The sequence below is a fragment of the Cervus canadensis genome, chromosome 22 (assembly GCF_019320065.1).
Source record: "Cervus canadensis isolate Bull #8, Minnesota chromosome 22, ASM1932006v1, whole genome shotgun sequence".
In the NCBI taxonomy this organism is placed as follows: domain Eukaryota; kingdom Metazoa; phylum Chordata; class Mammalia; order Artiodactyla; family Cervidae; genus Cervus; species Cervus canadensis.
Genome location: NC_057407.1, coordinates 101,603 through 223,498, shown reverse-complemented (window position 1 = coordinate 223,498; position 121,896 = coordinate 101,603). Strand labels below are relative to the sequence as shown.

The following is a 121,896-nucleotide window of genomic DNA, read 5'->3' as shown; positions in this document are numbered from 1 at the left end:
CAGTTCTTCGCATCAGGTGGCCAAAGGATTGGAGTTTGAGCTTCAGCATCAGTCCTTCCAATGAATATTCAGGACGGATTTCCCTTAGGATGGACTGGTTGGATCTCCTTGCAGTCCAAGGGACTCTCAAGAGTCTTCTCCAACAGCACAGTTCAAAGGTATATGTAGGTGTGTTTCCTATTCTTTCCAATATTGTTGATGTACTTTTTTTTTGGGGGGGGGGGTGCTGCACCTTGGGGTTTTGGGGGATCTAAGTTTCCTGACCAGCTGTGGGAATGGAGTCCTAATCGCGGGAACTCCCGAAGTCCCTTATTCTTAAGGTGCTTTTTAATAATAAAGCGGTCACCAACGCATCACACGTTGGCGGAGTCTCCAGTGCTGGCCTCGGGGCTCAACTGTGGAGGGCTCCCCAGGGTCTCTGTCCTTACGGGCCGCACAGGAAAAGGGACGAAGAACACCAGGGCGCCGTGGACACAGACCCTGCGTGGATCCCGCAGGAGCGGGGGGCGGTGGAGCGGCGGCGGGACGTCCGGCGAGGGGAGAGAGAGCCGGCGGGGCCGCTCGGGTAGGGAGCGCGGCGGCCGCGGGGTCATCGCCCTAGACGCGCGGGTGGTGGGACGCCAAGCCGGGCGGCAGGACCGCAGCGAGTGGCCGCCGGACGGCTCCGCCCCTCCAAGCAGGCTCCGCCCCTCCAAGCAGGCTCCGCCCCATGTGACGTCACGCGCCCGGCGGGCCCTGGGCGACTCCCGCGCATGCGCGCCTGGGGCGCTCCGCCGCGCGCTTGGGCGCTGACCAGCCGGCATCGCGCACGGCGTCGCGCACGGCGTCGCGCTCGGCGGCCAGTCTGCGTCGCGCTCGGCGGGCGTGCGTGCGGGGCGGCGCTTCCGGCGAGGCGGTGGCTGGACGCGCCGCGGCCCAAAATGGACGCGCCGGCGCTGCTTGCTGCCGCGGCCCCGGACGCGCTCAGGCCCCAACTCGGCGGTGGCCCCGCCCGGCCCCGCAGAGCCCCGGGCCCCGCGCGCCGCCGCCTGCTGCTGCTGAGGGAGCCAGAGAGCGGCGCGCGGGACCCGAGCTGCGCGGAGGCCGGGCCGCCGGCCGTCGCCGGCGGCGACTCTCTCGTGGTGCTGCTGGACGTGGCGCGCGGCGCTGCCGCGGCCCCGGGGCGGCAGGAGCTGGAGCCCGAGCCCCGAGCCGCCTCGAACCCGGCCGGCCGCGCCGCGCAGGCCCCCGGCACCGCGCCCCTCGGGGGCCCCGGGTCCGCCGGCCCCCAGGACCTGCTGGTGCGCCTGGAGCGCGGCGTCCTTGCGCTGGCCGCGCCGTCTCGGGGCCCGCCGCCCGGCCAAGAGGCCGGCAGCCCGGCCGAGGCCCGCCGCGCGCCCGCACGCCCCGGCTACCGATGCCCCGAGCCGCAGTGCGCGCTCGCCTTCGCCAAGAAGCACCAGCTCCAGGTGCACCTGCTCACGCACGGCAGCGGCCAGGGCCGGCGGCCCTTCAAGTGCCCGCTGGACGGCTGCGGCTGGGCCTTCACCACGTCCTACAAGCTCAAGCGGCACCTGCAGTCGCACGACAAGCTGCGGCCGTTCGGTTGCCCGGTGGGCGGCTGCGGCAAGAAGTTCACCACCGTGTACAACCTCAAGGCGCACATGAGGGCGCACGAGCAGGAGAGCCTGTTCAAGTGCGAGGTGTGTGCCGAGCGCTTCCCCACGCACGCCAAGCTCAGCTCTCACCAGCGCAGCCACTTCGAGCCCGAGAGGCCCTACAAGTGCGACTTTCCCGGTGAGCGGCGCGGGCGGGGCGCGGTGTCTCCTCTCCCCCCGCTCCGGGGAGCCCGGCGGCTCCCGGACCCCGCTTGGCCGCGAAGTAGCTCGGGGAATCTAGGAGCCCTCCCCCGGGGGTGTCCGATGAGCGAGACCGCAAGGCGTCTTCCCACCGACGGAGCCGGAGGCAGGTCTGGTTACTGGGAAACGCTCAGTCCGGCTTGCGGGCGCGCGCCCCTAGCTGCAGGAACTCTGGGTCGCCCGCGCAGCCCGCGCGAGACATTAGGGCGCCCCAGGGGATCATCGCCCGCTGCGGCGCCTCCGCCTTTTATGCCGTTAAAACCTTTGCTTCGTTTGAACTTCATGGTTGTGTGAAGTTCTGAAACTCGTCTTCATCTTCAGATGGAGACTCCCGGCGAGGTGGGTCCGGTGGGTGAGTGCCGGTGGACTCTCCACCCGGATAGGCGGCTCCAGCTGCGGAGGGCGTGTGCCTGCGAAGGAGGGGCTGGGGGCCCGGGGCCGGGCTGCGGAGCCAAGGCAGGGAATGCGGGCAAGGGGGAGGCTTCTGGAGGGCCTTCCTTAAAAGAGAAGCTGGAGTGTGCGCCCCGCGATCGGTTGATGAGTTGTGGACCGGGAATGCGCTCCGCATAGTGTCCAGGTTATGGAAGTGTACAGGATTGAGGGATTTTGAAAGGGCGGAAGAAAAGTCAGATGTTAGGGAGTTCTCTCTGATCTTCCCGAGCGCCCTGGCCGGTCCTGTGCACCCCGTCTCCGTGGAGAGCATGGCTGGAGGGCACTCTATCTTTGTCCCGCACTCTAGTGAAAAGCTCAGAGGGCGTCCATCCAAGCACAGTGCTAGCAGGATCTGGGATCCACCTGCTTTGGGCACGGGGTCACCCTGGGTTTTAAGTGAATGATCTGTGAGGTGTCTGTCCCCGGTGGGTGGGCGGAAGGAGGAGAGGGACCAGTGGGATGTTCCAGACCGCAGGGGCCTGAGGGCTGACCTAGGTGGAGGCCATGGGTCGCTGGGGCGGCTCCAGCTGGGAAGGATTGAGGCGCTGGGTCCTGCGGCTTCTCTGTCGGTCGGGGGAGGGTGCGTCTTGCTGAGGCAGATGCTGGCTTTGCTTGTTCAGATGTGTGCCTGACCGAGGGGGCAATGACACTGTAGCCTGCAGTGAGGCTTGGCCGGGGCGCCGGGAGAGACGGATGTGTGCGGGAGGAGGGGGGGGCGGCGTTTGGGGAGATGATCGTTTCCCTGATGAGTGTCTTGCTGAGAGGAGGGGCGCCAGGCTCTGCGCCCCGTGGAGGCCCCGGGAGGGCTTGGGAGGGGCCGCAGCATCCACTGCTCATGGGCATCTTGCAGCCTCGTGTGTTGTGCCTGGTGTGAGCACTGACCTTTTCTGTCGAAGGAGAGCTGGTGTTAGTAGCTAAGTTGCGTCCAGCTCTGCTTCTCCATCGACAGCCTGCTTCTTCCGCCAGGCTCCTCTGTCCATGGGATTTCCCAGGCAGGAATACTGGAGTGGGTTGCCGTTTCCTTCTCCAGGGGATCTTCCTGATCCAGGGCTCAAACCCAGGTCTCCTGCATTGCAGGTGGATTATTTACCAGGGAGCCAGCAGGGAAGGAGCTGATGGCTTCTAGCTCTCCCCAGAGGAGAGCTTAGTCATGTTCGAAGTCCCATGGGTCAGCTCGGGTTGAAGATGCAGGTGGGAAAAGGCCATCTAAGCGCAGATGAGCCCGGTGACTCGTGACAGAGCAGGAAACCCCGAGGAGACGGGCCAGAGCAAGGAGGAGCTGGCGGCAGGGGCTGGTCTGCCTCCAGGAGGACATGCACAGGGGTGGGGTGTGCCTGACTCCACGGGTGGGGGGACCTCAGGTGTTACTGCAGTATCTGGCAGCCCTTTCAGGCTTAGCCCGACCAGACAGAATGTGGTTCCTCAGTATCTGGTTCATCTTGTTGGGTTTACTGGTCGTTGAGTTCCCAGCGCACCTGGAGGGTCTGTCGTGCTGAACCGGGAGCTGATGGCTGTACTGGAGGATGATCGGTGGCTGCGTGGGGTGGGTGGCCTGTGAACTGCCCCGAGCCACCCCGACTTCAGCCTCCAGGGAGGCCCCCGCCCGAGTCGTCCTCCTCGCCACCTGCCCGGGCGCCCAGGCGGTGACTGGTCAGCTCTGTGATGTGCCTTCTGCCCCACCAGTGAGCAGGCTCTGTGTCTCTCTGCTCAGGCTGTGAGAAGACATTTATCACCGTGAGTGCTCTGTTTTCCCACAACCGGGCCCACTTCCGGGAACAAGAACTCTTTTCCTGCTCCTTTCCTGGATGCAGCAAACAGTACGACAAAGCCTGTCGCCTGAAGATCCACCTGAGAAGCCACACAGGTAACGAGCCGGGGTGTCCGCCCCCGCCCGCCCTCCACACAGTTCCCGGTTGTAATCACGATGCATGGTTTCTCTTTCCTAAGGTGAAAGACCTTTTATCTGTGACTCTGACAGTTGTGGCTGGACCTTCACCAGCATGTCTAAGCTCTTGAGGCACAAGAGGTAACCTTTACATTTGGGTTGAATTCTTCGTTTTGAAAACGAGTGAGTTATTGGTTAGTAGCAGAAGCCTGTGGATGGGATAATCTGTGGATTTCTTTAAGTTATAAAAAACACGTGTGGGTAACTTGGAAAATTCAGAAAGTTTATAAGAAGAAAACCACACAGAATCCGATCACTTAGTTTTCTCTGTGTTTACTTGTTTTTAAATTTAGTTAGTATGCTTAACATGCAACTTGATCTTTAGAAAACTCAAGGTTATAGACTAAGCCTTCCTCGTGCCGTCATCACTTCTGTGGTTGTGGTGACCCCATGAGGGACTGGGCCTTGTGCAGGTGACCCTTGGCGCTTGGCCTTTGTCCTGCATTTGACCTCTCAGCAGCTCTGACTCTGAAGCACATGTCCTCCTGTTTTGCCTGGGGACCCAGAGAGCTAGGAGGTGTTCTGTCCTTGCCCAGCTGGGGCTGAGGGTGTCTGTGCAGAGAAAGACCATGTGCGTGTCAGGCAAGGTCCCCTGCTGCAGGGACAGCCTGTGTGGTGGCTGGTGGCTGAACGGGGGAGGTGGCTGCTCCTCCCTGGGTGGAAGCTCCAAGTCTGACTGTGGTCGGCTCCATCAGGAAGGAGGACTTCTGCCCGTGAGGGCTAGAGACCAAATCCAGGCTTTTCTGAGATGTGTTGTTTCCCCTGTGATGGAGAGCTCGTGGGTGGGTGCGTCTTGCAGAGCGGTGGTGGCGTGCCTGGTCACCTCGCTGCCGTCTGTCCCGCAGGAAGCATGATGACGACCGCCGGTTCCCCTGCCCTGTCGAGGGCTGCGGCAAGTCGTTCACCCGGGCCGAGCACCTGAAGGGCCACAGCGTCACCCACCTGGGCACCAAGCCCTTCGCCTGTCCCGTGGAAGGTGGGTGTGAGCGGCCCCACGGCCGCCTGGCGCCGCGGGTGGACGCGTCTGAGGTGCCGCGTGGGCCAGGGGTGGGGTGGCTCGGCAGGTCTTCGCCGGGGGCGTGTGTCTTGGGAGCAGAGTGCTAGCAAGGCAGGTCCGGAGTCCGACAGCTGGACCCGGGCCCGGGGCTGTGGCTCTGCCGAGTCCCCGCTGGTTTGATGGTTTCAAGGATTTGGCGTAATACTGTGGGGAAAGCTCCATTCAAAGGAGACACGACAGACCCACTTGAGGCTGAGCGTTTCCTGGAATGTAGCGAAGGTACCCCGGTGGTCTAACCAGACAGAGACCCGTGTCTCCGCAGGGCTCCAGTTGGGGGGCAGGCCACAGGAGCACAGCTAACGTGTGGGGTGCTGGGGGCGTGGGCTGGGAGTGTGGCTCCCAGGAGCCGGGGAGGGGTTGGAGACAGAAGTGTGGCTGGCGGGCTGAAGATGGCCTGGGCCTGGCGGGGCTCCTCCCGGCCCCAGTGTGTGTGCACCGTGGCCCCCCTGGGAGGGCGGGCGGGAGCTGGGATCTTCAGGGAAGTGTGTTGCGGAAGGTTGTTGCTGCCTTTCCCTTGGTCGGGGCGACTGGGTAGAAGCCTGAGGACTGTGTGGGAACGTCTTTGTGAAGAGATGACGCGAGACACTCAGGAGGAGGTGGTCATTGACACATGTGGACGTGCGCGCGTGCTGCTGGGCATCAAGGAAATCCGGGCTAAAGAGATCCTTTGGGCTGGCCCAAAGGTTCCTTTAGCTTCTAAATAAAAATAAAAGACACTTCTCTCACATTCACGAAGAACTCTATTGAACTTCTTACTCACTGTTTTGTTCAACTACCTTCTGCCATTTTTCAGCTGGCATCATAATTCCATCATTCCCAAACTTTTTTCCCCTCACCGCATAGCATTATTTATTTCAAGGTCTCATAGCCCAGTAAGAACACGGTTGCTGGCGTTTACAGTGTTTGGGGATGCACTTGTATTCCCCTCCAGCCGCATTCTCTGGTTCATTTGCAGCAAGAACATCAAGACAAATGCAGCTAGGACAGTTCTTTCTGTTTTGTTTAGAAACTGGAGGAACCCACTTTTCCACATTCTACAGTAGCCTCATAGAAAAACCAGTCAAATAGAAAACATTCTCATCGCGTCTTCATTCAGGTTCTGAATGCACTCACATCTTCCACTGGATCCAAGGAGCAGTGGGTCATTGGAAAATCGCTTGTGCCAGCAACTCTTGTGAATCAGAATTACATCCTCGCGGGGCAGTCCCATCAGCGGGCCAGCATTACCTTGTGCCCCCTGTTCTTTTTCTTTAACTCTTCATTTTATCTTGGAGTCCCCCTAATTAGTCCTTGGCTGTGTTGTGAGAGTTTCAGGTAGATGACGAAGGGACCGGCTGAGCACACACACACTCCTTCTCCCCAGCACCCCCCAGCACGCCCCCAGCACCCCCAGGCGGCCCCGTGGCCCTGAGTGGGGCCCCGTGTGCGGGGCACACGTGTGTGAAACGCGCAGCGTGTGCACGGGGCACTCCACCCCCTCCCGCCGTCCTCCCCAGCACCCATGAGCTTGTTCTCCCAGCCTGTGAGTCTGTTCCTGTTCTGTGAGTGGGTGAGTTTGTACCATTTCTTTTTCAGACCCCATATATGAGGGGTGTCGTATAATATTTCTCCTCCTCTTCCTTTACTCGGCAGGAGAATCTCTAGGTCCTCCACGCTGCTGCAAGTGGCCTCTCTTCATCATGTTTAGTGGGTGCGTGGTATTCCATGCTAGGCATGTCCCACATCTCCCTTGTCTCTTCCTCTGTCGATGGACAGCTCACCTGCACATCCTGGCCCTTGCAGACAGTGCTGCGGTGAACACTGCGGCGTGTTTATCCTTTTGGATCGTGTTTTCTCCGGATGTGTGCTCCTGAGTGGGGTTGCACGGTCGTATGGTGGCTCTCTTTTCAGTTCCTGAAGGACCCCACACTGTTGCATAGCAGCTGTACCAGCTGACATTCCCGCCGGCAGTGTGGGAGGTTCTGTTCCTTGCGCGTCTGCCTGCGTTTACTGTGTGTGGGTTTGGTGCGCCTGGGCGGGGCCTTGGTTGCCCTGCGGGCTTTTCTCTAGTTGCTGCGAGCAGGGGCTGCTCCTCCACTGCGAGGGGCGGTGGCTTCTCTCACTGTGGTGCGCAGCCTTCAGCGCTTGCGGCTCCTGGGCACTGGGGCACAGGCTCAGTAGTCGTGGCTCGTGCTTGGCCTTAGTTCTCTTAAGACGGGTGGGATCTTCCCAGGCCAGCGATTGAAGTTGCCTCTCCTGCATTGACAGGCGGCTTCTTCACCACTGAACCATCAGGAAAGTCTTGTTTGTGGATTTTTTGATGATGGCCCTTCTGAGTGGTGTGAAGTGGTACCTCACTGTAGTTTTGATTTGCATTTCTCTGATAATTAGCGATATTGAGCATCTTTTCATGTGCCTCTTGGCCATCTATATGTCGTCCTTGGAGAAATGTCCATTTAGGTCTTCTGCCCATTTTCTGGTTGGGTTCTTTGTTTCGATGATGCTAAGCCTCAAGAGCTGTTTATAAATTTTGGAGACTGAGCCTGTGTCAGTTACATCGTTTGCAAATATTTTCTTCCTTTCTGTGGGTTGTCTTTTTGTTTTATGGTTTCCTCTGCTATGCAGGAGCTTTTGAGTTTAATTAGGTCCTTTTTTTAAAAAAAATTTTTTTTAATTTCCATTATTCTGAGAGATGGATTGAAAAAGATACTGCTGCAATTCATTTCAGACGATGTTCTCTGTTTTCCTCTAGGAGTTGTATAGTGTCTGGTCTTTAATCCATTTAGGTCTTTAATCCATTGGGAGCTTATCTTTGTCTATGGTGTTAAAGAATGATCCAATTTCTTTTTTTCTTTTACTGTGTAGCTGTCCAGTTTTCCCAGCACCATTTGCTGAAGAGACTTTCTTTGCGACATTGTGTAGTCTTGTCTCCTTTGACTGTTTAGTGTGTGGGTTTATTTCTGGGCTTTGTATCCTGTTCATATGATCTCTGTTTCTGCGCCTGCACCATACTGTTTTGATGCCTGTAGCTTCTATCCTGTTCGTATGATCTCTGTTTCTGCACCTGTGCCATACTGTTTTGATGCCTGTAGCTTTGTGCTGTGATCCACGCGGAGTCAAGGAGCTGGAGTCCTCCAGCGCTGTTTTTCTTTCTCAGGATTGTTTTGAGGATTCAGGGTCTTTTGTCTCCATACAAGTTAAAAAATTTTTTTGGTTATAGTTCTGTGAAAAGTGTTGTTGGTGATTTGATAGGGATTGCACTGAATCTGTAGATTGCCTTCGGTAGTATTTTGTCCTTTTGACAGTATTGACTTTTCTGCTCCATGGACGTGGTATATCTGTTTGTATCTTTGCTTCCACCAGCGTCTTCCAGTTTTTGGAATGCGAGTCTTTCGTCTCCTTAGGTAGGTTTATTCCTGCATAGTTTATTTTTTCTAATATGTTGATAAATGGAATTGTTTCTTGAATTTCCCTTTCTGATCTCTTGATGTTAGTCTATAGAAATGCAACAGGTTGCTGTGGATTAATTTTTCAACCTGCAACTTCACCAGATTCCCTGGTGAGCTCTAGCAGTTTTCTGGTGGCATCTTTAGGATCTTCTGTGTATAGTATCATGTCATCTGCAAACAGTGACAGTTTACATTCTTCTTTTCCAGTTTTCAATTCTTTTTGGTTCTTTTTCTTCTCATGGCCTTAGCTAGGACTTGCAAAACTGTACTGAATAAAAGTGGCAAGGGTGAACATCCTTGTCTAGTTCCTGATCTTAGAGGAAATGCTCTCAGCTTTTCACTGTTGAGTGTGATATTAGTTTGTGGTGTGAAGTGAAGGTTTGTTATGTATGGTCTTTATTATGTTGAGGTATGTCCCATCTGTGCCCACCTTCTGAAGTGTTTATCGTAAATGGATGTTGAATTTGTCAGAAGCTCTTTCTGCATCATTGAGATAATCATATGGTTTTTATTCTTCCACTTGTTGGTGTGGTGTGTCACACTGATTGATGTGTGGATCCTGAAAACCCTTGCATCACTGGGAAGAATCCCACTAGATTGTAGTGTGTGACCCTTTTAGTGTGTTGTTAGATTTGGATTGCTCATTTTTTATCTTTTTGAGCAAAGAGCTCTTCCAGATGCCTTCTGCAGTCTTCCAGGGAATTGAAATTTCTTCTGTGGAAAGAGTGTGCAGATCAAGTAACTGGACCTCTGAAGGTGTGGTGTCACCTTCAGGTGACAGAGCAGGGAGGGTGACTCAGAACTCCCCGGCAGGCGGTGACCGTCTGTCTGGCCGTCAGAGGCGCCCACGGTCTTGGTTGCCCTGAGGGGGAGCCTGTGTCCCACTGCCTGACTCCGCACGCGTTTCCCGCGAGCGCTGCTCTTGCTCCTGTTGGCCCTGGTGCGGCCCCCGGCGTCTTGGGGTGCGGCCCGGGGCGGGGGCCCTGGTGCCTCACGCAGCTGTCCTCTCTCCCCAGGGTGCCGTGCCAGGTTCTCGGCGAGGAGCAGCCTCTACATCCACTCCAAGAAGCACCTGCAGGATGTGGCTGCCCCAAAGAGCAGGTGTCCGGTGTCCAGCTGTGACCGGCTCTTCGCCTCCAAGCACAGCATGAAGGCCCACGTGCTCAGGCAGCACCGCCGGCACCCAGGTGGGCCCCCGGCGGCCTGAGGGCGCGTGCTGGGTGCAGCCGCTCGCTGCGTCCTGGATGCCCAGCCCGGGGCCCGTGGCTGCCATGCCCGCGGCCCCGCGTCTGCCCGTGCTGCCTTGACCCTCTCGTCCGCCCAGCCTCAGGGGCTTCGCCTGCCTGGCCTGGGCAGTCAGGGCTCCTGAAGCTCGCCTTGACCTCATCCTGTGTGCCGAGCTGCCCCTCCACCGCCCCTGTCCCCTCCAGCTTCTCTTGTTCAGCCCTGCCCTGGACAGTCGTGGAGACAGAACAGACTGTTTCTGGACGAGCGCAGGGGCAGAGCACAAACTACGATGAGTCCTGCGGTGACTCTGCACACGGCGCTTGCCGTCCTGACCCCTGGGCGCTGGGCACTTGGCAGCCTGGCTTTCCAGCCGTGAGCCCGGGCCCCGGGTGCGGCGTGCAGGGGCTGGTGGTCGGGCGGCGGCGGCTCCCCGGAGCTGGGTGGTCGGGCGGCGGCGGCTCCCCGGAGCCTGGCGGCCGTGCTGCCCCTGCAGCGCCTCGAGGGTGGAGTCCCGGCTGTGGCCGCCTGCGCAGCTGCTGCTGGGCCCTGCTCAGGGCCGCCCGCCCACCTCGGGCACAGCCGCCGCCCGCTCTGCGCTCAGGGCCGCCCGCCCACCCCGGGCACAGCCGCCGCCCGCTCTGCGCTCAGGGCCGCCCGCCCACCCCGGGCACAGCCGCCGCCCGCTCTGCGCTCAGGGCCGCCCGCCCACCCCGGGCACAGCCGCCGCCCGCTCTGCGCTCAGGGCCGCCTGCCCACCTCGGGCACAGCCGCGGCCTGCTCTGCGCTCCTGGGAGGGGAGCTGGAATGTAGGGAAGGGGACTGGGAGTGTCCACGTCTGTGACGTGACGCAGTCTCGTGTCGGGCGTGGACGTCCCGGGTCTGTGACGTGACGCGGTCTCGTGTCGGGTAGGTGAGGAAGTCTGTCGTGGGTGGGCAGGAACTCACGGCTGGACGTAACTGTAGGTGCTGGGGAGTGTGTGTCTGTCGTGGAGGAACCCTGCCTGGCCCTGGAGGGGTTGGGTCCCCTCACGCTGGTCCTGGGTGGAGCCACACTGGGTGGAGGTGGGGCAGGGCAGTGCTGGCGTGGAGGGAGCTGGTTGCCTTCACGTGGTCGGTGTTAATGTTTGTATACGGGTTGTGAACATCTGGCTCTCGCACGTGGCAGGTCTCCAGTAAACTCTTATGGAATTAGCAAAAGGCTAAGGAAATTTATGAGCAAGTTGGTGTTTCTTGATGTTTGCCTAGATTCAGTTCAGTTCAGTGCAGTTCAGTCGCTCACTTGTGTCCAACTCTTTGCAACCCCATGAACCGCAGCACACCAGACCTGCCTGTCCATCACTAACTCCCGGAGCCCACCCAAACTCACGTCCATTGAGTCAGTGATGCCATCCAGCCATCTCATCCTCTGTCGTCCCCTTCTTCTCCTGCCTTCAATCTTTCCCAGCATCAGGGTCTTTTCCAATGAGTCAGCTCTTCGAATCAGGTGGCCAAAGTATTGGAGTTTCAGCTTCAGCATCAGTCCTTCCAATGAATATTCAGGACTGGTCTCCTTTAGGATGGACTGGTTGGATCTCCTTGCAGTCCAAGGGACTCTCACGAGTCTTCTCTAACACCACAGTTCGAAAGCGTCAGTTCTTTGGCACTCACCTTTCTTAATAGTCTAGCTTTATACATCCATACATGACTACTGGAAAAACCGTATTATCATTCTTGATCTTTTCATAGGGAGCTGAATCAGCAAGGTTGTCTAGGAAACTGGAAAGTTTTGGGAAAGAGACGTGTTCCCGTTTTTACTGTCTTCAAAGAGCCCCTACCGTCTGTCCAGAATGTTCCCTGGTGCTGAATGGTGGTTGAGGCCCCAGTGGGCAGGCCCAGCGTCTAAGCTCCGTAGCAGCACAGCCGCGGGCAGAGGCGCTCCGCGTGACTGACTGTCCTTCGCTTGCTCGGGGACGGCGTCTGTGGCAGCTTTCCTCCCTGGGTCCCCAGTGGAACCTCGTAGCTGCTCTGCTGCGGTGTCCACGGGGCAGTGTGAGCTTGGGGTTCGCTCCAGGTTGGGGGGTGCTGGCCGCTGCAGGAGAGGCCTGTCCCCCGCTGGCTCCTCTGCCAGATTCTCGTGCTCCCGTCTTCCTGGTGGCTTGATGCCTGGCGAGCACTCGCCAGGATTTGGGATGATGGGTGTTCTTGCATCTGAACTCCAGCATGAACGTTCAGTGACATCCTTTAATGTCGCCATCGTCCCTTCCCCCGAGGGTGACCTCACGGCTGGTGTTCCTTCACTGAGGAGCAGTTACTCGAGTGCTGGGCGCGGGTGCCGCTGTGGTCAGGGGAGGCCACTTGGGGGCCGGGCCTGTGCCTGCTGTGGGGCGGGGTCGTCTGGAAACAGGGCGGCTCTCCAAGCCCGTTGGGAGCCACTCTGTCCAGGGGTCCGTGGCCTGGGCTCAGCGCGCAGGGCCTGCTGTGCGTCTCTGCAGCCCGGCCGGCCAGCTCATCCCACAGTCCTCCCCGTCCTCCCCCCTTGAGCTCAGGAGAGGCAGAGAGCAGGCTGAGAGGTGGCCTGACACAGTCGACCCCAGAAGGGTCCCCGAGCCGCAGGGTCAGCGTGGCCTGAGGTTGGTGGTTCATGGTACATGAGGGGCTCGGTCTCTCCGGGCACTGCGGGATCACGCGAGTGAAGGGTGCGGAGCCTGGAGGACTCGGGGTGAAACCTTCTCTTGCTGTTACTTGGGGAGCATCAGTGGCCGGGGGAGGACCCAGGGGCTCAAGGCTCTGAGCTCCCATGCAGGGCTCCTTCCTGCAGAGCATGGTGCCTTCGGGGGCCGGCAGGGGCTGCGGGGGGCGTCCATGTTCCCTCGGTGTGTCTCGTCCACGTCTTAAGCGCAGACGGCCCTCCCCTCTCTGGTCACTGTGGTCACCAGTGTTCCTTCCTTTTCAGATCTCTTCCCTCCGCTGGGGGCTCCGAGCACGCTGATGCCCAGCAGTGACCCCGGCAGCCCCGGGCAGGGCGAGTTCAGCCACGTGGACCTGGCGGTCCTCTTCTCCGACCCGCCAGCTGACGGCAGTGCTGCCCCCGGGGCCCCTGACGAGGCGCTGGGCGCTGGGATCCTGACCATTGATGTGACTTCTGTGGGCGCCTCTCTTGGAGGGGACCTCCCTGCTGGTCAGGCTTCCTTCGGGCCGATGGACCCGCTGGTCTTGGTGGCCCACGGTGACATCCCACCTGGCCCGGACAGCCCCCTTGTCCTCGGGACGGCAGCTGTGGGTTTCCAGCAGGGCAGCCTCGCCACGGACGACATGCCGGCCATGGGCTCAGGGGCCCTGGGCTGTCTGGTGGCTGTGCCTGTGAAGAACTTGGGTCAGGACCCCCAGGCTCTGACCCCAAGCGGCCCCCAGAGAGCCAACAGTGTTCCGGAGCCGCTGGTGCCCATCAAGGTGGAGCCAGACTCGCCCCCCAGCGCCCAGCCTGGCTGGCAGCAGGAGCCAGGCGAAGGGGCATCGCGGCCTGCGGAGTCCAGCCCCTTGGAGCAGAGCGGTCCTCGGAGAGATACTAGGCTTGCGGCGGGGACCGACGGCTTCTACCTGGTACGAGGTGCCCTGGGGCCACCAGCTTCTCGCTCGGCTCCTGCCCCATCGTGCGGTGTCCTGGATTAACCCTCTACTGCAGACGCTTCCTAGGGGCTTGCGAGAGCATGGCGCCCCAGCTACAAGTCTGGAAACCCAAATTCCTGTCTCGAATCTGGAACGGACTAGTGTTTATGACCTTGAGCAAATCACTTAACTTGTCTGAGCCTTCAGTTCTCAGTTATTTCTGAAATGAGGGGCTTTGACACGATTTCTAAGGTCTTTTCGAGTCCTATGATTTTGGTGATAACATATCTTTTCCTGAGAAAAGCTGGGATGTTCATAATGTTGAAATGTCCTGGTGTTTGAGTGTATCATGTAATAGCAGGTCCTCAGACGGACTCCTGACAGAGAGGAATTGCGACATCAACTGTGTCTAAAGATTGATGGACGTGAAAACCAGGAAGAATTACCAGTTAGAACTGACGAGAAAGAGAGAGTGGTCTGGGAGTGCTGTCTCTGAGGGTTGTGACGGCCTCTCCACTTGTGAGGCCTGACGCTCACGTGTTACAGCCGCGCGCGCGTCGGTCATGTGTTCCCTGTAACTTAGAGGAATTTAATCAGAGTCTTGGGACAGGCTTTTCCTCAGCCTCAGGTGGGAGCAGTCAAGTAGCCTTCTCTTTGTGGTGCAGGTTAAATTTGATAGTGATGTTTATGTTCAAAAAGTTAAATCTTACTTTGCCACGATTTAACGAAGAGCTAATCCATGGAGTCAGCGTCCACCATGAGGGATGCAGCGGTGGCCGAGGCCCAGGCAGCGGCGCGTGAGGCTGATCCCGACCCTGTCCGTTTTCTCGCTAGCTGTGTGCCTGGGGCTGGCCTGGCGTCTGGGAGCCCGGAAGGCGCGCGGAGAGGGGGCCGCAGGTAGGCCCGCGCCCCCCAGGGATGAGGGTTGGCGTGTCCTCATGGGGCTCCCAGCCCCGCGCCCGCGGACCGGCCCCTCACGGCCTCTGGGGCAGCCCCGGGAGGTGGAGCCCCGCCCCGAGGCCGCAGGGTGGGGTTCGGGTCATCACCAGGACTTGGGCTCTGTGTTTCAGGCAGCAGAGGGGTCTTCGGCTCACAGGCTGGTTTCCGTGTGAGGTGTTTCGCATGTTTTAGACTCCGGAGGAATAAGCGTTGCCTCTGTGGATCAGAGTCCCGTCGCAGCTCTGACTGGGCGCCCGTCACCCGACGTGGCGTTCGATCCTCTGACCGTGAAACACACGCTGTGCTCAGTCGCCCCCTGCTGTCCGGGTCCCAACTGATGACGCTTTTTTTTTTTTGGATTCAGGAAGGTGGAGGCTCAGCGAGAACTGATTCCCAGTTCGTTCAGCGAGCTCAGGAGAAGAAGCAGAGACGCCCCGGGAGCCACGCTGGTGAGGCTGCGTGCGCTGGGTGGGGTGCGCGGGAACCCAGGCGGGGGGCTTCTGGTTTTAAAGTGTCAGCCACTTTGTGGGGTCTTTAAAACACACTGAGGGGACTGCACTGGTTTGCGTGCAGTTTGCGAGCTTGTCTGTCTGTCCGGGGCGGCTGCGCTTGCTGCGTTGTGACTCTGACACTGGCTTCCTCCAAGAGCACCACGTGAGATATTTAACCACAGCTTGTTTCAAAAGTGTAAGAGGTGTGTGGGGTCAGCGGTGCTCTGTCGTCCGTACGTCTCTTCTCCATATGATGATGGCACGCTCTTCTCTGCCAGCTCTCTTCACGTAAACCCTGCCCCATGGCGCCTGCGTGTGGTCGGTGTTCACTGTCGCGGGGGAGGAGGCCCCTGGCCCCCGAGGGGTGGGGCCCGTAGAGACAGAGCTGCTGGGGCGGCATCTACAGGGCGGTTTTCTTTCTTTCTTGTGGTTTTTGTTAATACTTCAGCATTAACTTTTTAGAAGCCAGACATTTAGAAACATACCAGGCAGGGTCATCACTTGGTTAGAGGTTACCAACTGGCCTTGCTTTCAGGTTGGCATCTCGCTTGTGTCCCGTTTTCGGTCGTAAACGCCGTGAACATTTGCACATCTGTGTGTTCACGGTGCCCAGGGAGGCCTTGTGCTTCGGGTCTTTGACATTCGTGCACCCCTCCCTCGCCCTGGTCTCTCCCCTGTGTGTGTGTGCATGCATGCGTGCACACTTGCAGAGTTGGGGCGGTGTGTCTGCTGGTCGGCGGGACTGTCAGCCTGCAGGTCCCTGTATCTCATGTTTCCAGTCACCCAGCTGGAGGCTGTGCCCTGGCGAGTCAGGCCAGGGGCTCCATCCGGCCCCTGAGGCCCGGGCTCTGGGCCTGCCGCTTCCCCAGGGCTTCAGAAGACGCTGATGTCCCCCCTCACTCACTTTCAGCTAGCAGATTTCTGCTCACACAGGAGGGTCAGCAGTAATGTCCCCAAATCTACCCATGTTCAGGATAAGGAGCCTGCTGGCTTGTCTGTGTCCTCCGGGGGTGGTTGGCTATGTTTACCTGCTCGGTGATTGAAGCACTGTATTGGCTTTCAAGGGAAGTAGAAGTCTGGAGCCTGCCAAGCATCCAGGCTTCTCATGTGAGACGGGGGGCACTTCTCCTTGAGTGTGAAGGCTCCCACCCCCACCCGCAGCTCGAGGCCCGAGACAGCCAGCAGAGGGGGGAGCTTAAGTATGGGCCCACCGTGCCTTTTCCAGAGCCCTCGGGCCAGCCATGTGTTTCCCCAGAGCCTTGATTTTTGCAGACGCGTAGAAACACGCTTCCCTATGCTTTGTCCCTGGCCATGGTGCCCGACACGTCACCTCGCCTCCCCTCCCCAGTGTGGACCTGTCCCAAGATCATTCATCTCTGCATGGCTGGGGAAGGGCCGGGCCATGGTCCACTGATGGCACTGGTGTTCTGTGCATGGGAGAGGGGCCCCCGGGTAAGAGAGGAGAAGGGGGTCCCCCTGGCTGAGAGAGGGGAAGGGCGCCCTGGCTGAGAGAGGAGAAGGGGGTCCCCCCGGGTGAGAGGGGAAGGGGTCCCGGGTGAGAGAGGAGAAGGGGGCCCTGGGTGAGAGAGGAGAGAGTCCCCGGGGTGAGAGAGGAGGGGGTCCTCCAGGTGAGAGAGGAGAAGGGGTCCCCGGGTGAGAGAGAGGAGAAGGGGGCCCCGGGTGAGAGAGAAGGGGGCCCCCAGGTGAGAGAGGGGAAGGGGGCCCAGCTGAGTGCCCTCCGCGCCAGTGGCAGCAGCTCCTTTGGTGGTGACTGGCGTCTGTGGGGCGCAGGCCTGCACCCATGGACTGCAGGCGCTGGGAGGAGGGTCTGTGTGACTCTCTTAAGTTGAATGTGTGCTGACCGCGCGGGCAGCGCTGGCCAGGCGGCCTTGTGAGCATAGTGACGTGTTAGGTGTGAAACAGACACAGTCACAACGTCGAGAAGAACCAGAGTTTATTTCTGATCCACTCGTGTGATTTTTCCTTAATTCCCCCATTTAAGCAGCATGCGCGCCCACAGTCGTGCATGAAGGCGGAGCTTGGATCCCAGCTGGGGTTTCAGAGGTAACACGGCTCGCACTGCGCTGTCAGTGCCAAGGAGAGAGGGGGTTCAGACTCACCTCATCTTTATGATGTTACCTGGTGATGAGTAGGAGATACATGTCATGTAAACCTTGCCTACTTTAAAAAAATGTTTGCCACACTGGGTCTTAGCTGTGCACACAGGCTTAGCTGGCCCACACAGTCTTAGCTATGGTGCACACGGGCTCAGCTGGGTCACACAGTCTTAGCTGTGGTGCACATGGGCTTAGCCAGGTCTCACGGGGTCTTAGCTGTGGTGCACACGGGCTTAGCCAGGTCACATGGGGTCTTAGCTGTGGTGCACACGGGCTTAGCTGGGTCACACAGGGTCTTAGCTGTGCACACAGGCTTAGCCGGGTCACACGGGGTCTTAGCTGTGGTGCACACGGGCTTAGCCGGGTCACACGGGTCTTAGCTGTGGTGCACATGGGCTTAGCCGGGTCACACGGGGTCTTAGCTGTGGTGCACACGGGCTTAGCCGGGTCTCACGGGGTCTTAGCTGTGGTGCACACGGGCTTAGCCGGGTCTCACGGGGTCTTAGCTGTGGTGCACACGGGCTTAGCCGGGTCACATGGGGTCTTAGCTGTGGTGCACACGGGCTTAGCCGGGTCACACGGGGTCTTAGCTGTGGTGCACACGGGCTTAGCGGGGTCACACGGGGTCTTAGCTGTGGTGCACACGGGCTTAGCTGGGTCACACAGAGTGTTAGCTGTGGTGCACATGGGCTTAGCCGGGTCACACATTCTTAGCTGTGGTGCACATGGGCTTAGCCGGGTCACACATTCTTAGCTGTGGTGCACACGGGCTTAGCTGCTCCACAGTGTGTGGGATCTTAGTCCCCCAACCAGGGATTGAACCCCCACCCCCTGTATTGGAAGGCAGATTCTTAACAACCACAGACATCCCCCCATCTTGTCTGCTTTTAAAAGTAACTTCAAAAGACGCATTATTTGGGGCCTGCCTTCATTATTCCATAGTGGTTTCATGACAGGGGCTACCCTGATATGCCTTAAAACGAGTTGGCGTGCAGCTGTGTCCATTTGGATGTAGAACGAGGTCAGACCCTCCCTTCATCGGTTTATGTCTGACTGTACCACATGGGCATCGTCTAAAGCAAATGAGCTGAATCTGCAGCTCAGCTGCAGAGTTGGGATGAAGGTATATTTAAAGCACGTGAGCATTTTGTTAAAAAATTGTTGTGACAGCAGTCTGCAAGCTCACACAGACATGAGCTGCCTGGGAGCATGCTGGCAGTGCCCTCCTTGATGAGTCAGCGGGGCTTCCCCTTTGATGTTTCATAGTTAGAAGTTTAATGTGTCTTGTTCTCGATGGGTTTGTACTACTAACTACAGTGGTAACTCAGCTTTTCAGATGCAAAACATTCACTCCTAGAAAGTGCGTTAAAATAAACTTTAAAAATAAGTGGAATCACCATTTATGGACATGTTTTTAGCAGGGAAGTGTGCTAGGGTAATGGAAGACTTGAAAGCGTGACAGGGACTCCTGTAAAATTCCAGCGGAGGCCGGAATGTGGACCCAGAGGCCATGGGGGGCCGGGGGCCGTGCGTCTGCAGTGAGACCCCGCAGGCGTGGCCGTGCCCATGGGTGGCTTGTCCTTCGTGCGAGGCCATTCGGCAGCCCCGTACCCGAGTGTGCCTGCCCGCCCCGCCATCTAGGGTCAGGGCCCTGTTCCTGCGTCAGAGAAACCTTTCTGGGGTTGGGTGCTTGTCTTCTTTGTGGTTAGTGTTTTTTTTAAGTGTATTGTTATGAAACAAGACAGTGATGGTTTTTGTGAAGGAAGTGGGATGGAAAGAGCCGTGAACAGGTGTCGGGGTGGGGGAGGGGGAGGCAGCTTCCCACCGTCCTCCTCCCCAGAGCGCTGTGCTCCATGTGTCAGGGACCCCGCGCGCCCCTGGTTGGCGGGCGTGCAGGGTGAGGCGGGGTCCACCCCAGAGGGCGGGGCCCGCGAGCCGCCTGCTTGGAGGACGCAGGAGGTCGTGCGTGCCCCTGGTTGGCGGGCGTGCAGGGTGAGGCGGGGTCCGCCCCAGAGGGCGGGGCCCGCGAGCCGCCTGCTTGGAAGACGCAGGAGGTCGTGCTCTATTTCAGGAGCCGCTGGGGCCTCTGCACCAAGCCCAGGGGAAGGCGATGGCTGTGCCCGCCCGGGAGCCTGGCTCTGGGGCAGCCTCACCGTGCCTGGCGCCCTGCCCTGCGTCCAGGTGCAGCTGCTGCAGGTGAGGGCACGCGTCAGACACCCCAACCCCCCCCCCCCGCCCTGGCCTGTCACGCTGCGGTGCCCATGCTGTCCCTGCTCAGGATCTGGGCTCCCCATCTGGCGGGACGCAGTCGCCTTCAGCCTTACCTTCCGGGGCTGGCAGGGGGTGGGGAGGGGAGAGGCGTCCACACCGAGGATGCGAGGATGCGCGGCTCTGACCCCTGGCGCATCTTCACTGAGCGCCTTTGTGTTGGCGGCTGTGGGCCTCGGGGCTGAGCAGGGCCATGGGAGCAGGGAGGGCAGGCGGCCGACCCCCAGCCCCGGACGCCGTGGGCCTCGGGAGGACGGGCTGGGCTGGCACGGCCGCATCCAGGGGGCAGCCTCCTGGGACCGGGGTCCCTGACACGGCGCTCTTGCTTCCGCAGGACGAACCCTCAGGGGATGGGGTCTTGCCCCTGGCGCTCAGCCCACAGCCTCCCGCCTTCCACCCCCTGCTTGCTGTCGACCTGCCCGTCTACGTCCTCCAGGTTCGGCGCCCTGTTCTCTGGGCTGGTCGTGCCCCATGAAACTCGTCCCTGAGGTGGACTCGCCCTGGGCCTCTGGCCACGTGGCCCCAGTGTTTTCTGGAGGGGCGGTGAGGGTGTGAGCAGTACAGGCTGAGCCTGCAGCTCGGGTTCACGCGTCTTGGTGGGCAAGGTGGGATTTCACGTATTCAAGTTCATGTGTTCAGGCCTGTGAGAGTTGGGCTGGCTGGGTTTCAGCCTTTGCGGATAGGCCCAAGGAGGTTAAATGGTTTGCTGGGGTCAGTGGTTAAGCTGCGTGTGGGCGGCAGTGGATAATTCAGATTTGGATAGATAAGGGTGATCTCTGTGCTTTATCAGATTTGAAACATGTATGTAAAACTCAGATAGTAACAACTTTGGTTTTCTTATATTCATCTTGGGCTGTGGCATTAGAAGTGGACATTGGATGGAGCTTGGAGGCCCCTGGTCGCAGCGTCCGGAAGGCCTCACAGCAGCCCTCTGCCCGCGGGGCGGCCCTTGTCCTGGGCTCCTTCCTGGGGCGGCAGGGGGTGGTTGCTGATCAGTGTCCCTGGAGGTCTGGAGCCCAGTGCTCGGGCGGCTCCCTAGAGGCGGCGGCTGGAGCCCATCCACACAGGGCTGGCCGGGGCTGGGGGTCCCCCTCTGAGGAGACCAGGGTGGGGACGGCACTCACCTCTCTGCAGTTTTGTCGGTGATGGAGCCTTTCCCTTGACGTGACACACGCGTGAACTGGGCGAGGGCGGGCGGGCTCAGCCTGGGCGGCCGAGCTCACTGCTGTGCTTGCTTTGCAGGAGGTGCTGCCTGTGGGCGGAGGCGCCGCGGGGCCCAAGGAGGCGCCATGCTCGGGAGGCGTGGCTGGTCTGCAGGCCCAGCCGTGACCCACCCGGCCGGGCCGGGGGTGCTGCTGGGTGGCCAGGCCCGTTCTTCAGAGACTCCGGGGCACCGTGTTGAGGGTTTCTGTTCCGCTCCGTCAGGGACGGTTGGGGCTGGGCCTCCCGCCCTGGCTGCGAGAGCAGGTGCTGGTCTCCCTGCTCGGACACGGGGGGGCCCCTGAGGACGGCAGGGCCCCCAGCCAACAGGCCGAGGACGCGGGGGGCCCTGCAGGCTCTGCTGCAGCCCCCACGCCGGCAGAGTGTCAAGCTTCCTTAGTTTTTATTTGGGCGTCGGTGTCTCGTGGCAGCCGGCAGCGGTTTGCAGAGCTGTCCTCCGTGCACTGAGGCGCGTGCTGGACCCTGACCCTGGCCTGGGGCCGCTCAGGTGTGCGCCCGCCCTGCGGGAGGACGCGAGTTGTGACCGTGCACGGTTACTGCCCGCGGGGGGACTGGACCCAGGCCCCCGGAGCTGGTCCCTGTGCCTTTGCAGGTGTTGTCGTTCAGATGCTGGTGGTTCTCACTCTGCTTTCTGTCTGTCTCTTGAGGCGTGGGCCTGGGCCTGTGGGAATGATCCCGCTTTCCATGGTGACCCCCGGTGTCCTGTGGGGGCAGGGGTGGGGGCTGCGTCCTCATCTGTAGATGGATCTCAGCCGCCTCACCAGCACCTCAGCTCCCTGCTTGTCCAGAGCGCCCTGGACACGCAGCCTCCGGACCAGGGTTGGACCTTTGTCCCCTGAGGTGCTTGGGACCGGCTTCCGTTTCCCATGCACTGAGGTCCCTGCTGCTCTTGGGCCCAGCTCTTCGTGTGAGTGAATAAAAGTTTTTGTAGCCGAGCCAGAAGCTGGGCATTCTTTCCCTTGACCGCAGCGCTAGCGTCCTCTCCTCACCGTGGTTTGGGGCCAATTCCCTCCCCTCGGGGTGGGCCAGGCGTCCGGTCTCACCTTTATCCTCCTCTGGGGGTTTAAATCTAAGCAGAGGTTTCTGCTGACTATCAGAGACACTGGGAGCAGAAAGGAGGAGCAGGCCTGTCCCCGGAAGAGGGGGGAGGACGGCCCTGTGGGCTGAGGGCCCCGTCCCCGCGCGCCCCATGTGTGCTGGGCAGAGGCTGGCCCGCCCTGGGGTCCGGCCAGAGGAGCTGCGTTGGGTCCCGTGGGTGCGAGGGAGGGGTCTCCCGGGCCCCTAGGAGGGTCCAGGCGCCGGGTCCAGGGGGCCGCCCAGCCGCGCCCCAGTCCCCAGCAGCTGGTGGACGAGGAAGCAGAGCGCCAGCAGGCCAGTGCCCAGCAGGTCGCCCAGCCCCGTGAGGTACGGGATGCAGTGGTCGTCCGGGTCCAGGGCCCGCCGCCACGCCAGCCGGACCGCCACGTCCGCCAGGTGCAGCAGGACCGTCACCTGTGGGGGGAGAGGCGGGGTGACGGCCGTGCAGGAGGGGCCGCGGGCCTCCAGCTGGAGGTGCCGATGGGCGTGCCGTCCCAGGCCCCATGCCGCCTCGGCCCGAGGCACGCCTCTGCCCAGAGCCTTGGGCCAGCTCTACTTCTCCGGCTCGCCGGAAGCCTATGTGGAGGCGCCCTGTGCGTAGTCAGGCCTCAGGCCCCGAAGCCGCTTGTCCAGGCCATCCTGCCCAGCGCCGCTCTGGACAGCCTCCTGGGCTCCCTGCCTACCCTTTGGGGTCACAGCCGTGCCGACGTGCCCTCACGGGGCCGCCCCCAGGGCCTGGGCAGGTGGGCTGCCAGCAGAAGCCCACACGCACCCTTTGGAACCCCTGGCTGGCCTTGCCCATCACGGGACCCAGCCTCCGCCGCTGCCCTGACTCTGCTGGGGAGGCGCCAGCGGTGCCTCTGGACACGGCCCTTGGGTCGGACCAGCCGAACGAACCTCCGGGAAGTAGGGACTACATCCTGCTTGTCCAGGGACCCCTCCCAGGCCGGGGCGCGGTGGCCATCCTTACCTGGACCAGACCCCTCCCAGGCCGGGGCGCGGTGGCCGTCCTTACCTGGACCAGACCCGCCAGCAGGTACAGGAGCACGAAGGTCCTGTCGCTCGGGACCGACTGGCTTTCTAGCAGGGAGACGACGGAGAAGAAGGCCAAGTGGCCAGGCACCACGAGCAGCAGCAGGACGCGGGCCGACGTGGCGTTGATTTCTGTGGGAGGCGGGGCCGTGGCTGAGCGGCGGCCACAGTGCGGTGGCCACGTGCACTTTCTGCCGCACGCGTCACAGAGCTGCTGCATGTCCTCCCCATGGGTGTGGCCAGCGCTCCTGGGAGCTGGTGTCGGAGCAACAACCAGGATGGAGCCACAGCAGCAAGCAGGGCGACTAGGAGGCGATGCGACTGGCTGTGATGGGGAGGTGGACGCAGACGCCCCGGCAGAGGGGCAGGACCCACAGCAGCTTCCAGAGGCCGCCGTGTGGGCGTGCTGGGACCAAGGCCAGGGACCCCTTGGCACAGTCCTCAGCAGCTGTGCGCGCAGCTCCAAGGCTGCGAGAGACGCGCTTTCCTTCCGAGACCGCAGGCTTAGAGCCAGCCCGTGATGCGGGGGTCTCAGTGAGAGCCAGGCTCCATCTGCTGTGAGTTAACACAGCTTCTCATCAGCTAGGTGGGGAGGACAGCACAGTCATGCGGACGTAACGTAAAACACCCTGGAGAGGCTGCGCCAGACCTCTTCATGGTGACAAACTGCACAAGGCCTGATAGTTAAAAAGGATCTTTTTTTAAAAAAACTTAGAAAGGGAAAAGATAGTCGTTACTCTGAGCAGGTGGCATGAAGACTCAGGAAAATCCACTGAAAACTAAGAACTCTACTTGTCCCCCCAGAGCCATGTGCTGTGACCTGATCCCCAGGGATGGAGTTAGAGGTGACAGGGTCACAGGGTGACCCCCAGGGGCAACCCCCAGCCCGTGGAGTGCTGGTCCCTGCAGAGGCGTGGCCAGTAGCTGGGTGCTGTCCCCCCACCCCGTGCGCGGCTCTGGGACAGCCCACAGGCTATAGCTGCACACAGGTGGCAAGTCAGGCAGGGTGTGGCAGACGGCCCAACCCGGGGCCTGGACGGCACGCCTGGGGCGCAGGGGCCTCCTCTGTGCTGGGGGTCGGGCCTGGTGACACAGACTCCAGTGATGCCATCCTTGAAAGAAACAACCACATGGTCCCTGGAAGGCCCCAGACCCACCTGAGCTGCAGAACGTGGAGCACGGGTCGGGCCAGCATTTTTTCATCCAGAGGGGCAGGACCCCGGGCGTGCTCCACAGGTGCAGGTACGTGGAGATCCGGCTGGTCTGAATGGCCACCAGGTTGCCACCAACGCCTGCAAGACAGCCCAGTTTCCCCTCCTTGATGTCTGTGTCGGAGCCTGTCCCTTATTTTAGGTTCAACAACTCCAGGAAGCCTCCCTTGGCCAATTCAGCACTTGATTTCCTCTTTTCCTCGCACTTGACCACACGCCTTGTCTGTCTCCAGACCAGGCAGCCGGGACCTGGCGAGGGAGGCGTCCAGGGAGCAGCAGGGTCCCCTCGACAGGGCACCTCTGAGTGGAGGAGGAGTGGCCAGCAGCCTCGGGTCTCAGTGGCTGATGCCCGTGTGCAGGGTGCAGGGTGCAGGGGTAGGGAGGGAGGGAGGGCTGGCCTCGGGGAGCCACTCAGGAATGGTCCAGACTGTGGGCATGTCTGAGGGAACCTCATGGCCGGAAAGAGAGGAGACAGGGCGGGGTGCATGCAGCTGAGCTGGGCGTGAGGGGCTCCTGGCGTCACTGGGAGCTGAGCGTGCTGGAGCCACAGGCCTCCGGCGGGTGCAGGTCAAGGGTTGGCCCCCGGCCACGGTCCCTCCCCTATTCTGTCACCGCAGCCCTGGAGGACCCCTCCCTGGGCCCCCCAGGGTGGAGGCCGACCGCCTGGGCTGCTCCAGAGGACTCCCAGGACGGCCAGGGCCGAGGGGCCCACTGTCCGGATTCCTGGTGGCGCGCCCCACGCTGCTCACATGGGAGCCCGCCTGCGCCCCTCACCACTCCCCACCACCCAGCTCATCTCCTCGTGGGGCCCAGTGCTCGCCCCCACTGCAGACGCTGAGCAGGGACCCCAGGGGCCTCGAGGACGTGAGCCGGTACTTGCAGCCTTGCCGCTCAAGGAGAAGACAGGAACCCAGGCTTTTACTCGTAAATGTCAGTGGATCTAAGAGGGAAGCCGTGTGGGGCCCCGATGCCAGCAGGTGGGTCTGCGTGGCGGCCGGCAGGCGTGGGCTCGGTCCTGGTCCTGGTGCCCCGCGGGCAGCCGTGCCCCAGGGGAGCGACTGAGGACCGCAGCCTGGCCTCCCAGGTGCGTTTGGGGCTGAACCTGAACTCGAAGCCCTGCGGTCACTGTTCTCCCAGCACCCCCGGCCCCAAAGCCCTCATGATGGCCACAGTACCTACCACACATGATGGGAGCAAAGACGGCCATGCCTCTGAACTGCGGCCGGGACAGGGTCTTGTTCAAGATAAGGCCCCCGAGGCTGCGGGCAGACGGCGGACCGTTAGCAGCACGGGTGCCCCGTCACCCCCCATCCAACCTCTCCTGCACCCTCTGGGTCCCGTGTGCATTTACACCTGCGTCCCGAGTCCCGCCTCTCCGGGACGCCCACGGAAGATGTCAACCCCTAAGAACACCCCAGACCCTCCCCAGGCCCCCGAGGGGGCATGGATGTGCTGACTCCCTGGAGACGCTGCCAGGGCCTGGCCTGCAGCCCCGCGACCTCACAGAGACCCCACGGCTTCCGCTGCCCTCCCAGCGAATCAGCCAGGAACGCACGTCAGGGCGGGGGGTGGGGGGGCGGGGCGGCGCCCGGGGAGCGGACCCCTCCGCCCTGAGGGGCCCACCAGCGGCCGAGCAAGGGGACGGCGCCCACAGAGCCGCGGACTTGGGGCCCGGCCCCGGGCTCCCCGGGGAGACGGACAGAGAGGAAGGCGCACCTGCTGACGAGCATCGCCAGGACGATGGGGAACCAGCCGAACTTGAGGATCCTCACAACGGGGGGGTTCTGCTTGGCGACGAGGACGCAGGCGGGGGTGAGCACCGCGAAGCCGACGCAGACCAGCGGTGTCAGGTACTGGCTGTCTGCGGGGGAGGGGGGCGGAGCTGGGGTGGGCCCCCTCCCCCGGCCCGCAGGCGGGCTCAGGGCTCTGCCCCCACCTCCCGGGAGCTGGGCGGCTCCTGCTTGCACTCTGCCCCTAACTCACTCCAGACCGCGGCCAGTGCTGACCTCGGCACCCCGGGTGCCCGGGTACCTGCTCCCACCACCCACTCAGCCGGCAGAGACTTCAGCCGTCGGGCGCACCTCTGTGTCTGTAGAAGAAGCTGCTGACGACAGCCAGCAGGGAGAGCGTGATGAGGTCGCCCAGGCTTGCCGCGATGGGCGTGGCGATGTTGTCCGGGTTGACCCCCAGCTTCCGCGCGCCAACCACGATGCAGACCATCAGCGTCCCTGCGGGCGGGAGGCCGGGTGGCGGGCGGGAGCCGGGTGGCGGGCGGGGGGCGGTGAGCGGGTGGAGGCCGCCCGGGATCTCACTGCGCCCACCCAGCCGCTCCTCCGCAGGGTCAGGCCCTCGAGGCTGCGACTCTGCCTTGTAGCTCCTGCGCTTGACACCGGCCCCAGCACTGACGACCCTGAAGCATCAGGCAGGTGGCTCCGGGGCTCCAAACCCCTGGGGACCCTGGGCCTCGGGGGAGACCTGAACGCAGGCCCTGGGAGGTGTGGCGGCTTCAAGGGAGGGGTCTTGAGCCTGCAGGCGCGGTCCGGGGGCTGCCCTGTGCCCCGTGCGCCCCCCCCCCCGCCCCTCCCTCCAGGGGCCACCTGCACTGCTGCTCCAGATGCCAGACCCCTCCCAGGCCCAAGATGGGCGGGTCCAGGTCACGGTGGGCATGAAGACCGAGGGGCACCCCAGCCCCTGCAGGACCCCGAGGGCCACTCACCCAGGGCGCAGGCCGCCAGGGAGGCGGTGAGGACGCTGCTGGCACACAGCACCTGGGCCTCCACCACGTCCAGCCCCTGGCCTGAGGCCAGGCCCAGCAGCAGGGCCGCCACAGCCGCCAGGAGCCCCACCACGGCAGCCTGCACCTGTGGGCGGGGACCAGGCTAAGGCAGGCCCTTCCCTTGCCCCGGAGTGGCGACCAGCACCCACCTCAGCCCGATGCCCGGCCCACCGCCCTGGCCTTCCCCAGCGTCCCGTGTTTATCCTGGGTCAGCTGCCCTCTCACGGGTCTGAGCTCCAGCAGCACCCCCATCCCCTGGGGCCCCAGGACACTCGTACACAGAATTCCAGCCAGTGTCCCAGCATGGCACCTGACAGCTCATTTTACATTTGAGTGTCACAAAACGAGTACATATACAAGGACAGCCGTGACAGTTTTGAGAAAGAAGGTGGAAGTGGCATCTCTTTTGGGCATTTTCATCATAAGTATGTGTGTTAAAAAAGCTACAGGAAGGAAAACTGGGTGGCTTGGCAGAAAACAGACCAATGGGTTGGCAGGGCAGAGCAGGGTCTGGGAAATGAATCGTGAGTATATGACTGTTCGTTACGATAAAGGTGCAGTCCCATCAGGATGGAGTAAACAGGGTAAGAGAAGCATGTTTGCTTGGGGAAAGGAAACGATTCTGACTTCTGTCATTCACACACATGTACCTGCACATGAAAACCTAAGCTGAGACATGAAAATATGGAATAGTACGTTTCAGATTTTGGATTAGGGAAGGCCGCCTTCCTACAACATGCAAAATCTATAAAGAAAACTATAGATAAAATTTATATGAAGTGCCAAGTATGACTTGTATGACAAGAGATGGCACAGAACAAAGACTGGGACCAGCTGGGAGAAACCACGTCCCTCCTGTAACTGGTGAAAGGCCCCCAGCCAGGGGCCTCCCGGTGGTCCAGCGGTGTACTCTGCGCTCCCGAGGCAGGGGCCTGGGTTCCAACGATGGTCGGGGAGCTAGAGCCACGTCGTGCCACAACGAGCACCTTGTGCAGCCAAGTAATTTTTTAAAAAAAGATCCGTATCCAGAACAATGAGTCCATTTCACAAGTCTGAAACAACCATAATGATAAAAGGATAATCTGATAGGACTATGCACAAGCAATAGGACAGGTAACTCACAGAAAGGAAATATGTGTGGCTAAAAAACAATGACCAGATCTCCTCTGAGATCCTTCCGGGAAACATCTAGAGCTGTAGACGGTTCTAACCCTGTGAACGTGCCGGGAGTTCTTTTCAGAGCACCCCCAGTGCAGTGTAATTTGTGCAGCAGAAGCCTGTAACTGCAGGACACCCCCCTCCCCGTCCTTGCCCAGGGCGATGGGTGCGGGAGAGGCTCGCCACACTGGCCGGGTCTGCACAGGCCCCACAGGGCCCGCCCCCAGCGGTTGCACATCTGTCCTGCCAGTGACATTCCAGGCCATACCGTTGTCAAAATGCCAGTTGTCAAGAATTTTAAATGTGATTCTATATTTTTGTGATAGGATATGCTGAAGTTACCCAAAAAGCTTAATTATTCAGTGTACAGCATCCTTTATGCTTTGATGTTAAGCTTTTTAAAAAATCAGGAGGCAAGATTGCACCAACGCTGCGCTGGGACTGAGTGCCCACCCAGGGCCTGCCTGGAGCAGGAGCGGATGGGATGCTGGTTAAGGAGGATTCGGGAGGAAACAGGAAAGGAGAACTAGCGAGCGTCACTGAGGCGACTGCGACCCAGGCCCTAAGCCGGGGACCCAGGGTGAGTCCTGGCCATAGAGCTCACCTGCACGGAGCAGGCAGCCTGTCGGTAAGCGGCAGCCTTGCCTGCAGGCCCGTGGCCCCGGTCCAGGTTCTGCGTGTGGCCACAGGCTGCCCCGGCCAAAGGAACTGGACACAGACGCGTCCTGTCTAGAGCCACGCAGGCCCACCCCGGCTGTGAGACCGTGATCCCTCCATGAGGAGGATGCACGGGTTTGCAGTGATGAGTGTGGAGCGTTTGGGGGCCAAGGGGAGGCTCACCTGGACGAGGGCGAGGTTACTGCTGACCACCCTGTACTGCTCCCGGGGGTCATCGATCTGCCCGGTGTTGGCCTGGGCGGGGAGAGCAGCTGACGTGAGTCCCCTGGGCACGGCCAAAGGGGTGCCCCCTCCCTGGAGACCCCGGCAGGTCAGCGGGGGCCCCCTCACTGCTGCCAGAGCGGAGCATCCAGCCGGCTGTCAGAGGGCGACTCGGGCGGTGGGTTGGGGACATGGGCCCCTGGAGACCAGGAGCCTCTCGCCCCGACCTGGGCCAAGCATCCTGCTCAGGAGAGGTATTCCAGCCCCTCTTCTCTTGGGATAAAAGAATTCAGGCCAGAGACACGGCTTCCTCCTTGAGAAGCCGTCACCACTCCCAACATCATGGCCTTTGCTGGCCAAATTCAAGACAAGTTAAGAAAAGCTTCAGAGAAACTGCATCTCTTGGCTCCTCTGTACTGAGCTCACTAAGTTTCTGAATGCTGACTCCTCACTCCTTGTCTGTTCTTTTCCCAGTAAACAGGTTAAGAAAGGATCGACCTTCACTGTCCTCCTTCCTCAGATTGGAACACAGGAAAGACCTTTCAGGCTTTTAATTTCAAATAAATTGAGGCTTTGCCAGAGTTCCAGAGTTTGCAAGAGCCCCAAACCCCCATCGCCCGGCCTACCCTGACTCACGGCTCACGGGCTGCAGGTCAGCCCCCAGCTTCGTGACCGTGTGTCTGCACCGCCTGGCTTTCCAGCTCCGTCCAGACCCCAGACACAGGCGACCGAGTCACCCCACACGACCACCCCAGACCTCACTGGGTGTTCAGAGCCCAGCCCCGGGGGGCAGGGTCGCTCACCGCGGTGGACAGCCTCGAGGCCAGCGTCATCTCCAGGTTGCCCTTCAGGCCCACCAGGGGCGGCACCAGGGTGAGCAGATCCTTCATCTCCATGAACACGGGCCAGTGCTGCAGGGCCAGGCCGGGGTCAGTCCAAGCTCTCGACCGCGTGTCCCTGCCCCGGGCGCCCCCCAGGGCCCACCCCTTGGGCACCCCCTCTCCCCACATGGCTGCCAGGCCTCAGACTGTGCCCCGTGGCCCCGCTGAGGGCTGCTGGTCTTCCTGCCGAACGTTTACTGAGTTTTTCTGAAAGGTACCCCATTTATTGAAGTGTGCTTATTTCACGTAGTCTGTAGCTTCAGCACTGTCTGTCTTTATGGGGGACACCGGGGATTCCCCTTGCTCCAGACCTGAGCACCTGCCGTGATAGCCGCGCCCGTTTCCTTCTCAGCCCTCCCCTGGCTGCATCCATGTCCTGGGGACAGTTCACCCCTTCATTCCTGCCCTGTAACCACAGTCTGACGGATGTCCGCTTTCAGCATAACTGGGCTCCGCCTGCGTGTCACCGCCCCTTCCCGACCTTCTACACCTTTGCAATCGAAGGGACTGGTTTCCTCCCCCAGGCAGGAAAGCTGCGAGGTCTAACAACCACCCCTGTTCGTCGCAACGGGCACAGGCAGCTCAGCCCCCGTGAGAGTCCCCACTCCAGGAGGTTGGCCGCCACATGCCCCTCCCGCCCCCACCCGCTCCTCGCGGACTTGCCCTGCCTACTGGGGCTGCTCCCGCACAAGCGCCCCCAGGCCATGACCTTCCACCCCAACCCCCTCCTGCTGGGGGCCTCAGTCTCCCCAAGCCCGCCCCCCACCCCACAGGGGGAGCAGGAGCTGAGCTGTCAGCCACCGCCTGTCCTCCCCCAGGCGTCACCCCGGCCGGGACATGGTCACAGCCAAAGAGGGGCAGGAGGTGGGGTGTAGACACGTCTGGGCAGGTGACCTCCAGGGGCTGTGCAGGGATGCCAGCAACGTCGGGTGCCGGCAGGGTGGAAGGCCAGGGCCCCGGGCACCCAGGTCCAGGGGAGGGTCCGGCCCGGAGCTACCTGGCCTGCAGACCCCCAGGGGGACCCTGGAGGCTCGGGGTCTGTTGCCCAACCCCAGAGCACCCAGACTGGATCGGGCTCCACGGCCGGCTCACGCCTGCCTTCTGGCCTGATGCCTGCCTCGGCCGTAGACGTCCCCTGGGCCCCCTGCCCCCCTGGGCTCCATGCCTCCAGCCCCCAGGTCCCCTGCAGCCTTGAGCCCCAAGTCCGGGTCACATAGGCCCACAACGGGCAGGACAAGTCACTCAGCCCTGACAACACCTCGCTGCAATTCTAGTCCCGCATACACGCTCACGTACCACAGACACACGCAGGAATGGGCGGGCGTGCAGGGAACCTGGGCTGTGAGCTCCCAACCCGGCCAGTCCACCAAACTGCATGCTCTGTGCAGTTTAATCCCTCCCGTGCTGGTCCCCATGAAGCAACATGTGGTGTGTGTTTTAGAACAAAGAGCCAGGACAGAGTCAAGAAGCCTTCGCCCTCAGCGTCTGCCTCTCGCCCGCCCTGGCCCGCTCCCCACTATCCACACCCAGGGCCTCACCTGGAGTGTCCGCTGCTGCTCACGCCCCCTGGAAACAGCACCCAGAGGCCCAGCACAGCACCCGTCAAGTCTCCGACCCGGCCGCCTCCCCGCTGCCCTGTGTGTGCAGGGGGGCCCAGTGGCCAGGACACAGATGCCAGGACAGTGGGGAGGCCTCCGTCTGCTCGGGGTTCAACCAGATGCCGACGACAAGTGGCCTTGTCCACCTGCCCGGCACGCGGCTCACCCCGATCCGAGAAGAGCAAACATGTGTCCGCGGGGTTCCCGGTGCCCAGAAGTGCAGTAAGCCCCAGAGAGGTCTGGGAGGAGCCACAGGGTCGGCAGCAAGGGGCCCACAGGGACCGAGGCCAGGGCTTAACCTTGTTTTGTGGGGAGAAACGCCGACTCCCTACTTGGGTGAAAACAGTCTTGGGACGATGCCAGCTGACACGCCAGCCCTCACGGGCCTCAGTCCCCAGACCCCCAAACGGGCTCCTGGCCCCAGATGGTGTGGGTGACCCCGGCCCCGGCCCGTCACACGGCCACCTGAGGGCCGTCCACGGGGCTGGCTGTCAGGCCTGAGGCCGGGCGTGTGTGGCTCCAGGCAGGACCAGCCTGCACACCCCAGGGCTGAGCCAGGTGCATCCCCCACCACGCGGGCTTCCCTCTGGGAGCCCCAAGGCTGTGGCTGGGGGCGGGGGTGAGCAAGGAGTGCAGAGCGAGGGAGCCTTCACACACTGCGTCTGCCAAGGGGCGGGGGGAGAGGCTGTGATCTCCAGGGCTGCTGGTCCTCCCAAGGGCGTCTGCCTGGGGCCTCCTCCCGGACGGGATCCCTGAGAGTCGGGAGGGGCGTCCTGCTGTCCAGCCGGGCTCTTCCAGCGTCCACAGGAAGGTGACCTGGGCGGGTGACCCGGGGGCAGCTCCAGGGAGAAGCAGGAGGCGGGGACCCGGCTCCAGCTGGCCGCAGTTGAGCAAGGGCGCCATCCAGTGTGCACCGTGCATTGAGCTGGGCGGTGGGGATGTCTGAGAGCCTCGCTCAGAGCCGGGGCCCGCGGGGGGGGATGTCGGATGCCCCTCCAGCCAGGGGAGATGAGATGCCACCCGACGTCCCCTTCGATGTCAACCTGAGTCGCATCTGATGTCTCAGGTTAGGAAGGAGTGCTGTTCAGACGATCCCCCCAGGTGAGGGGTGAACCCCCACCTTGCATCCTCACAGACATGCCCAATGTCTCCGCGACACACACTCCCTGCCTCTGTGACCCAAGGCGGGGCTCCTGGAGCTGATCCAGTGTGCACAGACCCCCTGGCCTCCCAGCAAACACTGCCAATGGAGACCCCCCAGCTCCACGTCCCCTGGCCCACCCGGACCCCTGCTGGGCTCGGCACCCTGCCCTCCCCCTGAGAAGCCCCCTGGCACCCTTGTGCCACCAGGCCAGCCCCACGACCCTGCCCAGCTCACAGGCTGAGAGGCTGAGGCAGGGATGCCTGACTCCCTTCAAGGGGAGACAAAGGCAGGACTCGAGCCCCCAGGCCCCGCATCCAAGCCCTTCCAGCTCCCAGGCTGCGAGTCCACACAGGCTGACTGTGCGGGGGCGTCAGGAGCTCTGGAGCTCAGGTGCCCGCTTCCCTAGGAAGACACGCCTGCCCGCCCCCAAGTCCGGACCCAGCCTGGCCCTGGGGCCTGTCCTGCATGGTCTGACTCCTGGCGACCCCCGCCAGGCCCTGCCACCCCACACCCCCGTACGCACCTGCACACGGTCCATCAGCAGGCCGGCCACCACCATGCCCAGGCCGGAGAGCAGCACGGGCACCAGGACCTGGCCCACGATGCTGGCGGCGGTCTCAGGGGGCGCCCCCCGGGGCCAGCGAGCGAGCTCACAGCGCACACCTCGCAGCCTCCCGCCCTGGAAGCGGAGCTCCAGGGCCAGCCGGGTGACCACCATGGCCGGGCGGGGAGGCGCCCACACCAGGCCGTGTCTCCCAAGGGGTCCACGCGGGCGGAGCTGCCAGCCTTGGGGGTGGTCCTCACTGCCCCTCAGCCAAACCCGGAGCGAACAAGCGGGGAACAAAGGCGGCGACTCAGCCCGGGGCCACTCCTGCCATCCCCCCCGAGGGTCCGGCTCTCCCCCTACAGGGGCCACCGTGTCCTCCCCCGGCTAGCCGCCCACGCAGGCACGCCCTGTCCCCCTGGAGCGACCTTGACGGCGGCCAGCTGCCCAGCCCACGCTGGCCGGGGCTGCACCAGGGAGCTGGGCTACGTGAGGCCAGTCCGGCTGAGAGCATGCAGGACCTGCCCCCCCCAGCAGCTCCGGGCCCCTGAGGCCTGTCACCCCTCAAGGTCCAGAGGCTGCACCCCACGGCCACTCAACCCCAGTGTCCGGGGCTCACGGCCACAGCGAAAGGCGGCGTTCACAGAAGGAACGTGGCCCTGCTCTCCTGAGGGACAGAGACCCGGAGGGTTCCTGGGCCCAGGCTCGTCCCGACGTGGTCAGACCAGCCCCGACCCCGACCCCGACACCGAGGAGAAGGGGGTCCTGACATGAGGAGAATGAGGGTCCGCTGTGCCTCCCAGAGGGGCTGGGGCAGCGTCCAGGCCTGGAGGCAGGCTCAGCAGGGTCAAGGCCACAGGCCGCAGAGCCTGGACCTGCCCACAGCAGGCCTGACATTGGCCAGAGGGGTGCCCGGGGCCAGTCTGGCCAACGCCATGGGAAGGGGGGCGGAATCGTGACCGCGACAAGGACGGGACACCCCACACAGCGAGTGAACTCGCAGGGTGAACTGTCCGCCGCAAACCCGGCGATGCCTCCCGCCCTTCACGTGCACACAGGTCACAGCCCATTACCGGCCCCTCAAGACGTGCCCAGGACGCCCTCTGAGAAAGCACGGCCTCTGAAGGCCCTGCGAGGGCTTGGCGCACAGCCACCCCCAGCGAGCGGCACAGGGGATCAACCCTGACCCAAGTCCGGCACCCCCGATCCCCTGTGCCCGCCTCTGAGATGAGGGTCAGCCTGTCCACACACGAGTCCACACGGGCAGGGGGCTGAGTGCGAGGCCACCATGTTCAAGACAGACCCCTCTCGGTGGGCCCTGTCTAGACACTGGCCGCCCCAGTCCCGAGGCCTGAGGCTGGACCGGGTCCCCTGCAGCCACTAGTGACCACTTTCTGGCTCTTTCTAGTTCTGACTGTGGTCCAGCATCATAATCCACCTGTAGTCGTGCACTGTGGGCCTCTGAGCCACTCTCATCAGGGCGGAAGATGAGGAAACAAACAACCGTTTGGGTGTTACATCTAGGAAGAGGCCCCCAAGGGAGCACGTTATAAATCGTTACAATGAATGTTTCTCATTTTTGGTAAAAAAATAATGAGAAAAAAATACATACAAGCAGTGAACAGTTCAGAAGGCTATACCCCAAATGCTAAAAGTGGGTGTGCCTTTGGGGGTGTGGGACCCTAAGTGACCTTTATTTCACAACTTTCTGCACATCTACTGTGACTGTTGGCTTCTGTGAACCATCAAAAATACACTGCACTGAAGACAAATGAAAGAAGCCATTGTGTGAGGGAAGTTATTCCTTTCCCGGGAGGCTTGGGAACAAGATGTGTCTTAACCCAGGAAACCAGGGATGTGATTCCAGTGGGAGCTCAGCCAGACTCTGGGCAGTGCTGGGTGGCAGGAGGAATCTGGGTGACCTTGAAGGGTCCCGCCCTCCTCGGGCCTCTGACCACCCCCCCAGCCCCCCAGGAGGGTCTCAGCCCCCTCTGTTCAGAACCTCCCCAGAATGGGAGCCCAGCCCCCAGAGCCGTCGTGTCAGAACCACCCCGCCCCCAACTCACCAGCGAGGGTGATCATCTCGGGGTCCTCGGTGGGGACCGCCTTTTCCTGGGAGCACAGCCTCCCCACGGCCTCCCGTTCTCAAGGTCACCTTGAGCCTGGGCTGGTTCTAAGCAAATCGGTCACTCTTAAAGGCCTGAATGCCTCCAGCCTGTGTGGGCCCAGCGGTCAAGGTGGTTACATTTTCAGTAACAAACAGGTCTTCCTTTCTGCTTCCGCCATGGCTGGCTGGGCCCACCTACCTGTGAACTCACGGGACCGAAGCCCCCAGCCTGTGGGCGGCCTGCCCCCTTGTCTGAGGCCTCCCCCCAGGACCCCCGCCCAGGGCTGCCCGGCCGCCCCCACAAGACCGTTCCTGCTGCCACCCAGCTCCGCTCCCTGGTCCCCCCCGAGCCCAGAGGCCCCACCCAGATCCCAAGCAGCCCGTGGCATCAGACAGGCCAGTAACCCCCCAGGGGAGCCGGGCACACGCTCCTGCAAGGCTGCTGCCTGCCCCGGGCAGCTCACGCTCCTGAGCGCAGCCCTCACAGGCAGGGCCTCCCCAGGCCTGGGGCACGTGGCTGAGAAACAAAGACCTCCTCCGCCCAGGGTGGGGGGCCCCCCCTGGGGCTCCCCGACCCTGACCCAGCTGCTCTCTGCTGACCAACCAGCTCCCGACAAGGTGAAGGACCCGGGACGGAGTCCCGGGATGGAGGCCGGCTGAGTGACCACCCTCCATCTGAAAGCCCAGTGTGGACTGTTCTTAGTCCCGAACAAAAACAGACGGCCTCAGCATGGACGATGACAGCCCTGCAGCTGGCGTCCCATCCGAGGGCCCACACCCAGCACCCGGGACGGGGCAGACGCTGACCCCCGAGTCGGCAACCCCCAAGTGTGCCTGCTGCCACAGGTGCAGCGTCCACGCTCTGCCCAGTGCTCAGCTCAACAGCCTCTCGGGGTCTTGCCCTTCACCTCTGAAGGTCAGCCCGCGTCTCCCGGGGGGCCTGCCACTGTCGCTGGCGTCACCACCAGCCAGCGATGGGAAGATGCCGGTCCTCGGCTGCGTCGTCAGCTGGTGGTGACACCACTGTCCGCCTGCGCAGTCGCCCTGCCCTGGAAACCACGTTTTGGGAGATGCCAAGTTTCCTTCTGACCCTGGCCACACGAGCTCGGGTTTCCTGGGACCTGCCGCGGCTGAGACCGCCCTGACACAGCGGCAGGAGCTGGGTGCTTGTGGGCGATCCAAGGCCTGGATTCTACCCACGAGGTGGCAGAGAAGTGCACAGAGACAGGAAGCCTGGGAAGACCTGTAGCCGCCCGGCCGGGCCAGAGACAGGTCAGAGAAATACAACAGGGGTCTCAAAGTCTCTCCCTGTGGAGCTGTGATTCTGAGGCAAGTTCTTACACATGAGCACGGCACTATAGCCTGGGTGGTCTGAGACCTGCAGCTCCAAGTACAACTTATAAACTGGTGTGTGTGCAGGGGATACATCTCTGTGTGTGAATACACAGATATGCATCCATGCATGTACAAATACACACACGTACACGATCTGCCCACCCGTGCATGTACCTGCTCAGTGATATTGTATTGGTATGAACACGCAATGAAACAGGCTTTTTGAAAATCTCTGGGATAGAGAAGAGACTGCAGGGCGACAGACCAGGCGAGGAGGCTGGCAGCAGGGTGTAGGGAGGAGGGATTTCGGAGGGGAAGCCTGGGGAGGGGGCACTTCCGGGGCATGGACGCGCCCTGGTGCTGACTCACCACCAGTTAGAGAAGTGTGTGGGGCTGGAGGGCGCCAGGTCACAGGAGGAAGGAAAGGGCAGAGGGTCTGGGGCTGAGTCAGCCCAGGGCAGGGACTCCGGCATCACAGCAGCCCTGCTGGGGCCTGACGAGGTCCACGAGGAGCCTGGGGGGCAGCCGGCCACCATGAGGACCTGGACAGAGCCCAGAAGGGCCACTGAGACCCCCATGGTGGGGGAAGGCAGGTAGTAGAGGGAAGTGGGGGGCATGCAGGATGGACAGTGGGGACTGTGGCCACGGAGAGGGCAGTGACCACTCACTGTGGCCACGAGGGGACATGGGTCCAACGTCAGAAGGGTTGCCAAGGTTTCAAGAGCAAACAGGAATTTGAATTTTTATGCAGCATCTCCTGATTTTTAAGTGTTGGTTTAAAAAATGTATGGATATGAGAGCTGGACTATAAAGAAAGCTGAGCGCTGAAGAATGGATGCTTTTGAACTGTGGTGTTGGAGAAGACTCTTGAAAGTCTCTTGGACTACAAGGAGATCCAACCAGTCCATCCTAAAGGACATCAGTCCTGAATATTCATTGGAAGGACTGATGCTGAAGCTGAAATACTTTGGCCACCTGATGTGAAGAGCTGACTCATTTGAAAAGACCCTGATGCTGGGAAAGATTGAAGGCAGGAGAAGGGGACAACAGAGGCTGAGATGGTTGGATGGCATCACCAACTCGGACATGGGTTTGAGTAAACTCTGGGAGTTGGTCCTGGACAGGGATGCCTGGCGTGCTGCGGTTCATGGGGTCGCAAAGAGTCGGACATGACTGAGTGACTGAACTGAACTGAACTAAAAAAGTTTAAAGCACCAGCCTTACCAGCTAAGTGGCAGACTGGGCCTCAAACCCCGACTGGATCCAAATCAGTGAGGGGCAGGCCCAGGTTCCCTGGGCCTGGGGCGCTGCAGCAAGCAGGAGGCAGGGGCCAGCCTGCTCCGTCTGCCCGGCCATCCCAGATGTTCTCTGTTCTCAGCTCCTTCCAACCAGCAGGAATGACCTGGCTGCTAACGGCTTCAGGGATCCTTAGGAACCACGCCCTCCCAGGGAGAGACTGCACTGATACAGGCATGGGGCTCTGACAGTCAGAAAACAAGAGAGGGATGGTGTATTGGCTGCTTTGTCCTCTGGTTCCTCACTCTACAGTGGTCTGTTAGGGTATAAACCGAGGGCCCCGCCTCCCCTCAAAGACTGACGACAAGAGACATCAGCCCTCAGGGAGTGATAATCAGAACAGGAGTGGACACTTGACGGCAGGGTCAATTTAGGGAGACTCCAGCGGGAAAAGGAGAGGGTGGGATGATTTGAGAGAAGAGCATTGAAACATACATAGTAGTGTACGTAAAAAAAAACCCGTAAGAGTCGACGTACGAAGCAGGGCACCCAAAGCCAGCGCCTGGGGACAGCCTCGAGGGACGGGGTGGGAGGGGGGTGGGGGGTTCAGGATGGAGGGGCGCGTGTGTGTGACACCTGGGGACAACCTCGAGGGACGGGGTGGGACGGGGTGGGGGGTTCAGGATGGAGGGGGCGCGTGTGTGTGTGACACGTGGGGCAACCTCGAGGGACGGGGTGGGACGGGGTGGGGGGTTCAGGATGGAGGGGCGCATGTGTGTGACACGTGGGGGCAACCTCGAGGGACGGGGTGGGACGGGGTGGGGGGTTCAGGATGGAGGGGCGCATGTGTGTGACACATGGGGACAACCTTGAGGGACGGGGTGGGAGGGGGGTGGGGGGTTCAGGATGGAGGGGCGCGTGTGTGTGCTGTGTGCTTAGTCGCTCAGTCGTGTCCAAGTCTTTGCGACCCTGTGGACTCTGGCCCGCCAGGCTCCTCTGTCCATGGGATTCTCCAGGCAAGAATACTGGAGTGGGTTGCCATGCCCTCCTCCAGGGGATCTTCCCAACCCAGGGATCAAACCCAGGTCTCCCTCATTGCAGGCAGATTCTTTACCATCTGAGCCACCAGGGAAACCCAAGAATACTGGAGTGGGTAGTCTATCCCTTCTCCAGGGGATCTTCCCAACTCAGGAATTGAACTGGGGTCTTCTGAATTGCAGGTGGATTCTTTACCAGCTAAGCAACCAGGGAAGCCTGGACACATGTATACCTATGGTTGATTCATACTGATACACGGCAAAAACCATCACAACACTGTAAAGTGATTATCTTCTAGTTAAATACATTAATTAAAAAAAAACTGGGGAGACTGATAATGGAGTGACAAACAAGTCTCTTGTTTCTCAAGAGCACATGCACAAAGCATCGACTGCCAAAGGCCACCCTCCCCTCCAGGCATAGAATCTTGTCTGAAAATGAAACGGCTGAGAGATAAAGAGCCGGCACCCTGATACCATGTAACACCTGGATCGTGCCATGCCTGAAATCCAACCCCTCAGCTATTCCGATTATATGAGCTAATGATTGTCTTTTAAAGCGTAGCCTGGGTCAAAATTAGTCACTGTCATCAGTAACTGAAAGACTCCTGCCCAAACTATAGAGAAGCGGTGTGCAAGAGCAGAAGGCCCCGCCCCCTGGCCGCAAGCTGGACCGTGTGCAGCGCCTCCTCTCCCGGTGGACACTGGACAGCACCCCACCCCCAACATCCCCATTTGTCCCCTCCTACCTGGAAATAGTGCAGAAGGATGCCTGCTCCAGACAGCCCCAGGCCTGCAAACAGGAAGGGCAGGGTCACCTGGATGCCAATGGACCAGGCAGTCTCCCTGCTGAGCTCGGGCCCCGGGGGCGTGGGGGCCGCCCTGGGGCTCTCGAGGCCGCTCCCTGCGCCGAGGGCCTGCAGCAGCCCCAGCTCCTCCGGCCTCCGCTGTCGGGTCTCCATTGTGGCCACAGGAGCTCAGCCGGGCCCTGACAGCCTCAACCTGGGAACACAAGCGACAAATGCAAAGGCTGGGTCTTCAGAGAGAATGAGTAAATCGACAAGCCTGCAGCTGACCAAGAGAAAAAGAAGACTCGGGTATTTAGGAGGTAACATCACTTCCAAACTTAAAATTTTTAAATAATTATGAGGAAATTGTAGGTATGCTGACAGATTAGAAAACCTAGATGAAATGCACAAATTCCTAGAAACATACAGACTAATTCAAAAAAAATTTTTAATGTAGAAGACCTATAACAGAAGACTGAATTAGTCATGAAAATACTCTCATAAAGAAAATTCCAAGATCAGACAACTTCAGTAGTGAATATCAAGCATGCAGGTTGGAAAGGAAGTAGTATAACTACCTGCGTGTAGAAATGGCATGTGCTGCACATAGAAAATCCTGAGGAATGTGTGTACACATGCACACATACATGAACACATATGTATACACACACGTACACACACAACTATTACAACTAAAAAACAAGTACATTATAGTCGTAGGATACAAAATTGATACAAAAAAGTTGTTTTATTTCTATACAAATCCAAAAATTAAAACAGTTGCCCCTGAAATAGCATCAAAAAGCATAAACTACTTAAGAATACATTTCACAAAAGATGTGTAAAACTCTGACCCTGGAAACTGGAAAACACTGTTGAAGGAAAATGTTACAAATCCAGCAAATGGAAAGATATTCCATGTTCACAGGTTGGAAGACTTAATATTGCTAAGAGGTCAATATTTTTCAACTGATCTACAGATTTAGGAGAATCCCTGTTAAAATTTGGCCTATTTTGGTGAAAATGACATGACGATCCCAGACTTCATGTGGAAAGGCAATGGACCCAGAACCCTAAACAGCCTTGGAGGAAAATGTTCAAAGTTAGAGAACACACTTGAGGAGTTCAAGACTGAACTATGAGCTAGAGTGAACAAGGCCACATAACAGTGGGGTAAGACTAGAAATACAGGTCAATGAAACACAATTGAGAATCGTGGATAAAGCCACACACCTACAGTCAGCTGATTTTCAACAAGGAGGCCGCGCTATTCAACGTGCAAACAAAGGTCTCGTCAACAGCCCCATGGTGCTGAGACACCACATGCATAGGAATGAACCTGGATCCTTACCTCAGCTCATACACAAAAACTAACTCAGAATGGGTCAGAGACCTAACCTAAGAGCTAAAACCATGAAACAGAAGAAAACACAGGGACCTTGGATTAGGTTCTGGTTTCTTAGATGTGACATTTAAAGTACAAGAAACCAAATAATAATTAAGTAGAATGGGGCTTCATCAAAATGTCAAAGTTTGATATTTCAGAGAACTCTATCAAGAAAGCGAAAAGACCACTCGCAAAATGAGAGAGGATATTTGCCAATCATATATCTGATTAGGGTCTGATTTCCAGAATATAAAAAGAGCACAACTCAACAATAAACCCAACTTAACTCTGGCACAGGAGTTGAATTCCCCAAAGAAGATTATACAACAGCCATAAGCAAGCACAGTAAAAGATGCTCAGCACTAGCTGTTTGGAAAATGCAGAACAAAACTACAGGAAGATGCCACCTAGGGTAGCATTTTCAAGGGTGTTCCATGTTGATATACGAGTCAGCACGCCATTCCTTTTTTATATGCTATTCTTTTCAAGGCTAAGTAACATCCCGATCGTGTGGCTGGGTCACAAATTGCTTAGCCCCTCATTCCGGCTGTTAGGGCTAATGCGGCCCTGAACATTCTGGGGCAAGTCTCTGTATGGACAGGGGCTTTCTGTCCTCCTGAACTGGACATTTCAAAGGGCGGATTTTTGGTGATTTTACATCTCAGCAGAAAGTATGTATGAATCACTTATGAATTAAGGTCAAGAAGCAGAACGCCCCCAGCCTCCCCAAACCCCGAGCCCCTCTCTGAAACACCTGCTCCCCACCAGCGCCCACACCTCCATGCCCTGCCCTTAGCTCCCCCAGCACTAACATCGGGTCTGGGACTGGGTCACTCACTGGTGCTCCTCCACAGCTGGGGGGGGCAGGGCCACTCCTGACCACTCACTGGGAGCGAGATACTGGACCCAGTGACTGCCTTCCACCCTGCAGGCCTCTGCTTCAGGGAGCCCTGGAACCCGGGCCCGGAATCCCAGCTCCTCCTCCCTACACAAGCGTGTCCTCGGAAGAGTCACATTTCTGTGCCTCCGCAGGGTGGCGAAGAGGTAAGGGAATAAGATGACCTGCATCGCAGGACACATGGCCCGCCCGCACTCGGCACAAGCCCTCGGAGACTCTGCGGTTTCAGGTCAGCGCTGTTTAGCCTCAGCGAAGCGCCTGGGGGCCCTTAAAGGCCGGCGGCGCCGGACCCCCGGGGCGCTTTCGGGTCCGCGGCGGGGGAGGGGCGCGGGTCTCAAAGCGGCCTGAGCGACAGCGCCCCTCCCCCGCGCCGAGCCGTGGGGTGCTCCCCTCTCCCGGCCGGGCCCCGCGGACCGAACCTGCAGCCCCCAGCCCTGCCTCTTCCGCGCGCGCGCTGCTCCATCCTCCCCGGGCCTGGACCCGCGTGCTGCCCATTGCCCTCCCCGGACTCAGCGGGCGGAGCACCGCACTCACCGGACGCCCTCGGCGGCGGCGGGAAGCGGCTCGGCGGGAGGAGCAGCGCGGCCGCGGGGCGACCAAGAAGGCGGGACGGCGACAGTCCACCCCAGCCCGCCCAGGACCCAAAGCCCCGCCCCCGGATCGGAGTCCCGCCCCGGACCTGAGTCCCCGCCCCCGCCACGCCACGCCCAGGCCCCAGAGTCCCCGCCCCCGACCCGGAGTCCCCGCCCCTGAGCCCGAGTCCCCGCCCCCGGACCCGGAGCCTCACCCCCAGCCCCAGTCCAGGGTCCCTCTGGTCTGGTGCCGCCCTCGCCCCGCAGGCCGCGCGGACCTGAACTCGGGCGGGGGCTGGGGGAGGATCGGGCCCCGGGGCGGGGGCTGGGGGAGGGTCGGGCCTCAGAGCGGCTGCCCCCTCCTTGGGCGGTGACGCCGGGTCCTCGGACTCTGGCGCCGAGACCCGCTCAGCGCGGGGGTGGGGAGGGGCTCTCTGCCGGGGTGGACGCGGGGAGCCGGTCGGCCCGGGGGAGGGGCGTAAGGGCCCGCATGCCTCCGCCGGCTCGTCCCGGAAGCGCTCGGGCGGCCTGGGCATGCGCTGCACTGCGCCTTTTTTCCCCTCTGAATCCCGCCCCCGCACACATTTTTGTTTTTCCTCCTGCAGCCATTTTAAAGCATCCAGCAGACATGTTACACCTGTACATCAATTCAATCCAGTCGCTCAGTCGTGTCCGACTCTGCGACCCCATGGACCGCAGCACGACAGGCCTCCCTGTCCATCACCAACTCCTGGAGTTTACCCAAACTCATGTCTACTGAGTCGGTGATGCCATCCAACCATCTCATCCTCTGTCGTCCCCTTCTCCGGCCTTCAGTCTTTCCCAGCATCACCTGTACATACTTAAGTCTTTAGTGGATAAGGCCAGTTTTCTCAGACATTCCCATAAAACCAGCATCATACTGACAAAGTTGACAACACCCAGCGGCCCAGTTTTCCCTGATGGACTCAGAACTGTCCTTTGACCGTTGGCCTGTTCTGGCCAAGGTGGGAGGAAGGATGAGAGACGTCCCCTGCCTCAGGGGGCAGTCTCAGGCACTGCTCACCTGCAGGATTTCCTGGGAGCATGCTCAGGGTGGAGCCAGAGTGTGGGTACCCTCTGCAGGGAGGGGAAGGGTGCAGCCCGACCCTGGAGTGACCCCTCAGGGACTGGGATTTCGGACCACCTCCCACGGGAAGCCCACCTGCCCTGCAGTTCAGCGGACCCCCAGAGCACAGGCTGCCCCGCCTCTTTATGGCTCGGCCAGCCCCCAGGAGTGTCAGGCCCTCTTCTTTGGCCTTCCTCGCTCTTCGGAGGCATCTTGGCCGCGTCCGTGTGCTATATTAAGGAGGATATTTTTGCCTCTTGTACGTGAATTCCCCAGGGGACTCTGTGGGTTCATCCTCAGGTTCCCATCCCCAGAGAAGACCTGGCGATGAGTGTATCTGGGAGGTGGTCCCAGAAATCCCGGTAGGACAGTGCAGGGTGGGCAGGCAGGGGAGGCAGCCGTGGGCCTCCGGAGCTCAGCCCTGTCCTGCCGGGACTCTGGGGGCCTCAGAGTACCCCCACCCCAGGCCCTGCACAGCTCCCGTCTTGCACAACCCTAAGTGAGGACTGGTGTTTCCTGGACTGTGGTGCCCTGGACCTTCAGGCCAGGGGGGTAGGTGGCTCCCTCCGGCAGAGAGCCCTCCTGGGAATCCATGAAGGTCCCACGGGCCGGCTGCAGGGGTGCAGATGGCATAGTGTGTGCTTTCTGGACGTCACCGCTGACCCCCAGGGCCCACCTGTGAGGTGATGAAGAAACTCGGAAAGAGTCACTGCACCTGCCCAAGGCCACGCCTGGAGAGGCAGAGGCGGGTCGGACTGCTCTCTCCACCCGGCCAGCTTTGTGGACACCAGCTGAGCAAATGCAGGACCACCCTCTGGTCACCCGGGGTCCAGCTGAGAGGTGACCGCTCCATGGGTTATCTGGCTTTGGTATTCAATTCATATCACATGTATAATTTATCATATGTAAAATTCTCAGGAAGCCAGAAGGCTTCCCAGGGCAGGCAGGCAGGGGTCTTCTCCATCCCACGGGGCGATTCCCAAGCAGGAGAACTTACCTGCCAGCAATAACAGGGACTCAGGTGTGGCTGAACTGTGGGTTCCTCCTCCAGGTGGGGTGTCAGGAGAGATGGTCGAGCTCCCAAGACCCAACCTGAGGAGCTGTGGAGGGAGCAGCCGCCGGGAAGACGCCTCAGGGCCCTGGACCTGAAGGATTGAGGTGACGGAGCCACCGCTAAAAATAGCCTCACAGGTCTGGCTGACTTCATGTTGTGGAGAGGCTGGCAAAGGAGGAGACCTGGGGTCACTGAGAGCCTGTCCCCTGGCCCTGCCCCAAAGGCCACGCCCTGGCATGGAGGTTGGCAGGGTGTTAAAAAGATGAATGCCAAGTGGGCTTGTGGTACATCATCAGTGTCAGCATCTGTGACAGTGTGATTTATTAGTAAGACACACACTTGGTTTTCGTCTGCGGTTCCTGGCACAGAGCTCCTTAAACCCTTGGAATTCCCTCTGGTGAGGGGATGAAGGTGATTTGCATCCTGCAGATAAGGTGACTCTGGGAAGCCTTACCCAAGAGGAGGGGGGTGCCGGCTGCCAGGGGGGCTGCCAGGGGAGCCACCGTGTGACCAGAGCTCAGAACTGGAGTCCCATCCCCCTGACCTTCGGGGAGGGGAGGGGCTGGAGGTGGGACCAGTCACCAGTGAGGAGCCGGTCAAGAAGCCCCAAAGGAGGGGCCCAGAGAGCCTCTGCGGGGAAGACTGAGAGAGACAGGGGCCTGGGGAGGATGTGGGAGCTTGGGACCCCCCCACCTGCCGCTGTGTCTCTGCCACCTGCCTGTTCCTGAGGCAGCCTTTTATTAATATAAGAAAAACCTACGATCTAGCAAGCAAAGTGTTCCTGAATTCTGTGAGCTCCTCTGGCAAAGTAACTGGACCTGCAGAGGGGGTCGTGGAGGGGTGGGCGGTGGGGGTGGGTCACTCTGCTCTGCAGCCGGTGGGTGGGTCAGGACCACACGTGCCCACCTGAGGCTGGGGGCGGGGAGAGCCTCGCAGGATCATGCCCTTAGCCTGAGGGAGACAGTGTCAGGACCGAGCTCCACTGAAGACCCCCAGCTGGTGTCTGAAGTGGGAGTCTCTTGGGGCTAAGTCTCCCTGCCTCCAGGGAGATGGAGTCAGGACTGGCTTGAGCTGACCCAGCTGGTGTCAGAACCGCTGGGAGATCTGGGGACCCCTCCATACACACTCGAATCCACTGCAGAACCTCTGAGCGTGGAAGCGTGAACGCTCGAAGTGTGATGGAACGTGACTGTGTTAGGACTGAGCCATGACACGGATTACTCAAAGTTCTGAACTGTACTGTGTCCTGTGCAGCGAATGCGCACAGATCTTCGGTGGGCAGTGTGGGCCTTTTTCCTCCTGGCGGGAAGCGACAGCTCAGCTCCACGGTCACTGAAACTCTGAGTTTCGGTTCAGCAAGATGAGAGCGTTCTGAGATGAGAGCATTCTGAGATGAGAGCGTTCTGATGCTGGTGATGTTTGCTTACATTTTTCTCATCTTGCCTTAAAATGTGGATTTGATTTCATCACCACCCTGTGTAAAATCATGTAAGAAGGTGGTCACTGCAATTTTAGGAGAACTAATATGTTTCAGGAGGATTTGTAAGATGAATTTCTCTCTCTCCTCCAGAAAAGCGAGTCTGTTTCTGTCCCACAGACGCCGTGGGTCAGGTCGCTGGCCAGGTCTCCTCCTCCTCACGGCAGCTGGGACGCTTTGACGCTTCTCCAGCTTTAGAAGCAGGTTGAGTTTCCCCGTGGGTGTCTCCTGCCTACCTTCCCACCGCACACTCTCTGCCCCGGTTCTCTCATGAGTATTTTAATAGTATTATTTTTCTAAACTGCCTGGAACGCTTCTGTTAACGTGGTGAGGATAAGCGCATTTATACATTATACAGAGAGGGGGCAGGTTCACTCTCCCCACGGGCGGGACAGGCTGCCGGCGGGTCCCCTCTGTGACGGCGGGTGTTCAGTGGTGTCTCCTCCCCCACCCCAGCCCCCTGCTACAGCCACATCTGCTTGTTAGGAAAACGCCCATCACCGGGTCCACACTCGCCCCAGTGGGGACAGCCTGAGCCTTGACTCCCCTCAGAGCTGGGCCTCGGGACCGGCAGGCTCCACGTCCCCTGGAGCTCTGTCCACTCAACGGGGCGCCATGACCACCGTCCAGCTGCAGAGGAGGCTGGTAACTCTGCCCCCTTCAGGCATCCATGAGCCCAGATAAAATCTGGGAGTTAGGAAAGGAGGAATAAAGGCAAACAAACGTAGATAACTCAGTCTGTGCTCCTTCCTGTGAGATAATAGAGACTGCACACGGGACTCTGCCCCCGAGGTCCTGGCACACAGCCCCCGAGCCCCTGCCATGCCCAAAGTGAAAGGAACACTAGGAGCATCTGTTTATTGGGGCAACTCTGGGGGCTCCTGGTGGGCTGCTCACCAGAAAGACCCAGCCAGGACCAGGAGCTCCAACTCTCAGTTCTACCTCGACCCCATCCTCCAGAGAGGGGAGACAGTCAGGGCTGGAGAGGCAGGTCACAGCCCCTTTGGACAGGGTGGGTCCCCTCTACGGTGCGTCTCCACAACAGGCCCCAGGCAGGGGACAGAGCCCAAGAGCCAGGGCACGCGGACAGGCAGGGACATGGGTGCTGGCCAGGACGTTTATTCGTATGGGGTCACTTCCTGACCAAGGTCACATGGATTGGGCAAGGTGGGGGTCCCGGATGGGGACAGGGGTGCAGGCCAGAGGCTTCCACTGCATTCAGGGTCGAGCCACAGCTGGGGACGGTCCTGAGACCCTCCTCAGTACTCAAAGGTAACCGTCTTGACCCGCAGGTACTCATTTAGGGCTGCTTCTCCTGCAAGAAACCCCACGCCAGGGGCAACGTCACGGTCCCAGCAGCTGCTCTGGTGGTCGGCGCTGGCGTGCCCGCTGCTGTGGTCATCTCAGGACCCCTGCTCCCCATGTCACCTCCCAGACCCCCGTCTTCCCATGGATCCGAGGCGCCCTGCTGCTCTCCCGCACATTGCTGCCCGCTCCCCCCAAGCTGGGCACCGGAGCCGATCCCCCACAGGATCCAGCCCCCAGTCGCCGGCTTCCACAGTGGCAGGGTGGGGGGTGGGAGCCACCCCAAGCCACTAGCGGCCAGGGAAAGGGGGACGCCGGGCAGAGGTCCGCTTCCTTGGGAAGGCTGGGCCCGGTGCCACCCTCTCTGCCTTGGCACGCACATCAACCTCTCGGGTTTGCTTGGCCCCCACGGGCTCCCGCTCTGAGGATGAAGCCTGAGCCTGATCGGGGCGCCCAGGCCCCCTTGATCTTGCCCTTGCCTGCCCCCCGGCCCACGCGCGCACTCAGCCTCTCTCTGCAGGGCCAACAGCAGATCCTCCAGCCGCTCAGGTCTTGGCCCAGGGACACCTCCTCTGGGAGGCTGACCCAGCCCCCAGCTCAAGCCACTGTCCAGCTTCCTGTTCAGACCACTGTCTGGACAGCTTCTAGCAGGATCTGACTCCCTGCCTTGGTCACTGGCCTGTCGGCTCCCAGAAAGAAGTAAGTGGCCATCTTGTCAGCTCTACCCTGGCCCTTGGGCTGAGCGGCCTCTAACGGGTGTTTGTTGAATGAATAAACGAAAGCAAGCATGACTGGCTTACCCAGGTCTTTGCCAAACCCTGACTGCTTGAACCCCCCGAAGGGAGCGGCCACGTCTGTCTTGTTGTATGTGTTGATGAACACGGTGCCAGCCTCCAACTTGTCGCTGATGTACAGGGCCTTGTTGATGTCCCTGGTGAAGACGCCAGAGGCCAGGCCGAACTCCGTGGCGTTGGCCCGAGTCAGCACCGCGTCCACATCACTGCAGGGAAAGCCAGCAGGGCCTCCGTGAGGAGGGCATGGCCCAGCCCTGGACGGAGGGCACCAAGAGGCCTGCACCCCCGCCCCAGGCAGAGCCCGACAGAGCACAGGGCCAAGAACGGCCAGTCCTGCCAACCACACCGCAGGTTCACGAGCAAAATAAGTGAGGGCTGCTGTGCGGGCCCCTGAGGTTTGGCTGGCTCACGATGCAGCTGTTGGGACTCAGGGTGGAGGCCAGCGCGCTATGGAGCCCCCCAGAGAGATATGGAGGACACCCCCAGAGGGCCTGAGGCCCTGCAGCCACCCCAGCCAGGGCCTCCTCCTCTGCCAAGAGGACTCTGCAGCGTCCAGCTGCGTCCACAGCCCCACCGGTCCGAGCTCCCTCCCCGCAGCTTGCGTGAAAACCCCAGTGAACAGGACGGGCTCTGAAGAGGCCTAAGTGGGACCCCTACCCGTTGGCAAACCGAGAGATGATCATGACGGGCCCAAAGGACTCCTCCCGGGCTATGAACATGTGGTCCTGCACGTCTGTGAAGACCGTTGGCTCGAAGAAGAAGCCTGGGGGGAGACGAGGGATTCGAGACCCTCCAGCATCTCCCCTGCTCCCGCACACCGGCCACAAGCCTCACGGCCTTTCAACCACACACCCCATGATGGAGCTGGTCCACCCACCACCAGGGGCCAGTGCTCTCAGCCGGACACACCTCCTCCCATCCCGACTACCGCCCCACAGGCCCTGGCCACTCCACAGAAACACTTCTGGCATCAGAAAGGCTTTCTCTAACTATTTCACCTCTGGACACAGAGTCATGGGCCCTGAGACCTGCTGGACTGAGATTGAATTTGACCCAATTTAGGGAAAATCAAGAGACTTGAAATTTTCTCTCTACTGTTTAGAAGAACAACAACAAAAAGATAAATTTAATAGTGTTGTTAGTTGCTTAGTCGTGTCTGACTGCAACGCTATAGACTGTAGCTCACTAGGCTCCTCTGTCCCTGGGATTCTCCAGGCCAGAATTCTGCAGTGGGTTGCCATGCCCTTCCTCCAGGGGATCTTCCCGATCCAGGGGTCAAATCCATCTTTACCCTCTGAGCCACCAGGGAAGCCCCTATTAATTTAATAAAATATTCTATATTTATATATATTTACAAATTATAACAGCAATTATAATTTTTAAAACATGTATTATGTATGGACACTTGTTGACTCATAGGGTGTGGGTGTGGCCTGTATTCACTTGTCTGGAAAGGAAATGTGTCCCCAGCTGTTGAAGCCCCACAGGCCAGTCTCTGCACTCTGCTACCCCTCCCGCTCCCACCCCTCTCTGCCCTGCCGAGGAGAGCTGCATGTTGGGGTCTGACCTCCAGCTGGGAGGAGGCTGTATGCAGGCCCTACACCTGATCTAGCAGGTGTCCCAATAGCCAAGCTCCCCCACCCCTGAGGTCCTAGGTGGGGGAGCGGAAGTCCGGGAGCCCGACTGCAGGGGCCTGCCCCAGACACTGTCCTAGAGGCCGTGCCGCCCGCTGCCAGCCCGAAGGGCTCTGACCTGGCCGAGGAGCCTGCTTCCCGCCGCACACCAGCGTGGCCCCCTCCGCCACGCCGCGCTGGCAGTACTCCAGCAGCTTCCGCAGGTGGGCCCGGTGATTCTGCGGCCCATGGCTGGTGTCCCGGTCCAGGGGGTTGCCAATCTTCATCTTCCCCACCTCCTCTACCTGCAGACGCCCTCCTGGTCAGTGCTGCCCGGGCTCCTGACCACCAGCAGCACCTGACCCGCCTCCCCCATGCACATCTGTGGCGACCGACCACTGGGCCCCGGAAAGGCCACACGCCAGACGCTGGCCTCTGGAACCATGCTCTAGTTCCAAACCTGCCTTCTGGGTTGGAACCTCAAATGCACCCTCTGTTCAAGGGCATCTGAGCTTGGTGTGGGAGCTGGGATGGTGCAGGCATGCAGGGAGGGGGCAGGTGTGCAAGGATGAGGGCAGGAGTGTGGCGGGCAGGTGTGCACAGAGGGGAGAGGGCAGGTGTGCAGGGAGGGGTGCAGGGGCGGGGCAGGGAGAGACAGCATGTGGGTTGGAGCCATGGGGCTGCTGCTTCTTGCTGAAATACTAAAGACCAGGGAAGACTTGTCACGGCCGCCCTGAGGGGTCCAAGACCCAAGTGGCTGGCACCAGACTGCACTCCCCGGCCCTCCCTGGCCCCCAACGCCCTGCAGCTAGCGAGCGGGCAGCGTCAGTCCCGGCAATGGGACCTACCACTCTCCGCACAAACTGGTCGTGGATGGAGTCCTCCACAAAGAGCCGGCCGGCGGCGATGCAGTTCTCGCCTTTGTTGAAGAAGACGGAGCTCATGCCCTGCGCAGAGGGGAGGACAGCACTGGGTTACAACCCCCGAGGCAGCCCCCCACCCCCCGCAGTGCTCACCATCTGCACGGCTTTGCCCAGGTCACAGTCTGCGAAGATGAGGAGGGGTGACTTCCCACCCAGCTCCAGGGAGACCTTCTTCACGTTGCTCAAGGCACAGCTGAAAGGGACAGGGGAGGTGGGCTGGGACACGGGGTGGGGGACGCGGGACACAGGACACAGGACGTGGGGTGAGGGACACAGGACATGGGACACGGGACATGGGATGGGAGACACAGGACACGGGACACAGGACACGGGACATAGGACATGGGGTGGGGGACACGGGACACAGGACACAGGACATGGGGTGAGGGACACAGGACATGGGACACAGGACACGGGATGGGAGACACAGGACACGGGACATGGGACACAGGACACGGGACACGGGATAGGGGACACAGGGTGGGGGACACGGGACATGAGATGGGGACAAGGGAAATGGGACATGGGACACGGGACAGGGGATATGGGGTGGGGGACACGGGACATGGGACATGGGACAGGGGACATGCAGTGGGGGACATGGGAAATGGGACATGGAAAATGGGACATGGGGTGGGGGACACCGGACATGGGACATGGGACACGGGACATGGGACACGGGACAGGGGACATGCGGTGGGGGATATGGGAAATGGGACATGGGACAGGGGACATGGGGTGGAGGACATGGGACACGGGACAGGGGACATGTGGTGGGGGACATGGGAAATGGGACATGGGAAACGGGACATGGGGTGGGGGACACGGGACACGGGACATGGGACACGGGACAGGGGACATGCGGTGGGGGACAAGGGGAACGGGACACTGGGTGGGGGGCACGGGACATGGGGTAGGAGACACGGGACATGGGGGCTGAGGGCAGCTCCAACGTGGGGTCACTCAGAAGAGCAGCTGAGGGTCTGCACTGGAGGGTCCCCGTGAGGCCAGGCCCGCACCCCCTCCCCTCCCTCACAGTCCCAGCGCAGGCCTTGCTCTCGCGGCCCCCCCCCTCCCTTCAGGCTGACCCCAGAAGGAAGTCATGGAGACCCCTGGCCCGCAGCCCCCGGCCCCTCCGCCCTCTCCACCACCTACCTTTTCATGATGTGCTTGCCGACCTCGGTGGACCCTGTGAACCCAATCTTCCGCACGTCCGGGTGGTCCGACAGTCTCTGGCCGACCAGTGAGCCTGTGCGGGGTGGGCGGGGGGTGGGTCAGGGCAGCCACGGAGCCGGGCCACCCGTTTCTAGCCACCCAGGGCCAGACACTCCTGTCCTCCCCAGGGGCTCAGAACCTCCACTGGGAGGTCTTCCAGCCTCTCAAATTCAGCGTATCTGAGAGTCAACTCCTCAGCTTCCCCAGTCTTGCTCCCCCTCCGTGTTCCCCATTCGGTCAACAGCCTCTCCTCGCAGTCAGCAGCTGCAGCCAACAGTCAGACTCGCCAACCCCCATCCAGGAGTCCCCCAGCCCTGGGGCTCCCCCAGGCAGCCCCCCCACCGCCACCTGCATGTTGGGGCGTGTCACGCAGCAGGCCTTGTGCCCCATCCCCAGCCGTACCGGATCCCGGCAGGACATTGACCACACCCTTCGGGATGCCCGCCTTCAGGGTCAGCTCTGCAAACTTCAAGGCCGTGAGCGGGGTGACCTGAGGATGCGGGACAGGTGGTCAGGTCCAGAGGGCTGGGCAGTGGGAGCCAGGCACTAGGCTGCTCACCTCAGCAACTTCCCCCGCAGCCCCACGCCAGGCCTGGGCCCGCACCTTCCCCCACCTCCACCTGTATGTGCCAAGCCCCGGGGTGCCAGGGCCACACCCAGAGGCCGAGGGCGTGCCTCTCCCCGGCCCTCAGGACCACTGGCCCTCCTCTGCCGCTGCCTGTGCCCTCTGGCCTCCGAGAGTTCCTCCGTGCGCAGCCTCACCCCGCCCGCCCTGTGTGATGCTGCCTTGGCCAACCTGCCTCCACGCCCCCCAGTCTGGGGGAAGCCTGGTGTGGGGGTCCGCGCCCCGCACCCCACTGGACCTCAGGCTGAGTGGTGCCTGGGTGGGTGCTTGGACCCTGAGGGGCTGGGCCAGTGGACGCTCCAGGGACCACTGCCTTGACCTGTCAGCAGCCCCCCAGCCTCAAGGGAGAAGTTAAGGGTCACCTCAGGGGCTGCGGCAACGCTTCCATGAGCAGATGTGTGTGCAAGTCAGTGGGGAATTCATTGTGTGTTAAAATGCCTGAGGAGTACAGGACTCTGGTGAACAGGTATCATTTCACTGGTTTCTATTATGTTAATATCCTTGAGGCCCAACCGCCCCAAAGGAGCTGAGGGAGTGAGACACCCCGGCCCACTGCCCCAGCATCAGGCCTGCAGCTCCTAACAGATCTCTCTGAAGTCCAGATGAAGGATGGCGGCTCGTGGGGTGATCCCACCACAGGCCCCTTCAGTGCAAGGACCCCGTCATTTGGCTCCCCCGAGAGGGACCCCGTCACGGGGCTCCCCCGAGAGGCACCCCGTCACGGGGCTTCCCCGAGAGGCCCAGGTGGAGGACACACACGAACTTCCCCGAGATGTTTGGGGTTTGAAGCCCCAGCTTTAACAATAGACGCCCCAGGCTCAGCGCCCAGAGCCTGGGTCCTGGGGTCCACAGGGGGGCTGAGCTGGTGTCCCCAGAAAAGCTGTGGACGCTCACCGAGTGGCTGCACACGGTCCGGCCAGCCTGACCCGGCCCCGAGACCCAAACACACCGAGTCTGCCCTGAGAGCTGGGCCTCTCAGGCTGCCGTCACCTGCAGAGCCCTCTCCTCCCTGCCCATGCGGGGTGGGGGGCGTGTGGGGGTCGCAGGGGCCTGTGGCCCACCCCTGCCCACGCCCTCCAAGCCCATGGGCCCCGGGCCGTGCCCGCACCCACCTGGGCAGGCTTGATCACCACTGTGTTGCCCGCGGCCAGGCAGGCGGCCGTCTTCCAGGACAGCATCATCAGGGGGTAGTTCCAGGGGATGATGATGCCACAGACCCTGTCGGGGAGGGAGGCTGGCCTTCGTCTGTCGGCTCCCCCGGGGTCCCCGCCCAGACCTCGCAGCTGCCTCCCTCCCCTCCAGGCCAGGCCCTGCCCAGGGCCAGCACGCAGCTGCCTGCCCAGGCCGGATGGGGCGGTGTGCCCCGTCTGCGGCAGCCCCTGCCCAGCAGGGGTGATGGCAGAGGACTCTGCGGTTTCTGCTGGGGCACCTTCTAGGGATGCAGCCTGGAAGGGGCCGCCCGAGGAGGAGGGTGACAGCAGGCAGGCACGGGTGGGGACAGGCAGGGCCGGGGAGACAGTCTGGGACCACAGGGGTGGACAGGCGGCCATGAGAGAGGGTCAGAGGTCGTGTGTGGGCAGGAGGATGAGAGATGGTCAAGTGTCACTTGGGTGGGTGTGGATGAGGGTCCTCCTGGGCATTAGGCCAGGGCCATCGCCATGGGAATGAGAAGGACGAAGCCTGACACTGCTGAGCGGTGGGGTCCAGCGTCGGTGCCGCCCCTCGTCCCAGAGAAGCCTCTGGCTGGGCGGTGTCTCCACGGAGGGACCCCATGACCTAGGAGACCTACTGATGACACCATGTGGCCCTGTAGAACCTGGAGGTGGCAACCCCTCGCTGCGGTCAGTGAGACGAGCTCATCCCCATGGGAGCCCCTCGAAGACCAGGTGACCGCTGTCTCCTCACTCTCACTGCCGTCTTCACCATCGTCTTCATCACCATCGTCTCCACTATTATCTTCACCACTTCTATTTTCTTCTTCATCACCTTCTTCACCATCGTCTTCATCACCATCGTTTCCACTATTATCTTCACCACTTCTATTTTCTTCTTCATCACCTTCTTCACCATTGTCTTCATCACCATCTTCTCCACCATCGTCAGAGAATGTTTCCCCAAAGGAAAGCCTGGCTGAGCCCAGCAGTGGGAGGAGGGTGCTCAGAGACCAAGGGCAGACAGGTCAGTAAGGGGCCACATGGCCGGCAGAGCAGGAGTGCAGGCAAGACTGGAGCCAGCCTGGGGCCCACACACATTCCTAGGAGTGGTGGGGTGTGCTGAGGGGTTAGGAAAGCTGGTGCCCACCCCAGACACATCGGGCAGACCCAGAGGCACAGGCTTGAGCGGGAGCGGGTGAGAGCCCAGGGAGAAGGAGGGCTGGGCTGGGGGCTCCAAAGCTGAAGCCCTGCAGAGACTTGCAGCCTCCAGGGCTGGGTTGTGCCTGCAGCTCTGTCTGAGGGTGTGACCTTATCTGGAAACAAGTTGTCTGGCAGGCAGGGTTGGCAAAGGAATGAAAAGTGAAAGTGAAGTTGCTCAGTCCTGTCTAACTCCTTGCGACCCCACGGACTGTAGTCTACAAGGTTCCTCCATCCGTGGAATTTTCCAAGCAAGAGTACTGGAGTGGGTTGCCATTTCCTTCTCCAGGGGATCTTCCTGACCCAGGGGTTGAACCCAGGTCTCCAGCATTGCAAGCAGACGATTTTACCATCTGAGCCGCCAGGCTCAGAAACACGTGAGAAACATGTGGCCAGGGAGGGACCTCTGAGCCCCCACACGCATTCCCGGAAGTGCCTGGCCGGTGACTCACCCGATGGGCTCCCTCCGGGTCATGGTCAGGTTCCGGTTGGGTCTGGCCTGGTTGATGGGGATGGTGGAGCCCTGGAGAAGCAGCAGTGGCGTCACTGGGGGGGCTCTGGCCGTACCCCGCCCCAGGGCAGCTCCTTGCACCCGGGCCCAGGGCGGGATGGGACTGCCTGTCCTGAGGCCCCAGCAGGCATCAGACGGGATGGCTGAGGTGCTCAGAGCCCCACCTGGATCTTGTCACACCAGCCAGCGAAGTAGCGGAAGGTCTGGACGGACATGCCCACGTGCGTCTTCAGAGCCAGTGTGTAGACGGCGCCCGCGTCCAGGGCCTCGATGGTGGCCAGCTCCTCCTGGTGCTGCTCCATGAGCTCTGCCAGCCTAGGGTGGTGGCGAGGGGCATGGAGGGGGCGCTGGCCTCAGGCTGGCACCGCCTGCCTGCCCTCTTGGGGGTCTGCCCCCGACTCGGTCTCTGGCCTCCATGTCCTCATCTGTGAGATGGGATGGTGTTCCCTTGGCTGGAGGGGTGTGAGGGGCGGCTGTGGGCTCCTGGGAGGTGGGATGCCCCCCCATGTGAGGGCCTTACCTTTGGGGGCAGGGTTGGGGGGGCAGGTGGAGACCACCCGTCCAGAGCCGCCCTCAGCCTTGAAGGCAGCTGACCCATCCTTCCGCCCCGGCCACCAGCATGGCCCCAGCAACCCCGTCTGCTCCCAGCTTGCTGGCCCCTCCAGGGACCCCCAGGGAGGCAGCCCCCAGCTCCTGTCTGGCTGACTGGCCATGAGCAGGAGCACCCCGAGTCCTCCCCAGGCTTCACCGGGAGGGGGACGTGCCATAAGAGAGTCCTCCCCTGGGGGCCACGGGCTGTGCAGTCGCGAGTCCTTCCTCCCAGAAGCATCCCTGCGCCTTGGGAACGGGGGTGGGGGTGGGGCTCACACCTGTACAGGAGGCGGCCCCGGTCCCGTGCGCTGATCTTCCCCCACAGGCCGTTCTCAAAGGCGTCCTTCGCCGCAGCCACGGCCTTGTCCACGTCGCTGACCTGGGCCAGGGACACCTGGCAGAGAACCTGCGGGGGAGCCGAGCCCTGAAGGCTTCTGGGCCCCCAGGGGCCCTGCGGGGAAGGCTGGGCTGGGGGGGCGCGGCTGGCAGGACAGGCTGTGTTTCCATGTCCCCTGGGGCCTTTGCCGCCCCGATGCCAAACAGGGCGACAGACCCAGACTGCAGCTGCAGGCCAGGGGCGGCTCAGTGTCCTCCACCAAGAGCAGAAGCTGACCCACACGCTGAGTGGGTCCCGGTTGGGAGGCCTGTTTCTTAATACGCCCGCCCGAGCCCCTGGATCCTGTGCCCTGAGGGTGCCCACCTGCCCCGCAGCTCAGGCCTCCACCTGGATGGGCCAGGGGCGGGGCACTGAGGCTGGCGTCTCCGAGCCCACAGCCCAGGCATCCACACGGCCTCCCGCTCAGGGTCCCCAACGCTGGCCTGGAGGTGGTGACAGTCCCTGACAGGCTTGCCCGGGGGTCCTTGTCTGGGTCCACGTGGCCCGCCTGTTACTCTCTTTAAGCCCCTCGGGGCCCGGTCCTCTGCAGGTGTGCGTGTGTGGGAGTGTGTCCACCCTGGAACACGCGTGTGTGTGTGTGTGTGTGTGTGTGAACATGACCATGTGTGCTCTGATGCCTGACGGCCACAGTCAAGGATTCTGAGAGCCTGGGATGCTGAGGGCTTCCCAATGTCGAGGGGGTGGGGGGCTCCTGATTGCGGGGGCAAGGGGGAGGGGAGGGGGCCTCCCGACGCGAGGCGGGGTGTCAGTGGACAGGAGAGGGCCCCGAGGGGTCACAGAGGGTGGTGGGGGCGAGGGCCCCAGGCCTGCACTCACACTTCCGTCTGTCGGGTTGATGGTCTCGTAGGTCTTGCCGCCCTCAGCGTCCACAAACGCGCCCCCAATGAACAGCTGGTGGGGCATCCGGACGGTCAGCTTGTTCACGGCTTTTTCCACCTGGGTGGCAAGGATGGCAGGCTGGAGCTACAGGGGCATCCCTGACAGGCAGGGACTGCCCCCCCCCCAGAGACATGGGTACTACTTGCCCCCGCAACCCTTCAGCACACAAGCAGAGGCCTGGGGTCTCCTCACAGATCCAGCCCTGCTGCCCGGGGCCGTCATGTGGGGCAGAGGTGACTTCTGAGACAGAGACGCAGGGCCAGCCTGCCGGCCAGAGCCGCCCAAGCCCTGACCCTTGGGCTCCACACTCAGGAAGTGACAGCAGCAACAGACACGGTACGTGACACGGCCCCCAGCGCATCGCACGCACACGGGGCCACCGGGGGGCGTCTCCTCTAGTGTCCACAGCCCAAGGCCAGCCTGGCGTCCACCCTGGTCACCTGTCCTTCCTTCATCAGCCTTGCTCCAAACTCCCAGCCAGACAAACCATCACAAAGCTCGTTCCTGTAGGAGCAGTAGCCTAACGAGACACCCCAAGGGTGGTTTTTACAGAGTTTCTTTACAAACAGATCTGTGTTACTTCCTCACACTGCACACACACGAGCTGAATGTACAGGGTCATTTGTTTTCCTTCTTGGAAGCGAAAAGTGCGAAAGTCACTCAGTCGTGTCTGACTCTTTGTGACCCCATGGACTATACAGTCCATGGAATTCTCCAGGCCAGAATACTGGAGTGGGTAGCCTTTCCCTTCTCCAGGGGAGCTTCCCAACCCAGGGATCAAACCCAGGTCTCCCGCATTGCAGGTGGATTCTTTACTAGCTGAGCCACCAGGGAAGCCCTTCTTGGGAAACCATTCCCAATTCTCCTCTCTCTCTCACTCAGTCTCTCTCTCTCCTGCGTCAACCAAAGGCCTTTAGTGCAGTGACTGGTCACCCAGGTGATGGAAGAGCTGAGAAACGGTGAGTCAGGCCAGAGGCTAAGCCCAGCAGGAAGCCACTGCCATTGCTGGATCAGGACGAAGGGAGGAGGTGGTGGAACCCGAACGAGGGGTGAGGATCAGCAGGGGGTGTAGGACGGGAGCTGGAGGCCACACCAGAAAACCGCCAGCAGAGAAGGGGGCAGGAGAGATGCATTGTGGACATGTCTCCTCGACACCCTGTTTCCTGCCCTGAATCTTAGACAGCAGCATCCTCTGTAGAGTCTGCCCCACTGCCTGGCATCTTCAGGCTGCTTGGAGTTACCAAGGGGAGCTTGGTCACCAAAGGGCAGGCTCGTGGAGTCCTGGCCTTCCGGATGCCCAGGCTTCCCCAGGTGTCTCTGTGGACCCACAGATGTGGGTGCTTGTGGGGTGTGCAGATTCACACGGCCCACGCACCAGGCCTGTCTGCAGGGCTCCTGGGACTCACGTAGTCGATGGGGCCCTCGGTCTCCTTGTCGTCCCCTCGCAGCCTTCTCACTAACAGCTGGATGAAGTCCCCGAAGGTGGTTGCCATGTAGACATCTTCATTTTCCAGTTCCAGGCCTTCACACAGCTCCTTGACTTCCTCCACCAGCCTGGAGGACAGACGGGGGAGAATGGGAGACTGGACAAGGCCTGGGGTCCTGCCCTTCTCTCAGCAGAGCTGGTGGCTCCGCTCAGCACCCAGAGCGTGGGTGTTGGTCTAGAATCAGTCTTGAAAGCCCAGTTTGTGGATTCAGAGGCTCTGGGTTCAAGTTCCAGCTCTATCAGTACTAACTCGTGATCAGTTGCTTCGGGAGGGCTTGCGATTGCTTTAAAACTGCTGCATACAGTTTGCTCTTCTTCCCGTGATGGTGGGGCCTCAGCCCCCTGCCCTGCCCTGCCCTGTGCATGCCGAGACCTTTTGGGGCGGTGGTCCTCATCTGTCTGCTTGCTGGGCTCCTGCTTGCAGAGCCGTGAGCCACCAGCTACATGTCCAGGCCCAGAGTGGCTGCTCTGGGGCTGTGACCCCATGGGGGATGGACGCACCTGCCCACCAGCTGTCCCACGCCGGGTAGGCTCAGGCCTGCACACCTGCATCCTTTCTGGATCTCTGACCTACACAGTGCCTGCTCCTCAGTTTGGGGGTGACTTCCGACCCAGAGACCCCGGGGGCTCCACCCCCGCCCCCCGCCTCACCTGACGACATCCACGGATGCGGCCCCTGACTTGAAGAAGTCCGTGGACTCGTCCACCTCCGGCACGCTGGAGAGGATCCGCTTCCAGGCACCCTGGAGGGCAGGGTGGTGAAAACAGGCTCCCGGGCCCAGAAGGCAGCCCCTGTTGTAGCCTGGCCCCGGGTTGGCCTGTCCCCTCTGGGCTCTGCTGCACCCTGGGCTGGACGGTCCTGGGGTGACTGCCTCCCTCCCAGCACCCAGCCGCAGGCCCTCTCGCCGTTGGAGGGTGGGACCCAGCAGAGGAAGTAGGGCCAGGGGACATCCTGAAGACAGAACCACGGCATGCCTGAGGCCAGGACACACGGACGCAGGATGTGCACGGCCCGCCCCCAGCAGAACACACACCCAGTGCACGCACGCCTTCCCCACCCCCCCCACCCCCCCCCGCCCCGGCAGCCCTGTCTGCTCCTCACCCGCACTGCCTCCGCGGTGCCCAGCTCCTCCTCTGTCAGCTCCAGGGCACTACTGTCCGCCCGCCCGAAGAAGTGTGCAGCTGGGATCATCTTCCCGTCCTCCAGCTGGATGTTCTTCACCAGCAGCTGCAACAGGAGGGCCGTCAGTGCCCCTGAGCCGCCCCGCGGCAGGCATGCGCTCGGCCCCATTCTCTCCTAGGCAGGCCTGGACGCAGGCAGGGCATGAGGAGACCAGACAGTCGGGGGGTGTGGGCAGCGGTCGGGGGGAACCCGTGTCCTCCACCCCAGCACGCTCTCAGGCTTGAAAACCCATGATGGCTGTACTTGGAGAAGGAAATGGCAGCCAGCTCCAGTATTCCTGCCTGGAGAATCCCATGAACAGAGGAGCCTGACGGGCTGCAGTTCACGGGGTCACAGAGACTTGGACACGACTAAGCGACTCACAACAGCAATGGCTATATTATTCTATGAAACCGATGCCTGCATGTGAGACGGAAGTCATCCCAGAACTGCCTTGAAGGCCAACGGAGAAAACAGCTAGTCATCCAGCACCCAGCCCCCAGCTTGCAGAAACTGCGTGGAGACTGGCCCTGGTCATCAGAGGCTCCCTCTGGGTCGGGGAGCGTGTGTGCTCACGGCAGAGGACGCGCCTGCCGGGTGAGGCGCTCTGTGAAGAGTGACGCCCCCCAGAACTGGAGCTGGGCTCCCTGCTCACCACCCCCTTCTCCTGACTGCTGCCTCCATGCGTGCTCTGGAGCCCCAGCCCAGCCAAGCCCGGCTGGACGCTCCTGAAAGACCCTCATCCCAGGGCCATCACGGCCACCTCTAGGCCTTGCGGTTCCCTTGGGGATGTCAGGGAAGATGCGGCCCAAATCCACGTGGCTGGTGCCTTCCTCCTGCGGCTGCACCAGGACCTACGCCTGGGCCCTGTCCTCCACTGCGGCTGGCAGCTAAGCTTGGTCATGGTCAGCAGAGAGGCCCGCCTCTCTGTGACCACTGTCCTCCTCCCGAGCTGCCTCCTTCCATAACCCGAACGTACACGCTCCCTCCTGGATCTGCTGCGGGAACCTGGCCTGAGACAGATGCCCTCGTTCAACTTCAGTGCTGCCCACGAAGGGTCACCCAGGCGCTGCAACCCGCAGGCAGCCTCGGGCCAGCAGGACGGGCACCCAGAGCGAGCTGTCACTGGTCCAAGCCAAGCTGCTCCCCGCCCTGGCCTGTTCGCACGGCCGCCACCATACGTTCAGCATCCGCAGAGTCCCCTGGAGCTCCCCTAGTGCCCCGAGACCCTGCCTGCCCTCCTGCTTTGCTGCCCCCAGTACCTTAGGGCCCAGGCCACCTGTCCACCACCTGGTGCGGTGAGTGTCACGTGCATGGATAACAATAGACAGGGGATCTGAATTTCTTTGCTTCAGTTTTCTACTTGGTCAAATGGTGAAATGCTAACACGGATCTCATACAGCTGTGGGGAGAACTCAATTGCTTTAAACAGAGTGTGGCTTTCAAGCACACATAAATATTTAGCTGCGTAAATCCTATGTGTCACCCTGAGCTGCAGTTGCTAAAGTGGGTCAGAGCAGCTTATGTGCCCGGCGGGACTTTTATTCAAAGAGAAGGAAACTCTGCATGCTATGTGCACCTGGACTCTGCTGGGCTGAGACAAGGCCCGGGCACAGGGTTCTCTGGATAAGACCCCCCGACTCTGATGCACCCCAGGGTCCCCAGCTCGGACAGGGCACCTGGTCAGTAAGAGCCCGGGGCAGGCCTTCCTGGGATGGAAAAGTGGCCGACCCAGCAGGTGAGGGTCTTCCCTCCTGGATTCTGTGGTCTCCTTTCCCGGTTTTCTCCAGAATGGCTAGGGGTCTCCCTGCGGGGCCTGAGCCCACAGTACAGACCAGGAGTCGCAGCAGCACCCTTACCATCCGGCCGTCGTTCCCGAAGAGGACGAGGCCCGCTTTGGTGACCACCCCCGGCCGGTGGGCGCCCGGGATGGGCAGGTCCTCTCCCTCAGGCTCCAGGCCCGCGGTGCTCAGCGTCGAGTTGAAAAACGTCAGCTTCTGTTGGGGACCGGAAACCGGAAGGTGGAGATGAGAGGGGAGCCCCCGTGGCCCACCAGGAGGGGCTGAGCCAGCGGGGGATGACGGGCTGTGACAGCCCAGGTATCAGTGCCCGGAGCACAGATGAGACCGGGGCAGGCGGGAGGCTGCAGAGGGGGGCCCCTCCCACCTCCCATGGGACCATGACCTCCGACCCCAGGGTCAGACACCTGCAGAGAGTGTGCTCAGCCGGTACTGAGGGAGTGCCTGCCTGGGGACGCTCCACGCCCTGGCCGCGGTGCAAAGGGGGCTGGTGGTGGCAAGGCCAGAGACCCCGGATGGTCTGGGAAGCCCGCCCATGAGCAGGGGTTCGGACGGTCAGGGGCTTCGTGGAGGACAGGGCTGTCCTCAAAAGGGCCTGGCTGAAGCCCCCGTGCCCCCAGGGCGAGGGCGAGTCAGGGTTGGACTGGGGTCTCTGAGGGCTACTCAGTGCAGTTCAGTCACTCAGTCGTGTCCAACTCTTTGCGACCCCATGGACTGCAGCACGCCAAGCTCCCCTGTCCATCACCAACTCCTGGAGCTTGCTCAAACTCATGTCCATCGAGTCAGTGATACCATCCAACCATCTCATCCTCTGTCGTCCCCTTCTCCTCCCACCTTCAATTCCCAGCATCAAGGTCTTTTCCAATGAGTCAGCTCTTCGCATCAGGTGGCCAAAGGATTGGAGTTTCCGCTTCAGCATCAGTCCTTCCTATGAATATTCAGGACTGATCTCCTTTAGGATGGACTGGTTGGATCTCCTTGCAGTCCAAGGGACTCTCAAGAGTCTTCTCCAACACCACAGTTCAAAAGCATCAGTTCTTCGGTGCTCAGCTTTCTTTATAATCCAACTCTCACATCCACACATGACTACCGGAAAAACCATAGGTTTGACTAAACAGACCTTTGTTGGCAAAGTAACGTCTCTGCTTTTTAATATGCTGTCTAAACGGAGACGGGCCTTGGAAAGCGAAGAGTCACTGCCTCCTCACCGTGTAACCTGCTTCATGTCAGCAGACCGTGCATGGTCTGGGGCCTCTCGGCTCTGAACCATCTTTTCTGTGAGTGCTCAGCACACAGGTACTAAATACCACGTTGGTGATTCACTGTTTTCACTTCTGTTGTTTCGGAACTTTTGATCGCCAGGGGGTGAAAGTCTGACCCCAGAGCTGCTGCCTGGCCCGAAGGCCTCGTGTGTGTGGACCCCACCCCTCCAGGACCCAGGGGGCTGGGGCTGGGGTCTGCCAGTGCCTGTGACCATGTAGCTCACACCTTCCCGCAGTTTAGCAGCAGGGGGCCCAGGAGCACGGCCGTCCTGGTCGCAGGGACACACCTGCCCACAGGCCTCTGTCCAGGCACCCGGCACCTTGTCATTTCCACGGATCCAGTTATGAATGGCCTCTGCGGGCTGGTCCCAGTCGATCTGCGGGGCAGGATGTGTGTGCTCAGCGGTCCCTCCCTGCACCCCGAACCCTGGGGCCCCACCCCCGGCCTCCCCTCCTCCCCATGGACACTCCTGACACTGGGTGGAGCCCTGGGGATGGGCTGAGGAGCCCGGCTTCCTCTGAGTCCCAGAGCTGGGCCGGTCTCCACCTGGGGCCTCGGCTCTGGGTGCGCGTGGACCCTTGGTCTTTGACGGGATGTGAAGTACAGCATGGTTTGTGGGAAGATGACGCTCTGTGGTCACAAGGACCAGGGCCCAACACACAGGGCTCACCAGGTCCCTTAACCCCGGTCAGGGACCCAGCCCTGTGCCCCCCTGGGCTCCCCGACTGGGGCAGCCCCCAGGAGCCTAAAGTCCCCCCCGCCAGCCCGTCTCCCTGGGGCCCCCGCCCTCCCTAGAGAGGAACCGGGAAGAGTGCAGATGCCCGGTCTGTTGGCGCTCACCCTGGCAGCCTCCTTCCTCTGAATCCCCTCATAGGTGGCGCCCTCCTCGGGCTGAGGGAGTCTGGGGGCTTTGCCTTCGGAGATCAGCTTCACAGCCTGAACCTGGGAGGCGGGGGGTGGGGGTGTTCAAGGTGTCAGGACCCTCCCCTCGGCCCCGGGCTCACGGTCTGAACTGTGGGATTGCATAGACCCACCCAGCACCACGCCCGGCTCGGGACAGGCACCCCGGGGTCTGCTTTGGGAGCAGGTGGATCCATGGCTGAAAGCGGGGCCCAGGAGGAGGCCCAGGGGGCGGCCCCTGCTGAGCTATGGAGACTCCCCCGTCTGCCCCCGTCCCGCCTCCTCCCCTGCTGGACGCGCTGCCCTTTGGGGCTGCACAACGGCTCCAAAATCAACCCCTCAGGTCTGCCCTCCGCCTCCAGCTCCTGAGCGCCTCCTAGGACTTTCCATTCGTGAATTCTTGGGGAGAGAGGGTTTCTTGTCCCCTGGAATCAGGAGGTGTGGCCCTTGAGCCACCAGGGACAACTCCTCCTCCTGACCAAGGGCGGCCAATGTGAGGAGGAAGCTAATCAAACAGGCAAGTAGAGTCAGGGTGAAGGAACAGGCCCGAGCCTCTGGGTCCAACCAGGCTTGAAGAGGTCCCTGTCTGGAGTCTCCTCTTGGAGAGGAGCCCAAAATGTGCCTTTTTGGCCAAGGTTTGTTGAGTTGTTCTAACAGCTGTACGTGAGTCCCATCTAACAGAACAGTGTCGTCGTTCAGTCACTCAGCTGTGTCTGTCTCTTTGTGACCCCATGGACTGCAGCACACCAGGTCTCCCTGTCCTTCACTATCTCCCAGAGTTTTCTCTGATTCATGTCCATTGAGTCAGTGATGCCATCCAACCATCTCATCCTCTGTCATCCCCTTCTCCTCCTGCCCTCAATCTTTCCCAGCATCAGGGTCTTTTCCAATGCGTCAGCTCTTGGCATCAGGTGGCCAAAGGATTGAAGCTTCAGCGTCAGTCTTTCCAATGAATATTCAGGACTGATCTCCTTTAGGATGGACTGGCTGGATCTCCTTGCAGTCCAAGGGACTCTCAAGCATCTTCTCCAGCACCTCAGTTCGAGAGCATCCATTACATGTTCTAATCCAGCCTCTGTGAAGCCTTGAAATGAGAGTCCCTCCCACCTGCAGACCCCAGCCAGCTCAGGGCAGTAGCTGGCACCGGGAGCCCTGGGGTGAGTGCACGGCCCTGTCTTACCATGCCTTTGACGCCTTCGGGGAAGAGAAAGCGGTTGTACAGGGAGCTGACGGTGTCATCCGGGAGGACCTCACACTCCTTCTGAAGCAGAAGGTCCCCGGTGTCCAGACCATCATCTGCCCAGAAGATGGTAAACCCCCCTTTCTTGTCCCCATGGATGAGGGTCCTAGGGACGGAAGAGTGACACCTGAGTCCAGAAGGAAGGACCGCGGAAAAGGGGGCCTGGGGGCTTCCCCGCCTCCCCAGGGGAGGATGAAAAAGGGAAAACGGTGTTTACTGATGCAACCGCGTGCCAGGTACCATGCTATAGAAGCCCTAATGCCCTTGTAACTTAATCCTCCTTGCCGTGTAACAGCCTCGCATGCCCCTTCTACAGATGAGGAGACTGAGGCCCAGCGAAGCGAGGAGATGTGCCTCGAGGTCAGGGGGCTGCATCCCAACTGGTCCGGCTACAAGCCTGCCCTCTCTTCCGGCTCAGATGCCTGCCTCCCTGATGGCGCCTCCGATGGCTCCACCCTGCAGACTCTCGCCCTCTCATCTAGAGCTGTCTGCTCCTGGTGTCTCTAGTCCGTCTTTCTCTCTCTCCAGGTGGGGAGGGGCGGGGTAGGTGGCGTCTGGCAGCGCTGACCCCTCGGGGGCCCTGGAGCGCAGCCGCGGACCCCTGGGCGGCCGGCCTGTCTCACCAGTTGATGGCGGAGGCGCCCCGGTGGCGCGGCAGCAGGCTCGGGTGGTAGATGATGGAGCCATGCCGGGGGGCGCTGATGACCTCCATGGGGATGAACTGGCTGCAGAAGGGCAGAACGTTCAGCTCGGCTCCCAGGGCCCGGTACTGCGCCACCACGTCGGGCAGGGCCCGACCCTTGGCCCGCCAGCGGGGGAACTTGAACACCGGCACGCCATCCTGCTCAGCCTTCAGGCCTGCGGGACAGCAGGTGAGAGTCCACCCCCAGCCTCTGAGCCCCTGCCTGCCTGTGGGGTAGGGGGGCTCCTGCACCCCTCTCTAGGCCTGTCCCTCCCAACAGCCCTGCCTCCTAGCCAGGCTCTGCAGGGCAGCATGGAGCGATGGCCCCAGCCAGGGCCAGCCTCGGGGATGCCTTTGCCTGGACTGACCCTGCCGACCGCCAGGACCTCTGAGCGCCTCCATCTCCCAGATGCCTGCGTGGCCCCTGACCTCTTTACCTACAGGCCCCACGAGTGGGTCTCCCCGCCCCCCGGCTCTGATGCATGGTCCCCATGTCTCAGGTTTGAGGATGCAGCACCCCCCCACCGCATCTGCCCTGCCGCGCCCCTGCCCCTGCGGGCACGATGCCCTGGGCCCTCTCCTCGGCCTGCACCTGTCAGCGCTCCCCAGCAGGTCTGGGGACAGGTGTGACAGCTCCGTCACACACGGCTGCCGCGTGGCCCTAGTGACCCCTCGGCCTTGCCCTGTGTGCAGGGAGGCGGGTCAGCATGAGCGGACTAGACCTGGACCCTCTGCTGCCAGGTCGAGGAGCAGCCCCGGGCAGGGGCCACTGTCACAGGCTGCGCTGGGCCAGGTGCAGCGTGGCGGCGCCCCGGCCCGCAGCGCTCCGTCGCGGGAACCCCCTCTTCCTACAGAATCGGGCCCTGCGTTCTGAAACATTCAGGCCTGAGGAGGACCCGGGGCTGGCCTGAAGGCCCGGCCCTCGAGCTGAGGCCCCAGCTCAGCAGTGATTCTCACACCGTGTTCCTCCTGGAGAAGGGGTGCATCCCTGGGAGCTTGTCAGAGGTGCAGACTCCCAGGCCCCGTCCCATCCTGGGGGCAGAAACTCTGGGGCTGCGGGTGGGTCGGGGGCCTCTGCTCAACAGGTGCCCCCACCAGAGACAGGGCGCAGGGCACGCTCACGTCCAAGAACCTGACCGTGGTGATTCCCGTCTGGCAGCCCCTTCAGAGCCTGGGTGAGGGGAGAGGGGAGCCGGGGTGCTCAGGCTGTGGGGTCCTGGGTGCAGGCCGGCCTTCTCCACCACCCGTCCCTGTGATCCGCTTTGTTCCAGAAAAGCCCGGCGGTCAGTGGGCCCTGAGCAGGACCCAGGGAGGACCATGTGTGGTCACTTCAGGCCAGGGAAGCCCACACAAGACCCGCAGGCCCTGCTGCCACCACCGCCCACCAGGACCCACTCACCGAGGGGGTCCGCCTTCCCGTCCTTGTCGGGCACAGTGAACACGCCCACCACTTCGTGGCCCTCCTCCCGCAGACGGCAGTAGACCTCCTGGCCGAACAGGCTCTGTCCGATCACTGCAATCTTCATGGCAGCGGGCCGGGCGGGAGGACCTGGGCAAGGGACACAGTGTCCTACAGGGCTCGCTGGCCCAAGGGGCAGCCCACCTGTTCCACCCCAACCCCTGGGCTCAGCTCTGGGCACCCAGGACGGCCAGCTACTGCGGGGAGGGGTCCACCTGGGGGACAGAAGGAGGGGCCACAGGGGTAAGTGGCGTGCTGTCACAGACCCTGGACCACCCCCCTGACCCCCAGAGCCCCCAGCCCAGCGCTGTGTGCGGTGTCCTCCCGGGTCATCCGAGTGCATCTCTGCAACTAACCAACCCTGCGACCTCAGTCAAGTCACATCAGCTTCTGTCTCCTCATTTGCTGATGAGGAAGCAGCTCCTCAAAGGCTTCCAGCCACAGGCCGGGGCTGGGGGCTTGGGGCCTGTCCACTCCATGGTGCCTTTGGATGAACCCAAGTTCTTAAACTGAACATAGTACCCTGCACCAAAGTCTCCCTTTACGCTGAATGGGCTTTGTATTCTGTTTAAGAAATCTTTGCCTCCTCCAAGTTCCTGCACACCTTCTTTTCACCTTCTGGTTGTTTGACAGAGGAGCAAAGGCAGTCTCCTCTACAAATGTTGCTGGAACTGCTAGACACCCACATGCAAAAGATGAGCCCAGATACACATCAACAGTCTTCACAAAAAGTAACTGGAAATGCACCACAGATGTGAATGTAAAATGCAGACGTACGAAACTTCTAGGGACAACAGAGGAGAACACCCAGTGTGTGGTGCTTTTCAGATTCAACACCAAAGGCGTGAAAAAGACAAAAATAAGCTGGGTGTCATCAAGATTAAAAACTCTGCACAAGGCGCTGTCAAATGGGTGAGAACGGTGTGTATATGGGAGGTGTTTGTGTGTAGTGCGTGTGCGGTGTATGTGCTGTGTGTGTGGTGTGTGCGTGTGCGGTGTATGTGCTGTGTGTGTGGTGCATGTATTTGCACACATGTGTTTGGCAGAGTAAAGCCTGGAAGGACTCACACAGAAATATTAAGAGTCACCAGGCAGGATTTGGGGGTTTGGAAGTCTTTTGATAGCCATAATTATCTTTTTATTACCAGAATGTTGTTTTTTAACGTATTGGGTGTATATTACTTGTGGAAAACTAAGAGGACAGAGAAGGTCCAAGCAGGGAGGGAGGGTCAGGAAAGCCACTGTGGAGCTGGCGGGCAGGAGCCGTGGGTGGGGACTGCCCGCCTTGAGCTTTGGCACAAGGAAGGTCAGGTCGGGGGGCGGCGAGTGCAGGGAGGAGACCCAAAGCCCCTGGAGGGCCTCCCCCTGCAGGACTCAGGGCCGCTGTGGGGCTGCGCCTGCAGCAGGGGGCCCCTCGGGCTCCCCAGCACCCTGCCCAGTGGCCAGGCCCTGCTCAAGGCCCCTGTTCTGAGCTGCGGTCGGAAGGCCCTTGAGCTGGGCAGTCAGCCACAGGCGTCCGTCCCCAGCTGCCCTTTGCTGGCCCAGCGCCACTTCCGCGCCTGCAGTCATTCCAGCTGGGCACCTGGTGGTCCACACACTCGCCACCCCTCAACCTGCAGGGTCATGCTCCATCCGCGGCCCTTCCCACGGTCCTGGGCCGGGGGATGGGCCACCGCGTAGCTGCCCTGGGTTCAAGATTTCCTTGTCTCCTAGTAGGACAGGGGCATCTCCCAGCGCCATTGGGAAGGTTCACAGAGGGGAGATTCGCGGAGGGTCTGTGGCCAGCGTCAGGCACAGGCCCCTGATTTTCAGAATTGGCCTCAGCCGCTGAGGGCTATTATTATACGCCCCTCAATTTTAGCCCAAGAAACTAAGATCCAGGGCTTAAGAAAGTGGCCCGATTTCTGGAAAATTGAGGGTGCGGGAGAACTGGGGTACCTGGCAGGGGTGCCTGCCTCCCCCAGGCAGCTGGCAGGTGAGGGTCCTGACAGACCCCGGGAGGGCACGGGCTGTGAGCAGCTTGGGTAATGCAATCCCCAGACCAGGAAGGGGGCTACCCCCACCCCCTCGCTAGGGTCTGGGGTCCCGGCTCCTCCCAGCGGGAAGGACCGCGGCAGGTGGGCTGGCGCTGTCCAATCACGAGAGGTCCTTGCGCCCGGCCCCCAGCTCTGGCCAATCAGGGCGGACCATCCCCTGTCCTGAAAATGGGGTGAGGGCCTTAGGAGGCGGAAGGACCCTCTGGTCGCCTCTCCCCTCCAGCCTCCTTTCTCTCTCCTGGAAGCGGGACTGATGATGCCCACCGCGGTGGGCTTCGGGAAGTGCCTTTTCCCCTCCTGCGTCCCTCCCGCGCGATCCCCCGGCCGCCCGGCCCCTCACCGCGGTCCTGCGGCCAGAGGACCCCCAGCCAGGCTGGGAGCCTCTGCCGGCCCCAGCGGAATCCCGCTCGCGTCCCCACCGCGGGCCCAGAGCCTGGAGCCCCAGAGCGCGAGCGGGTCAGCCTCCCTGCCTGCCTCCCGGGGACTCACCACGCACGGAGGAGCGCAAGCCTGACTATCCAGAGGGACCTCTGAGTCCAGGTCCGGGCAGGGGACGGCGCTGGCGCTGACTCGGCCTGGGCGGCGGAGAGGTGGGGCCGGTCCCCGCCAGTCCCGGAGCCCCGGCCAAGGCCAGAACCCCAGAGGGGAGGGGCGCGGGGCTGGCGGGAAGTCACGCCAAGGGGTAGGGTGGACCCTTCCAGGAGTCACAGGCTGTGAGAAGGGCCCGCGGCGGTGGGTCTCGGCAGGGCTGACTTGACCCGAGGACAGTGGCCCCCAGAGGCAGTAACTTCACTCACTGGCCTGGGAACTTCCCACTTTGCGGTCATGTCTTTCTGGGGAGACCCACTGTACCTCGGGAGGCCCCGACTTCAAGGTCACATCCTAAGGGAAGCTTTCCCCAACCACATACCCACAGACCCCCCCCTCACCACGTGACCACGGAGAGCTTCAGGGTGCTTCTGCACCCTCTCAGCCACAGGTTTATCACAGGCTCAGAGGTCATCTGGCCGACTGTCTCTCCCACTGCACGGTCTGCAGGGATCCCCAGCACCCAGGGCCTGGTGTTCTGTGTTCCCATTCAGTTGCTAAGTCCTGTCCAACTCTTGGCCACCTCATGGACTGCAGTCCACCAGGCTGCTCTGTCTGTGGGATTTTAAGGGCAAGAATACTGAGTCTCCTGCATTGGCAGGCAGATTCTTTACCACTGAGCCACCTGGGAAGGCCCTTGTGTTTAACAGGTGCTCAATAAAATTTGTGGAATACATGGCTGAACGTGAGGACCCTCAGGGAAGGTCTCCCGTGGCCCCAGCCCCCCTCCCTTCCTACATTCATAGCACAGTTGTTGTTCAGTCACTCAGCCATATCTGACTCTTTGCAACCCCGTGGACTGCAGCACACCAGGCTCCTATCTCCCGGAGTTTGCTCAAATTCCTGTCCATTGAGTCGACGATGCCATCCAACCATCTCATTCTCAGTTGTCCCCATCTCCTACCTTCAATATTTCCCAGCATCAGAGTCTTTTCCAATGAGTCGGCTCTTGGCATCAGGTGGCCCAATGTATTGGAGCTTCAGATTCACCATTAGTTCTTCCAATGAATATTCAGGGTTGATTTCCTTTAGGATGGACTGGTTTGATCTCGCAGTCCAGGGTATTCTCAAGAGTTTTCTCCAGCACCGCAGTTTGAAAACATCAGTCCTTTGGCGCCCAGCCTTCTTGGGGCTTCCCTAGTGGCTCAGAGAGTAAAGAATCCACTTGCAATGCAGGAGACCTGAGTTCAATCCCTGGGTTGGGAAGATACCCTGGAGAAGGGAACTGCTACCCACTCCAGCATTCTGGCTTGGAGAATCCCCTGGACAGAGGAGCCTGGTGGGCTACAGTCCAGGGGGTCACAAAGAGTCAGATACACTACGCAGCTTTCAGTCTCAGCCTTCTTTATGGTCCGGCTCTCACATCCATACACGACCACTGGAAAAACCATAGCTTTGACTAGACAGACCTTTGTTGGCAAAGTAATGTCTCTGCTTCTTTAACGCTTTCTAGGTTTGCCATAGCTTTCTTTCCAAGGAGCAAGCGACTTTTAATTTCATGGCTGTAGTCATTGTCTGCAATGATTTTGGAGCACAAGAAAGTAAAATCTGTCGTTGTTTCCACTTTTTTCCCATCTGTTTGCCATGAAGTGATGGGACCGGATGCCATGATCTTAGCTTTTTTTTTAATGTTAGCGCAGATCACACCCTAATGTACTTTTCCACATGCTTGTTTGTCTCTCTTCACAACAGCAAGACCCCTGAGGTGGAGACAGGGTCTCAGTCAGCTGTGTACTCCAAAAGCCTGAGCAGGGCCTGCATCCAAGAGGGGTGAGTGTAGATGGACGATGCTCAGCCTGCAGTGGCTGGGGTCGGTGGAGCGGGGGGTGGTCGGGGGTGCGGATAGTACAGTGAGGGTTTGCTCAGCCCTTGTTGTGGGTGAGGGGCAGGCTGGGGGCAGCTTAGAGGGAGAGTCTGGCTCAAGCCAGGTGGACGGGTGACCCGATGGAGGCTCTTTCTGTTGTGTAAGGATGACTCAGCTGTCCTCGAGGGATTTGGGAGCCAGTGCTGTGTGTGCGTTGGGGGAAAACATTAACTCGTCAGGTGTGTGGCCTCGGACCACAGCCACGTGACCCGCTTCCCTCCAGCTCCAGGTCGCTGCTCCCTCTGGCCGGGTCCTAAGGGCTCCTGTTCAGGGCCCCACTGCCTCTCCCCTCCCCGCCCTGCTTCTGCCCACCTTGGGAGTTACTCACAGTGACACCTGATGCCGGCCCCCAGTGGGAACCGAGAATTCAGGATGGCTTCCCGCGATATTCCCCTTGGGATGGGCAATGTATGATTTTACATGTTGCCTTATTCAGGCTGGGAACACGATTCCACAGGCTGGGTGGCTTATAACAACATCCACTCATTGCCGGGGGCCTGGAGGTCTGTGGTCAGGGTGCCAGCCCGGTCCAGTGAGGGCCTTTTCTGCGTCTTCACATGGCAGAGGCAGTGAAGGGGCTCTGGGGTCTTTTTATGAGGGCGCTGATCTCACTCTGAGGGCTCCACCCTATGACCTGGCCACCTCCTGAAGGCCCCCACGCCCCCTGTATATCATCACCTTTATGGTTAGGAGTCAACATATGAACTGGGGGAGGGGGGCACAACCGTAGCAGAGAGAGGTGACGTCGGAGGGAGCCTACATACAGCTCCAGGCTTGAACCAGGATCCACCCAGTGACCCAGAAATGCAATAAGGTGTTTCTGTGAGTGGGCCGAGGCACGCAGAGCACACAGCTGGTCTCCTGCGAAGGCCTCTCGTGGGGGCCTCTTGGCCCCTCTGGAGAGTCAGATCCCGGGTCTGGGGCAGGGCCGGGCCGGCAGGTGCATCCCCCACCCCGGGGCTCATCACAGGGAAGAAGTGAGACCTGGGGAGTGGGGCGCAGTGTCCCTCCTGGAGGTGTTCTCAGTCCAGTGAGGGGGGCAGAAACCGAAAGCTGGGGGCTGCCATGATGAGGGAGGAGAAGGTTGGGAGAGGGGCCTGGGGCCCTTGGGGCCTTCAGGGGGAATAAGGCCTGGCAGCACCGGGGGGAGTTCAGTCAGGGAAAGTAGAGAAAGGCTCCAGATGGAGAGAGAAGTAAGAGTGTAGGTGGGGGTGTGGGCAGGGCCTATGTGTGTGTGTGGGATGAATGGGGGCGCCTGGGGGTGGGTGGGTGGGATGTGTGGGTGGCGTGTGTGTGGGCGGGGCGGGGTGGGGCGTGGGGCGGGGGGTGGGGAAGTGTGCGGGGCAAGTGTTGGGGGGGGCACAGACGTGAGGTGGTCTCTAGGAAGCGTGAGGAAGCGTGACTCACCCATGGTGGCTGCCTGATCCCTGAGAAGCTGCACACGAGGGGAGTCTATGTTTCCCCCTGAGGTCCAGTGGTAACTGGAAGAGCCATTTCATAGGCATTTGGGCAACTGACATCGGGTGGCTAACTTTTTATTTTGCCAAGTAAGAACATCTGAAAAATAATCAATTTCCCGGAATACTATTCAGGTTTAAACAGGAAGGAAGACCCGACATGCCACATGGAGGAAACTTGAAGACACTACGTGCAGTGCAACAAGTCAGTCATGGAAGGACAAGCAGGGCATGATTTCACTTACATGAGGCCCCAGGAGCACGCAGATTCATAGTGACAGAAAGTTGGACGGTGGGGGCCAAGGCTGGGGGAGCTGAGTGGGAGCTGGTGTTTAATGGGGACGAAGTGACTGCTTCACAAAGTGAAGCGTTAATCGGGTTGGATGGTGGTTGTGACTGCACAACAGTGTGAATACGCTTACTGCCACTGACCTGGACACTTGAAAGTGGTTAAGATGGTGCATTTTGTATTATTTGACCAGGATTATTTTTTTTCAAAGGGCTTCCCTGGTGGCATAGTACAGAGCCTGCCTGCAATGCAGGAGACCCGGATTCCACCCCTGGGTCTGGAAGATCCCCTGGAGAAGGGAATGGCTGCCCACTCCAGGATCCTTGCCTGGAGAATCCGGCCACTCTCCTCACATGCTCCATCTCCCTCTGGGTGACCGTAGGTCAGGGCCAAGAGGCTGGTGGACATGGTCTTTCCAGGTCTGACTCCAGAGCAGCGAGGAAGGAGGAGGGTGGGGAGCTCAGCAGGTGAGCTGGTCCAGGCCAGTCAGGAGAGAGCCCAGCGGGCGCAGGGGAGGAAGCCGAAGGGCAGCCGCAGGTATGAGGACCCCAGGGGAGCTCAGAGTGCAGAGGCCCCGGCAGGGGTGGCAGACAGGGAGACGCCACCTGCAGGCCAGGTGGACCAGGGAGGCCCAGGTCACCGCCGACAGGGCCGGCGCGCGTGGTTCTTCCTGTCCCGACCGGCGGTGTGAACCACACGTGCGCGCCCGCTCAGTCGCTCAGTGGGGTCCAGCTCTTTCCGACCCCGTGGACTGTAGGCTCCGCTGGTCAGTCAGACAGCGGCTGCCTGGGGTGGGGCGCACTGGCTGGAAGGGCACTGGGGGGCTGTCCTAGAATGACAGAAGCACCCTAAGCTCTCTGGAGTGGTGGCCACATGGGCTGTTCAGTTGTCAAACCTCATCAAACTGGCTGCAGAAGATCTGTATAGAAGTCACACAAAGGCCACAGGTTCATCACCAAGTAATATTGCTCAGCACGAACTGCGAAACAATCAGAAGGTGGGTAAAGGAAGAGTTAGAAATCCTCCCCACCAGAGCCCTTCTGGCCCTCCTTGACCCTGACCCTAACCGTCCCAGACCTTGAGCCACAGGAGTCCCCAGGACTGGTTCCTCTTCCCGGAGTCCAGGGTAAACCTCAGCGTTGCCCGCCCCTCCCCTTCCAGCAGGACGTGTGCGCGCAGCGCCCGGCACTAGATCTCCTGTGCTGTAGGACACGCCCCTGAGGTGCAGATTTTGTTTTTGCAAAACACAATGGATACACCAGGGCCAGAGGTGTTTCTGCATCTCAAGAGACCCTCCGCCCCCACCTCCGGCCCACCTCAGGGTGCTGAGAGGTCTGGACCCCTCTCAGACATTGCCGGAGGGGCTGGAGCCTGTGACCCCACTCCTGGGTCAGCTGAGAAGCTCACCTTACTCGGGTGCAGAGACCTCCCCCCCACACCCCTCAAAATATGCACACAGCCCCCCTCCATACCTGGGCTCCTGGGATGCTGAAAGGGCCCTACAGTTACACAGGGACAAGTGGGGGGCCCTCTGGCTCGGCTGTAAGGTCTGTGGACCACATGCCGGTCGTGGCCGGTGGATGCCCCCTCTCCAACCCCGCCCGGAGAACCAGGACAGTGGGGCGCGGGCCGCCGGCACCTGTCAGGACAAACTGCAGAGCCGATCACGGGCCAGCAGGGGGCGCAGAGGAGCAGGCCTTGCAAGCGCACACGCTTATCCTCTGGATTCTGAACTTTGTAAACCTATCATCTCCTCCAAAACCTTAATTAATTAAAGGGGGAGAGGGCACACGGAGCACCGGGGCTCCGCCGTGCGCCACCCACCGCACCCCGGCGCTCCTCCCCCAGCGCCGAAAACCCAGCCTGGAGTCACACTTGGGGCTGAGACTCACACAGGACTTGGCCGAGCCGCCCTGGGCTCATCTGAATGCAGGAGAGTCCTGCTGCCCTGGCCAGTCCTCCGCGGCCGCCCTCCCAGAGAGGCCGAGGACAGCCTGCTTGTCCTGCTGCAAAAACAATGGGGCAGGAAACCTGGGGCGGCTGGGGGAGGGACCCAGCCCCCGACACCTGCCACAGCCCGCCCCAGCCCGGGAGCCCAGGGCTCCTCCAAGGGCCGCCTGCTCTGGGCCTGAGGGACTGGGGGCTGCCCACTCCTCCGGCCACTGCGATGACCCCTCACACACATCGGAGCGCAGCCCCACCCCCCAGCCCCCCGCCCCCTGCTCCCCGCCATCCTGTCTGCCCGCACACCATGTGGCCGAGGTTCCGGGCCTGCAGCCAAAGTCATTTTGCCCCGATTTCAAAAGCACTGTCTCCCAGGACATGCGCCTTCCTGCCTGGGAGCTCCAGAGTCTAAGCCACAGGGGAAAGGCCTTTGTGGGTCCTGGAAAGATTCCATCCCCGGGGCCCTCAGTGGCTGGGACCCTTGGGTCTGTGAGGCGCTGCCTCCCGCCCTGATGAGCTCCGCAGGCCTGCTGCTCCCTTCCTCCCTTTTGTATGAGCACCAGCATGGGTGGACCTCACAGGCATAGTCAGTCTCTGGTGGTGCTAGTGGTAAAGAACCCGCCTGCCAATGCAGGAGACTCAAGAGACGCTGGTTTGATTCCTGGGTGGGGAAGATCCCCTGGAGAGGGAAATAGCAACCCACTCCAGTATTCTTGCCTGGAGGATCCCACCGACAGAGGAGCCTGACAGGCTACAGTCCAGGGGCTCGCAAAGAGTTGGACACGACTGAACACGCACATACAGGCGTAGTCTTGAATTCTCACGCATGAGGACAGCTGTGGAGTCCATTAAATAAAATACAAACCAAGCAGAACTGATCTACACAGCATGGATTGGAGTGGACGTTTGGGTCAGTTCCCTGGGAGCAGGCACCTGGATGGGGGTTGTGTGTCTGGATCTTGGTGCCCTCACACCAATGTCCGTCATGTAACTGTCCACGTACGTGTAAAACTTCATCTCCCTGTCACATGAGATTTGTGCATTCTGCCAACCACAGTCACTCCTGCTCTCTTCGTCCTTAGCAGAAGCCCGTGACCAGCTCTGGCCTGTGAACAGAAGCCATGGCCAGTCCCCCTGCTGGCCAGCAATGAGACGTTGCTAATACTCTGCCTCCGGGTGCTGCAGCTTCCTCACCTGTGCCGTGGGCATGGTGGTGCTACCAGGTCGGACGACTATCAGGGATATCAAATAAGGACTTCCCTGCTGGTGCAGTGGATAAGAATCTGCCTGCAAATGCAGGGACCTTGGTTCAATGTCTGGTCTGGGAAGACCCCACGTGCCGTGGGGCAGCTAAGCCTGTGCGCCACAACGACTGCGCCCCACCTCTAGAGCCCGTGCTTCATGACAAGAGAGCCACACTCGCCGCGGCTACAGAAAGCCTGCGCACAGCAGCGGAGACCCAGAACAACCAAGAAGTAAAATAGTTTTTAAAAAGAATATCAAATAAGGTAATGTGTATGAAGTATAGTAAATTTTTTAAAAAAGCTCTAGAAAGACCTCGAAATGTGTCCCCAAACCTCCAAAATGGTCTTGAGGTTTCCAAATGGTGTGGGTTATTTCTCCTCATTTTCTGGAAAAGTTGAGTGTGGGGGCATAGCTCCAGAACTTGCATCCCTGTGGGGTAAGGCAGATCCACGTAACCAGCTACACTGCTTGTAGGGGGTGGGGGCGTCTGTTTCCAGCATCAGACCTGCTAGGTCGAAGGGAGCAGGAGGTAGTTGGAGATGAGCAACTTTGGAATTCAGCAAGCAAGCAAAAATCGTACATTTTAGGTGGATTTGTAGTGTGAACCAGGTGGCTTTGTAGTGTGAATCAGGTGGATTTGGTGTAAATCAGGTGGATTTGGTGTGAATCAGGAGGATTTGTAGTGTGAACCAGGTGGATTTGGTGTGAATCAGGTGGATTTGGTGTGAATCAGGTGGATTTGTAGTGTGAACCAGGTGGATTTGTAGTGTGAACCAGGTGAATTTGGTGTGAATCAGGTGGATTTGGTGTGAATCAGGAGGATTTGTAGTGTGAACCAGGTGGATTTGTAGTGTGAACCAGTGACGGAGGCATCCCAGAGGAAGCGTGCTGCTCGCCAGAATGTAAAGACGGTAAGAAAGCTAAAGATGCTGCCAGAAATAGCTCCAGAGGCAAGACACAGCTCTCGGGATGGGATTAGCTGGAGAGAGACAAAAGCTCAGTTTCAGAGTTAGTGCTTGGTAACAAGTAGCCTTATTCCAAAATCCAACGCAATTTTTGCCACTGACTGCCAAGGCTCCTCTCTCCAGTCAGAGAGCCCGAACATGTGATGAGCTGAGAGTGCAGAGGCCCTCAGCTGAGACCTGTAGGAGCAGCTCTCCTGGTTCTTCAAGGCCACCCCTGGGGGGTGGCACACCCTGAAATCAAGCACATGGGAATCTCAGCAGGCAGGCGTGCTCACCCAGGTGTGCACCTGAGGAGTGTGAACAGTTGACACGTGCTCAGGTCAAGGTTTGCTTCCCCAAGAATGTGCCACAGACCTATGAAAGGACTTGTAGGTTCTTGGCAGATACGGTATTGAAGACCTGTGCTGTCAATCAGCATTGCCCACAAAATTCCATACAATGCAAAAAGACAAAGAAAAGAGGCAAAACCTTGGGCAAGGAAGGAGATGGACATGTCCTTCTATCCATTGTCCATTTCAAAACAATAAGAGAGTGCAGATGGATTTCAAAGTTACACTTTTTAAATTTGCTGTTTCATCTATGACTGTAACATGCGTGTGCACATGGGTGTGTGTGCACCCTTGTGAAAATGGGCAGCCTCCTTTCTCCTCTCCCAGATGGAGGCCAAGGATACTAACAGCCCTTGGCTGACCATCAAATCCACTGCTTTCTGGACTGCTCATTTCTCAGGCTTCCACTGCGTTGCCAAGGGAGCCGCCTGCAGAGGAAGGGGTCTGTGGGCACTTTCTCAGCTGTGAAGCCTGAAAGAGAAGCAGGAAAATACCAGACTTGAGATAATAGTGAGATTTACTGGGACCCTGGAGGGGCAGTCTCCTTGCTAATTAAGAGGCAGTTAGGAGCCGCTTCCTTCCTCAGGGCGGCAAGAACTAACATCGATCATGGAGAAGTGTGTGATTATGTTTAACTCAAGAGCTACTTCTGTACCACGCACACATTCATTTCTAGAAGGATTAAATATTTAAACATGACAAACTAAGAAATAATTTCAATAAGATATACAGTAATCAAACCAGTCAATCAATCCTATCGGAAATCAACTGTGAATACTCATTGGAAAGACTGAAGCTGAAGCTCCGATACTTTGGCCACCTGAAGAGAAGAGCCGGCTTATTGGAAAATACCCTGATGCTGGGAAAGACTGAAGGCAGGAGAGGAGGGCAGCGGAGGTTGAGACGGTCAGACAACATCACTGATTCAATGGACATGTGTTTGAACAAACTCTGGGAGAGAGGGGAGAACAGGGGAGCCCAGTGTGCTGCAGGCCGGCGGGCACAGGGTTGCACAGGACTTAACGACTTAACAGCAACAGCAAATATAGGAATCATTCTAGAAACAGAGTGAAAAGCGTTTCATGCCTCAGAAGTCAGAAAGGAAAAACAACGGATTTAACTATAGAAAATGTGAATTTTCATGCTAAAAAGTACCACAAATATTAAAAGAGGAAGAAGTCACTGGTGAAAAAACTCACGACCAACACAAACATTGCGGAGTGCGATGGCCTGGGTTGTATCCACCCCACAAACTGAGGCTGTAATCCTCAGCACCTCACAACGTGGCCTTGCTCGGAAACGGGCTCTTTACAGGGGCAATCTAGTTAGAGTGAAGTCACAGGGCAGGCTCCAGTCCCACACCCGGGGTTCTTATGAAGAAGAAAATCGGGTGGTGAGGAAGACACACAGGGAAGCTTGTGTGTAGATGGAAGGTCAGGGCGATGCATCTGCAGGCCATGGAAGGCCAAAGGTTGCCAGCCACCTGCCTGCAGCAGGAAGAGGCGAGGAGGGAGCAGGCCCCGCCAGCACTTTGACCTCAGATTTCTAGTCTCAGGACAGGGACAGGCCATTTCTGTTGTTCTCACCCACCCAGGAAACTCATACACGGAGTTGACAGCATTTAGGTATAAAAACTCACATATCAGTTGTCAAAAAGATGACGATGCAATGTAAGGGTGATCACAGGATAGAAACAAGAAGAAGACAGCAGGACTTCCCTGGGGGCCCAGTGGTTAAGGATCCACCTGCCAATGCAGGGGACACAGGTTTGATCCCTGGTCAGGGAAGATTCCACATGCCACAAAGCAACTAAGCCTGTATGCCACAACTATTTACCTTGTCCTCTAGACCCCGGGCGCTGTGACCACTGAAGCCAGAACACCACAGCGCCTGTGCTCTGCAACAGCAACGGCTAATGGGATGAGAAGTCTGTGCATCACACCAGAGAGTAGCCCCTGATCGCCACAACCAGAGAAAGCCTGAATGTAGCAACTAAGACCCAGAACAGTGGGGAAAAAAGAAGAAGAAGAAGATAGTAAAAATATCCTCCAGACTTCCGGGGTCTTGGGTCAGCTGGGGCTGGCTTCCAGGATGGTGGAGAGCAGGGTGTCTGGGTGGCTTCCCTCGCTTCGCTGGAGCCCTGGTGGGGGTGCTGTCCCCTGAAGCCAAGGTCCCCGCTGAGGCCGCCCTGTGTGGCTGCAGACCTCGTGAGTCCATAGCCCACTCCCCTGTGGGGCTCCTGAGCGGGGGGCAAGCAGCCCCCCTGTCTCTGCCCTCCTCTCTGCAGATCACCCCCTCCCGAACTGTGTCTCCCGCTGAGACACCACCTGTGGACTCCTCACAACAGAGGCAGCACCTGGGACCCTTTGCTTACACCTGGGCAAACGTCTCTTTGAGCGACAATACAAAGAAACTATAAGAGAATAAAAGTATAGAAAAGTGTACATGCTCAGTTCAGTCAGTCATGTCCGACTCTGCGACCCCATGGACTGCAGCACGCCAGGCCTCCCTGTCCATCACCAACTACCGGAGTTTACTCAAACTCATGTCCATCAAGCCGGTGATGCCATCCAACCATCTCATCCTCTGTCGTCCCCTTCTCCTCCTGCCTTCAATCTTTCCCAGCATCAGGGTCTTTTCCAGTGAGTCAGTTCTTCACATCAGGGGGCCAAAGGATTGGAGTTTCAGCTTCAGCATCAGTCCTAACAGTGAATATTCAGGACTGATCTCCTTTAGGATGGACTGGTTGGATCTCCTTGCAGTCCAAGGGACTCTTAAGAGTCTTCTCCAACACCACAGTTCAAAAGCATCGATTCTTCGGCGCTCAGCTTTCACTGCACACAAGCCCCTTCAGAGCCTCTGCACACCTCACGGTGTCTGCAGCTGTCTGGGGAGGCTGGGGAATGCTGCTGACCTCTGAGGGTCCTCCCAGAGCCAGAGGCAGCCTGGGGTGCAGACAGCACTGGACCTGGAGTTTAGCACCTCGGTCCCAGGCAGCTCCAGCCCTCAGCCGGCCTCAGGCTAGTGTAGAGTAACTGCCTGGAAAGTTTAAAGCCAAGGCTCCCAGCCTGCCCTGCTCAGAGAGCCCATGGGCTGCCTGATCTCAGGGCCACATTCGTCAGGGATGAGGCGTGGCCACCTCTGTGGCTCAGCACATCACCTGTCACCAATGCTCTCCTGTCCCTGACCCCATGATTATAACCACTGTCCCGGGATGGATGCTTTTTGTGAAGCGCAGTCCCTGCTTCTCTGTGGGACTTTCTGGCTCCAGGAAGGGGTCGGCTCGGTGACTCGGGCGAATGGCCAGCATGGATGGAGAGACAGTGGTGGCTGATGCTCCGCATGTGCGGATGGAGGCTCAGCAGAGAGAAGGATGGGGGCTGGGCTGAGACAAAGTGGGGGATCCAGGGCCCAGGCTGCTGAATGGAGGTTCTGCCCCCCGGGGGATGGGGCTGGCTGAGGGGTGGGTTTCGTGGGGCTCTTGCCCATGTGCTCTGCTTCACCACCCATCCACATGGATCGGCCTTTCTGTCTTTGCCCTTCCCAGCCTCCAGAAATGGAAAAGTCCCCATTAGTGTATCTTTTCCTGGAGGCTGGGAAGTTTCTTCGATTGCCCTGAATCTCAGCGTCTAGAAGAGCTCAAAACTTCCTGGCCCAAGAGCTCCAGGTTCAATTCAGTTCAGTCGCTCAGTTGTGTCCAACTCTTCCCAACCCCATGGACTGCAGCACTCCAGGCCTCCCAGTCCATCACCAACCCCTGGAGCTCCAGGTTACAGATGGAGAAGCCAAGGCCCTGGGAGGTCTCACAGCGCCGGACGCTGCAGGAACAGGACACTGCAGGAACGGTCCCGGTGAAGGAGAAAGGCAGAGACAGTGCACACGCAGAGGGTGCAGGGCATGGCCTCCCCTGCGAAGACCCTCGTAGAAATAACAACAGGGGGCCTACAAGCCACCCCAGCCTCATTCCTTCACGGGATATCCCTTCATGGGATAGGCCCTGCGCCGTCACTTGCAGACCAGACCAGAGCCGGACCTGCGGGTGGACTGGCCAGAAGGGGGCAGTGGCGCGCAGCAGACCCTCAGGAATCTGGTTCTGATGAAGACCTTGGGGCGGCAGGCGGTGCCCCCAGGGCCACGTTCTAGGGTTTGGGCGGACAGGCCTAAGGTCCCACGGAAGACACCTGCAGGTGGCTGGCCTGGCTCAGCCAGCACGTGCCTCTGCAGTGGGTCAGCGTGCCACCCAGCATGGGGGAGCTTCTAGGGGCTCCCAGATCTCCCAGAATGGAGACTTGCTGCTGGGTGGGCGGTGCCAGCGGGCTGCACTCGCTCCACCAGAGACAGCGATGGACGGAGAGGAGCACTCAGGAGGAGCACTCAGGGGGAGCACTCAGGAGGACTCAGGAGGAGCACTCTGGAGGGGAACTCAGGAGGACTCAGGAGGAGCACTCAGGAGGGGCACTCAGGAAGAGCACTCAGGAGGGTGCCCCGCCTCCTCCCCAGCCACACTGTCCTGGGCTTTCGGACCCCCATTGCCTGCAAGTGAGTTTGAGGGCTTGGCCCCATTCGACAGACTGACAGACAGACCGTGTGTGCCTTGCCCTCCTTGGAGGCCCTGTCATCCCATTGCACAGCAGAGACAGGTTACATCAGCTCAGCGCCTGGCCAGCACGCGAACCAGCATTCCCAGGGCCTTCTCGGCTGCCTCCCAGGTTTGACGGGGCAGGGAGGGAGGGTCTGAGGAGACCCCCCTGACAGGAGCAAGGCCCAGAGACGTCCCAGCTCTTGCTTTGGCCTCACGGTTCCTGTGGCCACTGCCTCCTCCCCCACTGCTGCCCGGCCAGTCCCCACTCCACCCCAGAGTCTCAGAGCAGAGAAGGGCCTGTGCAGGGGCTGGGCTGAGCTCCCCAGGCCGAAAATAGGAGTGAAGCGTGAGAGTACAGTGCTGTAAAAGAAGTAAAATCAGCAAGGTTTTGATGGAATGAAAAGTTAGAGTTTTTCTACAAAAATCTTAACACGAAGTCCATGTGTTCAGGATGAAGTTTAGCCCATAAGGAAGCACAGTCTTCAGTGGAATTCATCAGGCAAACTCTACCCTTCCCATCGTTGTTGTTCAGTCGCTAAGTTGTGTCGGACTCTGGGACTCCACGGGTTGCAGCCCACCAGGCTCCCCTGTCCCCCACTGTCTCCTGGAGCTTGCTCAAATTCACGTCCATTGAGTCAGCGATGCCATCCAACCCTCTCATCCTCTGTCGTCCCCTTCTCCTCCTGCCTTCAGTCTTTCCCAGCATCAGGGTCTTTGCCAATGAGTCAGTTCTTTGCATCACGTGGCCAAAGGATTGGAGTTTCAGCTTCAGCATCAGTCCTTCCAATGAATATTCAGGACTGATTTCCTTTAGGATGGACTGGTTGTATCTCCTTGCTGTCCAAGGGACTCTCAAGTCTTCTCCAACACCACAGTTCAAAAGCATCAATTCTTCGGCTCTCAGCCTTCTTTATGGTCCAACTCTCACATCCACATGTGACTACTGGAAAGACCAAAGCTTTGACCGTATGGAACTTGCTCAAAATCCCCGTCATTTCAGGAACACGCCTCCCCTTTCTGGGGCCTCCTCCATCCCCCGTGTGTGAGGAGGGAGTCAGCACTGTGTTAATCCTGGTGCTGACTGTGGGTTCAGGAAAGCTGGAGGCCTAGATGCACGCATGCATGACTGTGGTCCCACACCACCCACCAGCATCTTGGGATGGGCAGAGAAGCAGCCCTGCCCTAGGGCCAAGGGAGAGAGGGGACTGCAGGTGGTCGGCTCGTGAGTCCACCTTCCAAGGGGCCTGTGGCTCAGGCGTGAGGATGAAGACATGGGACATGAGGGAAACTGGCAGACTTCTTTGGGCACAGTCTTGCAGGGAGGGGCATAGCCGACCCACCCAGCTGCATCACCCTGACCACGGGCAGGACAGCTGTGCAGGCATCCAGACGTCTGGTAGCACTTTTTCTCATCATCAGAACAAAGAGGTGAGCGGGTATGAAGGTGCTGGGCCTGAATCACTGGGGGATGGTTGGGGCCGGGGACATGTGTGGGTCACTCACTCGGGCTCTGGACCTCAGCCTGCAACCAGACGTCCCCTGATGAAAGCGGAGGATGACCTGAAGTACAGAAACATGGGCGGGTGTTGTCAGCGACTCAGGCAGGCAGTGCCCGGGGCTCCGTGGGATCGGAGCTGCTGGGGTGGACGCCCCTCGCCCGAAGCCTGGCTGTGCAGCGGCCCTGGGGGGGTGTCCCTGACGGCAGAGGGCAGTGCTCCGAGCTCAGCGCCTGAGATGTCTCACGCTGCAGTCATTTGTGAAGAATCCAAGGCTCGTGATTCCCACTGGCTTCTCTCCCGAAGCACATGGGCTCCCTGCCTGCCTCACGGTGAAAACACGTCTGCCCAGAGTTCCAAATTAGGGGAGTCTGTCCGGTCCCTCCAGTGACTGGGGGCTGTCCCTGCCTTGACTGTGGGGGGGGGCACGTCCCTGCTCTGACTCGTGGGGGGTGTCCCTGCCTTGGCTGGGGGCCCCTGTCACCCCCGGGCTGTCAGAAGGGGGCGTCTGGGCAGGCTTGACATCACACTTTACCCATTTTTCCAAAAAAGCAGAAATCTCGGTTTTTCTAGGAAATCAAAGGTTTGAAAATCACAGCAAGGCCAAACAAAGCCTATCTGGGTGCTGGACCATTGCAGAGGGTGGGGGTGGGGACTGGGGTGTCCCAAGTGAAGGGGGTGGGGTGCCCGGCATGACAAGGCGCTCAGCAAGCACTTCTGGATGGACAGATGAATGGGGGGATGAATGGATGGGTGATGGATGGGTGAATGAGGGTTTGGCAGGGTGCCCGGTTCCCATGGGGCCCAGAGGTTGTTTACCCCGCGTCCCGTGGGAGAACACCGTGTCCAGCCGGAGCCATGTTCACACAGGCGCTGGAGCCGCAGGGCCTGAGGGCTGGCCGCTGGCCAGGCGGTGAGAGGCTGGGCAGAAGGTCGGAGCCCTGGGCTCAGACCTGGGCCCCCAACGCTCCATTTCTCCACTTAAGGTAGTGGCTGCCTCTCCTTAACCCCCTCATTGTGGTTCAACACAAACACATAAATCTCAGTTACTGCAGCCCCTGAGAAGCCTGGCCCCCAGCACCCCCTGGTGCAGCTCTTCCCAGGAGGCCTGGGGCCCCCGAGTCCAGGCCAGAGGGGCAGGGGCTGGGCTGGGCCAGAGAGGAACCCGGGTGCCCCCCCTTCCCCATCCGGGGCGCTGGGTGTGCATCTGTGTCCAGGACGTCAGGGCCCGCTGCCTTTGGCCTGTCTGAGCAGGAGAGGGGCTGCTCACCCCAGGCTTCCCTCCAGCTGTGCTTGGGGGGGTCTCTGTGAGCCCTCCACTGCAGTGCGTGTATGCACGTGTGTGCAAGCCTCCTGCACGTGAGTGCATGGCTGTGTGTGTGTGAGAGAGCACCCTAGCTCTCTGTATTTGTGGGGAGCACGGTGGGGATCGTATAGACATCTGCGCGTGACACCTATAGGATCTGCCCATCCCCTTAGTGCATTCACGAGCGCGCCAATCTAGGAGGCCAGCGCCCTCGACGTTGTCCGCAGCCGCGCTCCGCCCCACCCTCAGCGGTGTCCCTCGCCCGCCCTGCGCTCTCAGTCTGGGAGGAGCGGAGCCTCGCCCGCCCCAGGGAGGGCGCATTCCTGCGCGCTCAGGCTAGAGTCGGAACATTCCATTCATAACAGTCCCGCGAGCGGGGGAGGGCGGGCCGGGCGCAGAGTTAGTGATTAAACGGAGGGACGAGGAGGCTCTGCGTGGCTGGGCGTGGGCCACGCTGGGGGAGAGGAGCGCGTTAGCCCTCCTCTTCCGGAACCCGCGGGCGTTCACCGGTCGCACCCAGCGCCGCGGTGCCCCGGGCCGAGGGGGCAGTGACTGCCCCAGATGGCCTAAGCACGGGGAATCGTGCCCCGCAGGCTCACCGTGGATTTTGGTGTTACTCCCATTCTACAGATGGGAAGACTGAGGCTCAGAGATGAAGGAGCTTGTGCCCTGGCAGCATCATCAGAGCAGCAGGGGCCTTTGCAAAGCCCTGGCCCCTTCAGGGGAGTTCTGATTGCCTGATACTCACATCTGCCTTAGCTGGGTGGGGCCTGGGTGTGCTGTCCCATCTGCCTTTGGTTGAGGGGTGGTGGTCTTGCTCCCCAGCTGAGCCATGCCTTCCCCAACCACAGGGCCCGCGTCCTGCCTATGGGTGGGGGTCCACCTGGCTGGCCACGGCTCTACTGGAGACCGTGGCAGCAAGAACAGGAGAGAAGCCCTGAGTCCATCGCGGCTCCAGATGGACAGGGAGGTGGGGGGCGGGAGGAGCCCTGGCGGAGGGCACAGCTGTGGCCTCGTCCCAGGGCGGAGCAGGGCCGACGTGGAGAAGGTGGTCCATTCCCAGGCCTGCTGGCCCTGGCTGCCTGGGTGCAGACTCTGCTGCGTGTCTGAGGATGGCCTTATGGAGCTGGGGGCTGGGAGGCAGGACGGGTGGCCTGTCAGCTCCGACCCAGGGAACTCTTTGGGGGGCACTGGATGGACCTTAGATTCATGCAGCAGGCAGATGGTGGGTAGCAGAGGCCCGTCCCAAAGTCAGAGAACAGTGACACGTCCACCTGTACACTGCAGGTCTCCATCCAGCTGGGGCTCTGTGACCCCCGGGTTAGCCTGAACGATGATGCGTGGAGGCTCTGTGATTAACAGGGACCTGCTGGAAGCAGTGTGCGGTGGGGAGTACGGTCCCCACTCAGTCAGCCAAGCATCAGCCAGGGCCCCGGGGGTGGGGGGGGCTCTCCCAGGCAGGCATTTCAGTGCATCACTGTCCGGTCAGTCTTTCCTCTCCTCGACACAGTAAGCAGTGATTGTCCTGCTGCCTCTGGGGCAGGGTTGCCGGAGGCAGTGACCGGGGGCACTCAGCGAACACGTGGCTCCCTTGGTCCCCAGCCCTTCTCCGCCTCCCCCGCCCCACCGGATCCTCATCACGGTGGACTCCCCGACCTGTCCTCCCGGGGCCAGAGCCCAGCCTCTCCATCAGTGCTCACAGAGGCCCCTGCCTCAGTGGTACAGAGACTGCGCGTGGCTGGTCCTGCTGGTGGTGTTTCTCGCGGTTGGTCCAGAGAGCTCTGGCCCCCGAGGCTCTTTCGGGGGATCTTTGGGGTGATAACCACACTCGTGGTGGTGCCAGGAGGCTGTCCTCTCTGGTCCTCTGCAGAGATCTCCGCAGCATCTCTAGGCTTATGTGCAGGCTCAGTGCCGACGGCCAATGGAGCCGTATCTCCTTGCGCTTCAAAATCTTTCTCATGAAAATTGTGTGTTTCAGTCGCTCAGTCGTGTCCGACTCTTTGCGACCTAGACTGTAGCCCGCCAGGCTCCTCCGTCCATGGGATTTCCTAAGCAAGGATATGGGAGTGGGTTTCCTTCTCCAGGGGATCTTCCCAACCCAGGGATGGTACCCGGGTCTCCCACGTCACAGGCGGATTCTTCACAGCCCGAGCCACTGAGGGAGACAATTAATTCATTTAAAAAGGGATACGGAGAGCAAGATGTTTGAGAATCACCTGTTTAAACCCGATTCCAACCCAGGATTTGTCTCTGAACGTCTACGAGCAGATCCCTATCATGAGGACCTGAGGCTCCTCTTCTCAAAACGGGCAAAGTGGTGCCTGCTTCTGGTGCCCACTGGGCATGTGAGGCTGGAGACGGAACACGGCACTGGCACACCCAGTGGGGAAATCCGCGGGGCTCGGCCTCTCCCAGGCCCCTCCATCCTGGGGGAAGCTGGCTAGCTCCCTCCAGGCCCCAGGCGCCCGTGGGGTTTGGAGGGACTCTTAGCAGCTCTTCCGAGTCCAGCAAACAAGACCCGGCGCAGCCCCTGCCCAGCGCATTCATCTCGCCTGGCACCTTCCCCAGGCGGGCACACGGCCAGCTCCCTGCGCACACATTTTCCTGCATGTCCGAGGTGTGAGAAAAGCAACACGTTGTTGCTGGTCTTGCTGGAAAAGGCCTGGTTTTGGAGAGCGCTGGGCTCTGAGCTTGTCACAAAGTACGCTACGTGAGTCCTGACCGAAATACCAACTGACGTAGCAGAAGTTTCCTCGCGGACAAAACGCTTTGCTTGGAGATGGACCCCTGGGTGCTGACGGCCGAGCCAGGGCCCTCCAAGGGCCAGCGCCATCCTCACTGCCCGGCTGTGGCCTCCTGGGGAGCCGCTGGAGAAAGGCAGTCCCGCGGAAAAGAGAATTCAGTCCGGTGATCAGTTACAAAATAAATACACCAAGCCCGCGGCTTGCCCAACTCCCCAAAATAACTATAACAACATATGTTGGAGAAAAGATCCCATTCATAATTCAGTGAAAAATTAGGAATCCTGGGAAGAAACTAAACAAGGAAACACAGGACAGGAGAGTCCCGCTATCACCTGAGAAATAAAAACCACCGAGTCAGCGGGGAGAAAGCTGTGACTCTGGGTAAAAAGACAAGCTATTTTTCAAATGTCCATTTTGTAGCAGAAATACTTGAAAAGGAAAGTGAGTGGGTGGGATTGTCAGAGATGAAAATGAAAATCGTTTAAACCTTGAACTCCTGATGCAAGAATGGAGTGGAAAACCATGTAAAAATCTACAGGTCAGCCTGAAGTTACATAATCATTTCACACATGGAAAGATGACCTTTCGAATCAGTAGGGAAAGACAGTGCCATTTTCAATAAACAGTTTGGGCAAATGGCCAACCCCTTGAAATGAAATAAAATTAGATTCCTGTTTTGTGTTTCTAGATGGATTAAAGATTCGACTGTAAGATGAAACCAAGAAAACACTAGATGCATATTTCAGTGAATATTTGTGTGATCTTGGGGGTGACGGAGAACTTAATAAACATGAAACCAGAGATTAAAACAATAAGGATAAGGTAACGGGTTTGACCAGAAAAATTTCAAAACTTCATTGTGTCAATAAATACAAACAGATCTTCGCTTTAGAAATGGACCAAGGAGCTCTTCCAACTTTTCGCCACACAGCAAGAAAAACAAAACTTGCCACATTCATCCAGGCAGCAATTTTCCATCTCCAGCAGTGAAAACAGACAGACAGAAAAGCCCCTGCCCTAGCAGAATCGACATCCATGATGAGAGACAAACACGTGAGGTAAACAAACAGAAAGAGTCGACCCCGGGGGACGTCCCTGGCGGTCCAGTGGTTACAAATCCACCTGCCAATCCAGGGGACGTGGGTTCAATCCCTCGTTGGGGAACCATTAATAGATCCCAGTGCCACAGGGCAGCTAAGCCCACTTGCCACAACCAGAGAGCCTGCATGACACAACCAGGACCTGATGCAGCCACAGAACAATAAATAAATAGCAATTATCTTTAAAAAAAGGTCACCCACTGAAAACTCAAACCGAAACCCGAATCAGCGTCTGGAGAAGCTGCCGGAGGTAAGGCAGGGGTGACTGCCTCTGTCTTCTGTGGTCCTTTAGGTGGTCATCTCAGGGGCATCTCCCTTCCTAAACCATTTCCCCTTCTTCAGTGTGTTTCATCCCTCGTGTTACTTCATCCTCGAAAGGCTGAGGGTTCACAGCGTCTCACACAGATGCGTGGAGATGAACGTGTGGTTTTAACTGGTGCCAGGAAGAGGCATCCTGATGGCAAGTGGTCCTTGGAGGGGTCATCTACATTTTAATAGCTTTCTATTTATCTTAGAGTCTACTAGGAAAGCACTGGTTTTCTATTTATGGGAAACCTATGGCATTTCTTTTTCTTTACTTTTAGAAAAAATTTTTGACTGAATCCTGTGGCCTGAGAGATGTTAGTTCCCCGACCAGGGCTGGAACCATGACGCCTGCATTGAAAAGCAGAGTTTCAACCACTGGACCTCCAGGGAAGTCCCTGGCATTTTCTTTTAAATGAGTATGTTAAAAAAAAAAGAAGTATGTTTAGGTAGGCAGCTGATGTGAAGACCAAGGTTAAGTGCATGATAAAACACGTGGTTCCAACACAGGGCCCGTTGTGACCTTGAGGGAAGTGGCCACTTTCTGGGAGGGTGGCTATGGCTGGGGCCCGGACCTCTAGGCAGAAGCTCTGAGAGGTGAGGGATCCCTGGCAAAGCTGAGCAGGATGCGGGCGGGGGTGGGGGGTTGAGCCGCAGCAGAAGGGAGGGGGGTCCTTGTGGAGGGACTGGGGGAGGATGAGGCGTCTTGGCTACTGTGAGACCTCAGAGGGGTCCCCGGGAAGGACCCTCGGCCCCGAGGGCTGATGCTGGGCTCCAGGGTTCCTGTTGTGCCAGTCCACGCAGGGTCACTGCTACACCCAGGGAACCTCCAGGACTCTAGCGGTCCCTGCCCCCGGTTCGGGGCTCTCTGGCCCTGGGAGGCCGGACCGATACCCACATCTCTTGCCCGCCCCCGCCAGTGGGGAGTGCAAGCCACCCCCGAAGGCCGCTGATAGGTTGTTAGGCTGGACTTGGCTTCGCTGGGTGTGAAACCAGACCGGGGGCCTTGGTGCAAAGGTAACTCTGCAAGCAGTGGGTGTGCGGCAAGCGGTGAGCAGGAAAGCCTGGGACGCGCGTAAGGAAAGGAGCCAGACTCAGATCCAGTGTTTCACGCAGACCCACAGCTCGCCACTCAGTCCTTTTGTTCCCGGTAGCCTCTGCTCACGTTCCTCCTCCCTCCTCCCTTCTCTTCTGTTTTAGAATACATTCAGTTTAGTATCCAGAGAGTTGAGAGCAACACTTCAGTGCTTCGTGACACAATCCTCCCCCGGCAGACATCACAGAGGCCATGCTTGTGAAACACAGCAGTTTCAACAGTGTTGGAGTTGGAACGATTGCCCAAGGCCCACCTGCAGCTACCCGCCCCCCGACGTGTGTGCGCGCGGGCTGCCTTCACGGTGGTGGGTGTCTGGATGGCGGGGGAGCCCTGCAGGCTGCTCAGAGCTGCAGGAATTCGCTTCTTAACGGAAGGACAGGTTCGGGGGGCAGGGGGCACCCTCAGGACAGCAGGGGCTCCCGGAAGCATTAGCGGACCAGGACCGGGGGCTATGTTAACCCACCTGCTCATCAGCCCGTTACCCAGCCCCCCGCACCCCAAGACCATGCATGTCTCCCATGCTGGGGAAGGACCACGGCCGCCGGGGACACGGCCCCCCAAGGGGCATGGCTCTGGGGCTCGCCTCATCTCCTGCCACTGCTCCACATGTGTTGGCTGGACTCTGTAAGGAAGATGTTAACTCGTGTCTCAGCATGAATGATTAAGCCACACTCCCTGGCTGGAGCCTGGCCGGAGGGAGAGCGAGGCTCCCAAGACCAAGTACCCCAGGCTTCTCCTGGTTCTCAGCCTTCGCCTGACTGCGACCGGTCTCCAGGGCACGTGGCCCCCAGTCTGCGTCCTCTGGCGCGTCCCTCCCAGGAGCGAGACCTGCCTCCTTCTTGGTGAGGCAATCTCTCAGAGCTGCACCCCCTGTTCCTACCCTGCCGTACCTTCTCATGAAAATGTGAGTCGCTCAGTCATGTCCGACTCTCCGTGACCCCATGGACTGTAGCCCGCCAGGCTTCCCTGTCCATGAGATTTCCCAGGTGAGAGTACTGGAGTGGGTTGCCATTCCCTACTCCTGGGGATCTTTCCGACAAAAGGATCAAATCCACGTCTTCTGCATTGGCAGGTGGATTCTTTACCACTGAGCCACCTGGTTGCATCTCTTACAGCCAGGGGCTTTGTGGGGGGCCCTTCCCTCCACACACACATGTGCATGCATATAGGCATGCAATGCACACATACATACACAGCCCCCACAGGTAGACATGCATGCATGCACATACATAAACACTCACAATGCACACGTGTGATACACACACACATCCATGTTTTCACTATACAGTTTAGGTCATTGTTTTTAAAATTCAAACAGCAAAAGGACTAACAGCAGCCCAGGCAGTCACATCTCCCCTGGCTGTCTGCCTCATGCGAGCCTCAACGACCAAGGCCTGAGGCCTGGCTGTTGACCAGGTGGGAGCCCGTCGGGCAGGCCCAGAGCTTCCACAACGGGTTTGGACACGTGACACAGCCCTGCCACTCTGCTCAAAACTCAAAGTAGTAAAGATTTTTACAAGCTGGTCGCAGATTTCAACAGATAGTACACGAAGGAAGGTAGAAGGAGGGCAACCGAGTGCCTGAAACTAGCGGGCGATCAGGCAGCTTCAGGCCCCGATGCCGTCCCCCGAAGCTCTTTTCACTGCTCCAGCTCTGGGGTCTTGCCACACGCGTGTTGGAATCAGCCGGTGTCCGTGAAAAGCCGGCTGGGAAGCTGAGTGAGATTGCATTGACTGTATGGATCAACCTGGGGACAAACGTAACAATGTCTAGTCTTCCGACCAATGATGGAGACTCTCTCTCTACTTACTTGGGTCGTCATTGATTTCTCTAAAACTGTTTCGCAGTTTTTAGCCTCTTCAACTTACCTTTTAGGGTTAATATTTTTTTCCAGCTATAAATGGTGTTTTACGTCAATTTCTGATTGTTGCCAGTATAGAGCAATGGAGTGGGTAGCCATTCCCTTCTTCAGGGGATCTTCCTGAACCAGCCCAAGCCTGGGTCTCCTGCGTGGCAAGCAGATTTTCTTACCCTCTGAGCCACCAGAGAAGCCCAAAAGGAAAGTGGCTTCTCAGACTGGACTGGCTGGCCGCCCTTCGGGCTATTGCACTGTCCCCTGGGCACAGTGTGTCCAACGTGTGCCTGCATGTTGGACAGGGCGTATTCCCAGGGTGCCTGCAACGCTCCACCCTCGGGGCCACCCCAGGGCCACCCCGCAGCCCCTTCGCCCACATGGGCCCCATGTGCCCTCCCCACCATCCCAGCCGTCAACTCGCTGAGATGTGCCAGGAGGCCTTCGACCAGAGAAGTCAAGGCCGCGGTGCCCGGGCCTGCTGGGGGCCGGCTCTGCAGTCTGATGCTGGCGACCGCTCAGCGCAGACCACGGGCAGGCTCCGCTGACTGCTCAGCGCAGACAGTGGGCGGGGCTCCGCTGAGTGCTCAGAGCAGACTGCGGGTGGGGCCTGTGCTCCCCGTCCCAGGACGGCTTGTCTGTTACCTGGGATGGCGGCACTGCCCGAAACGGCCCCATCTGACCCCTCACCCGGTAGCTTCTCCGGAATCCTCTTCTGAAGGCAACACCCTCTGGGACAGGCTCACCCATTAGAGAAGGAAAGTTCTCTTCCCACAGGTGGATTGAGAGGGGCCGGGCCCACGGGGGAGGAGCAGGCACCCAGGGCTCCACCTCACTCATCTCCATCGGAATAAAGAGGCCAATGGAAACACTGGGCTGGAACGGTGCAGGGAGGTGACCTGGGAAAGTCTGTGTCCAGCACCCAAGAGCAGGACACCAAAGGCAGGGTCCGTGTCAGCATCTCCAGGCCACTCAGCCACTTCTGTGATCACAGGATCTGTATACCTGCACACACGTGCGTCCACACCTGTGACCACAGGACCCATACACCTGCACACACGTGCGTCCACACCTGTGACCACAGGACCCACACACCTGCACACACGTGCGTCCACACCTGTGACCACAGGACCCACACACCTGCACACACGTGCGTCCACACCTGTGACCACAGGATCCACACACCTGCACATGCCAGCATCCACGCCTGCCAGGAAGAAGCAGCTCAGTGCGGTCCCAAGAGTGGAGGGCAAAAGTGGGCAGCACATAAAGAATCGCAAGTGCCAGTGGGAGATAATCAAACCAGCAAACACACTCAAATTTGCTAGGAATGCAGGGGGCACAGACTAAAGCAATGGCACCTTTTGAAAAAAACAAACAGACTACCCCTGTTGAAAACTGGCCCCAGAATGCATCACTATTTTATAAAGTGGTTCCGTTAACTCGAGGCTGAGAGAGACACAGGACTCGCTGACGGCAGGGATCCCACCCGATCACAGCCTCCGGAGGATGAGTTGGCAACGAATATCAAATCTAATGACACCCTTTGACTCAGATACCTCACCTTCCACATTTATTTGTAAGAAGTTATAGAATAAGTAGACAAACATGTGTCCACTGGGGAGATTACTGCAGTTTTGTATAGGATGGTGAGAGTTGGATTATAAAGAAAGCCGAGCACCAAAGAACTGATACTTTTGAACTGTGGTGTTGGAGAAGACTTTTGAGAGTTGCTTGGACAGCAAGGACATCCAACCAGTCCATCCTAAAGGAAATCAGCCCTGAATATTCACTGGAAGGACAGATGCTGAAGCTGAAACTCCAGCCCTTTGGCCACCTGATGCAAAGAACTGACTCATTAGCAAAGACCCTGATGCTGGGAGAGATTGAAGGTGGGAGGACAAAGGGACAACAGAGGATGAGACGGTTGGATGGCATCACAGACTCGATGGATACGAGTTTGAGCAAGCTCTGGGAGTTGGTGATGGACAGGGAATCCTGGCGTGCTGCAGTCCATGGGGTTGCAAAGAGTCGGACACAACTGAGCAACTGAAGTGAACTGATAGGATTGTGAAAACCTGGAAACCACATAAATGTCCTTCAGGAATGGATCTGCTAAGTAAATTATGATGCAGCCACTTCTACAGAAGAGTAGGCGATTCTTGTAAATGACAGCTACTAACCTGTCGTCGTCGTTCAGTTGCTAAGTCAGATCTGACTCTTTGTGACCCCAGGGACTGCAGTGTGTCAGGCTCCTTTTGTCCTCCACTATTTCCCCAAATTTGCTCAAACTCATGTCCATTGAGTCGGTGATGCCATCCAACCATCTCATCCTCTGTCGTCCCCTTCTCCTCCCACCTTCAATCTTTCCCAGCATCAGGGTCTTTGCTAATGAGTCAGTTCTTTGCATCAGGTGGCCAAAGGACTGGAGTTTCAGCTTCAGCATCAGTCCTTCCAGTGAATATTCAGGGCTGATTTCCTCTAGGATGGACTGGTTGGATCTCCTTGCTGTCCAAGCAACTCTCAAAAATCTTCTCTAGCACCACAGTTTGAAAGCATCAGCTCTTCATTATTGGCATAGGAAGAAGCATACATCTATTGCTGTTTTTAAAAAGCTCCAGAAGCACCCCCAAGTGTGCCCTGATGGACAAATAGAACAACAATGTGACCTATACACACAATGAAATATTATACACCTGTGATGAGGAAGGAAATTCTGACACACGTGACGACATGGATGAACCTTAAGGGTATTATGCCTAGTGAGGTGAGCCAGTCACTAAATGAGAGGTACTGTGTCGTTCCCTTCCCACGAGGGGCCTGAAGCAGTCAGGTTCATGCCATGGTGGCTTCCAGGGGGCTGGGGGCAGGAGGCGGAGCCAGGGTGCAATGTGGGCAGAGTTTCAGTTTGGAAAGAAGTAAAACTTTGAAAATAGATGGTACTGATGTTTGCCCCACAATGTGAACACACTTAGCACCACAGACTGCACATCTGAATGGCTCTGATGGCAATTTTACACCATGCACTTTTAGTCACATTTTAAAAAAAGGCTCCAAAGCAATTCAATTTTCCGTTTTTGTAATATAGCAAGAAATGTTAACAATGGTGTGATTGTGAATGTCCTTTCTTTTTTTATACTTGTCTGTACTTTCTGATATTTTGGGCAGTGAGAACAGTAATTTTTATACCACTTTAAAAAGCCATTTCAAAAATAACGCACTAAATCGCACAATCAGACATACTGGGCTGACCAAAATGGGCATTTGCTTTCCTGTGAGATGGCTCTAGTGGGGCTCCATGGTCTCTGATTTCATTCGAAGCGATTCTGATGGGTTGTGGTGACGGCTGTCATACCAGCATGCATTAAAAAACATCAAAATTTGTACATTTTTGTGTAGCTATTTTAATATCAAAGATGGAAGAAAAAAAGCAACATTTTTGGCATACTATACTTTGTTATTTCATGAAAGGTAAAAATGGAACTGAAATGCAAAAACTGATTTGTGCAGAGTGTGGGGGTGGTGCTGTAACTGATGGAACGTGTCAAAGGCAGTCTGCAAAGCTCGTGGTGGAGGCTTCTCGCTGGACAATGCTCCACATCGTGTAGACCAGCTAAAGCTGATAGGAATCCAATCAAGATATTAATAGAGAACAATCAACATCATACCACACAGGAGACACTGCCATACTCAAAATATCCACATCAAGCACTGAAAATCATCTGCACCAGCTGGGTGACATTCTCACACTGATGTCTGGGTTCCACACAAGGTGAGCAAAAACCTTCTTGACTGTATTTCTTCATGTGATTCTCTACTCAAAACATATTGAAAATGTTCCATTTTTAAACTGTGATGGGTGATAAAAGTGGATGCTATACAATATTGTGGAGCAGAAGAGATCGTGGGGGCAGGTGGGATGAACCACCACCAAACACAGCAACGCCGGTCTTCATCTGAGAAGGCGTGTCGTGTATGTGGTGGGATTGGAGGGGAGTCCTCTGTTATGAGGGCCTTCCAGAAAACCAAGCAATTAATTCCAACAAGCACCGGTCCCAGTTAGACCAGCTGAAAGCAGCACTTGATGAAAAACCTCCAGAGCTGGCCGAGAGAAGATGCGCAATCTTCCCTCAGGATAACCAAGAGCCCATGCTCTTTTGACGACCAGTCAAAAACTGTTACAGCTCTGTTGGGAAGTTCTGATTCATCCTCCGTACTCACCAGCCATCGCACCTTTGGATGTCCATCTATTCCGTCTTTACAAAATTCTCATAATGGAAAAAGATTTCAATTGCCTGGAAGATTGTAAGAGGCACCTGGAACAGTTCTTTGCTCAAAAAGATAAAAAGTTTTAGGAAGATGGAATTATGAAGCTGTCTGAAAAATGGCGGAAGGCAGTGGGACAAAATGGTGAATATATTGTTCAATAAAGTCCTTGGTGAAAATGAAAACAATGTGTCTTCTACTTTTACTTAAGAACTGGAGGAATTTTTGGCCATCACCCTACAGCAGAACCGTATTTTTTTCTGGTTATAGAAGTAATATAAATTCATTCTAGAAAATCTGGAAAAGTGAAAGAGATAATGCTTAAAAAAAGAAACTATAATTTCATCACTTCAAAGTAAATATTCTTAAAAATCGTCACTGTAAATACTTTGATAACTATTTCTTCTTCTACAAATGTTTTTTCTTTAAATAATCATATCCAGAGTACTACCTTTATAGATTTTTGCATCCTGCTTTTTTTTTTCCACTTTAACTTTCATCAAATAGTCTTTTAAAGAGTGGAGAAGTCTTTAAACTATGGCAACTGACTCCAGTATTCTTGCCAGGAAAATACTATGGACAGAGGACCCTGGTGGGCTATAGTCCATGGGGTTGCAAACAGTCAGACACGACTGAGCAACTGAGCACAAAGTCTGGAGAAGACTCTCGTGAGTCCCTTGGACTATAAGGAGATCCAGCCAGCCCATCCTAAAAGAAATCAACCCTGAATATTCATTGGAAGGACTGATGCTGAAGCTGAAGCTCCAATACTTTGGTCACCTGATGCGAAGAGCTGACTCACTGGAAAATACCCTGATTTGGGGAAAGATTGAAGGCAGGAGGAGAAGGGGACAACAGAGGATGAGATGGTTGGATGGCATCAGTGACTCACTGGACGTTAGTTTGAGCAAATTCCAGGAGATAATGAACGACAAGGGACTGGTGTGCTGTAGTCCATGGGGTGGCAAAGAGTTAGTGAGTGAACAACAAGTCTTTTAAAATCCTGATTGAAACAGACAAATGGTATTCTGCTACACAGATGGTTCATTATCATTTTTTCCTTTTGTTGGACTTTAGTTGGTTTCCAATTTTTTTCAAGTGTCACTAATATTGAGAAGAAGTCTGTTCATAAATCTGACTGCGAATCTGATCATTTCTTTAGGCTCAGGCTCTAAAAGGACATGTACTGACTCAGGGCTGCTGTACAGAATTCAAGGTTGCTTCCTGGGAAGGTACTAACTTCACATCTTTCCAACAGTGGAATCACTCTAAAATATCCTGATCAATTGGATGAAAGGGTATTTGGCGTTTCTGGGATCAGTGGTGAGGTCAGAGACTTCCCTTGGCAGCGATATGCTATTTGCATGCTCTGTTGAGGTCTGTTTTCCACTTGACCCCGTCCTGCCCTCACTGTTTTGAAGTGAGGAGGAATCCCGCCCGACTCTGGTGGAGGTGTCACCTTCGGGGTCTTCTCATCAGCCCAGGGCTCTTGCAGGGTGCCCCCTCAGCGGGAAGCCCCCCATGCAGTCAGTTCCCAACTCTTGCTTCCTTGTGGCTTGCTCAGAAAGGTGATGGCCAGTGGCCCGGGAGAGGGGATGGGAGGTGAGGCTTCGGCCGGTCACAGGGCACATGCTGACCCTGGGGACTTTGGCTGGGCAGGAGTGACTCATTAACTAGTCACCCCACTAACGCCCCTCCCCGAGGGGGGCCTGGGCGGTGGCGTCCCTCCTCCTGTTTCTGAATGTGAACCCGGCTCCTGCCCAGGGGACATCAAGCTTAGCCGTGGACTTGCACACTGTCCATCTGCCCTTCGATGCGGTTCTCAGGTATGTCCACTCTCAGATCAGCCTCGCCCGGGTATCCGTGAAGACGATGCCGCTTTCCATCTGCGGGAGCTCGCCCTGGCTCCCCCACAGCTCCTGTCTCGTCGCGGCTGGCCTGTGTCACAGAGCACCCTCCACAGCCGCTGCCATCCCCCCTGGCCTCACCCGGCCTCGTCCTCTCTGCCCTTCTTGCCAGCCCCAGCAGACTGTCCGATGGCAGCACCGCCACGCACGGCACCTTAGTGGACGCCGTTCTCCATCATGGGACGTTCTACTGGACACACTCCCCCTTCCCCAAGCTGGGTACTGTGGGCTTCCTGGGGTGACTAAGAAATGGCCCAGCCCCCCAAAAAGCTCAGCCACCCATCTATCAGGCACTCATCAAGGCCCTTCTAGGCAGGAGGATGTTGTGAAACCAAGATTCATATACTTCCTGCCTTCACAGAGCCTGGGCTGCCAGGGTCCTCACTCACTCACTTACTCGTTAAGTCCACACACACATCGTCGGAGCCCTCTTATTCCAGGCCCTGGGCCGCGAAGCACAGGCATGTGAGCCTGACCCAGCCTGCTGTGGGAGGCAAGGCTGAGAAGGAACTTGAGGGGCTGCTGATACTTGAAGGGTGAGCAGGTCTGACCAGGAGGGGAGAATGAGCCAGGTAGGGGCACCTTTACTGAGCAGCCCCGCAGAAACTGGCCAGGGGTGTTCCAGGTCTCTTTGGGGAAACGGGTCTCCTAAATTCCCCAGCGACCAACTCCTTAACCTGTTTGGCAGCGATTCCTCAGCACTGTTTAATTTCTCCCAAGCTGACCATGTGTAAGTCTTTCAGAAACTCATTAATTCCACAATGGAGCACATACTGAATGCTTGGTGCTAGAGATACGAAGGGACTGAAGGGACAGGGATCACTGCTTTGGTGGACCTTACATTCTTTGGAGGAGACAGAAAGCAAATGAAACAAAATGCAAAATATATAATATGTTAGCAGGGAAGAAGCACCAGGAAGAAAAGTTCAACAGGATAGGGGAAGAGGAAATATCAGGAGAATGTGAACATTTGAGACTGGGTGGTCAAGGCAGGGTTCCTGGAGAAGGTAGTGTTAGTCCCTTATTTGTATCTGACTGTTTGTGACCCCATGGACTGTGCCCGCCAGGCTCCTCCATCAGTGGGATTCTCCAGGCAAGAACACTGGAGTGGGTTGCTATGCCCTCCTCCAGGGGATCTTCCTGATCCAGGGATCAAACCCAAGTCTCCTGCATCGCAGGCAGATTCTTTACTTTCTGAGCCACTACCACAGAAGGTAACATTTGAATAAAATCTTGGAGAGGGCGATGGAGCCATGGGGACATGCTTACACAGGCAGCAGGAACAGCAAATGCAAAGGCCCTGAGGTGGGATCGTATCTGGAATGTCTGTGGAGCCACGGGGGGCCAGTGTGGCTGCAGTGATGTCAGCAAGGGTGAGACGAGAGCAGCAAAGGTCGGGGTCAGGATGGAGGCCAACCCTGCAGGGCACTGCAGACGGTGGGAGGCGGGAGGCGCTCAGTGTTCAGAGAAGCGACATGATCTGACTCAGGCTGTAAGACAGCATCTTGACTGTTCTCCAGTTTCTTTATTTTTCTCCAGTCTTACTGAGACATAATTGACACATGTCATTGCATAAGGTGTACAACATAATGGTTTGATTTACACATGTTGTAAAGTGATTACTGCGATGTTTAGTGTGTATCTCATATGGATACAATAAAAGCAAAAGGAGGGGAAAAAAAGGTTTTTGTGATAAGAACTCTTAGGTTCTAGTCTCTTAATGACTTCCATAGAAAACACACAGCAGCATTAATTATATTTATCATGCTGTATGTTACATCACCGACTCAATGGACATGAGCTTGAGCAAACTCCGGGAGACAGTGAAAGACAGGGAAGACTGGGGTGCTGCAATTCATGGGGTCACAAAGAGTCAGACATGACTTAGTAACTGAACAACAGCAACATAACATCCCTAGTTATTTATCATTACCTGGAAGTCTGTCCCTTTCGATCACCCTCCTGCAATCCTGCCCCCTCACCTCATCTCTTTTTCTACTGTTGTTGTTCAGTTGCTCAGTCGTGTCTGACCCTTTTCGACCCCATGGACTGCAGCACACCAGGCTTCCCTGTCCTTCACCGCGTTTCCATTTTTGCTTTTCACATGTAAGTGACAGCCATACAGTGCCTGACTGTCTCTGCTCAGCTTCTTGCTAGCCTGTGCAGAAGCCTCCTGGTGTGCTGAAGCTATGGATGCACCTTTGTTTCCAAGCTTCTTCTGAACTTTTGGTGTGATTGTCAGTGAGAAGATGGGGAAGACTGGCCTGAGAATGTGTGAGGAGCAAAGGATCGATGGCAGGCAGGGATGTGCCTGCCTCTCACCTGCACAGAGACCAGGCAGTGAGCTTGAACCCTGCAGACCTCTGTCTCTTCTGTAAAAAGGAGTGAGCTGGGTCTGTTCTGCGGGTGCTGGCCAGGGCCTGCATGAATGTTCAGGAGGTGCAGACAGCACCATCACCATCCTCGATCTCGAGGCCAGTCTCCTCCAAACCCTCCCAGCGAGCCCCAGTTTGGCCCCTGGTGGCAGCCAGATTTGTACGCCTGGCTTTGTGGTGTGCATCGGGAGGGTCCCAGGATGCAGGGTCCAGTGTCCTGCATAGTCTTAGGAGTCCAGACCCACAGCACTCCGGAGAGCCTAGACAGGTCCCAGCTATCAGTTGCGGCTCCAGCAGTGTCCTGGAGAGGAAAAGAATCAGAAATGCTGCCCGCCTCCCACACCAGGAGGCAAGGATGTGCGTTCCGTAGAAGGCACTCCCAGGCCACCATCGAGGTTGTCTGGAAGACGTCATCTCGGCAGCGCGGATGGACCAGCGGGCTTGCTCACCCGCCTCCCTCCTTACCAGCTGTGTCTGGGAGGACCGCGGCCTCGGAGTCCTCTCCATCCGTAAAATGTTGGCTGAGAACACGACAGGTTTGGGTAAACGGCGCGCAGGGTGTCACTCTCAGCGCACGTGTCTCCAGGGCTGGTCACTCAGCGTCCCGCGCCTCCTGTCTCCCCGGGGGCTGCCGCGGACTCGAGCGAGCGCGTTGTCCCGAGCGGGCTGGCGGCTCACCGGACGCTCGCTCGCATCTCTCCAGCAACGTCCCGGACAAGTCCTGGCTTTGCCTGTGGGCCGCCCGGGGCTGCAGATGGGAGCGGGGTAGGGAGGGTCGGGCCGGGGCTGTTCGGCGGCGCCCAGCCCGCGTGGAACCCCTCGGAGCCCAGGCCAGGCCCGCGTTCGTTCTCACCTGGGCTAGAACCTCCGGAGCCGCAGCTACCAGTCCACTGAGACTGGAGGGGCGGGGCGGGGGCGGGGCCTGGACCTGGGAAGGGCGGGGCCTGGGCGTGTGACGCGCGGCCCGGGCCAACGGGCGGGGCCTGGCCAGACAGGGGCGGGGCTGGGGGCGGAGCCGGGGCGCGTGACGCGCGGCGCGGGCCAATGGGGCGCGCGCCCGAGGCCGAGCCTCCTGCGAGCCTTCTCGGCGCCCGGCGCGTCACGTGAGCCCGGGGAGTGAGCGCCGAGAAGCGGCGGCGGCGGCGGCGGCGGCGGCGGCGGCGGCGGCGGCGGGGGCTCGGCCGCAGCGACGCGGGCCGGGTGAGGCGAGTGAGTGCGGGACGCGCGGCCGCCGCCCCCAGCGCAGCCCGCGTGGGCCCGGGACCGCCGGGCCTGGCCGCCGGCCGGCCGCGCCGAGTTCAGGTAGGAGCGCGCGGCGAGGACGGGCGCGCCTGGACCGGGCCCGGCGAGGGCGCGGGGGGCCCTCTGCGCGCCGGGCTGGGCGCCCGCACGACTGTCCGGACTCCGCGCGAGCGTCGGGGGAGATGTCGGCGGAAAGGGAACCCCGGTGCGGGGCCGGGGCCAGGGCCTGGGGCGGGCGGGCGGGACGGCGATCCCCCGTGCCCACCGGCCCGGTCCCCGCGCTAGCCTCGGTGTCTGGCCCCGCGCGTCCGCGCGCGCTTTGCGGGCCGGCCGCCCATATGGCTGGCGCGGCGGGGCCTGCGGGCGGAGGGGTTACTGCCGGTCACCGCGGCCGGCCCGGGGGAGGCGGCGCCCGGCTTCCCCCGCCCCTTCCCACGCGCGGCCCCACGAGAGCCGGAGCGTCGCGGGGTCCCCCGCCCGGCCCTCAGCGCGCCCCGCACGCGCAGTCACGCGGCAGGAGCTCGCGCCCCCGCCCGCCCCTCTGCGGGTCCCTTCGGGCCCTCCCTCCACCCCCACTGTTTGCCGGCCCAGGCCCCGGGGGTGACGGGTCCCCGGGTGCCTGAGGCCTTGGAGCCACTCCGCCGCCTCCAGGGACCCGGCGGACCGCGGGGAGCCCCGTCGCCCCACAGGTGCGAGGCCGCGGCCACGGGACTCTTATTTTGAAGGGCGGCCCCCCCGCCGTGGTCTGCACGCTGACCCAATGGAAGGCCCTTGGCCGGCGCTAGGCTTGTTATCAATTACATGTTGTTCCTGCGGCCGCCGTGTCCCCGGGAGGATAAACAGCAGGCCAGGCCGGCCGGGCGGGGAGGGGCGGAGTCCGGCCATGGCCAGGGACGCTGCCCGGGACAGGGCGTCCCCCCTCCCTCCCCCCCTCCCCCCGCGGCCTGCGTCGGTGGCCGGGCCACGTGCTGCTGTGTTTCAGGGCCGGTCCCCGCGCCCCGCGGGTCCCGTGGGCTCTCAGTGCTCGCGTCCTCCCGGCCGAGGAGCCCTGCCCGAGGGCTCAGGCGGTCTGCTGCGGCCCCCACCCCCGGGTCTTTGCACTCCGTCGGCAAAGTTCGGCCAGGGTCCTGTTTCAGAGTTGGGGATAGACAGTCCAAACGGCTTATATTCTGGTGGGGAGACCGAGAACGAAGTGTGTAAATACTTAACTGCAGTAGCAACTGTTAGGAAGACTAGGATGCAGGGTGGTATAGCAGAGGGTGGTGGGCAGGGAGGGAGGCCTCACAGGGAGTGACTTCAGAGCTGAGGGATCTAAATCAGGGGCTCCCTCCTAGACGGCTGGGAAGAGGGGTCCTTGGAGAGTGAAGCGCTGGGGCCCTGGCCTGGGGCGGTGAGGCTGGTGAGCCTGTGCACAGCCTGGGAGTGGGGCAGGTGGAGCAGTGGTCGGGGCAGACCGGCCTTCTTGGAGGAGACTGGGTCCATTCCTTTGGGAATCTCTTCAGTTCCCGCCTACCCTGTCCTGCTGTACTTATTTCCCCCTCTTATTTCTTTTATGTCATTTAATCTGTGGATATCTTAGTTTATGTCTCTAAAATGTAAGGCCTCCTTTGAAAAATATGTACCAACCACAGTACATCATCCCATTTAAAAATATTGACTGTAATTCCTCAATATCATGGAATAGTCAGGTAGTGGTCACATTTCTGGGGAGAGTTTCAAGGGCAGGGACATGGCCCTGTCTGCCTTTTCTGCCTCGTTCCTGCCTGGTTCTAGGAAGACCGGAGTCCCCGGGTTCCTCAGCATGGCGGCAGAGGGGAGAAAGACCATGACCTCACCCTTGAGACTCACCCTGACGGCTGGTGCTGCCTGTCTGTCCCTGTAGCGAGTGCTCAGCGTGTGTAAGCTCATCGGTCTTACAAAAACCCAGGAACTAGGCACGGTTGTCAGGATCCCACCCAACACATGGCACAGAGAGCGTGCACCGCTTGCCCGAGGTCACACAGCTGACAAGCTGCAGAGACAGCAGCTCAGTGTGGGCGATGGGGTGGAGGTTGGGGTCTCAGGCTGAGTGTGGGCTCTGTTCTTCACATTATCTGGCATTTTCATGCCTTCTCAGCACCTGATTCAGTGAATAGTGTATATTTTAAAACTCCCAGCTTTAAAATCCTTAGCTAAAAAGCCAAACATTCTCCTGCAAACACTGCCCTGGATGCAAACTTGCATCTTGCCTTATTTTCCTGGGGCTCAGTGAAGCTTCCTAGCTGGGTCATCACACACGGAACAGGTGGGGGTGACTGGGGTTTGGGGGAGCAAGAACTGGCCCCAGGTCACGACTGAGGATGGCCTGGCCCTGGGAGGTCCCGAGCGCTGGCTGGGCCTGCGGAATGTTGGGCAGTGCCCGGCCCGACCGAGTGCTCGAGACAGAGATGGGTGTAGTGGGAGTGGACGTGGTGCCCGGTGGCCAAGACTGTCTGCTTTAGCTGCAGATCGTTCCCCTTCCTCAACTCAGTAAACACCGACTGTGGTCATTGGGTGGGGACAAAGGTCTGCAGAGGTGGCCCTGTCACAGCCACTGTTGACTTTCCTTGGACACCGACCCGCATGGCCTTCAGCCTGCCCCTGTCCTCTCTGCTGACGTGCCCTGAGCCCCTCCTGGGCACCAGCAGCCTTACCAGGGGCTGGGAACACAACCAGACCCGACCGCCCAGCCTGCACCACGGGGGCCCTGGTCTGGTAGGGAGGCGGCGTGAGCTGGGTAAGTGCTCCATGGGGTGTCAGCTGGGGGTCTCATTGCCCACCAGGCAGCTGTGAGTCAAAGGCGGGAGTACCTGAGCCCTGGGACCGGAGTGCGTCCTCCCTGAGTTGTTGTCGCAAGGCAGGGCCCTTCTGCTGCTGGTGAAGCCCCTGAAGGTGCCCAGTCCAGTGGAGGGTGCTTGGTGGAGGCCCGTCCCTAATTCACTGGAGAGGCAGCTGAGATGGGAGGGGCCCAAGGACTGGGTGGTGGGTGGGCTGCCCCCTTTTAGGTGGTCAGACAGCCCTTGAGGGAGTCTTTAATTTATGCCTCAGAGTAGACTTGTCTGGTTGAAATACAAACTCCTCATTTATATTTGAATCTCAGATGAAACAATTTTTTAGTATAAGCTTGCTGTATCCAATGTTTGGACATGCTTCTGTTAAAAGTTGTTCATTTTTTAAACTCAGTTTCAAGTTGAACCGGGTGGCCTTTATTTTTATTTGCTCAATCTGGCAACCCTACCAAAGCTGCAGCAACAGGGGGTCAGAGGGCATGTGGCTGTCCTCCGCCTCCACCCCCCACCCCGCCCCACCACCCACCGCCGGCAGTTCTTCTGCAGGAACAGGACTGAGGTCAGTTATCCAGGGATGATGGTGACTCTGCTTAGCTGGATGGGGTTCCCACCTGGCCGTTTGGGGTGCAGAGTGCCTCCTCACACACCCACCCTCTCCCTCACACGCACTCACACTCAGACATGCGTGTTCCTTTTCAGAATTGTTCTGAAAAATCTGTGTGAAGCCACGAGAGCCGGGTTGTGCAATGGGCTTGGAGAGCACTTTTGCAAACAGGTGGTGCAACTTCGGAAAACACGCTTGCAGCGTTCCCCCATCAGATGGATGGAGGCAGAATCCAGGCCTGGGGCGGCGGGACGCTGTGGCTGGCCACGGCGTGGGGCCAGGAGCCTCCGAGGAGGGGGCTGACTGTGCTGCTTTCCTGACGGGGCCTTCTTGGTTTTCTCTGCAGCCGCCAGGCCAGCATGGTGGACCACTTGCTCCCAGTAGACGAGACCTTCTCGTCGCTGAAACGCCCCGTCGGTTTTCTGGGTGACGGGCGGGCGTACCACATGCTGCCCTCGCCCCTCTCCGAGGACGACAGCGATGCCTCCAGCCTCTGCTCCTGTGCCAGCCCCGACTCGCAAACCCTGTGCTCCTGCTATGTCGGTGGCCGGGGGCCCGAGAGCCAGGACAGTATCCTGGACTTCCTGCTGTCCCAGGCCACCCTGGGCGGCGGCGTTGCGCCTCACGGCAGCCCCATGGCCTGGGGGGCCTGGCGGAAAACACCGGCCCCCGTGAAGGGGGAGCATTTCAGCTTCCCCGAGTTCCCGGTGGGTGACCCCGATGACGTCCCTCGGCCCTTCCAACCCACCCTGGAGGAGATCGAAGAGTTTCTGGAGGAGAACATGGAGCCAGCGGTGAAGCAGGCCCCAGAGGGCAGTGGCAAGGACTTGGACGCCTGTGGCCAGCTCTCCACTGGGCCACACAGGGGCCACCTCCACCCCGGGGCGGGTGGCAGAGAGCGCTGTGCCTCACCGCTGGGGGCCGGTGCAGCTGGCAGCCAGGGCCCGGCTGGGGGCCCCGCCCCTGACACCCCAGTCCCACTGCTGCTGCAGATCCAACCGGTGCCTGTGAAGCAGGAGTCGGGAGCCGAGCCTGCCTCCCCGGGGCAGCCCCCAGAGGCCGTCAAGGTGGCGCAGCTGCTGGTCAGTATCCAGGGCCAGACCTTCACGCTTGTGCCCCAGGTGCTGCCCTCATCCAGTCTCAGCTTGCCCTCCAAGTTCGTGCGCATCGCCCCTGTGCCCATCGCAGCCAAGCCCCTTGGGTCAGGACCCCTGGGGCCCAGCTCCGCAGGCCTCCTCGTGGGCCAGAAGTTCCCCAAGAACCCGGCGGCCGAACTCATCAAAATGCACAGGTGCACTTTCCCTGGCTGCAGCAAGATGTACACCAAGAGCAGCCACCTGAAGGCCCACCTGCGCCGGCACACGGGCGAGAAGCCCTTCGCCTGCACCTGGCCGGGCTGTGGCTGGAGGTCAGTATGGCGGTGGCAGCCAGGCGCTGTGCAGGGCCCACACGCCTCTGCTCCCGGGGTGTGTGGCCAAGACCGAGTCCGTGCTTGGATAAGGCTGCTTAGGGCGGGGAGGGGGTGGGCAGGCCCAGAGGCCCCTGTGGGCCTCTGATTGCTGGCGTTCAGTCTCATGGTGACCAGGTGAGGCTGCGGCTGTGCCAGGGAGGGGCTGGGCCACGCAGAGGGCTCCCCTGGTGGCGCCGGGGCCGCTGAGAGCCGCGGGGGGCGGCTGCGCACCAGGCGTCCCCGCGGCGTTCCCGTGCTGCGCGCCCCCGTGCCGTGCGCCCCTGCAGCGCCCCAAGGGTAAGTACCACCTCTCACCCCCCTTCACTGCTGAGCACGCGGAGGCTCAGAGCTGCTCAGTAACGTGGCCCTTTGCTGATGGGGTCGAAGCCAGGGGCCAGAAGCAGCCGCCTCCGCAGCCTGAAGGCCCAGCCGCTTGACAGCCGTTCTGGGGGAGCTGGCGCTGTGCTGGAGATGCCAGAGAGGCCACGGGGGGCTCCGGGCTCGGGTGCCGAGCCAGAAGCGGGAGACTGCTCCCCGGATCTCGCTCCGTGCACATGGGGGACCAGCTCTCAAAGCGGGGGGTGGCTTTCCCAGGGTCACCCAGCCCCTGGGCGGGCAGAGCGGGTGGGACCACCGTGGATCGCCCCCAGTCCCCCGGCAGGCCCACCCTCTTGGGAGGGAACTGTTCCTGAGGCTCTGGTGCAGGTCAGGGGCGACGTGCTCAGGACGCCCCCCTGCAGGAAGCTGGCTGGCCCAGGAGGTGCGTGTGCTCCTTGCACACTCGGTCCTGCCTAGTGTGGCTTCCGTGTATGAGGGGGTGGGAGGCATGCTTGGCTTTGTGCAGACCTGAACCTCACAAGGGGCACGTGTGACCACACGCGATCATGCGCACTGCATGGTTGCGCCCCATGCGTGTGTGTGGGTGCACATGACACCCCGTGCTTCCAGATGGAATTGCTCCTGAGAGCAGGGGAGAACTGCCCCTGGGCCGGAGGTGCTGGCCTCAAGAGTCGTGGCAGGCCGAGGCTGGATGGATGGGAGCCCTGTGCCCAGCATCCCAGGTCGTGGAGCAGTGAGCTGGCTAGAGAAGGGGCTTTGCCTTGGCACCCACAGCCCTGAGGGCTCCAGGAGCCCAGCTCTAGCCTTGCACTGCCCACAGCATCAGGCAGAATTGGCCGGTGTGCTTCAGAGCAGGCTTGCCGGCCGACGGGGAAGCCGGGGTCAGTAGACAGACCTGGGGCCCTGCGGGGGCCCAACCGCAGCAGGGGACATCCTGACCCCGAGGGTGGGGCAGCTGGTGGCAGGGAGTGGACCCCAGCCCTGCTCTCCCCACTGGCCAGTGCCCTCCCGTGGTCCCCTGGCCAAGCCTGCTTCCTTGTCTGTCTAGTGGAAGGCTTGCTCGCGGTCTCTGTCCCTCAGGGCCATGTGTGCAGGGATCGTCCTGGTCGTGTGCTGCTCTCAGACGAGGTCAGAGTGTGAGGAGGACCGGGGAGGGGTCAGCCCGCTTCCACTGGGCAGCACCCACGTTGCAGGCTGGCACCTGGAGACTCCCGGGCCAGTGCTGTCTTTTTTGTGGGGGTGGGGCTGTGGGCAGCCTCACAGTCCCGGGCACTGTCCACCCCCCAGAACTGAGGCTGGGAGGAAGGCCCTGGTCGTGGTCAAGGCCGCCTGCTTGGCCACTTCCCCGGGAGAAGAGGACCTGTGTTCTGGGCTGTCCTGGAGGGCACATGGGACCCTCGGCCCAGGGCGTCAGGGAGGCAGGTCTCGGCCCCCAGCACAGCGGCCCTGGAGGGAGTGAGTTCCCCATGGGGGAGGTATGTAACCCAGAGTGGGATTCATGGTGGGCATTCAGGTTTGCACTGCCTGAGCCCTTGTGTGGTCTTGCCCAGGACCCCGGAGTGGGGGAGGCATGGTGGGAGCTTGGCACCGTGAGGTCTTGCGGAGCCCTTGGGAGCCGTGTCTGCCATCAGCCAGGCGGGAAGCTTCTCCCGGGTCTGGGTCTGGCCCTCACGGGGTCACGTGTGGGTCTTGCGAGGCAGAGGCCCTGCCAGGCGGGGAGCTGAGGGCGCCTGCCCTTGTGGGGGCCGGGTCTCACTGGTTAGTCTTCAGGGATCCTGAACTGCTGCTTATGTGCCCATGAGTTGACCTGTCCCGTCCATGTGCTCATAACTGCCAGCTGAGTGACCAAGGGCCATCCTTCCAGCATGTGGGTGGGAGGGTGGACTGACTTTGGGGCAGCTCTGTCAGGACAGGACAGGGGGGAAGTGGCCAGCTCACCAGGCACTTACTGAGTGCCAGGCACTGTCCTGAGGGTCTTAGAGCTGGGCTCCCCTCTGCAAATCCCCACCCTGGCTTGCATGATTCCTTCCACAAGGGACTTATTACCTTTCCGGCCCCTCAGGCCTTCTGTACCCCTCAGGTACACTTAAATTCCTATCCAGACGCCTCATCCTGGACCGCAGGCTCACGCGGCCTGCCTGCCAGCCTGCCTCGGGCAGCGCGGGCTGTCATGGCCCCCTGTGGCCTGTGTCTCCAGCACTCTTCTCTGGGGGTGGCTGTCGCTAGTCTTGCCATGACTCTGGCTCCGTCATTCCCAAATCCCAGTCTCTTCGAGGCCTCCCAGCACCCCTGTGGTTTGTTGGCACCATCTCGTTTTACGTAGGGGGAAACTGAGGCCCAGAAAGACCCAGTCATCGCCTCGGCGACAAAGCGCACCCCACCGTGGTGAGGGCAGCATGCCTCTGCCACGTACAGCCCCAGGGCCGGGCTGGCCACCCCTCTCGCTGGGCAGTGCTCTCGTGTGCCAGGAGTCCTGTCTCCTCCCCGAGGTCATCAGCGGCCAGGCATCAGCTCTGGGCTGGGAGGGAAGGGCTGAGGAGTGGGACAGTGAGACACAGCCCCGGGGTGCTGGGCAGGCGCCCGCGTCACACTGAGCCTGTGAGCAGGCGTCAGCCTGTCGTCCCACTTTGGTGGTTGTTCAGTCGCTCAGTCGTGTCTGACTCTTTGCGCCCGCATGGACTGCAGCACGCCAGGCTCCCCTGTCCATCACCAACTCCCGGAGCTTGCTCAGACTCGTGTCCGTCGAGTTGATGATGCCATCCAACATCTCACCCTCTGCCGCGCCACTTTAGAGAAAGGAAATACGGCTGGAGCCGGCAGGCGGTTCTCACCATCACCCGGCTGAGAGGTGGCTGAGGCAGGGGCTCGGCCCAGGCTCCCTGCCCACCCCACCCCATCCTACCCCACCCCACCCCACCCCACCTGGCAGGCCGTAGGCCCAGCCCTCCCTGCAGCAGCCCCTCCACACCTCCCGAGGGGGTGGGCCGCCCCCTGCACCACGCCTGCCCTCCCAGTGGGTGCTCTGCATCCCAGACTCTCTCCTTCCTGGTGGTCCTGGTGAAGAGCAGCCGCCTCTCTCCGTCCGGCGCCTGTCCTGTGTCCTGCTCACTGAGGGCCAGGAACACTGTCCCCCAGGGTCATCCCTGGCCTGGGCAACCTCCCGCCACTTCCTTCGGTGTCTGATCGTGGACCCCGGAGTCCCTGCTCTTCCGCTTAGGGATGCGGCTCTGGAGGCCGGGATGAGGCTGGGGCCGGATGGGCCTGCTTGAGGCTGTGCGTGTAGGAGGTGCTGTCGGCCTCTGCCTAGAAGTTTCCTGCTTCCCTCTTGGACACCAGCCTCCCTTGTTCTCTGCAGAGGGAAGTCCTGTCCCCTCCGAGGAGAGCGCCCTCCTGCCTCCACCCCTGGGGGCGTGCCAGCTCCCCGTGTGGGGGGGCCTGGGTCTCCACAGTGGACAAGGAGGCCCTGGAGACGGGGAGGCCGGGACAGGGCCGGGGGCTGCAGCAAGGCCCCCGAGCCCTGCCTGCGGTCGCAGCCCTGCGCTGTTCCACGCACAACCTGGCGCCACGTTCCCACCTCCGCCCTTGGCCTGGGTGCTCACACCGATGGCTTTCTGGCTGACTGAGGGCCCCCTGGACCTGTGCTTCCCCACAGCCCAGCCGTGGGGATCGTGGTCGACACTCACCAGGGCCCAGCTCACAGCCATGGGCCCTGCACCCGCTCTGCACCCTCAGTCCTGGCACCCGATTTGCCCTTCCCTGTGCCCAGGGAGCACCTCCGAGAGCTTGGCAACTTGCCAGGCAGTCCCGGCAGGAGGAGCAGGGCCCGCTGCCTGCAGAGGCTGAGTCGTAACCGCCCACCCCGTCCCATGTGGCTGCGGTTTGGGAGAAGGTGGCGTGGGGGTGTGGGCTGGGGGGGTTGTCTGGGGGCTCAGGTCACAGGACCCTGAGGGGGGAGGGGGCGTGCAGATGGGGGGGCTGTTCTCGGGGCCGCTGTCCCCACTCCGCGCCCCTCCCAGGCGTCTCCTGACAAGAGGCCACTTGCCCTGTGTGCCCACTGTGGCCTCTGAGACGAGCCTCGGAAGGTGGACGAGAGCCCGAAGGCCCCACTGGAAGAGAGGACCCTGAGGCCCAGGACAGGCCTGGGTTCACTCGGGGCTACACGGGCTTGCGCCGAGCCATCCGGCTTCCCCGCTGCCCCTGTCCTCATGTCCTCCCTGGGGTGGCGTCTCCAGCGGGGCTGGTCTTGGCTCCCTGAACGGGAGGGTGAGGCCGACCCTGTGCCGCTGGGGGAGGCTGGGGCTCGGGGCTGTCGTGGAGCCTCCTTGCCGCTGCCCTGGGGGCCCTGACTCCCGCCGAGGCGGGTGGTCCTGGGTTGGCCCCTGACGGCCGGAACCTTGGTGCTCCTTTCACCCACTTGAGCTGCAGGGGCGTGGGGCACCCGGCCCGCTCTGGGGGAGGCCAGGCTGCCTGCGGTCACCAGGGCGGGATCTTTGCTCTGGCCTTGGCCACTCTGTGGCCACTGACCCTGGGTCAGGGTCTTGCATCTCTGCGCCTCGGTTTCCTCTCGTGGCAGATGGGCCAGGGTCTTATTTCCAAAGGTGCTGATGGCACTGTGCCCTGGGCACCAGGGCTGTGATGTGAACACCAGCTTCCAAGCACAGGCGCCTGGCCGTGCTCTGGGCGCCAGGGGAGTGAGGGAGGTGGCGCTTGTCCTCCGCGCCTCCGGGCTGAGGCCCCCGCTCTGCCTTCCCTGTACAGCTGTGGGTCCCGGGCTTCCACCCAGAGGGTCAGGCCCGGCTGAGCCTCCAGCCCCCTCCTTGGCAGGGCGGGGATGGCTGCTGCAAGCACCACCCCCTTCCTCTCAGGCATGGGTCCAGCAACGGGGTGCTGGGCCTGATGCTCCTTTGTGCGTGTGTTCATGTGGGTGAGCATGTGCACACATGCATGTGTGTGCTCCGTGCTCAGTCGTATCCGACTCTTTGTGACTTGTGGGCTGTAGCACGCCAGGCTCCTCTGTCCATGGGGATTCTCCAGGCAGGAATACTGGAGTGGGTTGCTATGCCCTCCTTCAGGGGATCTTCCCGACCCAGGGATCGAACCCAGGCCCCCTGCAATTGCAGGCAGAGGCTTTAGTGTGGCCTGTTTGTGTATGTGTGCAGTGTGCACTGGGTGCTTGCCCGCCCCAGGGCTGGCGAGGGCTGCCTCTCTGACAGCTCTCCATCCTCCTGAGATGCTCTCTCACTAACGCACAGACCAAGAACCCCAGGCACCAGGTGCTGGGCTGGCCGCGGGGCACTTGTCTTTCCTCATGGAGCTGACGGTCTAGTGGCTCAGACTGATGTTCATCAAAAACTTGGAAACTAAAGTTGCAGCAGTGGTAGAGGTCAGGAAGAAGTGCCTAGTGCTTCTAGGCCCTGGCTGTGGGTGGGATGCGATCCTGGAGGGTTTTCCTGAGGAGGTGATGTTTGCGCTGAGGGCTAAGGGATGAGTGGGAAGAGCCTTTCGGACAGAGGGGATGGTTTGGGCACACGGCCTCTGGCGAGAGGCGCTCAGGGCAGTTTGTGCAGGCAGAGCGCGAAGCACAACAGCGTGTGTGCGTACGGTGGGGTCTCGCTGCCAGGACGGAGCTCGGGAGTGAGGAGAGGCTGGAGTCCCTGAGGTCAGCTGTGCCAAGAGCTGAGCCCTGTGGTCAGCTGGGGTCCGTGGCCACTGTTCCTTTGAAGCAGCCACTGGGGCTGCGACAGGGAGGCAGCTGGGCTACCTTGGAGGCCTCTGAGCACCTTGTGGGGCACGGAATCGTCTGGGGACCTCTCAGCTGCTGGGAAGGCAGTCAGGGTCCAGGAGTTGTGGGGTCAAGTCTGAGGACCCCTCCTCTGCTGTGACAAAGGCCCGCCCCCTGCAGGCTGGGCGGGGCCTCTGCCCTAGCCTGTGCCCCGGGTTGGGGGGCTGCCTGGAGGATGCTCCCAGGAGCCCCACACTCTGGTCTGAGGGGCTTGAGACACAGCTGCAGTTGGGGGGCCTGCGGGGTTACCAGCTGCCCTCAGGCCACAGCACAGGGACCGGCCCCTCGCGCCTCCCTGGAGGGGCGGCGGGGGAGGGGCAGGGTGGGCTCAGCGCCCTCCCTGCGGACCCCACGGGCTCCGCTGGGCGGCGGGGGCGAGGCCGCTGACCGCCCTGTCCCACAGGTTCTCGCGCTCGGACGAGCTATCGCGACACCGGCGCTCGCACTCGGGCGTGAAGCCCTACCAGTGCCCCGTGTGCGAGAAGAAGTTCGCCCGCAGCGACCACCTGTCCAAGCACGTCAAGGTGCACCGCTTCCCGCGCAGCAGCCGGCTGCAGCGGCCCTGACCCGCCCCCGCCCCCTAGCGGCCGCCGCCTCCGCCAGGCGCTCTGTAGCAATAAGTTATCAGCCCCCTTTGGAGGGACGTGACGCCCATCTGGGCCATCTGGAGCCCGGGGGTGCGGACTCAGCACCGCCACCTCCCCGGGGACCCGGAGGCACCCGCGCCGGCCGGAGGCAGCCTGCACGCCCCTCGCCTTCGGAGGCCCAGCCCCCCTCCCGCCGGGCTCCCCGCCTGGGCCGGGGCCAGCACTCGATTGCCGGGGAAAGAGAAGTGCGCAGTGTTGAAATGTCAGTTCCCGGAGGGAGCCTGCGGGGAAGAAGGAAGTAGGCCAGAAGTCCAGGCTGCACTGTGGCGTGGGCGTGGCTCCATCCCCGGCCTGACCACCAGAGGGCGCACAGGGCGGTGCAGGGGCGGGACCTGGCCCCCAGGTGGCTGTGGGCTGGGTGAAAAGCCCCCTCTCGGCAAGGTGGCAGTGCATGTGCTTGAGTTAAACATGCAGGACAGACGGACAGACGCAGGTCTGCCCCAGGCTGACGGTGCCGTGTGGCCCATCCCCTCGCCCTGTTTGCAGACAAATCCAGAAGGCACCTCGGGTCACCTTCAGGAGGAGAGGGCTGGTGTAGAAGAGCTATGTAGAGCCTCCCAAATCCTGATTTAGAAGTGCATTCCTTATTTTGTCTAGAAATTAATATCAAATGAACTAGTTTGTTTTGAGAGGTTTATTTCACATCCTATGAATGTATGTAAATAAAATGTACATAGGTGCATCGACAAAATCTTTTAATAACATACCAACATTGTGTAAATTTGAAATAAAATCTATAAAGCTGGTGTACATATGTTACAATTATGTATATTTTCTTTGGTCCTTCATAAAAATATATTTGCCAATAAAAAGAAAAAGAACTTGATAACTCTGGCTTTGGCGTGCTGTTTTCCTTGTCCTTGCCAGGAAATGGAATGATTCTGGGGGCTGAATCTGCTTTGCCACATGCGGGGGACCCTGGTTTGCACCCCGAGCGACACAGGGGCTGTGTGGATGTCCGGCCCCTGGTCCGCCAGTGCAGGGTCCCCGCACCGCCACCTCCGCACCTGAGGCTGGGTGTCTGCTCCTTCTGTGTCCTGAGGGCTGTCTGCTCCACAGACCCACGGCCACCTGATTCCAGCTTCACTTGTGGGGAGAGACCGCAGGCGGGCCCGGCCCACAGGGCCGCCACCCCGCTGAGCTCCTGTCTGAGGCCCTTGCTCAGCACTTCCTTCCTTGTGTGCAGTGCACTGAGCATCGATTATGCACCCACTGTATCCACCAGGAAGGAGGCAAACTGTTCTCCAGCCACAACTCCCCCCGGGAAATGGCACGTGATGGCCACTTGCAGTTCTGAACGGATCAGGCGTCTTGACTGGGCGGAGGCAGTGCCTAGCGTGAGCTCTGCGGATGAGGCCTCAGGCCGGCACCAGCCTGCTTCTCTGTCCACGTGCCCTGGGGGCTGTCAGTGACAGCCGGGGGCCTAGAGCTGGAGGTGGAGCCCCACGGGTCTGCAGGGGAGAAGTGAGGGAGGTGTGTGCGTGTGCGTGTGCACTGTGTCTCCTGCGGTGCAGGCCCTCGTCCCCGCTGACCGGGGAACCTCCTGCTGCAGCCATCTGCCTGTCCAGTAGAGCGCAGCACAAGTGCAGAACGGACACCCCATCCCTCCTGGTCCTGGGGAGAGGACCGGCCTTGTGACCTGTGCCCTTTGACCCCGACTGGACACACTCCCTGGGGGCAAACATGCCCGGGGGAAGCGAGGCATCGATCTCCACAGAGGCGCCTTCTCCATCCATACAGAAGTGGCCCAGTTACAAGGGACCTGGGGGCTCAGGACGGTCACACTGGAGGATCCGTGAGCACATGTGTGTACATGCCTGGGTGCCAACTGGACACGGCTCACCTTTCCACGTACGTCCTCAACAGCCACCTGCTTGGGTCCTTGGCCCCTGGCCAGCCTCTGTCAAGGCCCAGTTAGGTGAACACTGGGAGATGTGCAGTGCTGTTGGCTGCTTCCTGGGTCCCCTGTGCCCCAGAGATGCCTCTGCCTGTGAGAAGACAGTTTAGAGCACGTGGTTTACTCATTGTCCGGAGACTGCACCACACGGACAGGCTTTGTGTCAAGCCAGATCCTAGAATATGTACCATCATACTGAGCTGTAAATTCTGGTCTCTGGGCACCACAATTTACTTATCAATTAAATTTAATGGTAAATTACCATTAACTAGCTTTAAGATTGTTCCCACATGTTTGCTGTGATATGTAATGATACAAAACAGAACAGATGTTGCATATAGCTTCATATACAACTTTTAATGGTGGGTTTGCTGGGTCAAAGAGCAGGCCAGTACCTTTGCCAAATTACCATCCAAAAATCAATTGCACTGGGAACATAATTTACTCACGCATTCAGTGTATTATCTGTTCTTCCACACTAGAACATGAACTCGGGAAGAAGGGTTTTGTCTGTTTTGCTCAGCACTGAGCCCAGCTCCCAAAACAAATATTTGTTGAGCAAATGACGTGGGTGGTAAACAAGCGCTATGGCTAAAATTGGGATAAGACATAGAGGTTAAATATACAATTTAAAGTTAAAAAGTCGTCAGCAGAATATTGGCTCCAAGGATTGTTATTGTTGTTCAGTTGCTCAGTCGTGTCCAACTCTTTGTGACCCCATGGGCTGCAGCATGCCAGGCTTCCCCGTCCTTTACCATCTGCCAGAGTGTGCTCAAACTCATGTCCATTGAGTTGCTGATGCCGTCCAACCATCTCACCCAAGGATGTCCACATCCTAATTTCCAGAACCTGAGACTATGCTTCCTTCTGTGGCAAAGGGGACTCTGCAGATGTAATCAAGTCAAGTCCAGATTCAGTTCAGTTTGGTCATTCAGTTGTGTCCGACTCTTTGCGACCCCGTGGACTGCAGCATGCCAAGCTCCCCTGTCCATCACCAGTTCCCGGAGTTTACTCAAACTCATGTCCATTGAGTTGGTGATGCTATCCAATCATCTCATCCTCTGTCATCCCCTTCTCCTGCCTTCAATCTTTCCCAGCATCAGGGTTTTTTCAAATGAGTCAATTCTTCGCATCAGGTGGCCAAAGGATTGGAGCTTCAGCATCTGTCCTTCCAGTGAGTATTCAGGACTGATATCCTTCAGGATGGACTGGCTGGATCTCCTTGCAGTCCGAGGGACTCTCAAGAGTCTTCTCCAACACCACAGTTCAAAAGCATCAATTCTTCAGTGCTCAGTTTCTTTATAGTCCAACTCTCACATCCATACATGACTACTGGAAAAAGGAGAGATTATCCGGGATTATCTGGTGAGCCCGAGGTAGTCACATGGGTCCTTTAAAGTGAGGGTCTCCCCGCCCCCCAGCCACACACGAGGTGAGTGCAGGCAAGTTAGTGGAGCTCCATCTGTATTTACGGCCACTCCCCATCACTGGGGTTTCTACCTGAGCTCCATGTCCTGTCAGATCATCCAGGGAGTCAGATTCTCCTAAGAGCTCGAACCCTACTGTGACCTGAGCACATGAAGGGTCTGGGTTGCGGCTCCTTCTGAGAATCTGAGGCCGGACAATCAGAGGTGGAGCTGAGCTCTGGGGAGCTTCTGCAGGTACCGATAATCACGATCACATCACAACATATAAGGTGCTAGAAGCATCCGCAAACCGTCCTTCCCACTCCGGTCCGTGGAAGAATCGTCTTCCTTGAAACAGGGCCCTGGTACCAAAAAGGCTGGGCATTGCTGCCTTAGAGCGGGTCAGGAGGCGAGACGATGGGCAGAGGTCAGAGGCTGGGAGCTCTCACTCTGCTGACTGAGGAGGGGGAGCAAGGGGTCACAAGTCGAGGGGCAAGGCGCCCCTGAAAGCGGGAAGAGGCAAGCAGACGTTCTGCCCTGGGGCCTCTGGAGGGGAACAGCGGTGCGGACAGCTTGATTCTTTGTCTGACCTCAGAACCACGAGCGGAGGAATGGGTGTTGTTTCAAGCACCACGTTCCTGGGAATTTTCACAGCGGCAGTAGATGCAGGTGACACAGGAGAATTAGCATAAACATTCGATCCCCAGACACTGTGCTGTGCAAGAAAGAGGCGGGAGGGCGGGGTGGGGCGCAGGCGACTGAAGGTGCCGCTCTCCTCGTGGGGGCCTTGGCCGAGTCAGCAACTGAACACACAGGTGGTTTAGTTCCAGGTGTGGGAGGGGGCACTGAACCCTAGGATGCAAAGCACCACCTCCTGGGTGCGGGGTGGGGCCACGTGACCCCCGCATGAGCCCGTGACCCCCGCTCTGGCACCACGCCCCCTGACCTGCTCTGAAGGCTCCTGGCAGTGGTGCCCGCCTTCCCGGAGGTGCAACGGGGCAGTCAGAGCCTGCCGAGCTCCAGGCCAAGGTGAGCTGGTAGGGCCAGGCTGGGGGGCACACAGGAGACAGAAGTGCCTCCTGGGGACCTGCTTACATCAGCCCCTACACAGGCGGCCCTGCCTCGCAGCAGGTAGCGGGGTTTCCAGGCATGCTTTATGCCCCTCTGTATGCCCTCTAGGTCTCTGTGTGTGCTGGGCACAGCTCCAGCCTGGGGCCAAGGCCCGATCACTTTGTGCGGCTCCTGGCCTCCAGACGTGGCTTCCCTAGCATGTCCATGCTCTAGAGCCTCAGCTTCCTCACCGGTCAGTGGGAGTTGGCAGGGTCCCCTGCCAGTGGAACTTCAGGTTTCAGGGGACCCTTGGGGGTGACTCCTCCTGGATCTGCCACCAGTGGCTACTGAGGGGGCTCAGCTCTGTTGTTGGGTCTGTTGTTGGGAGCAGCTGGTGGCAGGGCGATGTGAGGGCCATGGGCTGAGCACCTGCCCTTGGTGGCTGGCCCCTGGGGGAGACAAGCCCCTCCCTGGGCCCCACTCTGCTCACTGCCCAGCAGGTGTGCACCCTTCTGCCGACACCCCAGTGAGGTCTACAGTGGGCTGGGGAACCGAGGGCCGCACGGGAGTTGTTACGTTTGTGGTTCCGTCCACATACTGGGCTGCCGAACCACAGGAGGATCAAGTCTGTCTGCTGCTCTAACTGGAAATGCTCTAGAAAGAGTTTTGAGGCCAGCCAAGTCGACACAGAACATTTCAGGAACACAAGCGAAGCTTAACACTCCCGCTTTAGGTGGGCCTGTCACGGAGGGCCCCTTGGAGGAGGTGACGTCAGAGTGGGAAGGAGCCTTGGGAGGAGCAGACGGAAGGGCAGTCAAGCCAGAGACAGCAGGTGCAAAGGCTCCGGGGCAGGAATGGGCCTGCGTGTCTGAGGCCTTGAGCCAGGTGGCGAGCAGGGGCTTGAGGGCAGGCAGGGCTCCCCAGGGTGTGGCCACCCGCAGTAAGATGGCACCTTTTGACTCAGCCAGCTTTCCTGTGACCAGAACAAGCCTGACCCGGGAGTCCGTGCTCTGCTCCCTTTTCTACTGTTCCTTCTGCCCCAGCGTCATCTACAAAAGAGAGAGAAGGAAGGAAAAAGTATCCAACCCGGTCACTCAACCCCCTGCCCGCTGATTCAGCCTGCTGTCTCCTAGGTGGTATAGAGACTTCTGGGTTCTCAGTGCAGTGGTAGCCCACTGCTTCAGCAACGGAGGGACTGAACCAGATTCAAGTTTCCGGAGGGTCCCACTATCGTATGCAAAACTGTGGGGCCCTCAGTGCGGCCCCCGGAGTCCCCAAGGAGTAAGACAGCCCACCCAAGGGGCAGAAGTCAGTGACCATGACTTCACTACAAGACTCCTGGGTTGGGGGGCAGGTGGGACAGGGCAGGGGCTGTGGGGCATGCCAGGAATCACCCTGCCCTGGGTGGGACAGAGTCCCACCCCCTGGCCTGCTGGGGCCTCCTGCTGGTTGAAGCCCCAGGGGCGCAGCCCAGCAGGTTGGCCTCCAAGACCTGGCCGGGGCCCCAAGGGTGGCGAGTGTCGAGTGACCACTGGGGAGATAGGACCGGACCGAGCCAGGGCGGAGCTTGCGGCTTCATGGACCCGGTGGTGGCAGTGGGGGTGAAAGTGGCCTTGAGGATGTGGGGGGCAGGATCTTGGGACTCACTAGCAGACTGGATGGGGGTCAGGAGAGGGTTGAATTTCCTTGTGGTGGCCCTTTGGAAAAAAACAAACAAGATGCAAAACTGTGGCAGAGAGAGAGGCAGGGTTGGGGGAGAGACCAGGTTTCAGGGAGCACAGGCCTTGACCTGAGCAGGGGTGAGCAGACACGTGGTGATGCTCAGAATCCTTGCGTGCTGGGAGGGCGCAGGCCCTGGTCAGGATGGAGCAGAGCTGGCCGTATGAGATGCTCCCTCCCGTTTGGGGCCACAGATAGTCCAGGGCCCTAGTGCTGGGTCCGGGGCAGTGGAGGGGCTGAGAAGGACTCCCCCCTCACAATGGGCTGCTTCCCGAGCTGGTCCATCTGGCCAGGGCATCCGGGTTCACCACCACCAAGGCTGTCGTCTGGGGTGATGGCAGGTTATGCTGGGGTGTTCCGAAGACAAAGCACGAACATAACAGAGGTGGCGCTCAGCTGGGGTGCCAGTGAGTGAGGCCAGCACCGTCCCTGCCCCTGGCACTTCCATGGACACCTGATGATGAATGTGGGCCAGAGGCTGAGGCAAAAAGAGAGGAGGACAGGAATGTCCCCTAACTAATGTCTTAATTAGGCTGGACTGTGGTCAGGCTTCTTGGAAGGGCACCTGGGTGGGGCCCAAGGATGAGAGGCCCGGCTGAACTCAGAGTCCCGCAAGGGCTTCCTGGGCCAGAGGCGACATGTGCAAAGCCTGTGAGGTGAGACAGACCGAAAGGACGTTGGTGCCTCCAGAGCGCGGCCGCCAGGGGATCATAGGCAGCAGGCCGGGCAGTGCTTGCTTCCAGCGTGGGCAGTGGGAGGTTGTGCGGGGCCCTCAGCCCCCCACCTGCAGCTGCCCTGGGCCTGCCGCGGTCCAGCACTGCAGCTTCTATCACATTCTCACAAGTGGGCCCTACCAGCTTCGAGACAGAGCAAACCATGTCCACCCTGTGGGGAGCCTGGAGCAGGTGCTAAGAGAATGGGCTGGGGCGGCGCAGGGATGCCTGTGCGATCTGTGCCCGACAGCTGCTCGAGTCTTTCTCCAGCAGAGTCTTCTGCGAAATCCACGCACAGCGAGAGGGCCCAAGGCACGAAAGGAGCGTCCCTGGCCAGCACGGTCCCCCCAGAGGCCAACTCCAGAATATGCTGAGAACAGAGGCACGTGCACTTTTAAAACACAACGAGACCCTCACGCACACTCACTGGCTTAACAGTCTCCCATCAGCCCTGCCAGCCCCTGGCTCTGGGGAGACCCATGGGAGCAGAGAGGCTGGGCAGCTGGGGGTGGGGATCAGGTCAAGGGTATTTGCATTTTTAAAGTTGGATTAGTGTCTGCAAGGAGTCCTTGACGCTTGACTGGAAACCCAAGGACATAGCTGGTGGTGGTGGTGTTCAGTTGCTGAGCTGTGTTTGACTCTTTGCAACCCCGTGGACTGCAGCACCCCAGGCTCCCCTGTCCTCCACTATCTCCCAGAGTTTGCTCAAACTCATTTTCTATTGAATCGGTGATGCTGTCTAATCATCTCATCCTCTGTGGCCCCCTTCTCCTTTTGCCTTCAATCTTTCCCAGCATCAGGGTCTTTTCCAATGAATCAGTTCTTTGCATCAGGTGGCCAAAGGATTGGAGTTTCGGCTTCAGCATCAGTCCTTCCAGTGAGTATTCAGGACTGATTTCCTTTAGGATGGACTGGTTGGATCTCCTTGCAGTCCAAGGGACTCCCTAGAGTCTTCTCCAACACCACAATTCAAAAGCATCAATTCTTCAGCCCTCAGCCTTCTTTAAGATCCAATTGCCACATCCATACTTGACTACTGGGAAAACCGTAGCTTTGACTAGGTGGACCTTTGTCAGCAAAGACATTAAGTAACTCTTAAGAAATTGCTCTGTCTCTCCTGCAAGGTTGGTGGGGTGGGTGGGAATCACTGCCTGCCTGCATCCCCTTCCCCCAAGGGCCTCCTCCCTGACTGGCTCTGGGTAACTGCCAGCCCAGTTTTGTGGATATTCCTGTGTCTTCTTCTCTTCCCACCCCGCCTGCCAGCCTCAGGCCATCCTCCTTCCTCAAGACCAACACTTCTTCAACCACCTGGAAATGAGCCTTTATCTGTCTCAGGTCTGGCTGACGGACTTTTTCCCATGCCTCTGGCTACTTTTTGCAAAAACAGATGGTTTTCATACAGCATTGGGCATGTAGCCACTGCTGGAAGGCCAGGGAAATCCAGGGGCTTGAACAGCTCACTGGGGCCCCAGGAG

The 121,896-nt window shown here is 59.6% G+C and overlaps 4 protein-coding genes and 2 long non-coding RNA genes across 21 annotated transcripts; 2 read left to right on the top strand and 4 right to left on the bottom strand.

The window, feature by feature from the left end:
- Positions 1-716: 716 nt before the first annotated feature.
- On the top strand, positions 717-20,832 carry ZXDC (ZXD family zinc finger C). Of its 4 annotated transcripts, XM_043442747.1 has the most exons (11): positions 717-1,776; positions 3,982-4,134; positions 4,218-4,296; positions 5,061-5,191; positions 9,717-9,887; positions 12,860-13,506; positions 14,347-14,409; positions 14,816-14,900; positions 19,131-19,255; positions 19,662-19,763; positions 20,570-20,706. In XM_043442747.1, the coding sequence occupies exons 1-11, from the start codon at positions 753-755 to the stop codon at positions 20,654-20,656; spliced, it is 2,667 nt and encodes an 888-aa protein (XP_043298682.1). In that variant the 5' UTR covers positions 717-752; the 3' UTR covers positions 20,657-20,706. The 4 variants fall into 4 exon arrangements, with proteins under 4 accessions (XP_043298682.1, XP_043298684.1, XP_043298683.1 ...); XM_043442749.1 differs by lacking the exon at positions 14,347-14,409; XM_043442748.1 differs by lacking the exons at positions 19,131-19,255; positions 19,662-19,763 and having other exon boundaries at positions 20,570-20,832.
- SLC41A3 (solute carrier family 41 member 3) lies at positions 16,880-42,759 on the bottom strand. 12 transcript variants are annotated; one of them, XM_043442759.1, is made up of 12 exons: positions 42,171-42,302; positions 39,313-39,565; positions 29,485-29,592; positions 28,643-28,714; positions 26,585-26,729; positions 25,950-26,096; positions 25,585-25,729; positions 25,048-25,127; positions 23,815-23,949; positions 22,641-22,789; positions 19,384-22,039; positions 16,880-17,081 (listed from the first exon to the last, which is right to left on the bottom strand). In XM_043442759.1, the coding sequence occupies exons 2-11, from the start codon at positions 39,523-39,525 to the stop codon at positions 21,830-21,832; spliced, it is 1,404 nt and encodes a 467-aa protein (XP_043298694.1). In that variant the 5' UTR covers positions 39,526-39,565; positions 42,171-42,302; the 3' UTR covers positions 16,880-17,081; positions 19,384-21,829. The 12 variants fall into 12 exon arrangements, with proteins under 12 accessions (XP_043298694.1, XP_043298690.1, XP_043298698.1 ...); XM_043442755.1 differs by having other exon boundaries at positions 25,585-25,652; XM_043442763.1 differs by having other exon boundaries at positions 25,585-25,652; positions 39,313-39,356; positions 42,171-42,187.
- Positions 42,760-46,929: 4,170 nt separating this feature from the next.
- Positions 46,930-69,918, bottom strand: ALDH1L1 (aldehyde dehydrogenase 1 family member L1). Its single transcript, XM_043442746.1, has 23 exons — positions 69,547-69,918; positions 66,962-67,111; positions 65,504-65,738; positions 64,821-64,986; positions 63,581-63,682; positions 63,027-63,116; positions 61,538-61,675; positions 59,619-59,744; positions 59,168-59,259; positions 58,437-58,584; positions 56,968-57,087; positions 56,033-56,160; positions 55,328-55,478; positions 55,105-55,175; positions 53,414-53,519; positions 52,079-52,166; positions 51,617-51,710; positions 50,555-50,654; positions 50,387-50,485; positions 49,678-49,843; positions 48,583-48,688; positions 47,932-48,131; positions 46,930-47,141 (listed from the first exon to the last, which is right to left on the bottom strand). The coding sequence occupies exons 2-23, from the start codon at positions 67,086-67,088 to the stop codon at positions 47,086-47,088; spliced, it is 2,709 nt and encodes a 902-aa protein (XP_043298681.1). The 5' UTR covers positions 67,089-67,111; positions 69,547-69,918; the 3' UTR covers positions 46,930-47,085.
- A 21,706-nt stretch (positions 69,919-91,624) lies between these two features.
- LOC122425190 lies at positions 91,625-92,969 on the bottom strand. The gene is made up of 3 exons (XR_006264741.1): positions 92,863-92,969; positions 92,234-92,371; positions 91,625-92,112 (listed from the first exon to the last, which is right to left on the bottom strand). It is a non-coding gene; the product is annotated as an uncharacterized LOC122425190 (long non-coding RNA).
- A 1,889-nt stretch (positions 92,970-94,858) lies between these two features.
- Positions 94,859-101,691, bottom strand: LOC122424723. The gene is made up of 3 exons (XR_006264501.1): positions 101,231-101,691; positions 99,660-101,066; positions 94,859-96,780 (listed from the first exon to the last, which is right to left on the bottom strand). It is a non-coding gene; the product is annotated as an uncharacterized LOC122424723 (long non-coding RNA).
- A 201-nt stretch (positions 101,692-101,892) lies between these two features.
- On the top strand, positions 101,893-114,470 carry KLF15 (Kruppel like factor 15). 2 transcript variants are annotated; one of them, XM_043442840.1, is made up of 3 exons: positions 101,893-102,067; positions 105,765-106,826; positions 113,393-114,470. In XM_043442840.1, the coding sequence occupies exons 2-3, from the start codon at positions 105,778-105,780 to the stop codon at positions 113,553-113,555; spliced, it is 1,212 nt and encodes a 403-aa protein (XP_043298775.1). In that variant the 5' UTR covers positions 101,893-102,067; positions 105,765-105,777; the 3' UTR covers positions 113,556-114,470. The 2 variants fall into 2 exon arrangements, with proteins under 2 accessions (XP_043298775.1, XP_043298776.1); XM_043442841.1 differs by lacking the exon at positions 101,893-102,067 and adding an exon at positions 102,980-104,762.
- Positions 114,471-121,896: the final 7,426 nt, after the last annotated feature.

Excerpts from the sequence above, each read along its gene's own strand:
- ZXDC (XM_043442747.1), top strand. The coding sequence starts at position 753 with ATGCGCGCCTGGGGCGCTCCGCCGCGCGCTTGGGCGCTGACCAGCCGG. Across the intron at positions 5,192-9,716 it reads CTTCGCCTGTCCCGTGGAAG|GGTGCCGTGCCAGGTTCTCG; the intron begins GTGGGTGTGAGC and ends CTCTCTCCCCAG. Across the intron at positions 13,507-14,346 it reads GGACCGACGGCTTCTACCTG|CTGTGTGCCTGGGGCTGGCC; the intron begins GTACGAGGTGCC and ends TTTTCTCGCTAG.
- SLC41A3 (XM_043442753.1), bottom strand. The coding sequence starts at position 42,744 with ATGCCCAGGCCGCCCGAGCGCTTCCGGGACGAGCCGGCGGAGGCATGC. Across the intron at positions 39,566-42,423 it reads ACCCTGGACTGGGGCTGGGG|GTTGAGGCTGTCAGGGCCCG; the intron begins GTGAGGCTCCGG and ends TTGTGTTCCCAG. Across the intron at positions 25,730-25,949 it reads CTTCTTCTACAGACACAGAG|ACAGCCAGTACCTGACACCG; the intron begins GTGCGCCCGACG and ends CCTCCCCCGCAG.
- ALDH1L1 (XM_043442746.1), bottom strand. The coding sequence starts at position 67,088 with ATGAAGATTGCAGTGATCGGACAGAGCCTGTTCGGCCAGGAGGTCTAC. Across the intron at positions 57,088-58,436 it reads CCGAGGGCCCCATCGACTAC|GTGGAAAAAGCCGTGAACAA; the intron begins GTGAGTCCCAGG and ends CTTGCCACCCAG. Across the intron at positions 51,711-52,078 it reads CAATGTCCTGCCGGGATCCG|GCTCACTGGTCGGCCAGAGA; the intron begins GTACGGCTGGGG and ends CACCCCGCACAG.
- KLF15 (XM_043442840.1), top strand. The coding sequence starts at position 105,778 with ATGGTGGACCACTTGCTCCCAGTAGACGAGACCTTCTCGTCGCTGAAA. Across the intron at positions 106,827-113,392 it reads TGGCCGGGCTGTGGCTGGAG|GTTCTCGCGCTCGGACGAGC; the intron begins GTCAGTATGGCG and ends CCTGTCCCACAG.